Genomic DNA, 112,861 nt, shown 5'->3' on the forward strand with positions numbered 1-112,861 from the left:
TTAAGTCATCGTTTATTATTTGCAAAACATATATTACATACAAATCTACCAGTCCTTGGGCCACCAGAGCGATTTATCACCATTCGAGATCCATTTGCAATATATTACTTAATTTATTGACAATTTCTCCATCGTTTATACTGCAATTATTGTCGAACTGTAAGTCGTACGGTTGAAGATTGTGCGTCCAATCATATCGTTTATGTTCTTCATAAAACAAGTGTTGTAATTCATATTTATAACATACGTTATACGGGTCATTTGTCGATAATTTTTGAAACTTGTAATCGAATATCTGCTCTTTCCAAAACCGTTTACTGAATATGTTTGTTTTATTTGATTTCAATCCGTCGTTCCATCGTCGGTGATCATCGTCCAATTGACCGTCATTATAGTATAAATTCGAATATTCATTTCTCAAATCGAGTTCCAATTCAAAAATACTGTTTTTCACAATATTAAAAACATCACAATCGTGTTCTTTTAAATAGTAAGTTAGGTATTCGACGTATTCATATTGACGATTCAGAAAATGGTAAAATTTATGACGAAGTTTTCGTTTTTTTTTCACAACCCCGACACAACCAACGCCACGTACACGTGTTTCGACGTATGAACCGGACGGGTAATCTGTGCAATCGCGTAAATATTAAATGCGTTATAATATATACACTATTCAGAATTGAATATAAGATAAATCCCGGTTCGACTATGTAAACGGTTTTTTTTTTACGAATTTTCAACCTAAAGGTTGTCTTTTGACAGCACGCGTTGTACATTTTTTAGGTTTTTTACGAAACTATTATCCAAATACCTGTTTCCCGATAGTGCGTAGTCGTCTTTAGAAATTGGCGATTTCTGGAGCATGTTATCTTTAAAATATTGATGATTTGAATCCGACACTGGGATGTACAAATCTTCATAATATCTTCTTATAGATCGCTCGACCCCTTAACGGGCAATTTTTCCCACCTCGGGTACACGTATTGCCACGTCAAAAGGTTAAGTCATCGTTTATTATATGCAAAACATATATTACATACAAATCTACCAGTCCTTGGGCCACCAGAGCGATTTATCACCATTCGAGATCCATTTGCAATATATTACTTAATTTATTGACAATTTCTCCATCGTTTATACTGCAATTATTGTCGAACTGTAAGTCGTACGGTTGAAGATTGCGCGTCCAATCATATCGTTTATGTTCTTCATAAAACAAGTGTTGTAATTCATATCTATAACATACGTTATACGCATCATTTGTCGATAATTTTTGAAACTTGTAATCGAATATCTCCTCTTTCCAAAACCGTTTACTGAATATGTTTGTTTTATTTGATTTCAATCCGTCGTTCCATCGTCGGTGATTATCGTCCAATTGACCGTCATTATAGTATAAATTCGAATATTCATTTCTCAAATCGAGTTCCAATTCAAAAATACTGTTTTTCGCAATATTAAAAACATCACAATCGTGTTCTTTTAAATAGTAAGTTAGGTATTCGACGTATTCATATTGACGATTCAGAAAATGGTAAAATTTATGACGAAGTTTTCGTTTTTTTTTCACAACCAACGCAACGTACACGTGTTTCGACGTATGAACCGGACGGGTAATCTGTGCAATCGCGTAAATATTAAACGCGTTATAATATATACACTATTCAGAATTGAATATAAGATAAATCCCGGTTCGACTATGTAAACTGTTTTTTTACGAATTTTCAACCTAAACGTTGTCTTTTGACAGCACGCGTTGTACATTTTTTAGGTTTTTTACGAAACTATTATCCAAATACCTGTTTCCCGATAGTGCGTAGTCGTCTTTAGAAATTGGCGATTTCTGGAGCATGTTATCATTAAAATATTGATGATTTGAATCCGACACTGGGATGTACAAATCTTCATAATATCTTCTTATAGATCGCTCGACCCCTTAACGGGCAATTTTTCCCACCTCGGGTACACGTATTGCCACGTCAAAAGGTTAAGTCATCGTTTATTATATGCAAAACATATATTACATACAAATCTACCAGTCCTTGGGCCACCAGAGCGATTTATCACCATTTGAGATCCATTTGCAATATATTACTTAATTTATTGACAATTTCTCCATCGTTTATACTGCAATTATTGTCGAACTGTAAGTCGTACGGTTGAAGATTGCGCGTCCAATCATATCGTTTATGTTCTTCATAAAACAAGTGTTGTAATTCATATTTATAACATACGTTATACGCGTCATTTGTCGATAATTTTTGAAACTTGTAATCGAATATCTGCTCTTTCCAAAACCGTTTACTGAATATGTTTGTTTTATTTGATTTCAATCCGTCGTTCCATCGTCGGTGATTATCGTCCAATTGACCGTCATTATAGTATAAATTCGAATATTCATTTCTCAAATCGAGTTCCAATTCAAAAATACTGTTTTTCGCAATATTAAAAACATCACAATCGTGTTCTTTTAAATAGTAAGTTAGGTATTCGACGTATTCATATTGACGATTCAGAAAATGGTAAAATTTATGACGAAGTTTTCGTTTTTTTTTCACAATCCCGACAAAACCAACGCAACGTACACGTGTTTCGACGTATGAACCGGACGGGTAATCTGTGCAATCGCGTAAATATTAAACGCGTTATAATATATACACTATTCAGAATTGAATATAAGATAAATCCCGGTTCGACTATGTAAACTGTTTTTTTACGAATTTTCAACCTAAACGTTGTCTTTTGACAGCACGCGTTGTACATTTTTTAGGTTTTTTACGAAACTATTATCCAAATACCTGTTTCCCGATAGTGCGTAGTCGTCTTTAGAAATTGGCGATTTCTGGAGCATGTTATCATTAAAATATTGATGATTTGAATCCGACACTGGGATGTACAAATCTTCATAATATCTTCTTATAGATCGCTCGACCCCTTAACGGGCAATTTTTCCCACCTCGGGTACACGTATTGCCACGTCAAAAGGTTAAGTCATCGTTTATTATATGCAAAACATATATTACATACAAATCTACCAGTCCTTGGGCCACCAGAGCGATTTATCACCATTCGAGATCCATTTGCAATATATTACTTAATTTATTGACAATTTCTCCATCGTTTATACTGCAATTATTGTCGAACTGTAAGTCGTACGGTTGAAGATTGGGCGTCCAATCATATCGTTTATGTTCTTCATAAAACAAGTGTTGTAATTCATATTTATAACATACGTTATACGGGTCATTTGTCGATAATTTTTGAAACTTGTAATCGAATATCTGCTCTTTCCAAAACCGTTTACTGAATATGTTTGTTTTATTTGATTTCAATCCGTCGTTCCATCGTCGGTGATCATCGTCCAATTGACCGTCATTATAGTATAAATTCGAATATTCATTTCTCAAATCGAGTTCCAATTCAAAAATACTGTTTTTCACAATATTAAAAACATCACAATCGTGTTCTTTTAAATAGTAAGTTAGGTATTCGACGTATTCATATTGACGATTCAGAAAATGGTAAAATTTATGACGAAGTTTTCGTTTTTTTTTCACAACCCCGACACAACCAACGCCACGTACACGTGTTTCGACGTATGAACCGGACGGGTAATCTGTGCAATCGCGTAAATATTAAATGCGTTATAATATATACACTATTCAGAATTGAATATAAGATAAATCCCGGTTCGACTATGTAAACGGTTTTTTTTTTACGAATTTTCAACCTAAAGGTTGTCTTTTGACAGCACGCGTTGTACATTTTTTAGGTTTTTTACGAAACTATTATCCAAATACCTGTTTCCCGATAGTGCGTAGTCGTCTTTAGAAATTGGCGATTTCTGGAGCATGTTATCTTTAAAATATTGATGATTTGAATCCGACACTGGGATGTACAAATCTTCATAATATCTTCTTATAGATCGCTCGACCCCTTAACGGGCAATTTTTCCCACCTCGGGTACACGTATTGCCACGTCAAAAGGTTAAGTCATCGTTTATTATATGCAAAACATATATTACATACAAATCTACCAGTCCTTGGGCCACCAGAGCGATTTATCACCATTCGAGATCCATTTGCAATATATTACTTAATTTATTGACAATTTCTCCATCGTTTATACTGCAATTATTGTCGAACTGTAAGTCGTACGGTTGAAGATTGCGCGTCCAATCATATCGTTTATGTTCTTCATAAAACAAGTGTTGTAATTCATATCTATAACATACGTTATACGCATCATTTGTCGATAATTTTTGAAACTTGTAATCGAATATCTCCTCTTTCCAAAACCGTTTACTGAATATGTTTGTTTTATTTGATTTCAATCCGTCGTTCCATCGTCGGTGATTATCGTCCAATTGACCGTCATTATAGTATAAATTCGAATATTCATTTCTCAAATCGAGTTCCAATTCAAAAATACTGTTTTTCGCAATATTAAAAACATCACAATCGTGTTCTTTTAAATAGTAAGTTAGGTATTCGACGTATTCATATTGACGATTCAGAAAATGGTAAAATTTATGACGAAGTTTTCGTTTTTTTTTCACAACCAACGCAACGTACACGTGTTTCGACGTATGAACCGGACGGGTAATCTGTGCAATCGCGTAAATATTAAACGCGTTATAATATATACACTATTCAGAATTGAATATAAGATAAATCCCGGTTCGACTATGTAAACTGTTTTTTTACGAATTTTCAACCTAAACGTTGTCTTTTGACAGCACGCGTTGTACATTTTTTAGGTTTTTTACGAAACTATTATCCAAATACCTGTTTCCCGATAGTGCGTAGTCGTCTTTAGAAATTGGCGATTTCTGGAGCATGTTATCATTAAAATATTGATGATTTGAATCCGACACTGGGATGTACAAATCTTCATAATATCTTCTTATAGATCGCTCGACCCCTTAACGGGCAATTTTTCCCACCTCGGGTACACGTATTGCCACGTCAAAAGGTTAAGTCATCGTTTATTATATGCAAAACATATATTACATACAAATCTACCAGTCCTTGGGCCACCAGAGCGATTTATCACCATTTGAGATCCATTTGCAATATATTACTTAATTTATTGACAATTTCTCCATCGTTTATACTGCAATTATTGTCGAACTGTAAGTCGTACGGTTGAAGATTGCGCGTCCAATCATATCGTTTATGTTCTTCATAAAACAAGTGTTGTAATTCATATTTATAACATACGTTATACGCGTCATTTGTCGATAATTTTTGAAACTTGTAATCGAATATCTGCTCTTTCCAAAACCGTTTACTGAATATGTTTGTTTTATTTGATTTCAATCCGTCGTTCCATCGTCGGTGATTATCGTCCAATTGACCGTCATTATAGTATAAATTCGAATATTCATTTCTCAAATCGAGTTCCAATTCAAAAATACTGTTTTTCGCAATATTAAAAACATCACAATCGTGTTCTTTTAAATAGTAAGTTAGGTATTCGACGTATTCATATTGACGATTCAGAAAATGGTAAAATTTATGACGAAGTTTTCGTTTTTTTTTCACAATCCCGACAAAACCAACGCAACGTACACGTGTTTCGACGTATGAACCGGACGGGTAATCTGTGCAATCGCGTAAATATTAAACGCGTTATAATATATACACTATTCAGAATTGAATATAAGATAAATCCCGGTTCGACTATGTAAACTGTTTTTTTACGAATTTTCAACCTAAACGTTGTCTTTTGACAGCACGCGTTGTACATTTTTTAGGTTTTTTACGAAACTATTATCCAAATACCTGTTTCCCGATAGTGCGTAGTCGTCTTTAGAAATTGGCGATTTCTGGAGCATGTTATCATTAAAATATTGATGATTTGAATCCGACACTGGGATGTACAAATCTTCATAATATCTTCTTATAGATCGCTCGACCCCTTAACGGGCAATTTTTCCCACCTCGGGTACACGTATTGCCACGTCAAAAGGTTAAGTCATCGTTTATTATATGCAAAACATATATTACATACAAATCTACCAGTCCTTGGGCCACCAGAGCGATTTATCACCATTCGAGATCCATTTGCAATATATTACTTAATTTATTGACAATTTCTCCATCGTTTATACTGCAATTATTGTCGAACTGTAAGTCGTACGGTTGAAGATTGGGCGTCCAATCATATCGTTTATGTTCTTCATAAAACAAGTGTTGTAATTCATATTTATAACATACGTTATACGCGTCATTTGTCGATAATTTTTGAAACTTGTAATCGAATATCTCCTCTTTCCAAAACCGTTTACTGAATATGTTTGTTTTATTTGATTTCAATCCGTCGTTCCATCGTCGGTGATTATCGTCCAATTGACCGTCATTATAGTATAAATTCGAATATTCATTTCTCAAATCGAGTTCCAATTCAAAAATACTGTTTTTCGCAATATTAAAAACATCACAATCGTGTTCTTTTAAATAGTAAGTTAGGTATTCGACGTATTCATATTGACGATTCAGAAAATGGTAAAATTTATGACGAAGTTTTCGTTTTTTTTTCACAATCCCGACACAACCAACGCAACGTACACGTGTTTCGACGTATGAACCGGACGGGTAATCTGTGCAATCGCGTAAATATTAAACGCGTTATAATATATACACTATTCAGAATTGAATATAAGATAAATCCCGGTTCGACTATGTAAACTGTTTTTTTACGAATTTTCAACCTAAACGTTGTCTTTTGACAGCACGCGTTGTACATTTTTTAGGTTTTTTACGAAACTATTATCCAAATACCTGTTTCCCGATAGTGCGTAGTCGTCTTTAGAAATTGGCGATTTCTGGAGCATGTTATCATTAAAATATTGATGATTTGAATCCGACACTGGGATGTACAAATCTTCATAATATCTTCTTATAGATCGCTCGACCCCTTAACGGGCAATTTTTCCCACCTCGGGTACACGTATTGCCACGTCAAAAGGTTAAGTCATCGTTTATTATATGCAAAACATATATTACATACAAATCTACCAGTCCTTGGGCCACCAGAGCGATTTATCACCATTCGAGATCCATTTGCAATATATTACTTAATTTATTGACAATTTCTCCATCGTTTATACTGCAATTATTGTCGAACTGTAAGTCGTACGGTTGAAGATTGGGCGTCCAATCATATCGTTTATGTTCTTCATAAAACAAGTGTTGTAATTCATATTTATAACATACGTTATACGCGTCATTTGTCGATAATTTTTGAAACTTGTAATCGAATATCTCCTCTTTCCAAAACCGTTTACTGAATATGTTTGTTTTATTTGATTTCAATCCGTCGTTCCATCGTCGGTGATTATCGTCCAATTGACCGTCATTATAGTATAAATTCGAATATTCATTTCTCAAATCGAGTTCCAATTCAAAAATACTGTTTTTCGCAATATTAAAAACATCACAATCGTGTTCTTTTAAATAGTAAGTTAGGTATTCGACGTATTCATCTTGACGATTCAGTAAATGGTAAAATTTATGACGAAGTTTTCGTTTTTTTTTCACAACCAACGCAACGTACACGTGTTTCAACGTATGAACCGGACGGGTAATCTGTGCAATCGCGTAAATATTAAATGCGTTATAATATATACACTATTCAGAATTGAATATAAGATAAATCCCGGTTCGACTATGTAAACGGTTTTTTTACGAATTTTCAACCTAAACGTTGTCTTTTGACAGCACGCGTTGTACATTTTTTAGGTTTTTTACGAAACTATTATCCAAATACCTGTTTCCCGATAGTGCGTAGTCGTCTTTAGAAATTGGCGATTTCTGGAGCATGTTATCTTTAAAATATTGATGAATTGAATCCGACACTGGGATGTACAAATCTTCATAATATCTTCTTATAGATCGCTCGACCCCTTAACGGGCAATTTTTCCCACCTCGGGTACACGTATTGCCACGTCAAAAGGTTAAGTCATCGTTTATTATATGCAAAACATATATTACATACAAATCTACCAGTCCTTGGGCCACCAGAGCGATTTATCACCATTCGAGATCCATTTGCAATATATTACTTAATATATTGACAATTTCTCCATCGTTTATTCTGCAATTATTGTCGAACTGTAAGTCGTATGGTTGAAGATTGCGCGTCCAATCATATCGTTTATGTTCTTCATAAAACAAGTGTTGTAATTCATATTTATAACATACGTTATACGGGTCATTTGTCGATAATTTTTGAAACTTGTAATCGAATATCTGCTCTTTCCAAAACCGTTTACTGAATATGTTTGTTTTATTTGATTTCAATCCGTCGTTCCATCGTCGGTGATTATAGTCCAATTGACCGTCATTATAGTATAAATTCGAATATTCATTTCTCAAATCGAGTTCCAATTCAAAAATACTGTTTTTCGCAATATTAAAAACATCACAATCGTGTTCTTTTAAATAGTAAGTTAGGTATTCGACGTATTCATCTTGACGATTCAGTAAATGGTAAAATTTATGACGAAGTTTTCGTTTTTTTTTCACAACCAACGCAACGTACACGTGTTTCGACGTATGAACCGGACGGGTAATCTGTGCAATCGCGTAAATATTAAATGCGTTATAATATATACACTATTCAGAATTGAATATAAGATAAATCCCGGTTCGACTATGTAAACGGTTTTTTTACGAATTTTCAACCTAAACGTTGTCTTTTGACAGCACGCGTTGTACATTTTTTAGGTTTTTTACGAAACTATAATCCAAATACCTGTTTTCCGATAGTGCGTAGTCGTCTTTAGAAATTGGCGATTTCTGGAGCGTGTTATCTTTAAAATATTGATGATTTGAATCCGACACTGGGATGTACAAATCTTCATAATATCTTCTTATAGATCGCTCGACCCCTTAACGGGCAATTTTTCCCACCTCGGGTACACGTATTGCCACGTCAAAAGGTTAAGTCATCGTTTATTATATGCAAAACATATATTACATACAAATCTACCAGTCCTTGGGCCACCAGAGCGATTTATCACCATTCGAAATCCATTTGCAATATATTACTTAATTTATTGACAATTTCTCCATCGTTTATACTGCAATTATTGTCGAACTGTAAGTCGTACGGTTGAAGATTGCGCGTCCAATCATATCGTTTATGTTGTTCATAAAACAAGTGTTGTAATTCACATTTATAACATACGTTATACGCGTCATTTGTCGATAATTTTTGAAACTTGTAATCGAATATCTCCTCTTTCCAAAACCGTTTACTGAATACGTTTGTTTTATTTGATTTCAATCCGTCGTTCCATCGTCGGTGATTATCGTCCAATTGACCGTCATTATAGTATAAATTCGAATATTCATTTCTCAAATCGAGTTCCAATTCAAAAATACTGTTTTTCGCAATATTAAAAACATCACAATCGTGTTCTTTTAAATAGTAAGTTAGGTATTCGACGTATTCATATTGACGATTCAGTAAATGGTAAAATTTATGACGAAGTTTTCGTTTTTTTTTCACAATCCCGACACAACCAACGCAACGTACACGTGTTTTGACGTATGAACCGGACGGGTAATCTGTGCAATCGCATAAATATTAAATGCGTTATAACATATACACTATTCAGAATTGAATATAAGATAAATCCCGGTTCGACTATGTAAACGGTTTTTTTACGAATTTTCAACCTAAACGTTGTCTTTTGACAAAAAGCGCTGTACATTTTTTAGGTTTTTTACGAAACTATTATCCAAATTCCTGTTTCCCGATAGTGCGTAGTCGTCTTTAGAAATTGGCGATTTCTGGAGCATGTTATCTTTAAAATATTGATGATTTGAATCCGACACTGGGATGTACAAATCTTCATAATATCTTCTTATAGATCGCTCGACCCCTTAAGGGGCAATTTTTCCCACCTCGGGTACACGTATTGCCACGTCAAAAGGTTAAGTCATCTTTTATTATATGCAAAACATATATTACATACAAATCTACCAGTCCTTGGGCCACCAGAGCGATTTATCACCATTCGAGATCCATTTGCAATATATTACTTAATTTATTGACAATTTCTCCATCGTTTATACTGCAATTATTGTCGAACTGTAAGTCGTACGGTTGAAGATTGCGCGTCCAATCATATCGTTTAAGTTCTTCATAAAACAAGTGTTGTAATTCACATTTATAACATACGTTATACGCGTCATTTGTCGATAATTTTTGAAACTTGTAATCGAATATCTCCTCTTTCCAAAACCGTTTACTGAATATGTTTGTTTTATTTGATTTCAATCCGTCGTTCCATCGTCGGTGATTATCGTCCAATTGACCGTCATTATAGTATAAATTCGAATATTCATTTCTCAAATCGAGTTCCAATTCAAAAATACTGTTTTTCGCAATATTAAAAACATCACAATCGTGTTCTTTTAAATAGTAAGTTAGGTATTCGACGTATTCATCTTGACGATTCAGTAAATGGGAAAATTTATGACGAAGTTTTCGTTTTTTTTTCACAATCCCGACACAACCAACGCAACGTACACGTGTTTCGACGTATGAACCGGACGAGTAATCTGTGCAATCGCGTAAATATTAAATGTGTTATAATATATACACTATTCAGAATTGAATATATGATAAATCCCGGTTCGACTATGTAAACGGTTTTTTTACGAATTTTCATCCTAAACGTTGTCTTTTGACAGCACGCGCTGTACATTTTTTAGGTTTTTTACGAAACTATTATCCAAATACCTGTTTCCCGATAGTGCGTAGTCGTCTTTAGAAATTGGCGATTTCTGGAGCATGTTATCTTTAAAATATTGATGATTTGAATCCGACACTGGGATGTACAAATCTTCATAATATCTTCTTATAGATCGCTCGACCCCTTAACGGGCAATTTTTCCCACCTCGGGTACACGTATTGCCACGTCAAAAGGTTAAGTCATCGTTTATTATATGCAAAACATTATTACATACAAATCTACCAGTCCTTGGGCCACCAGAGCGATTTATCACCATTCGAGATCCATTTGCAATATATTACTTAATTTATTGACAGATTCTCCATCGTTTATACTGCAATTATTGTCGAACTGTAAGTCGTACGGTTGAAGATTGCGCGTCCAATCATATCGTTTATGTTCTTCATAAAACAAGTGTTGTAATTCATATTTATAACATACGTTATACGCGTCATTTGTCGATAATTTTTGAAACTTGTAATCGAATATCTCCTCTTTCCAAAACCGTTTACTGAATATGTTCGTTTTATTTGATTTCAATCCGTCGTTCCATCGTCGGTGATTATCGTCCAATTGACCGTCATTATAGTATAAATTCGAATATTCATTTCTCAAATCGAGTTCCAATTCAAAAATACTGTTTTTCGCAATATTAAAAACATCACAATCGTGTTCTTTTAAATAGTAAGTTAGGTATTCGACGTATTCATATTGACGATTCAGTAAATGGTAAAATTTATGACGAAGTTTTCGTTTTTTTTTCACAATCCCGACACAACCAACGCAACGTACACGTGTTTTGACGTATGAACCGGACGGGTAATCTGTGCAATCGCGTAAATATTAAACGCGTTATATTATATACACTATTCAGAATTGAATATAAGATAAATCCCGGTTCGACTATGTAAACTGTTTTTTTACGAATTTTCAACCTAAACGTTGTCTTTTGACAGCACGCGTTGTACATTTTTTAGGTTTTTTACGAAACTATTATCCAAATACCTGTTTCCCGATAGTGCGTAGTCGTCTTTAGAAATTGGCGATTTCTGGAGCATGTTATCTTTAAAATATTGATGATTTGAATCCGACACTGGGATGTACAAATCTTCATAATATCTTCTTATAGATCGCTCGACCCCTTAAGGGGCAATTTTTCCCACCTCGGGTACACGTATTGCCACGTCAAAATGTTAAGTCATCTTTTATTATATGCAAAACATATATTACATACAAATCTACCAGTCCTTGGGCCACCAGAGCGATTTATCACCATTCGAGATCCATTTGCAATATATTACTTAATTTATTGACAATTTCTCCATCGTTTATACTGCAATTATTGTCGAACTGTAAGTCGTACGGTTGAAGATTGCGCGTCCAATCATATCGTTTATGTTCTTCATAAAACAAGTGTTGTAATTCACATTTATAACATACGTTATACGCGTCATTTGTCGATAATTTTTGAAACTTGTAATCGAATATCTCCTCTTTCCAAAACCGTTTACTGAATATGTTTGTTTTATTTGATTTCAATCCGTCGTTCCATCGTCGGTGATTATCGTCCAATTGACCGTCATTATAGTATAAATTCGAATATTCATTTCTCAAATCGAGTTCCAATTCAAAAATACTGTTTTTCGCAATATTAAAAACATCACAATCGTGTTCTTTTAAATAGTAAGTTAGGTATTCGACGTATTCATATTGACGATTCAGTAAATGGTAAAATTTATGACGAAGTTTTCGTTTTTTTTTCACAATCCCAACACAACCAACGCAACGTACACGTGTTTCGACGTATGAACCGGACGGGTAATCTGTGCAATCGCGTAAATATTAAACGCGTTATAATATATACACTATTCAGAATTGAATATAAGATAAATCCCGGTTCGACTATGTAAACTGTTTTTTTACGAATTTTCAACCTAAACGTTGTCTTTTGACAGCACGCGTTGTACATTTTTTAGGTTTTTTACGAAACTATTATCCAAATACCTGTTTCCCGATAGTGCGTAGTCGTCTTTAGAAATTGGCGATTTCTGGAGCATGTTATCTTTAAAATATTGATGATTTGAATCCGACACTGGGATGTACAAATCTTCATAATATCTTCTTATAGATCGCTCGACCCCTTAACGGGCAATTTTTCCCACCTCGGGTACACGTATTGCCACGTCAAAAGGTTAAGTCATCGTTTATTATATGCAAAACATTATTACATACAAATCTACCAGTCCTTGGGCCACCAGAGCGATTTATCACCATTCGAGATCCATTTGCAATATATTACTTAATTTATTGACAGATTCTCCATCGTTTATACTGCAATTATTGTCGAACTGTAAGTCGTACGGTTGAAGATTGCGCGTCCAATCATATCGTTTATGTTCTTCATAAAACAAGTGTTGTAATTCATATTTATAACATACGTTATACGCGTCATTTGTCGATAATTTTTGAAACTTGTAATCGAATATCTCCTCTTTCCAAAACCGTTTACTGAATATGTTCGTTTTATTTGATTTCAATCCGTCGTTCCATCGTCGGTGATTATCGTCCAATTGACCGTCATTATAGTATAAATTCGAATATTCATTTCTCAAATCGAGTTCCAATTCAAAAATACTGTTTTTCGCAATATTAAAAACATCACAATCGTGTTCTTTTAAATAGTAAGTTAGGTATTCGACGTATTCATATTGACGATTCAGTAAATGGTAAAATTTATGACGAAGTTTTCGTTTTTTTTTCACAATCCCGACACAACCAACGCAACGTACACGTGTTTTGACGTATGAACCGGACGGGTAATCTGTGCAATCGCGTAAATATTAAACGCGTTATATTATATACACTATTCAGAATTGAATATAAGATAAATCCCGGTTCGACTATGTAAACTGTTTTTTTACGAATTTTCAACCTAAACGTTGTCTTTTGACAGCACGCGTTGTACATTTTTTAGGTTTTTTACGAAACTATTATCCAAATACCTGTTTCCCGATAGTGCGTAGTCGTCTTTAGAAATTGGCGATTTCTGGAGCATGTTATCTTTAAAATATTGATGATTTGAATCCGACACTGGGATGTACAAATCTTCATAATATCTTCTTATAGATCGCTCGACCCCTTAAGGGGCAATTTTTCCCACCTCGGGTACACGTATTGCCACGTCAAAAGGTTAAGTCATCTTTTATTATATGCAAAACATATATTACATACAAATCTACCAGTCCTTGGGCCACCAGAGCGATTTATCACCATTCGAGATCCATTTGCAATATATTACTTAATTTATTGACAATTTCTCCATCGTTTATACTGCAATTATTGTCGAACTGTAAGTCGTACGGTTGAAGATTGCGCGTCCAATCATATCGTTTATGTTCTTCATAAAACAAGTGTTGTAATTCACATTTATAACATACGTTATACGCGTCATTTGTCGATAATTTTTGAAACTTGTAATCGAATATCTCCTCTTTCCAAAACCGTTTACTGAATATGTTTGTTTTATTTGATTTCAATCCGTCGTTCCATCGTCGGTGATTATCGTCCAATTGACCGTCATTATAGTATAAATTCGAATATTCATTTCTCAAATCGAGTTCCAATTCAAAAATACTGTTTTTCGCAATATTAAAAACATCACAATCGTGTTCTTTTAAATAGTAAGTTAGGTATTCGACGTATTCATATTGACGATTCAGTAAATGGTAAAATTTATGACGAAGTTTTCGTTTTTTTTTCACAATCCCAACACAACCAACGCAACGTACACGTGTTTCGACGTATGAACCGGACGGGTAATCTGTGCAATCGCGTAAATATTAAACGCGTTATAATATATACACTATTCAGAATTGAATATAAGATAAATCCCGGTTCGACTATGTAAACTGTTTTTTTACGAATTTTCAACCTAAACGTTGTCTTTTGACAGCACGCGCTGTACATTTTTTAGGTTTTTTACGAAACTATTATCCAAATACCTGTTTCCCGATAGTGCGTAGTCGTCTTTAGAAATTGGCGATTTCTGGAGCATGTTATCTTTAAAATATTGATGATTTGAATCCGACACTGGGATGTACAAATCTTCATAATATCTTCTTATAGATCGCTCGACCCCTTAACGGGCAATTTTTCCCACCTCGGGTACACGTATTGCCACGTCAAAAGGTTAAGTCATCGTTTATTATATGCAAAACATATATTACATACAAATCTACCAGTCCTTGGGCCACCAGAGCGATTTATCACCATTCGAGATCCATTTGCAATATATTACTTAATTTATTGACAATTTCTCCATCGTTTATGCTGCAATTATTGTCGAACTGTAAGTCGTACGGTTGAAGATTGCGCGTCCAATCATATCGTTTATGTTCTTCATAAAACAAGTGTTGTAATTCAAATTTATAACATACGTTATACGGGTCATTGGTCGATAATTTTTGAAACTTGTAATCGAATATCTGCTCTTTCCAAAACCGTTTACTGAATATGTTTGTTTTATTTGATTTCAATCCGTCGTTCCATCGTCGGTGATTATCGTCCAATTGACCGTCATTATAGTATAAATTCGAATATTCATTTCTCAAATCGAGTTCCAATTCAAAAATACTGTTTTTCGCAATATTAAAAACATCACAATCGTGTTCTTTTAAATAGTAAGTTAGGTATTCGACGTATTCATCTTGACGATTCAGTAAATGGGAAAATTTATGACGAAGTTTTCTTTTTTTTTTCACAATCCCGACACAACCAACGCAACGTACACGTGTTTCGACGTATGAACCGGACGGGTAATCTGTGCAATCGCGTAAATATTAAATGCGTTATAACATATACACTATTCAGAATTGAATATAAGATAAATCCCGGTTCGACTATGTAAACGGTTTTTTTACGAATTTTCAACCTAAACGTTGTCTTTTGACAAAAAGCGCTGTACATTTTTTAGGTTTTTTACGAAACTATTATCCAAATTCCTGTTTCCCGATAGTGCGTAGTCGTCTTTAGAAATTGGCGATTTCTGGAGCATGTTATCTTTAAAATATTGATGATTTGAATCCGACACTGGGATGTACAAATCTTCATAATATCTTCTTATAGATCGCTCGACCCCTTAAGGGGCAATTTTTCCCACCTCGGGTACACGTATTGCCACGTCAAAAGGTTAAGTCATCTTTTATTATATGCAAAACATATATTACATACAAATCTACCAGTCCTTGGGCCACCAGAGCGATTTATCACCATTCGAGATCCATTTGCAATATATTACTTAATTTATTGACAATTTCTCCATCGTTTATACTGCAATTATTGTCGAACTGTAAGTCGTACGGTTGAAGATTGCGCGTCCAATCATATCGTTTAAGTTCTTCATAAAACAAGTGTTGTAATTCACATTTATAACATACGTTATACGCGTCATTTGTCGATAATTTTTGAAACTTGTAATCGAATATCTCCTCTTTCCAAAACCGTTTACTGAATATGTTTGTTTTATTTGATTTCAATCCGTCGTTCCATCGTCGGTGATTATCGTCCAATTGACCGTCATTATAGTATAAATTCGAATATTCATTTCTCAAATCGAGTTCCAATTCAAAAATACTGTTTTTCGCAATATTAAAAACATCACAATCGTGTTCTTTTAAATAGTAAGTTAGGTATTCGACGTATTCATCTTGACGATTCAGTAAATGGGAAAATTTATGACGAAGTTTTCGTTTTTTTTTCACAATCCCGACACAACCAACGCAACGTACACGTGTTTCGACGTATGAACCGGACGAGTAATCTGTGCAATCGCGTAAATATTAAATGTGTTATAATATATACACTATTTAGAATTGAATATATGATAAATCCCGGTTCGACTATGTAAACGGTTTTTTTACGAATTTTCAACCTAAACGTTGTCTTTTGACAGCACGCGCTGTACATTTTTTAGGTTTTTTACGAAACTATTATCCAAATACCTGTTTCCCGATAGTGCGTAGTCGTCTTTAGAAATTGGCGATTTCTGGAGCATGTTATCTTTAAAATATTGATGATTTGAATCCGACACTGGGATGTACAAATCTTCATAATATCTTCTTATAGATCGCTCGACCCCTTAACGGGCAATTTTTCCCACCTCGGGTACACGTATTGCCACGTCAAAAGGTTAAGTCATCGTTTATTATATGCAAAACATTATTACATACAAATCTACCAGTCCTTGGGCCACCAGAGCGATTTATCACCATTCGAGATCCATTTGCAATATATTACTTAATTTATTGACAGATTCTCCATCGTTTATACTGCAATTATTGTCGAACTGTAAGTCGTACGGTTGAAGATTGCGCGTCCAATCATATCGTTTATGTTCTTCATAAAACAAGTGTTGTAATTCACATTTATAACATACGTTATACGCGTCATTTGTCGATAATTTTTGAAACTTGTAATCGAATATCTCCTCTTTCCAAAACCGTTTACTGAATATGTTTGTTTTATTTGATTTCAATCCGTCGTTCCATCGTCGGTGATTATCGTCCAATTGACCGTCATTATAGTATAAATTCGAATATTCATTTCTCAAATCGAGTTCCAATTCAAAAATACTGTTTTTCGCAATATTAAAAACATCACAATCGTGTTCTTTTAAATAGTAAGTTAGGTATTCGACGTATTCATATTGACGATTCAGTAAATGGTAAAATTTATGACGAAGTTTTCGTTTTTTTTTCACAATCCCGACACAACCAACGCAACGTACACGTGTTTCGACGTATGAACCGGACGAGTAATCTGTGCAATCGCGTAAATATTAAATGTGTTATAATATATACACTATTCAGAATTGAATATATGATAAATCCCGGTTCGACTATGTAAACGGTTTTTTTACGAATTTTCAACCTAAACGTTGTCTTTTGACAGCACGCGCTGTACATTTTTTAGGTTTTTTACGAAACTATTATCCAAATACCTGTTTCCCGATAGTGCGTAGTCGTCTTTAGAAATTGGCGATTTCTGGAGCATGTTATCTTTAAAATATTGATGATTTGAATCCGACACTGGGATGTACAAATCTTCATAATATCTTCTTATAGATCGCTCGACCCCTTAACGGGCAATTTTTCCCACCTCGGGTACACGTATTGCCACGTCAAAATGTTAAGTCATCTTTTATTATATGCAAAACATATATTACATACAAATCTACCAGTCCTTGGGCCACCAGAGCGATTTATCACCATTCGAGATCCATTTGCAATATATTACTTAATTTATTGACAATTTCTCCATCGTTTATACTGCAATTATTGTCGAACTGTAAGTCGTACGGTTGAAGATTGCGCGTCCAATCATATCGTTTATGTTCTTCATAAAACAAGTGTTGTAATTCACATTTATAACATACGTTATACGCGTCATTTGTCGATAATTTTTGAAACTTGTAATCGAATATCTCCTCTTTCCAAAACCGTTTACTGAATATGTTCGTTTTATTTGATTTCAATCCGTCGTTCCATCGTCGGTGATTATCGTCCAATTGACCGTCATTATAGTATAAATTCGAATATTCATTTCTCAAATCGAGTTCCAATTCAAAAATACTGTTTTTCGCAATATTAAAAACATCACAATCGTGTTCTTTTAAATAGTAAGTTAGGTATTCGACGTATTCATATTGACGATTCAGTAAATGGTAAAATTTATGACGAAGTTTTCGTTTTTTTTTCACAATCCCGACACAACCAACGCAACGTACACGTGTTTCGACGTATGAACCGGACGGGTAATCTGTGCAATCGCGTAAATATTAAACGCGTTATAATATATACACTATTCAGAATTGAATATAAGATAAACCCCGGTTCGACTATGTAAACTGTTTTTTTACGAATTTTCAACCTAAACGTTGTCTTTTGACAGCACGCGTTGTACATTTTTTAGGTTTTTTACGAAACTATTATCCAAATACCTGTTTCCCGATAGTGCGTAGTCGTCTTTAGAAATTGGCGATTTCTGGAGCATGTTATCTTTAAAATATTGATGATTTGAATCCGACACTGGGATGTACAAATCTTCATAATATCTTCTTATAGATCGCTCGACCCCTTAACGGGCAATTTTTCCCACCTCGGGTACACGTATTGCCACGTCAAAAGGTTAAGTCATCGTTTATTATATGCAAAACATTATTACATACAAATCTACCAGTCCTTGGGCCACCAGAGCGATTTATCACCATTCGAGATCCATTTGCAATATATTACTTAATTTATTGACAATTTCTCCATCGTTTATACTGCAATTATTGTCGAACTGTAAGTCGTACGGTTGAAGATTGCGCGTCCAATCAAATCGTTTATGTTCTTCATAAAACAAGTGTTGTAATTCACATTTATAACATACGTTATACGCGTCATTTGTCGATAATTTTTGAAACTTGTAATCGAATATCTCCTCTTTCCAAAACCGTTTACTGAATATGTTTGTTTTATTTGATTTCAATCCGTCGTTCCATCGTCGGTGATTATCGTCCAATTGACCGTCATTATAGTATAAATTCGAATATTCATTTCTCAAATCGAGTTCCAATTCAAAAATACTGTTTTTCGCAATATTAAAAACATCACAATCGTGTTCTTTTAAATAGTAAGTTAGGTATTCGACGTATTCATATTGACGATTCAGTAAATGGTAAAATTTATGACGAAGTTTTCGTTTTTTTTTCACAATCCCGACACAACCAACGCAACGTACACGTGTTTCGACGTATGAACCGGACGGGTAATCTGTGCAATCGCGTAAATATTAAACGCGTTATAATATATACACTATTCAGAATTGAATATAAGATAAATCCCGGTTCGACTATGTAAACTGTTTTTTTACGAATTTTCATCCTAAACGTTGTCTTTTGACAGCACGCGTTGTACATTTTTTAGGTTTTTTACGAAACTATTATCCAAATACCTGTTTCCCGATAGTGCGTAGTCGTCTTTAGAAATTGGCGATTTCTGGAGCATGTTATCTTTAAAATATTGATGATTTGAATCCGACACTGGGATGTACAAATCTTCATAATATCTTCTTATAGATCGCTCGACCCCTTAACGGGCAATTTTTCCCACCTCGGGTACACGTATTGCCACGTCAAAATGTTAAGTCATCTTTTATTATATGCAAAACATATATTACATACAAATCTACCAGTCCTTGGGCCACCAGAGCGATTTATCACCATTCGAGATCCATTTGCAATATATTACTTAATTTATTGACAATTTCTCCATCGTTTATACTGCAATTATTGTCGAACTGTAAGTCGTACGGTTGAAGATTGCGCGTCCAATCATATCGTTTATGTTCTTCATAAAACAAGTGTTGTAATTCATATTTATAACATACGTTATACGCGTCATTTGTCGATAATTTTTGAAACTTGTAATCGAATATCTCCTCTTTCCAAAACCGATTACTGAATATGTTCGTTTTATTTGATTTCAATCCGTCGTTCCATCGTCGGTGATTATCGTCCAATTGACCGTCATTATAGTATAAATTCGAATATTCATTTCTCAAATCGAGTTCCAATTCAAAAATACTGTTTTTCGCAATATTAAAAACATCACAATCGTGTTCTTTTAAATAGTAAGTTAGGTATTCGACGTATTCATCTTGACGATCCAGTAAATGGGAAAATTTATGACGAAGTTTTCTTTTTTTTTCACAATCCCGACACAACCAACGCAACGTACACGTGTTTCGACGTATGAACCGGACGGGTAATCTGTTGCAATCGCCTAAATATTAAATGCGTTTTGAAATTTTGAAAAAAAAACATTGTTATATTAAAAACTAATGCAAAATTTTGTTAATCTTTTTAAAATAATAATATAAATAATTGTTAAGTATTTTGATCTCTGGCCTCTACCAATAGCTCGGAGGTTCCCGTTTTGAGCCTTGACGTTGTACCGGTATAAAAAGTCCGGAATATTATATTGAACAGCCTGAAATAATAAATTATATTATTTTTATTTTAGTTGTATTATAAGTCATTACATAAGCTATGATAAAAAAATATACATATATATAAAAAGTTTAATTTACCATGCTAAGCATTTCAATTAGAGAAGGTTCAATGGCATCATAATCATATTCCGGATCATAAAAAGAGACGGTCGGACCAAGATTTTTCAACCGACCGGTGCTTCCAACTCTTCGCAAATATGTTGGGATGGTTGTTGGTAAATAAAAATTGATTACTTTTGTAACGCCCGTTATGTCTGTAAAATTTAAAATAAAATTTAAGTTGTATTTATTTTACATGTTGAATATAAATAAACAAATGCAGGTTAATTTCTAGCTAGAATTTATATTAATTTCGTAAATAATTATATTATTAACACATATAAAATACAAAATATCAATGCTGTGTCAAAAAACTGAAACTATAATAAGTATAATATAGTATACTTTATATTCTATTATATTATATTTGATTGCAATTTATAGTAAACTTAAACTTAATTGTTTTTATTATTTTTTGTCTAAGGGTCTAATACACTATAAATTAAATATACCTGGTCGTCCTCTATCAGCTACACCGGTTGTAACCAATGCCTTCATCCTTTTATTGTTAAAATCGTCTAACACTTGCTCTCGTTCCGGTGTTAAACGTAAACCGTTCACACTTGTTGCCGGAATCTCTATTTCACATAGATAGATTGCTATAAAATTAGCAACTGTACTATTTTTCACGAACACAGCCGTACCTTGGCAATCATCTGTAACAAACAAAATATATAATATTAATAAATTATTAATTTAAATTTAAATGGAAAATATTAAAAAAAAAAACAGTAATTTTGTAAGTATATAATGATTAAAAACAGTTTACTTACTTGTGTTGTTGAGCAAAGCAACTAATAATAATCTTTTATTATGTTTTATGACGTTCATGAAAGTTTGTCTAACGTCCACACATGATGCTGAAACCATGATTTTGCTTTCTGCCTAAAATTAAGTATATTTTTGCTAAATAAATATATATTTAAATTCACATATAAATGTGCAATAATAAACAGGTTAAAAAAACGCTGTACTTTTCCGAAGTATCTATTTCTTTTAAATTAAAGTTATTGGTTATTTTATACAATCACATACACGCAGTCTCTCTGTTTTTCATTAAAATGTTATAGGTATGTGGAAAATATATATTGTGAAGCTTTAAATCTAAAAATAAACCACCCAACGCTTCAACCATCTGGTTAACCGTCAAGTATTGTAATTTTTAATGATGAGATTATGGGTAAAATATATTGTTTCATATAAATTAACGACATCGCTGTTATGTGTGCCTTATCATCAAATCTACCAAAATTAATGATTCTTTGAATAATTTTTTTTAATAATTGTTCAACGTAATTTAGGATCGTGTGTTATATTATTTATTAATTTTTTTAACCTGTAGATTATATGAGATAGAAAATTTTTTTTACCCTCTTCACAGTTTCTTCATAATTTTTTAAATCCTGTGTATCTAATTTCCAATAAGCCAGAAACAAAATTTCCAACTCGCCTTCCAGTATATCATATGGCAATGTAGTACGAGATTCAAATAATTTGTGTACCATAAATTCGAATTCTGTAACATACCTAGGCGGAATGTGTCCGTAAGTTAAATCATACACTAAGATATATTTTTTTAAATTAGTCTGCAGGTTTTGTATGACTTGAAAATTGAGTTTATTAGTACTATATGTTTTCAAAAGTTCCCCCAGTTAAGACGTTTGTACTACCATAATTTTCCGATTAACTGACTCAATTTTCTCTAAAATTTTAGATTTGCAATGTTCTTTTTTTTATTCGCCTTTTCTTCATATAAATGTTTCCACTTTTGAGATGTTATAACAAATGGTACCCTTTCTATGTCACGTTTACCCTTTGGCTCTGGTGTTATAGGCCAAACTAAACAAATTTCTAAAGGTGATAGATTCATTTTCTTTATAAATGTACAAGGTTGCTCATTTTCTTCTTGAATTTCCATAACTCTATTTGATAATGGAGAAATATTGTAGTTGATAGTTGTATTTTGAATATCATTATCGATTATACTGTTTGTTTCAACCCTTTCTAATGTTTATATATTTTTGTTTGGATAGTGATCAACATCTTCTAAAATATAATCACTGTTATCCAACATAGAAATAGAATTTTTTTCTACATCATCATTTTTAGTACATTTCTTTAATTTTTCATATAACCTCTAAATCACATAAAACTCTTCAGGATGATTTTCTTTTTCAATAACATCCTGGATGTTATTTAACTTTTCCATTATTTCTGAACCAACAATATCAGTAAAATTATGATATTCTAGATTATTATAATCTGCAGTGTTATTGATCATATTTTTTTCTGTTGAAGTTAATTCTTTTTTTCCAAGACATTTTCTAAAGTCAATTTGGTCTGGATTCCAAGGATAAAGACCGCATGCTTTGAAACCATTCATTAAAATTTCTGGTCTTATTGTTTTGTTTATCACTTTTTGTAAAATAGGGGCAAAATCTTTTTTAGTAATCGCGCAATGATGATTTTCATTGCGCCATTCAAATACACCCTTTTTCCACCCACCTTTTAGAGGTCTAAATGCTGCCACATCCGCTGGTTGTAGTATTCTGGTAGCATTTGGGTAAAGAGCAATTAAAATGATTTTTAAATTATTGCATAAAATACTTAGATGGTAGGTAAGATGGCTTTTATGACCGTCTACAAATAATATTACAGGAAATTCTATACCACTTTGAATAAGAAATGGGTGAAACACATTTGCCACGATTTCATAAAATACCTCAGACACCATCCATCCTGAATCTGAGCGCTCAATACCCCAATTAGCAGGCACCGAATCGATAATATTTTGTGGTATTCTTTTGTAATTAAATATTACCATTGGATGACATGTTTCTCCAGCTGCATTGAACGTAAACATTACCGTTAAATTCTCTTTAGCATTACCAGTTGCGACTTCGTAGACATCCTTGGCTCCTTTTGGACCCAGAACAGACTGCATTTTGGGGCATAAAGAAAACCCTGATTCGTCTCCATTAAAAACCCTGCGTGGATCTTTTAAAATATTCTCCAAATTCTCATCAGTTAAGTATCGGTGAACCACTTCCTAATATCAAATTCACTAAGATTAGCACTGGCAGCAGATACATGCTCACTAGTTCTTATAAAAATAACAGGATTACGCCGGAGAAATGCTTTATACCAACCAACTCCTAACACAAATAAATAAATAAATAAACAAAATTTTATTATTTTCATTGATAATTAATACAAATATTTACCAGGCAAATTGTCTTTGAAAGGAGTTGTTCTTTGGTTAATATCTAAATACTTTTTAACACTATATTGAACATCTTCTCTGCGTCTAGGAAATCCTTTTTTAGAACTTTCTCTGATCCACTTAACCAGTAAACTTTCTTCAGCTTCAGTTAGGATAGGAGATGAGCCACATGTAAACTTTCGGTCTGGATTCTTCATACGGAATTGTATGGTAGATCTAGCAACTCCAAATTTAATACCGGCCTTTTTTTTAGGCATTCCATCATGTACAGCTTGAATTGCAGCTGCTATATTATCTTCAGAAAATGTAGATGATTTTTTTGGCATTTTTCTAACCATAAAGTAAACATAATGTTAAGTATAAGAAAATAAATTTACAAATTTAATAGGATAATATAATAAATAAATTGGTATAGTATAATACAACATAATTAAAATTAAGTCATTTTAATTTATAACTTATGTTCAAAATGTCATCATTAAAGATTAATAGGTAGGTAGGTGTATTAAATTTAATAGTAAATAATAGAAACATAATAATATAAACCTAAATCTAGAAAATTGAAAGTAGGTATCTTATCTATGTATAGTGAATAAAGTATTTTATTATCTTTAATACAATAATAATACATTTTAATATTATTTTATCTACAAATATTAAAACTGAATAGTTTATTAATGTATATTAATAAATATTTTATGTACTTGTCAAAGAAATGTATATTTTTTTTAGGTAGGTATACTTTTGTGTTTATTAGTAAGAACAATGTTAGGGAAAAAGCAAAAATTAGGATAATTTATTTGAAAGCTTTATAGGTATAGTTTTAAATGCTTTCATATTTTTCATTTAAATAATATAATGGATGGCAATAACTATATTATATAATAATTACACAAATTTTATTATTGGCACCCAATGCCAATAACTAACCAAACAGAAATATACAATATAGTTATTGTCATCTACTATAATATTTAAATGAAAAATATGAAAGTATCTAAAATTATATAAGTAAGCTGTACATGTTTTAAGGATTCAGAATCAACAGAATATTACTGTTTGCGACCATTTATATACGAGTAAATTCTTGTTTTCATAGCAGTACTCTATCACGATTTTAAGTAATGTCTTACCTTTTTTGACGTCTTCTTCAACAATAGTTTTTGAATAAAATGTTGTAACTTATCAGTCACTGAACAATAATAACATTTGGCGCAAATATAAATAGGACAGTGTGACCAATTATTTAAAAATATAAAATCTTTTTAAAATCCAACACAGCACTATTTATTGATAAAATAAGTTTGGTATGCCAATAACTATACCCCTGCCAATAACTATACAAGTTACCCTACACCATTTTATTATACCAGAGTATCAGACTAATATACTTGTATATAAATTATATAACTATATAGGTACATAGAATGATGTGTACCTAGATACCTATGGCTATAAACAATTTAAGAAAATTAATTTAAAAATTAGGTGCCAATAACTGTGTTTTCTAATGCCAACTTTACAACCAATAGTGCCAATAACTATATTTTAGTGCTATTCTAGTTGAATCTATAAACTAAAATTGTTTGGTTAAACATAACTTAATTTTTATTAAACTTATCAATAGATAACAACATTTTGAATTTATGGATAATATTAAGTTATTTGAATCTTTGGTTGATATGTAGGACTAGTGTAAAAATGAGATTTTTCTTAAGGTGCCAATAACTATACAAGTTACCCTATAAGGTCTATGCGATTATGTTGTTTTTATCATAATAAGATGATAGTACAACCGTCGTCGGTTATAGATGAAAATTGAAACATGCGGTTGTGCTTACGAGTATGTTGACAGTATATATACTGTAGTTGTATATTTTGTATTGTGTTAAAAGTACATAACCTATAATTTATTAATTTTTTAACATTTCTATTTTCGACGAGCAAGACCCGTTTTACTTTGCAGTTTTTGTTTTAAGAATTTCAGAAATGTAAGTATTTGTATAATATAATATACTTATTTAAGACTTAGTTAAATACTTAGTATTTTAGTTACAGTCAAATTCGTTTATTACGATGCCGTATATGACGATATTCCGGGTAAAACGATTCCAAGCAATGTAGTATTTGGTTGGTTTTATATTATATGTATACAATAGTTACTCTTACTTTTTATAATACCTAGATACAGATAAAACAAGTTTGGTTATAACGATCAGATTTTCTATTCCTTTAAAGACCGTTATAAGCGAGTTCGATTTATGTATTATTAATATTAATAGATAATAATTAAGTACACGATTGTTTCAATCTACATAATATTTCATTAAATGATGCTCATGGGTTTGGGAATGGTTTAAACTTACAGGCTTTGAAATTATATCTGTATTGAATTACATCAATGTATTATGTATTATGTATTTCACTTCAAGTTTAAACATTATTTAATAGTTTATAGTTAGTAGTTACTATAATAGATAACTGTATGTGTATATTTTATAGACACTTTGTTACATTAATACCAGTCAGTAATAGTATATTGGCTTATCCTAGCTTTGAGGTATTTTGAAATTAATTAATTATAAATCTATAGCTAAACAAACTTAAATCATTAATTATAGTGATTTTTTGTTCAACGCTTGTTGAACAAAAATGTTTAGTCTTATTGTTAATATATTAACTGCATTATACAATTCTTACTAGCTAAATCTACCTATGAAAACTACCACCGCATTAAATTATAAACAAATTAATGTAAACAATTTAACATTTAGGTGTCTATAATTTAGATCATCTTTATGATATTGAATATGATTTTCAATATATTTTGTTTTATTTAATTGGTATCAAATTAAGTATATATTTTGGTTTAAATTTGATGCAAATTATAATACAATTTGGGAATAAAAATATTTAAAAATTTAACTAGCATGATTATTTTTTCTTAGGTTTATAAATGTCTTATTATTAAATTGGGTCTTTAGTAGGATAGTTTACAAATAAATTATTATTAGGTAGTAGGTATACCTACCTACATACTATATATGCTATGTTTTATTTCATGTAGTTATATATTTTATTAGATTGTTTATTTGTATATTATATGTTTATTATATTATACTAAGATTGTTTATGCCTATAGGACTAATGAAACTAAATTAAAACTAAAGTCGATGAATAAAGATTGTAAAAACAGAAAATAATATCAATTTTAATTTTTTATTATAGTATATTTATACTTATTTATATTACTATATTAGTTGTATTGTGTATTAAAATATTCATAGCAATCTCATTATTCAAAACATAGAATCATAGTTAATAGCATCAATTCAGCTATATTAATACATTTTATCAGACGCAAATATTCACTAAATTTAATAAACGAAAGTAATTAGTTCATAATATGACATATAAATAATAATGATTAGTGTTTATTATATTAAAATCATTTGAAAAAAAAAAATTCTAAAAAATTTAACAAGCTGATATGTTATAGTGATTAGTTCATGAGAAGTAGATGATAATTGGTAAATGTATTTTAATGCAATCAATATTATTTATTTAATTTAATAATATAATAATTTGTATTTAATATTCAAAATTATAATTATGATTAATAAAATAATACATATTGCTTTGATGATTACAGCTGATAATTATTAACAGAATGAATTCCTCGATATTTATAAATCTGTTAATCTGTTTGTTGGTATTCTCACCGTCGTCGTTTTGTAAAGGTATGAATAGTAATTTTAGTTCTTGTTTTGTACATTGACATATTTTGAATTTGATAACCTTAGGAAACTGGTACCAAAATATCAAAATCGGAGAATTAGAAAAATATATTGATCAAGCCAGCAGTTTCGGAAATCATGATCTTGGTCAATATATTGGTATGGATACAGGAAGCCCGCCTCATGGACAACTGATCAATTCTCAGCTTTCCGAAGACGGATATTCAGTTTATTGGAATGCCGAAATTATTACCAAAGCTTCGGACTATATAATTAGAAGCTACTGTCCTAAGTATAATCACACAATACATACATATTATAAATCTGTAAAAAAAAAAATTAATTTAATATGAATAAATTAAATGATCATTTCAGTTACTATGTTGGTAGTCAAGAACAATGTGCCAAAGACATATCGAAAGTGAAACTAGACAAGACTTCCTCGAGTCACAAGTGTTTGGCCATGTATTACAATGCAACTGCGTGTATAAGAATGAACATGAACTACCGTAGTCCTGATGGTTCTTGTAACAATTTAAAACGTTCCTCTTCAGGAAAGGCGACTACACCTTATAAACGTTTGCTGTTTCCCGCCTATGCTAATAGTTTATATAGTAATATTTCTTAATAATATTTTTTTAAGATTTACATATGTCGATTTTATTCTAATTTTATTTTATTAATTGTTTACACAGGTGTTTTGGATCATTATTCAATTCATTCACCGCCCAATGCAAGAAAGCTTAATGTAGCACTAGTCAACGATGATAATTCACCAGATGACTTCAAAACAATGACGATGGCGTACTGGACGATTTTTATAGGCCACGATCTGTCACATACAGCAATTTCTGGCACGAGTAAGATTATTACTACATAACCATATACATTGATTAATTGTAACTAATGCATGCTTACGAATATTAAATGTATAGTGAAAAGCGACAAATCAGTGAACTGTTGTGATCGTAACGGACTGAATCTATCTCCTCGAGACACTAACGAATTGTGCATGCAAATAGTGGTAGAGGACGGTGATCCATTTTATAACATGAAGAATCTTACGCCAAACACTATAATTCGGTGCATGAACTACGTGCGCTCGGTGCCAGCAGTACGGTCCGATTGTACTTTTGGTCCCAGGGAACAAGTAAGAATTGTATAAGATAATCCTATAACGATGAACGTATATTATATTATGTTTATTTCAATAACTAAAATTAGGTAAATGGTGTGGTGCACAATTTTATAACATTATTAAATATTCACAACAGACCTTCCGGATTTAAAATAAATCATACAAATTATATTTGTAACCAATTTTTCGCAGATGAATCAAGCTACTCATTATTTAGATGGGTCGATGGTATACGGTACGTCGGCGAAACGGACGTGGTCGTTGAGGACCAAGTCGGATGGACAATTGTTGACGAACATGGGGTGCTATAACAAAAAACAATGTGACACGTTACAGCCGCAGTATTTGCCACTGGAAGTTGTCGATTCGAACGCGTGCCAGTTTGGCAGTGGCACGTGCTATAAAACTGGCGATACTCGGGCAAACGAGCTGCCCCAAATGACGGTGATGTACACTTTGTGGATGAGGGAACATAATCGGTTGGCCAAACTGCTGTCCCAAGTCAACCCGCATTGGGACGACGAACGTATTTTTCAAGAGGCTAGGAAAATTGTGATAGCATGCATACAGCACATCACGTACGCCGAATGGTTGCCAGCGCTGCTAGGTCAAAACTTTATTAGGCGATACGGACTTGAACTGTCGACGAATGGGTACAGTAACGCGTACAACGAGAGCACTGACCCAAGCGTTAGCAACAGCTTCGCGACCGCTATATTACCGTTCGCTAATTCCATGATTAGCGAATCCATTAGGTTTGTGTAAACAGTATTTTAGAATATTATTGTCAATGTTTTTGTTGGTTATATTGTGGTGATGATTTTAATAATTAAAATATGAACAAATTTAGTTAATGCTGGATTGGACAAATGTGCCATACTGAGTTTTTGTACTTTATCGGCTCACTTCTAAAGCCAACATAAACAATCATATAATTTGTTAATTTTTGTAAGGCAGAGGATTAACGAGTTAATATGTAAAAAGTTTAGTTATTTTAACTTAAATTTTTAGTTCATTGTTTTAATTCACTTAACTCGTTCATATCTTTGTTAACATAAAATCGACTTATACCATTTTGATTATTCGCATTTGGTTGATAAATTAATTTTTTAAATGCATAGGTAGTATCCAACAAAAATGTATTTATGTGAAAATTTCGATTTGCATATTATAATCGTATAAAAAACATATTATACATTCAAACCTATCTATAGCTTTTGTATTATACATTGATACATATATATATATATAATTCATATACGAGTTACGCTGTTATTAAAAATTGGTAGGAAACTAGGAATTTTGAATACCCTAGTCATTAAATACAAATCTAATATAATATAATATAGAGGGGGATTCTTTTATCAAACAACATTCATATGGTGTTTGTGTGTAAATACCACCTAACGTGCACCTATTACACACTAACACCACCCAACTTTGGGAGGCTATATCTTGTAAACGGATTAACGAAAAATAAAAATTTTAACGTGAAAACTCATTGAAGAAATAGCCTTTTTAGTTTATGAAATTTTAAGTATAGGTTGTCATTTTAAAATCAAAAGTTGATAATGGTTTACCTGATAAATATAAAGGCGAAAATATTTTTTTTTTAAACATATAGCTCTAGAACAAGATGGGTCTAAAATTTTGAAAAAAAAAATTTGAAAAATGTCAATAGTTTTTGAAATAATGAGTGTTGTTTGATAAAAGAATCACCTTGTAGATTCCAAGCTATATTTTTTTTTTTTACCAATGGCATTTGTAATGTTAGTTTTGCATAAATATTTATTAATTTACATAATGAATTCATATGAACTACAAACAATGTAATAATTTTTCAATGCGTATTTTTAAAATAATTTTATAATAATAGATTATTATCTTGAAAACTAGGCCGTTGTACAATATATTAATTTATCGCTGTAATGTATGCCGAGGCACGTTGGCACATGCTTGAACATTTATCAGTTCGTTCTTTGTAAATATTATAAAATTACTCATGATGCCATAATAGCTGTGTATTTGATATATTTGATTTAAGTAAACTTCATACTGCTTTACCGGCTTTTACTTCTCTTAATTAAGAAGTCGTTTGAATATATTCCCAATCATTGGTTACTACATAAACAATATTGATTTAAATTTCATTTACAAATGCCTATGACACTAATATTGTGCAAACCTGAAATTCGATTATAAAAAACATAAAAATATATTGTGATGTCCATTGATGTGTATTTGTACGGAAAATTAATCATCAAATTTATTAATTTGTATTGATATCGTTGTTTAGTTTGTATACGGAAGATCGAGAGTTCAACGGAAGTATTTCGCTAAAGGAACATTATAACCGACCGACTGATTTAGTATTGAATCACATGGATCAACTTGTCAGAGGGCTATCTACACAGAAGACACAAAAAGTCGATATGCTATTTACAAAAACGGTTGGTACTTAAAATACGATCAAAATAACGTAATTTCTTATTTATTTATTTTTTTTACAGATAAATAATGAAGATGTACATATAATAGATTGTATTAAAAATATTTAACTACCTTATGTATAATATTATGTTTAAATATTTTGTTTAGCTTACAAACTACTTATACACTGTTCATCCAGAAAATTTGTTTGGGATGGATGTTGTCAGTTTGGATTTACAAAGAAACCGCGATCATGGTATTCCAAGTTACACAAACTTTAGAGAATATTGTGGACTAAAAGCAATAAGAAATGTACAAGATTTAGCCAAAATCATGGTGGAAGGTGTAAGTTCAAACGTATTTGAAATATGTAATCGTCACATACTTCTTACTTTATTCCTGTATAATATTATATATAGGCATCTGAAAAATTATTGAAGCAATACAAACATTGGAAAAAAATAGAGTTATTGGTAGGTGCATTATTCGAGAAACACGAAGACGACGCAATGGTTGGTCCAACGATGAGGTGTATCATCAGAGAACAGTTCGTAAGGACGAGAATCGCAAATAGATATTTTTACGATTTGCCAAAAGCGTTCAATGAATGTTAGTGCATTTGAAATATTTTTAATGAATTATTTTTAATTAAACTATGTTTTTAAATTCAAGATCAACTGACAGAAATCAGAAAAGTGACGCTTGCCAGAGTCTTTTGCGATAACAGCAATAATGTCACAACAATGCAGAAACGGGTATTTTTAGTACCTACAGTGGATGATTTGATACGTTGTGATTCCCAATTAATTCCGAAAATCGACATCAATCAGTGGTCAGAAATAGTCAATACATTTCGAAAATGACATCATACAAAATATTTATAATATTTATGTAACTATTTAATTATAGTGTTTCATGTCAATAAAACAACAGTAATAGTTTACAAGAATTAAAAGTTTCTTATATGTAATAAACAATTAGCATAATTTCACCATTTGTTGAATTAAATTAAATTAATGTCAATAAAACAACAGTAATATTTTATAAGAATTAAAAGTTTCTTATATCTAATAATCAATTAGCATAATTTCACCATTAGTTGAATCTTTTTGCTTTTCTAGCTGATCTAGGTATGCAGTGTTTTTAGATACTGAGTGATAATAATTTATTTTACAATGTGTATAATATGTATAATATTTGTTTAATAAAATACAAATTCTCATTATATAGACAGCAATAATTATGTCTTCACTCGATAATACTTGTTGCTCAAACAATACTCAAATAAATATTAGGTGAGTTTTGATATAAAAATAATGTTGAAGGTGTTAGTAAAAGTAACATTTGTACATTCTGTCTACTTTCAGGCTGATTTGTAAATATCTATTATTGAATTTGAAGATGGTAGTATTGAAATCATCCCAAAACATGGTTCCTAGATGAAACTCATGCATATTTTCCTAAACCAAAAAACGGCGAAGACTACATGCTGCAAAGTTATTTGAATCATCAGATGAAGAAATGGCACCAAAAAAAAAAAAGTGATCCATTTGCCTGATACTTCGAAATTGGATGATGGTGAATACCATTTACTGTTTATTAAAATAATAAAATACTAAACACAATTTGTTTTACATTAAATTCTAAAACATAACTAGACTTGTCAAATAAAACTGCTGTCACTAAATCTAACACTGAAGCTGAGAATAAAAATGTTGCTTTTTGGAATGGTGAACAGTGGAAACCATTAGGTAAACAACTTAAATTAAACAAATACTACAAGTTTGAATTCAGTGATTTTAACTCTTGTATTAATATATTGTATTTGCATATATTGTATATACTGATCAAGTTAATACAACTAAATTTTCTGAAATAGACATCTATGTATCTTATAAATTACAAAATTATCTCTAAAATATATTAGTGTGTATTCAAAAAAATAATACCAATGACTTAATTTTTCAGATACATGTGATGGGTTATCTTCAAACTTGTTCAATTTAAGTAATAATATATTTTGTTTAAATTGATTTCAAGACACTTGTATTTACTTAATGTTTTTTTTTTTTTTTTAGAGGACCATAATATGGAAACTATTTGTGTCACATCTAGTATGTTTATTTTATTTTTATTATTTAAAAGTTAAAAGATTAAAATGGAATGTACTTTGTACATGGTAAATGTAATATACTAATGAACCTAACAAAATGATGATTTTCTTTCTAACAACGTACTCACCCCTAATTAGAAATCTGAATTGAACAAAAGTAATGATATTGTCGACACCAAGATGTAATATAATTTGGTAGGTACCTATGTAAAGAGTACATGAATATCTCGCCGCCGACCAACACACACACACACACGCAAACAGTCACCATATAATTGTAGTTTATTTCCGTAGTGTATATTTTTGTATTAATTATGTGATTGTGAATTATTATATAATATGTAGATTAAGTAAACGCGTTATCGGTCGCCGCCGGTTCGCCTGTGCCGACTTAATTAGCACGGCCGCCCAACCAAGCTAGTCCAGTTCCAGTGTGTAAACTATAAACACAGCTTTTCTTCTTATGCTACAAGTGCAAATCGCCGTAAAATTATTATATTTTTCGTGTCGGCGCGAATCGCCACATTTATTTTTTATATATTTTTATTTTGTGCAAGGCGCTAATCGCCATCTTTTTATATTTTGTGCAAGGCGCTAATCGCCACTTTTTTATAATATATTTTTATATTGTGTAAGGCGCTAATCGCCACTTTATTATAATTGTGTGGGCGCGAATCGCCACTTGTATTATTATTTTGTGTGGGCGCGAATCGCCACATTTATTAATTATTATTATTATTATTATATTTATTTTCCAATTTCTGTGTGTGTGTGCAATCATTTATATAGGCTAGGTTAGGTAGCAGCTGGCCAGCCGAGCACCGACAAAATTGTGAGTTCTTTACTTATATTACTATTATTTATATTTAATAATTATATCAGCTCACATAGCAGCATTATATTATATTTTTACCTGTTGGGCCAGTAGGGCCGTAGATTTCATTTTATTCTGTTGGGCCAAGAGGGCCATATTATTATACTTTTTATATACCTTTCTGTTGCTGTGATTTTTATATTATATTGTGGATTTTAAATTATTTGTATATTACAGCAACTTAGTTACCAAAAACCGTGTTACCTTTTATTTTAATTGTAAGTATACACACCACAAACGTACACACCTACACACACCACCACACACTAGCACTCTTTAGTTTTGATCGGCGATCCCGTCCACTTCTATCGAATCGCTATACACACATATACACACATACACAGGTCGGTCGGTGTGTGAGAGTAGCGCTTGAAGTATTTGGTGACCGGGCGTCACGGCCTATTATTGTGTCGTTCCCGGCCCGTACATTTTGGTGACCTCGACGTGATTATATTAATTCGATTTTGTAATTAATATTTTAATTTTATCTTATAAACTATTTTACCATAGTTGTTATACTCTTAATTATTTTGCTTATAATAATATTAGCCGTCTTTGATACCAGTGTAACGTATTATTAAGACTGCCGGGCAAGGGGAGTGTAGAGTGTATAAAGCTTCAGCCACAATATTATTATTTACTGCTGAGAAAGAAATATATAAGAGAATATATATATTTATTATTTTTAGTACAGGTTATTAAAATAGGTATCAAAGTTAACTAATTAAATTATCGCTAGCATGTCGTCAGACGAGGCACTGTTGGTTCAGCTAAAAGAGCTTAAGAAGAAGCGAGGCATAGTTAAGGCAGCGCTCACTCGCATGAAAACTTTCGTTCAGAGTTTTGATCCGACGGTAGAAGCTATTTCTCTCTTAGAATTTAGGCAGGAGGAGCTTCCTAAGATAAATCAAAAATTCGACGATATCCAAACTCAGATCGAGCTGATCACGGTTGATGACTTGGATAAGGAGGAGGACGAGCGTGGGAGATTTGAAGTTGAGTTTTTTAGGATTAGATCTACAATACAGGAAATAATCAATACAAAAAACGTTTTCAATAGCAGCGCGCACAGCTCCACCCTTAATATGTCAGCTACTCAAGCGCGTGTACAACTGCCCTCCATAAGATTGCCAGAGTTCCGTGGTAATATTCAAGATTGGGAATCGTATTATGATTGCTTCAGGTCTATGGTGCACGAGGACAACAATATCGCAACAGCTCATAAATTTTATTACCTGAGAGCGTCCGTCTTCGGTGCAGCTCTGGACCTCATCAAGACAGTCCCGATGACTGACGCGAATTATGAGGTAGCGATGATGCGACTGAAACAGAGATATGACAATAGAAGTCTAACCATACAATCACACGTTAGGTCGTTATTAGAGTCACCATATGTGGAAAAAGCAACAGCAGCACAACTTCAACAGCTGCATTCGCACGTATGTACCCACGTCGCCGCTCTTAAGGCACTAGATCAGCCAGTTGAGAAATGGGATGCATGGCTAATTACGATAGCTGTATGCGTTTAGACAAGGACACGTTGCATGGATGGCAGCTCCACCAAAGGAACACACAGCTTCCCAGGTATATTGATCTCGAAGAGTTCCTAGCGAGTCGCTGTGTCGCGATGCAAAATTCTTATACATATCTCCCCGAACCTAAGGAAGTGGAAGAGAACAATGTAGCGACAAAACAGCCAGGGCTGAAGAAGAACATTGGAGCGACGGTGGGAAAAAGAGCACTGGCTGCAACTACAAAGGCATGTGCAGAAGAAGCATGTGCTTGTTGCCTTGAGCCTCATAGATTGTATCAATGCAATAAATTCAAAGATATGTCCCCTAACAAAAGAATAACGCTCGTGCGTGAAAAAAGGCTTTGTTTTAACTGCCTTTCTCCATATCATAGAGTAGATTCATGCAGATCAAAGTTCGTTTGCCAGAAGTGTAAAAGGAGACATAATACTCTCATGCATTATGAAAGCCAAGGAGCTTCAAAGGAATTGCTGAAGGAAGTTCTGAAGAAAATATTGAAGAAGCTGCTGGATCAAAAGAGGTGGCAAGGACGGCTATGATGGCACATCACAAATGTGCGCATGTTTTTCTTGCGACAGCGGTCGTTCTCGTCACCGGAAAATTCGGACAGCAACGTGAATGCAGGGCAGTTCTGGATAGTGGCTCTCAGGTCAACTTCATTTCAAAGAAGCTAGAAAATCTATTGATGTTGCCAACAAAAAAAGCGTCCTTACCAATAAGTGGTATAGGGTCTACTGAAGCTCGATCCACTTCATATGTCGAAGTAAGTGTCCAATCGAGAATGAATGAATATCAGTTAAGATTAATCTGCTACGTGTTGCCAAATATGGTCACGGATCTAGCTTCATGTGCAGAGCCCAAAGATGGTTGGAAGATTCCAAATGAATTGTCAAGAGGTCTCGCAGATCCACAATTTTACCAGAGAAGGAGTGTAGATCTTCTAATAGGTGGAGGTGTCTTTTTTGACATAATCGGATCAGAGCGTAAGATAATCGGTACAGGCCCGTTAAGCTTGCAGGATAGTGCCTTGGGATGGATTGTGACTGGCGAGTTAGGAGTAAATTGTTTTCTGGGGACAAATTCCCTAGGTGAAGACATGGAGAGCAGTTGGCGGACAGAATTAGTAGATGATTGTGTTAATTTTGGGCAGACATCGAAGAGTAATCTCAAAGCATTAGAAGAACAAGAGGTAGTAGCGCATTTTAAGCAGAATACCATTCGTGATGATAAAGGGCGATTTGTAGTGCGTTTACCAGTAAAGCCTTCAATCAGTGAATTAGGTTCGACCTTAGCTATGGCAACGTCACGGTATCTAAATGTAGAAAGAAGACTGCAGCGAGACGAAGGCCTGAGAAGGGAATACACGCAGTTCATGCAGGAGTACATAAGTTTGGGGCACATGAAAGAAGCAACCGAAGCCATACCTGACAACCAAAGCGGCTGCTATTTGCCGCACCACGCGGTAGTCAAGGCATCTAGCCTGACTACAAAGGTAAGAGTAGTGTTCGACGCCTCCGCCAGAAGTACTACAGGCCTATCGCTAAATGATGTCTTGAAGTGTGGGCCCACAGTTCAGCAAGAATTGTTGTCAATACTTACGTGATTTCGAAAACACCAAATCGTCATAACCGGGGAAGTTGAAAAGATGTTCAGGCAGATAAAGGTGGCAAAGGAGGATTGGAGGTTGCAAAAGGTTCTTTGGAGATCAAGTCCTGAAGAAGAGCTGAGAGAGTATTATCTCACTACAATTACATACGGAACCACACCAGCATCCTTTTTGGCTATCTACTGCCTTGTTACGCTAGGTAAGTCGGCTGAACAATCACACCCAACAGCAGCGAAGGCGATTATTGAGGACTTCTACATGGATGATATAATGACAGGCGCAGAGACTGAAGAAGCTGCAAAGGGATATCAGTATGATCATGGATTCTGCTAGGTTACCTTTAAGAAAGTGGTGCTCAAATTCTGAATTTGTCCGGCAGAAATTATCAGAGCATGGAGAATCACCGTTATTTGCATTGGAAATTGGAGATCAGGACCTAGTAAAGTCGTTGGGACTACAGTGGCAGCCAGTTGCGGATGAATTTCAATTCAAAATTATGCCGAGAGAAAATAAGGGACACTTGACCAAGAGGATAATATTAGCAGAGCTAAACCGAATATTTGATCCGCTTGGTTTCCTGTCTCCAGTGTTGATAAAGGGAAAGATATTTCTCCAACAGTTATGGGCAATGAAAATTGAATGGGACGCAAAGCTGCCAATTGAAATTCATGAAAAATGGAGGCAATTCTACGAAGAGCTTGAGGAGCTAGAAACCATGCGAATACCAAGAAAGGCAAAACCTGAAATTAGTGACGTAACGGAGATTCATGGATTTTGCGATGCTTCAGAAGAAGCATTTTGAGCCAGCGTTTATGTGCGCTCGCGAGATAATAAGGGAAACTGGCATTCCAGATTGTTGTGTGCAAAGACGCGAGTAGCGCCCTTAAAAAGTATCACAATACCGCGGCTTGAACTTAACGGCGCATTGCTACTAGCACAGTTGGCTCAAAAGGTAGCACAGTCATGGGAATTTCCCCTTAAGTCCTTCAAGTTGTGGACTGACTCAACAATTGTGTTAGGCTGGCTGAACAGCCAAAGCATTCGTTTGAAAACTTACGTATCAAATCGAGTAACGCAAATTTTGGACCTGTGTGAACCAACGCAATGGAATTATGTAAGGTCAGAGGAAAATCCAGCTGATATATGTTCAAGAGGTTCAAGACCACGGCCGATGCAAGGAGCAGTCTTATGGTGGAATGGTCCTGGTTGGCTATCCGAAGAGGACGAAACTTGGAAAAATTCTTTGGTTAAACCAACGCATGAAGACGAACTGCCAGAGCAGCGTACTCCTCAGTTGGTGTTAAGCACCATTGATGAATCGAGGGACCTAGTAAGTAGATATTCAGACTGGCGCAGGCTAACGCGTGCCATTGCTTGGCTGAGACGGTTTGTGGAGTATCTGCGATCTAAGAGAAAATGGTCTGGAAGTCATCAGCTGACAGTCCAAGAACTACACGAAGCGAAGGAAGTATTAATAAAAAGAGCACAAGCAGAAGTATTCGGAAAAGAGTTGATAGCATTGAAAAATGGTATGGAGATACCGCCGAAAAGCAGACTCAGATCGCTATGTCCGTTTATTGAAAACGGACTGATATTAGTAGGTGGACGCTTACAAAACGCAACTGTGTCAAAGGAGCAAAAAAATCCAATAGTTCTACCACCTGATCATGTAATCACAAGATTAATATTCAAGGACTGCCATCATAAAATGCTGTATTGTGGGCCGCAAGCGCTCCTAGCAGAAGTCAGAAGAACATATTGGCCAACACGAGGTAGAGCCATTGCACGCTCAGTCGTTCGACAGTGCGTCATATGCAAAAGAGCAAGTCCCACGTTTGACCAGCCAATAATGGGGTCGCTTCCGAAGCAACGCGTTCAGCATTCTCGCCCATTCACAGCTACTGGTGTCGACTTTGCTGGGCCACTGATCATCAGAAGTGGAATTCGTGGAAGGCCGGACAAAAAGGCATGGATCGCAATATTTGTATGCTTCTCAACGAGAGCAGTCCACATTGAGGCAGTGGAGGATTTAACGACCAACGCGTTCTTAGCAGCGTTTAGAAGATTTATATCCAGAAGAGGAAAGCCAAACATCGTCTGGAGTGATAATAGAACGAATTTTGTTGGAGCACGCAAAGAGCTAGCTGTATATGTTAGTAAGGTGGATGGTTGTCTAGCATCAGAAGCAATAACATGGAAGTTTAATCCACCGGCATCGCCGCATTTTGGCGGAGTATGGGAAAGCGCAGTGAAAAGTGCCAAATTCCACCTCGCGAGAGTGGTAAGGGGCATGTCTTTAACCTAAAGTGAATTGCAAACATTATTATGCCAGATAGAGGCATGCATGAATTGTCGGCCCCTCACGCCCATGAGCAGCGACCCCAATGACTTGGAACCAATCACTCCTGCGCATTTCTTAATAGGAGGCCCTTTGATGTTCCATCCAGAGCCAGTGATTGAAGCAAGGGAAATTACAGCGTTGAAGAGATGGAAGCTAGTTCAAGGCTTGCTTCAAAGCTTCTGGAACAGGTGGTACGCTGAGTATATTCCACAACTACAAATACGCCAAAAGTGGACGTCAGGCTCGAGAGCACTAGCCGTAAATGATGTCGTAATTGTCAAGGAGGACAGCTTAGCACCTACAAGATGGAAGTTAGCACGTGTTGTGAGGGTTCATCATGGTAGGCACGACGTCGTCCGGGTAGCAACGGTAAAATTGGCTAACGGGTCAGAGCTAACCAGACCAGTAGTGAAGCTATGTCGCTTGCCCATCGAGCCAACTGACTCGGTTGAAAAAATTGATTTTCAACGGGGGGAGGATGTCGACGCCAAGATGTAATATAATTTGGTAGGTACCTATGTAAAGAGTACATGAATATCTCGCCGCCGACCAACACACACACACACACGCAAACAGTCACCATATAATTGTAGTTTATTTCCGTAGTGTATATTTTTGTATTAATTATGTGATTGTGAATTATTATATAATATGTAGATTAAGTAAACGCGTTATCGGTCGCCGCCGGTTCGCCTGTGCCGACTTAATTAGCACGGCCGCCCAACCAAGCTAGTCCAGTTCCAGTGTGTTAACGATAAACACAGCTTTTCTTCTTATGCTACAAGCGCAAATCGCCGTAAAATTATTATATTTTTCGTGTCTGCGCGAATCGCCACATTTATTTTTTATATATTTTTATTTTGTGCAAGGCGCTAATCGCCATCTTTTTATATTTTGTGCAAGGCGCTAATCGCCACTTTATTATAATTGTGTGGGCGCGAATCGCCACTTGTATTATTATTTTGTGTGGGCGCGAATCGCCACATTTATTAATTATTATTATTATTATTATATTTATTTTCCAATTTCTGTGTGTGTGTGCAATCATTTATATAGGCTAGGTTAGGTAGCAGCTGGCCAGCCGAGCACCGACAAAATTGTGAGTTCTTTACTTATATTACTATTATTTATATTTAATAATTATATCAGCTCACATAGCAGCATTATATTATATTTTTACCTGTTGGGCCAGTAGGGCCGTAGATTTCATTTTATTCTGTTGGGCCAAGAGGGCCATATTATTATACTTTTTATATACCTTTCTGTTGCTGTGATTTTTATATTATATTGTGGATTTTAAATTATTTGTATATTACAGCAACTTAGTTACCAAAAACCGTGTTACCTTTTATTTTAATTGTAAGTATACACACCACAAACGTACACACCTACACACACCACCACACACTAGCACTCTTTAGTTTTGATCGGCGATCCCGTCCACTTCTATCGAATCGCTATACACACATATACACACATACACAGGTCGGTCGGTGTGTGAGAGTAGCGCTTGAAGTATTTGGTGACCGGGCGTCACGGCCTATTATTGTGTCGTTCCCGGCCCGTACAGATATATTTATTGATTTTTACACTATTCAGTTGTAATAAATAATCAATTTATGCTTTTCTTTGTTAGATACTTCTATTACAAACCAGAATTTGAACATAAATATAATTAAAAGTAATGACAATGTTGATAATAACCAAAGTTAGTATTTTCTATAGTTTACCTACTTAACTTATTTTAATTCTAAATAATTTTTATTTTATTTTTAATCATGGCCTTATTAAATAAAAATAGCTAATGATGCATCAATAATGACAACAGACCTGGCAGATATTTAAATAACTGTTGCTGGATTATTGACTAAAGACACAAATGACATGTCTATTAGGTCCAAAATGTTATTATTGAATCTACCAAAAACATCTTTGGAAGAACTATTAACTAATTTATATATATATTAATAACTAAGTTATGCGTATATAATATAGTGTAAATTAAAAATTCCCATAACTTACTAAAAAACTGAACAATCGTAAAAAATAAACATACGAACACTGAATATGTTCTTACCATCAAGTCCCATAATAGGTCGATTCACCCTAAATTTTAAACTAACAGAGCTAAACATCATCTTCTGAGCTTAAATTTGCTATGTTATGCACTTGTCTTATAAGACGGAGACAACCAATATCGAGGAGGGCCGGTCCTCTTAAGGATAAATTTTTCTCAACTTTATTTTATAAAATTCAACATCTTATTTTTTTTTTTTTATGTGTCCTCGACCTAATCATTTCAACTTAACCTTCCAGTTAAAATCATAAATAATATGTTTAAATAAATCTAGATTTTTTAAATTATTAAAATAATTGGTTTACTTATTATTTTAACATATTGTTATGTGTAATTTATTTTTTATTTATTTTTTCTGAAGTTCCCTTAGGTACTAGATAACTTGTGGTATGACAGTGGTACTCTATACAAGGTGTAACAGAAAGAACTGACTTTTGGAATAACTTTTATTCTAATTAATATTTTTAATTTTTTTTTTTATTTATCATTAAAAGACGCTAGGGCTATATGTAAAATTGATTTATTTCTATGTTAATTTTTTAGTATTTAAAAAAAAATTAAAAATTTGTATTTAAATTTTTTTAGATAAATTCAAAATAGCTAATTTGTAAATTTAATTATTAAAATAATTTTGATGGTAAAAAGATTAATCTAAGTCAAGTAGTTTATTTTTTAGATTTTTTTAAAATATCAATATTTTCTTGATAAAATTAATTTGGTACCTAATAACTTTAAAAAAAAATATGATTTTTGGGAATTTGCTGAAATGAGAATATTTCTTAAATTATATAATCATTATATAATATTAACAATTTTTGTCACAGGTTTAATAAATTAGCATATTCTTTTATTTTATTTTTTTAGTCAGTTCTTTCTGTTACACCTTGTATATTATTAAACTAATAACAAAAACATTAGAATTTAAAATTTATCTAAAAACCATTTTTAAAATAATAGTTACAAAGCAAACATAAAAATTTCAACTTTTATCACAATTTAAGTGTCTTCTTCTCACTGTATTTTTCTATTATATAAAAAAAAATTAACCTCATAATAAAAGTAAAACTATTCACGTAATAATGTGTATATATCATATTAAAATCAATATATTATATTATATGATTTAACTTTAGTTATTAGAACAACGTAGACAAATGTTTTTGAGGTTATATCGTTTTTAATTACACAATTGTTTGATAATAATTTGGGTACTTAAAAATATCGAAAAATAAATAGCGAAAAAAGGGTAGCCGTACTGTTCTTATGGCCGCCGTAAATCTGACTGCTACAAATTCGTTCTACACGCCAACAGATTCTATACCTTACGCCTAAGGGCGTACTCACTACTTCAGACGTCAGATGACTCGAAAATTATAACAATTAAGTGGTTTCTACACAAACTATTTAAAAAATTAAATTAAATGTATTCTTAAATGTTTTTACAAGGTTAATACTAAGCATTAGGATACAATAAGATAAGTATATGATACTAAAAAATGGCAACATTTATATTATATTTTATATAATTTTTTTTTTTTGTATTTTTGTGTGTTATTGTCATAGAATATGTCTATGGTTATTGTACAATGACTACATTGATTTTTATTATTATTTATTAACGAAATACGAAACGAATGTCGAATATTGATTATTGTGTAATGTTGTATTGTTCAATTATTGTTGTGTAATTAATAATTATTATTAATTAAATTTTAAACGAATATAATGCGTTCACGGAGACGACACGGACATTCAGTGCGCGCACACGCAAAATCATGTTTTTGACGTTTTTGTTATCATGTCTGGATTTGTTATCATTATTTAATAATCGTATCTTATCATGTCCGAATATATCGTGTGTCTAGTGCCCATAGATAATATATATTATCTATGCTAGTGCCTACCTCGGATTAATATACTGGATTAAATAAAATCATAAATAATATGTTCAAATAAATCTAGATTTTTTAAATTATTAAAATAATTGGTTTACTTGTTATTTTAACATATTGTAATGTGTAATTTATTTTTTCTGAAGTTCCCATAGGTTAGGTTAGGTGGCCTATACTATTATTTTATATGGTTTTAATTATAATTTATAAGTGAAAGTTGCGTGTGCCGAATATGAGAGACTTAAACGTTGGTACATATTTAAATTAATTACCATAATACAAATGAAATCATTTTTTCATATTATATTATAATATATAACTGAATTAAATACAACTATTTTTAGGTAACCATTAATGACTATTAATGTTCAATATTTAGCACACTATATTATGGATTTTTGAAAAATACGCTATTGTATATTTATGAATAATGAATATATTATATATTATAATATACGTTATAACGAAAATATAATAATTTATAACTAAAATATTCGTTATCTTGTTTTTATCATATCTAAATATATTACATTCATAACAATATGAAAGTAAAGAAGGTTTCAGAGGCATATATATATAACATATGTTATTAAAAATGTTGTGTTTAAATATTATGAATTAAAAATAATAAATATTTGGCCATTTAAATATCAATTTTATATTTTTGCAGTACAGTTTAAAAATGCATTGATTTTACCATGATGTGTATTTTTTTAATTTTTTTTTGTGTCTATCATCACGTTTTGCAGGGGCAGTAAAAGTGCTTCAATTTTTGACTTCAGTACCTCGTTCGATCAGAAAGTGAATCTAGTTGATACTTTGGGAGGTCAAAAGTAAAAAATTCTTAGTATTTTTCTAAACAATCGGGTTATCAAACTGAAAATTGAGGGGAAAACGGGAAATTTTATGCACAATCAGTTTTCGACAAAATCGATTTTAGTTTTTGTTGTAACTTTAAAACAAATTACCATAGATACATGAAATTCATGAAATTTTCACGTTTTCATTAAGTTGAACTATTCATAGGTAACTATTTGCAATTTTCGATCATATTTGGTTTTTTTAAAATTAATATAGATAATAATTTATTAAATTTATTTGTTGAATAGAAAAGCTTAAAAAATTAATACAAGGCTTCTAACACATTGTAACAATATTGCAGTTGAAAAATATTAAAAATACATAGGCTTGGTTTTTTTTTATAAGCATTTAAAGTTCAAATTTTGACTAAATACGTAAAAATTACGGGAATGTTCAAATTATCTTAGATATAAATAATTCATAAAAGTTTTTCTTTTTAGATCTAAGATTTTAAAATTAAATAAAACCCACACAGCATTAGTTAATCATAAAGATTGTATAAATAATATTAAATTTGAATTTCATTTAAAATATTTAAAATTAAAAGTTAATTATATATTTATTACATATTTTATTTTTTACGTTGTAATCAAAATATTTTATAGGTAGTGTTGCCGCCATAAATTAATATAATATAATATAGTAAAATACTATCGGTTACGGAGGAACAGCCGATCGACACAATCACACACATACACAAACACTCGCGAGCACCAGCCGTTATTTTTATATTTATTTTGTTTTAATTATATTTTGTGTCTTGTGAATTATATAATATTATGCGAATCTAGTATCGGCGCGTTATCTACTGCCGCCGGCTCACCGGTGCGCGCAGCTTAACACGGCCGCCGCAATTTTGTTCTCCTCCGTCCGTCGTCGTGATGCTAGGCCGTTGCGAATAATATATTCTTTTTTATGCACGAATTGCTATTTCTTGTTATTAACTTATAATTATTTTTTGTCATATTATTATGCCTTTTATATTTGTTGCGTGAATTTATATACGCGTAATCGCCATATCTTTTACTTTATATTATATACGTGTGCGACATTACTAGTCATTAATTTCATTGTAATTATATTATATTTATTGGGTGTGAATTTTATTTAGTGTATATAGGCTTAGGTAGCAGCTGGCCAGCAGTGCACCGACAAGCCGTGAGTTATTGTTTATTGTTATTTTGTCGTGCCAAAAGGGCCGCGTATTATTTTTATATTACAATTTTTCTATATAAGCTTACAGCTCTGATAGCTACCTAATTTATATATTTTATTCTGTTTGGTCATAAGGGCTGTGCATCTATGTAACAGATTTTAATTATTATACTTATTTTTACTCTGTTGGGCCAGAAGGGTCAAATTATTATATATTTATTTGTCAACCATAAGGGCTGCACATTTATAATTGTATATTTATCTTGCTTAGCCATAAGGGCTTGATTTATTATTATTATATTATTAAGTATTGTAACATCTATTCTGTTGAGCCAAAAGGGCTATGTATTTTTTATATCAATTACCCGAGCTTTCAGCTCTAACAGCTGTTTTTATATATTATAATTGTGTTATTGAGCCAGAAGGGCCTTAACTACTTTTTATTATTTATCATATACCTGTATACTAATATTTTATTCTATTCGGTCATAAGGACCATATAGTTATCACGTTTGTTTTTTTTATACCTTTTAGTGTGATTTTTTATATAATTGCACTTTTTTCATATCTATATACACCTTTTATACCTGGTTTTGCCGAACCGGCATTTTGGTTTATTATATACATTTTTTACTTGTTGGGCCAAAAGGGCCGTAATTTGCTTATTTTATTATTATATCATATTTTATACCATATTTGCATTTGAGTTACCATTATTTATTATAGAGTTACCTATTCGTCTTAGATTTAAGTATACACACAAACATATATACACACTTACACACCACCACATTACATAGCTCACTAGTATTTGCGCGGCGAACCCAACCAATTCTAGTTGAGCTATATACAACTAACACAAATTTACAAAGGTCGGTCGGTGTGTTAGTATAATACTTATTAAGCGCGAAGTATTTTGGTAACCGGGCGCACGGCCTATTATTGTTCGTTCCCGGCCCATACAGGTAGTTATAAATAAATATTGGCTTAACAATTAAAAATTGAATAAACTTTAAAATTTAACATTAAATAAACATAATAAAATAATATTTTATATTTATTTTTTATTCATTAAAGAAAATATATTTTATTTTCAATGGAAATGGTACATAAATGCATTTTAAAATGTAACATTAAATAAATATATTACAGTAATATTTACTAAAAGTTTAAAACCAATATTCTACTCAATATTTATAATTAATATTTTGTTTTTATTTTCTATTCATTGAATAAAATATATTTTATTTTAAATGTAAATTGTACCTTTAGACTAATCAAAATGTAACATTAAATGAATATACCTGCTGAAAAAAAATTGATTTAGTGTTAATAATAATAATTATTATTATAAAAAAAATTATATTAATTTATATAGCTATATCTAAAATATTATATAATATTATATAGACTCATTTATTAAATTGATTTAATCAATAATGATATAGATATTATGATATTTATACTATTAAATGTACATATTATTATATATATATATGGGCGATTGGCGATTGTAATCCACGCCAGATTACCAGTTAGATAAAAAGCAAATGAAAAGGTCTAACGTAAACTCCGCCAATTTTATATTTTATTAGATTCTGAGCGGAGCGATGAATGTATTGATTTTAACATGATGTGTGTTTTTTTTTTTTTGTCATCACGTTTTGGGGCAGTAAAAGTGCTTCGATTTTTGACTTCAGTTCCTCGTTCGATCAGAAAGTGAATCTAGTTGGTACTTTGGAGGATCAAAAGTAAAAAATTCTTAATACTTTTCTAAATAATCAAGAAAAATAAACTAAAAATTAAGGGGAAAACGGGAAATTTTACGCACACTCAATTTTCGACAAAATCGATTTTGATTTTTGATGTAATTTTAAAACAAACGACCATAGATACATGAAATTTTCATCGAATGTTTATATAAGTATATTCTATCCACCATGCAATTTTCAAAAAATTTTGACTTAAGTTAAACTATTCATAGTGTAATGATATGCTCACACAGTCACACATCATGATTGTATGTTGTTTAAATATTCAATAAAATAAATAACAGTCATTAGTCAAGTTGTCGCACGCAGATAACAGTTAAAATCCAACAAAAAAAAACACCATTGTCCACTGATGAAAGGAACGACTTGTATTATTTAATCACATGGAAACTTATACGTAGTTGTGACTATCTGGCACAACACGTGTGAGCTATTTCGTGTGCCACCAGAGCAGGGGATGATCGAATGAGGATCTCCGTTGCCAAAGACAATGCTCAGTCTTTGGAAACGCAGAGGCCTTTGGTGGAGCCACCTACAACCCTGGCTGGCTGGACCACGTCGTCTCCTTCCATCAGTGCATGAGCACCATCCAAAACTAAAACAACTTCAAGAGTGCAGGAGCACCTAAAAAACTTTTCAACACCAGACATTGCGAGCGACAGCTGGACCGTTTCTTTTTTAAAATCGAAATTTAACAGTGTTGTTTTTCTTTAATCTGAGTGTTTAATAAAAAATCTTTATTTATTTTATTACTTCAACTGCATATCAAAGACAGCTGCGAATAAGGTAAGGTGCATGCGCATCAATATTCATATATTTATAGAATTTTATATATTATATTATATTTATTAGATTTATATAATTTAATAATTAATATTTTATTACTACGGTGTACTTGGTCGTTCTCGAATCACGACCTCGAGAACCCTCCGACGATCAGGAGGAAGGTAATAGCGCAATTTTAATATTTATATCTGGTAGCTTATTCTCCAGCTCTTATACGAGTAGAGAACAATACAGATCTTTTAGTGTAACTCAATAAATCAACCAAACATCATTTTTATTTCTAATATCCTCATATCTTCTACTAGTAATATATAACTATTGGCAGAAGCCTTAGTTATATAATAGTTGTATTAAATTAAATATTTTAGTTATATTATTATTCATTTTAGAGTATTATTTTTATTATATTAACTTCTTTTCTTTTATTTTTGCGTTATTACAAAGTGGCGCCCAACATAAGTTCAGTTCATTTAGATAAATAAACTGAGAATTGATCAAGTACACTTCATAGAAAATAAACAATATTATTTTATACATCATATTACTTTACACAAGTAAAAAAAAAAAAGGTATATATAAATAATATATTGCTAATTAAAAACGGGATATAATTAAATTAAATTATAAGGAAATTTTATTTTATCCTTTATTTTAACCCGTAAATAAAACAAGAAAATTTTTTTTTGTAAATCTTAGAGGATTCACAATTAATATTAAAAATCAAAACAAGGATATTTATATGTGCCTGCGTATATATATATATATATACTTTATAACCAGAATACATAATTAATACAAATTAATACTGAATATTCTAACACATTTTTAATTATTTAATAATTGAAATAATTACTGAATGTCAGATAAATATATATACTATTATTATTTAGAATATTACGTTAATAATACACAATATATAATTTATATATATTATAAAAGTAACAGCAATTACTTTAGTTCTAAGGTAATACATGTTTGTCTTTACTACTGTTTTTGCTTTTACCACATAAAAAAAAAATATATATATATTTATATATTCAATAATAATAATAATAAAAAACAAACATAATAAATATAAAAAAATAATTGTTTGTCACGATTAAATATTATTGCAGAACATAATATATCCACAACAATTTTTTTTTACATTTTCAAAAAAAAAATTTTTTAATTAATTAATAAAAAAAAAAAAAATTATTAAAATATTGTTCCTTAGAAAACAAATTAATATAATAATAATTATAAATTCCCAGACATAGATTTTAATAACATCTCAACAGGGTGGATTAACAAACTTAACAAAGAAAAATTAACAGAATTGTCAAGAAGACAATTATTAACATCTGGTCTAGTTCCAGACTTAAAAAGTAGGCTCCATAAATATCTAAAAGGAGAATCTACCCCTGACGATTTCGAAAAACAAATAGATAACATAAAATTTATTTCAGAACCAATTACTAATTCCGTCGATAACACAATAAAAAACAGTATGACTGACAACAAAAAACCCTATTTCAAACCAACAAATTTCTCAGGTTCCATTTCAGAAAATATTGTTTTTAAAAAAATATAACAGAGCAGCCATCATAAATGGTTGGTCTGAATCTGAAAAGATTCAATATATCCCTGTATTTTTAGAAGGCTCCGCTCTTACATTTTATGACAATATTGTAGATAGCGGAGAAGATATTAAATGGCCTGACTTAGAAAAGAAACTAAGATTAGAATTTGAACCAATAGCTCAAACGGACATGCTCCGTCTAATGTTGGAAAAACGCAAACAATTACCGGATGAACCTACATATTATATATTAACGAAGCTGAATCTTTATGTAGGCGTACGAGTATTGATAATAATATGTCTCAGGAAGAGATGGTTCGTAATATCATGAAAGGCTTAAACCCCTCCATAGCACGATATATAGGAATAATGGGCAACCAAAATTTATTAGAATTAAAAAACAATGTTTACGTACATATGAAATGATCGAATTCATGATCGCAGGTGAAACACCTAAATCTTCATTTTATTTCGAAACAGAAATAATAAAATCAAAAATTCAACAAATAAACACTAATAAAAATCGTAAAGAAAATGAAATTGACAAATTACGTGATGAAATAAAAGACATGAAAGCTATGTTTAGCCAACTCTTAAAAGATAATAAAAATGATATACGTCAGAATAATATAGAACAAAAAGATCCCTATAAACTTAATAAACAATTAAATCAAAATGACTTTAACAACCAACAGTGGCAGACGCAAATGCCGCAAACTTATAACTCACCATATAACAATTGGAACGCAGGTTCAACACATTATAACCAACCATATTTTCCACAAAATCCGATAAATAATAATATGCAACAAACAAATCAATCCGCATATAAAAATAAAGTCCCTAGACCCTAATACTCAAAGAAAAAAATGCTCGATTTGCTCTAAAACTAATCATTCAGAAGAAAAATGCTTTTTCAAAAATAAATCAAGCTTAACCACTTGTCAAATTTGTAATAAATTCGGACTCACGGCCAATAATTGTAATTTGTACGTTAACAAGCCAAAAAACTAAATATAAGGTTAAACACAGCTGATAATTGTCCACCTTCCATTACAGAATCACCTATACAAAAAATTAATAAAATTAACTCTACACCCGACGCACTCTTTATTGAAGCTAAATTCAATAATACTATCTTACCAATAATAAATGACACGGGCGCAAACATATGCTGTATTAGACAAGAACTATTACCTAATAATTATACTATAACACCTATCACAGTACAACTATCAGGACCGGACCATAAACCATTATGCGTAACGGGTATAAGTAAAATAAAAATCCAAATTGAAAATAATTACTTCGATATAAACACCCATGTAGTAAAAAATTTATCTAGCACAATTATACTCGGGAATGATTTTCTAATAAAAAACAATGCTCTAATTGATTTTAAAGACAACATCATTATCTTAAACAATAATATAAATGTCCAACTAAAAATAAATAATACAAACGCGTTAAATTGTATAAATAATACAAAAAATATTAAGGAAATAAAAGGTAGCATATTTAACTGCCCAGACAACTTTGCAATAGCTCACTATACATCTTCAGACCTAAAAATGAACAAAGGCATAACAAACCTAATATACAAAGTGTATGGTAATACTAGACCACAACTTTCATTACAAAAAATAAATGTAGGAAAAACCATACCCATAAATAATAATAATAAAACTATATTTCATCTAATAACAAAAGAATTACATTATAATAGACCTAAATACGAAGATCTAAAAGCTTCTATCCACAACCTAAAACTTCAAGCTATGAAATTAAATATTTTAAAAATTGCTATGCCCACTTTTGATTCAGAACCACACAAATTTAACTGGTCATTAGTAAAACAACTAATATATTCAGAATTTCAAAATACCAAGATTGAAATACATATATATTATAAAGATTAAAAAAACGTAACACACAAATCAAAAGAATTCACTGACATAATTAATAACATCCATAGGTACATCTATAATTGTAAGTAATTATTAATTTATTTTATTAGGCATTGTTTTCTATTGATAAAGAAGCATTACGTTGTGAAATGACTGTAGCACGCAACTGTGCCATACAGTTAAAACCAAATTTTGGTTTAGAAGAATTAAAAACCATTATTTCAAAAGAAGTCTATCCTAATATTCATTCTTTACTTAAAGTAGCCCTGATACTACCTATCAGTTCTGCATCGTGTGAACGATCTTTTTCAGCCATGCGTCGTATCAAAAACTGGACTAGAACATCTATGACACAAGATCGTTTCGGTTATCTTTCTGTATTGCACATCAGAGAGATATTGTTAATAATCTAGACCTCGATATTATACTAGACGAATACTCAAAGAAAGGCCGTCGTATAGATTTAATATTACAGTAAAAAATGTGAATAAAATATATTATGTATCATGTAGAAAATATAATAACATAACTTGATATAATATATTATAATTATTAATAACAAAATTAAAAATTAAATCAAAACAATGAATTTAAAGTGACTTTTTGTTCTGGGTGCACATCAAGTATGACTTTTTTTTGTTTCTGTTTTTAAAAACAATTTGTTTCGTCCTCTGTAGAACCAGAAATATGGTTTTTGTTTTGTTTTAGTAGTTAATATAGGCAAATAGTGGTGTTAGGTCCCATCGAGTCACAGAAAAACCTGGAGCTTAAGCACCCCCTACTTCAAATGTCTAGTTGCGCCAATGCCAAAAAGTATCCTAATGAAAATATTGAAAGCCGATTTGGCTGGAACCGCGTGTATTTAAATCCATTATGTTTACTCAACACTTACGGAAACACAGTTCACATACGTAGACGATTATGACACGAATGACAAATTAAATTAAAATAACTATTATCAATAGCTACAATGAAACAAAAAAATAAAAGTCAGGGTACATTGTAAGAACCACTCTAGAGCTCTAGACCCTGCAGTGTAATAGGTAAGCTAGGTGTAACTGCCCAAGAGTGTCAACAACATACATTGGGGAATGGATGTACCGCACCAATATTTTAAGCCGGAAAGGTGGTATACAGCAGCAACTTTGTAGATTTATGCGATACATAGGAAGGGCATATCCTGGTATTGGATATATACAAATTACCAGAGACATTGAAGACTGTCAGTGTCCAGAGTGCTAACCTAAATGACGTAAGTAAAATATAACAGTAAAAAGCGAATGTCAGATATTCGCATAAGCGTGCGCACGGGGGAGGCAGGGGAGGCGGTTGCCTCCCCTGCGAGATTTTCCTCTACACCAAAATATAATATTATACCTACCAATTGGAGAAAATCGGGTGGGGGGATTGGAGTCTGGACCTCCTTAGCTAAAGTATTGCCTCCCCTGCCAAGAATACCTACGCACGCTTATGGATATTCGAATAAGAAAGGACAAGTTAAATTATATTTTGTACAGCATTTCTCGAGAGTTTTGATACATATGAATATATGATTGGACCATAATTTTAAATTATATTATATTTTCCAGGGATGGAAAACGTTATTAAACGGAAAAAAATGAAAAACGAAAACAATTAATAAAACGAAAAGGAAACAAAACAATTAATAAAACGAAAACGAAACAAAACAAAACACGGAAACAAAAACGTAAAACGGAAATAAATTATAGTATTATACATTATTTAATTATTTAATTATTTTTGAGTTCTGGATTATTTTTATTATTTACTCTAGAAACCTGAAATAGTTTTTCACTTTAGTCTCTAAGACTTAAGTCTTTACTTTTTGGTTTTAATCTTTACCAATGCACTTTTAACATTTAAATATTAAGTATAATTAATTTGAATTTTTAACTTTCAAGTGCATTTAGCATTTCTATATTGCGCGTTACAATAATTATAACTTAAAATTTATAACTCAGTTATATAAGTTATAAGAATATATTATATAATATATATAAATATAAAAAAATTATCAAAGACGTTATTTGGAAACAATAAGAAAATAACGTTTTTAAAAACGTTAAACGAAAACAAAAACGAAAAAATTAAAAACGTTTTCCATCCCTGAATCCTGATATTTTCACAGATCGATTTACACAGGAGGCCACCACCGCGGTACCTATAGGTACATCAATAAAAATGGTTCTTTGAAGAACCAACCATTTAAAACGGCCCTTTTAAGGGCCACGAATATTTTAAATTTGATTGAATTTTTTCTCCAGACCCAAAAGCCAGAGATCAACCCATAACTCATTTTATTTATTACTTCTAATAAAATTTAATGGACCAACCATAGTTAATATCTTTTCTACGGTTTGATCAGCTTGGCGAGTATGATACGAGAAGATATTAATTATTTATAATAATCCAACAAGTAGCAAACGCAAGTCTCGTTCAATCATAATTCATAATATTAATAATATTATATCATTTCCTCGGCTCTTCCTCATCATCACATACGCACTTTTGAATCAGGATAATAACAATTAAATACTAGATAATAATAAATAATGTCGTGTGCGATAAAAATACGTGATAATTGTAAATGAACCATAATTTTCTGTTTTGTTTCACTTATGATAAGAACTTGGCTGCTGCACTGCTACAGCCTGCAGCAGCGCCGCTGTGCAATGGGCACTATAAACACACACTCACACACACACACACGCGCGCGCGCGCGCGTATAGTACCAAACACACTTTACTCACACACACTCAAGCACTCGCCCGCACGTCTCGACGAAAATACTTGGCATGTGTAAGCCGATAGCAGGACGTACCTATCTCATTTCTATACACCGATTTAATAACAATATTGTACTGCATAATAGACAGTGTGAGTGTACTTCAGTTTATCATAATAATAAAATTGTACACATTTGAATGTTATCGCCGTCTTCCGTCGACTGCAGGACGTGATTAGTAAACACAATAACAGATTACGGAAGGACGCTCACTCTCCCAATAATACACCTACATAATAATAATATTGGTGATCGTATTGTCGCACAGTTCGCCTAAGTACATCTAAACAATCAACTTCGTTGTCGTTTGCGGATGGTGCGGCTTTGTCCACGGATCTCATAGACAAGTTGATTGCAATAATATTATTATATTGTTGTTGTTGTTGAAGTTGTGTTATCTGAACCGCCGCCGTAGCATACACGCGCGAGCTCCAGCCAACTGACTCGACGACCGTCATAGACGCCCGTCGCCATTATTACATTCAGGACATCAACAAACTTATACCTCCTGCATATTGTGCGTCTTATGTTAACCGGGTGAGTGTGATGTACTTTAGTTGAGTCGACCACTGTTCCCGAATGAACCGTATATAGACTATATAATATAGTTGTAAGCGAAGGTGACGAGTCATCAGTAGATCGTCGATCGTACATTTCCTACTAACCTGTTGACATTATGGCGATAAATTTGTTATTGTACTTTATAGTTAACATCTTTTCCCCATGTCTTAAGTCAATAATTGAGTGATATTACTTCATTCCTAGCCACAGTCTAGAGTCAAAAACATCTTTGACTGTTGTTGTGTAGCTAACAGTTATTTCATCAATGATTACAATTTTTAAAATATCATATGTGCTATGCTCTATTTTCACTACCTATTATGTTATATACACATTAACTTAAATTTTGTATCATAGGGTAAAATTACCTATTAAATAAATACTATTACTAAATTTTTTAACCGACATTTTTAAAACATATTTTTAACTTGTTCTACCATACAAAGTAGTGTTCATAAATTTTTTTTTCTAATTCATAATTTTCTTATTATAATTCAATAACTTTAGTACTTTCACGTGAATTCAAAGCTTGTCAGGTTAACATCACATGTTTGATGATATATTTATTTATTATATTTAATATATTTAACACAGTAAAGCTTAATAATTATTAAAGGGCAACAGCTCTTTTTTATTAAACTTTATATTTTTATAAATATTAGTTATCTATTTTTTAAATAAAAAATATGTATACAACATTTTAAAATTAACTTCAACAAAAGAGAAATAACTTATTCAAGTTTAAATTATATTATTATCTATAATTATATTAATATTATCTTTGTTTATTACCTATTGTTAGCTACTACCTTAGTTATCATAATATTATGTTACATCCTTATTCTATTATATATCCTAGTTTATCACCTTAATGTTAAAATCTAATAAATAATTATCTTACAATCAGCAATAGTTATTGTTTATGAATAATTAATATTCTTTATTGTGAAGCTATCTTTAGAAATAATAATGGAAATAGTTCATTATTGAATTCCTAGTAAATTTTTTATTTATTATATTAGTTATTTATTAAGCTACTTAATTTATAGTGATTTTTGTGTTTATAAGTATATTTGGATCTTTTCCAAGCTGTTGAACATATCATTTTTTCATTAAAAAATGTTTTATTTACTATAAATTTAAAATGATTATATATTATATTTTTTTATATTACACCATTTAAAAATTATAAGTAGTTATACACTACCGTAATTTATTATTATTAAAATATTTTGTTGAATACAATTTATTATTCCTATACAAAACCAAAATCATTATCAATGAATCTATTATTCTTAATGATTATTTTGTATTATTAATACTTTTAAATAAATAATATTTACTAAGAGATAACAGGTACCAAATATAATAGAATGTACCGCAATATTAAAAGATAACATTAATAATGTTTAAAACTCTTATCTTAATTATACATCATTTTATCTTTGCTGTAATGCTATGTTATGATAATATACTTGTACATGTATGCATCGTTTTTTAGTGACTATGGTCTTATTTATCAACATGACTCCTAATTCTATAAAAATATTTAGTGTGATCCATTTACCTATTTATTATAGTTTATTATTTCTGTCAAATACGAATAAATAATAATAGTGTTATAATATTTAGTTAATTTTCATTAATATGAATCGTATTATATATTTTAGAAACATGCCGTTATTTGGAAAATCGCAGAAAAACCCAGTGGAAGTAGTAAAGCAAATAAAAGAAGCTGTTGTAGCATTAGAAAAAGGAGATAAAAAGTTGGAAAAAGTAAGTATATTTTAACTTTAAAATCACAATTTAATTTATTTTATATTATGTTTATTTTCTCGGTCAAATATTTTTTTTATCATATGCTTATGTGTTTTTGATTAGTATTGTGCATTTAATTTGTTAGTTTTCACAGTTGCCTTGTACTTAATTTGATTATTCATTTATTTTTATTAAATGCAATACAAATCTCATAAAATAAAACATTTATGATCTATCATACTTATTTTATGCAATAGATATGATGAGTTTTTTTTAAATTTCAAGTGATACTGGTAGGTTTTATTGAACATTATGTGATTATTAAATGTTAACATAAAGATCAAAGTGTAAATCAATTACTGTTAATTAAATAGTAATAACAAATAATTTAGTTTACTGTTTGGTTTGCTCGGTATAATTTTAATTAATGTTATTGAACTATTAATAAATATAAATGTGTACTACTTGATAATATTAATATTTGTTAATAATTATGCTATTTCAGGCACAGGAAGATGTTAGCAAGAACCTTTTAGTCATAAAGAATTTATTATATGGAACTGCTGATACTGAGCCTTTGTCTGATATTGTTGTTGCTCAGTTAGCACAAGAAATGTACAACAACAACTTATTGCTGATGTTGGTACAAAATTTGACGAAAATAGACTTTGAAGTATGTAATTAAAATAGACTTTATTCAAATAAATTAATTTAAATTTTATATTTTACCATGACAGGGAAAAAAGGACGTTGCTCAAGTTTTTAATAATGTTCTTCGTCGGCAATTAGGTAGCCGATCACCTACTGTTGAACATATCTGTGCAAAATCTGAAATCCTGTTTACTCTTATTGCTGGGTAAGTTAGTATATGTTGATATTAAATGTATTTATTTTTAAAAGTTAAGTCAAATATATATCTTGAGGTCTACTAAATCAATGTGCATTGCTATAATATGTATACATTTGAGTCTCTGTAACAGTGTAACTCAAAACTCAATGAGGTTTGAAATTAATTTGGCTTAAGATTTTTTCAAATTAAATACTTTAATAAATTAATGACATTTATAAACACATCTGGAGAGGAGATGAAAAACTAAATTTTTATGACTCAGCTGTATAATAAATGAAATCAATATTATGATGTTTAAAAAATGTTAACTTGAGGCTCTAAATTGTTTATAACACTGTTATATTTTGTATATCTCAGCTAAAATTAAAAAAATTATACTATAATAATATGCTATTATTGTAATTTTAAAATATTTATGCTCCAACAAATATTGAGATTGTAGTCATTCATTTAGAAGCTTTTTATATTTTTATTTTCATTAGATATTACTATAGTATTTATAAATTTACATAAAACTTAACACTGTACATCATATAAAACTATAAAAAAAATTTAAAATTACAATTCAGAATTGTATCCAATTTCTATCATAAACAGGTTAAGTCTGAGTCCTAAGATGAATATCACGTTGAAGATAATAAATACTTAGAATTGAATCTATTTAATCGATTTCTATAAAATAGTAGATTTGTTTTTTGTTATTATAATAATTCATAATTTAACTCTAAATATTGAATTCAATATCATTATCTAATAATGTTTATAAGTATAAATGTTAAATAGATATAGTTAGATAAATAGATAGTCTCTGTCTTACTAGTACTTAACACAGCAAAATGTACACTCAACTGTTCACGTTTAGCTCCATTAGTTTAAAAAATAGAGTAAATTAACCTCCTATAAAATTTTATGGTAAAATTATTATTTAAGATGACGCCACAAGCCCACAACCGCATGTATTGTCTTACAAGTGTGTAACATGGCAAATTTTACGCTCAACAATTCCAATTTAGCTCCTTTAGTTTAAAATTTAGAGTGAATTGACTCGTACAAAAATTTAAGGTTATATTAGTTTCTAGGTTATCATAGATGCTTTTTATTATATTTTAATTTTAAAGCGAGTTATTTAAAGCAAGTATTTTTTAAATTGTAAATTGTTTGTATATCTTTAAATAATCATAACTTGCTTTAAAATTAAAATATAATAAAAGGCCTCTGTGATAACCTAAATAATAATGTTATCTTTAATTTTTATAAGAGTCAATTCACTCTAAATTTTAAATTAACGGAGCTAAATTGAAACAACTGAGCATAAAATTTGTTGTGTTACGCACTTGTTAGACGAAAACAACACATATGGTTGTGTTGTCCTCTTAATTAATGCTATTGGTTTTTTTATTTTAAAGTGTATTGTGAGTGTTTTAAGCTGTACAGACAATTTATAATTTTAAATTACTTATAACCCGTTTTAAAATTAATTTACAATCAAGTCTCAAAACTCAAAAATCTCTAATTTTTTTCATCCTTACGAAATTCCTATACACTCAATGCATTATTTGTCATGATAGGTGAAATATATAAAAAGTTGTGCATAAATAGCTCAGTCATATCAAATTTTATTATTAAAATCAAACATTAGTTTTAAAATTATTCAAAAGAAAAAAACAGTAATGAAAGAGTTGTAATTCTTTCAGGATCAAGTATGACTGTCATAGGTAAAATTATTAACTACTATATTAATTGACACATATTATATAGGGAATGAGTTAAAAAATATAATCTCATTGTAAATGTAGTTAATAAATATACATTTAATAATATCTAATTCAAATAAATTTGTATTTTTAAAAAATTTATGTTATGTAACTCGAAAAATACTTAGGTCGAATTTTATTTAATTTTTACCTCCCTTGAAATTCGAGTTATTGAGACTTGACTGTATAATAAAACCCTATAGAATTGTCTAGGATAATAATCTTTCCTTTAAATTTTACAAATTTACTCTAATTTTTAAACTAACAATGTTAAACGTGACCATTTAAAATTGTCTATGTTATGCACTTATAAGATTTAGACAAAAATGCCAGTGTAATGTCCCTAGCAAATAATATTATTGTTGATTAAAAATCTTGTATCATTATTTATTATGTACAAATATATAACCAATATAAATTAACTACAATAAGCAGATGTAAAAAGTGTAACATTGTATGGAATATTTAAATAAGAAATTAATAGTTCTACTCTGAAAATACTGATCATGATGGCTCAAGTTTCTTTTTGTTTTTTGAGGATAATAATTTATTTACTATTTTTATTTATTGAAATTATTTTTATGACAAATGTGCTTTGGTCATTTAAAAGGTTATCCAATGGTGGCTATATTGTTTTATCTATGAAAATAATAATTTTATAGATTATTGCCTTGTTGCTTGAACAATCACTAAACATTTATTGAATCAATATTGAGTTAAAGGTCCCTTAACCATGATGTTTTAGTGACTTCTGTTTGGTTGTTTCACTACATTTTACTAAACCATTAAATGAATTAATTGTTTGAATAAAATACTAAGTGCAAACACATAATTAGCTATCTTTATCGTTAATACTAGAGTACAATATCAATATCAATATTTAAAATAAATATTTTTGTGGATTTAAGAATTAAATTATATTTATTTTTGTTGAATATTTTTTGGATTTTTATTAGTGCTTACTAACAATATTATTGTATGAATAACAGAAATATTATTTAAAGGTATGAACATCAAGAAATAGCTCTTAACTGTGGAACAATGTTGCGTGAATGTGCTAGATATGAAGCTTTAGCAAAAATAATGCTGTACTCAAAAGAATTTTTCAATTTTTTCCGTTATGTAGAAGTTTCAACTTTTGATATTGCTTCAGATGCATTTTCTACATTTAAGGTTGTATACTAATTTATTAAGAACATACACTGGCCATTTTTTTTCCTAATTTTATTTACTATTATTATTATTGTAACGCAGGAATTGCTGACCAGACACAAACCACTCTGTGCTGAATTCCTTGAAATCAACTATGATAAAGTGTTCACACATTATCAACAACTACTGAACTCTGAAAATTATGTAACACGTCGCCAGAGTCTCAAGTTACTTGGTGAACTATTGTTAGACCGTCATAATTTTACGGTATTTATTTAATAATATAAGCATGGTGTCAGCAATCTGCAAATTTCTAGTAAAATTTATAATTTGTTTAAAAATCACAAACTAAAATAAAATTAACAGAAAATTGTTGATTAAAATGTTGTTTGTTTGTTAAATTAATAAACTTAACAGTTGTGAATTCATATAAATAAATTTGATATTTATCATATTCAAATTGTGACCTGTGAATAATATTGTTGTTTTTAGCCCTTGACATCAAAAACGTTACAAAGTCCGATACAAATTATTAAATTTTTTTATAAATTAATAATTGTTTTTGACATTACTATGCCGGGTATGGTCAAATTGCACTTGGGTTTAATAAAAGATAGTGTTCGAACTGCACTTGGGTTAAAAACAGGTAGTGGTCGAACTGTTAAACTCTGTTTATGAATGAGTGCAGTTCAACCGCTACCTGATTTTTACCCAAGTGCAGTTCAACCATTACCTTTTTTCAATCCAAGTGCAATTTGACCATTTCTTTGTAGGTAATAAGTGCAATTCGACTATCCCGAATATATCTTATCAAGAGGTCTACCTTAAATTTGTAAGGTATCTTTTTGTTTGAAGACTGGCATTATTTATCACTCTGATGAACGCGTAATTAATAATGTGTAATTAAAATAACTATTAATTCCATACAAGTCATTAGATATGTTCATAATCCGATTTTTTTCCAAACGATTGAACTGTAATAAGTGTTTTTTTTTTTATCATTTGTTTTAGGTTATGACTCGTTACATATCAAATCCTGACAATTTAAAATTGATGATGAATATGTTAAAAGAAAAATCTAGAAATATCCAATTTGAAGCTTTTCATGTTTTTAAGGTATAATTTTTAATTTTTAAATATTTGCAATATAATGTTATGTTATTTTTTTTTTCTTTAGGTATTTGTTGCTAATCCTAATAAACCCAAGCCTATTCTCGACATTTTGCTTCGTAACCAAGACAAGTTGGTTGAATTCTTGACAAGATTTCATACTGAACGATCTGAAGATGAGCAGTTCAATGATGAAAAGGCGTATCTGATCAAACAAATTAAAGAGCTCAAACCCACGACTAGTGATCAATGATTTAGGGTATATGCAACTCGAAACTATGACTATTCGGGTTGTTGATAGTTATATTACTTGTCATGATTTTATTTTAAGTTAGATTATATTTAGGGGTAATAACACATTTATATAATTTGGTTTTTGCTGGGGCATTTAAAATTTTTACTCGTAACAAAATAATAAACATTATTTATTTATTTTTTGTTTTACAAATGCCTCAATGTTAAAGAAATGTAATTATACTTGTTTGCATAATAGGAATTATAACACCTGAAAGTGGAATGTAGGTGCAATCTTATTGTATTCATTTTTTATGTTTTTTTAATTTCTATTAGTAAACACACATACATATTATGTACATATTATATACATAATATATATGTGTATGAGTATAATTTTGTCAAGTGTTTATATGGATAATCAACGTAATCATTAAGAAGAAAAATAAGTTTTTATATTAGAGTAATGTTGTATTTAACATTTTTAAATTGTTTATACATTGTATTTGATAGAAAAACAATCCTTATAATTATAAACAATCTGTTTATAATTAGATATTTAACTAATTATATTTATATACTGTATGAAAGGACTTCTAAAAAAACATTAATGTTTGTTACCTATGCATTAAAAAAATACATTAAACGAGGTTCGCCGTTCACTATTAAATTTTATTTTTTAAATTAAAATCTTAGGAAATTTACCCAACAAATTATTTGATTGTTTGTCCTTTTAATAATTGTTGGTTTACTAATTATTAATATTGCTACAAGAGTATCACGAAAGCATTATTAAATCGTTTTCAAAATATTTTTAATATTAATAATTTTATTATGTGATATTTTTTTATTGCAACAGTCAATATAATATTAAACATTATAATACTTGAATTATACAAGGTTTATTCAATAAATACCCCGAATAATAGTATTAAAAATTATATTTCAATCATACAAACTATTTAATTGAATCACAATCGAAATAGTGTCTTTTAGCTTCAATGCAATTTTTCCAACAGTCTTCCAATTTTTTAAACCCCCTTTAAATATCCTCCACGCTTATAATCTTTAGCTCTTCTGTCATGATTAGACAATGTAAATGTTGGGACTTCTATCGGAACGATTGAACTTAAGTTTCAGTATTATATCCATACGTATACCAAGTTTCAACTCCCATAATAATTGATTTTATAAAACTTATTTCATTAGAAGCCTAATTTTTATTTTGAAATTCGCTACAGTGCAACATTCCATTTGTTCCTCAGTTAAAAATGTTGGCATTAATTTTGGTTATGTTGTAGACACTCTTCATCCTCAATTGATGAAATTGAATAACAAATACCAATTGATATGACATCGTCATTGGCTACTTCTCCTGATATTTCTAATTTTATTTCAAACAAAATTAATAATATCATTTGTTTTTGATGTTAATAGATGCTGAGTCACGATCATATTCTGTGGATATCAAACCTCTTTTAAATGCTTGAACCAGTCAATAGTTACATAATGTCATAGATTTTATAATTTACAGATAAGCCATTCTATTGTTAATAGTCTCAGTGGCCGAATGCAATTAGCCGCTGCCCTTATTAACAATAGAATGGTTTATCTGTATATTATAAAATCATAATAACAGCTTAGTGAAACATCTCTAAAAGCTAATTTTAAAACAAAATGTACTAAATGTGCATTGCTTCATAATATTAACAATCCTGATTTTATACAAAACAACAAACTTTGATTGCACATTGTCAATGACTAATTGGAGATATAATGATAATTATTATATCATACTGAAATAATAGTCATTATCTCTAGTTTATTTTAGTCTAACATTACCTATTAAATTAAAAGTTTTAGTCTGGATATTTATCGAACATGCCTCATAAAAAGTCTTTTATACAACAATAACATAATTAATATTAAATAGTTCAAAATACGGTAGAATATTACGATTTATGATTTCATGCTTTTTAAAAAAAAAAAATTTAGAGACAGTTAACTGGTTGATTGTAACTAACCGTTACTTATGCCTTTTTTTATTAATATAGTATTATAAAAACTATGTTTTATTATTCAATCCAAAAAATTACATCACTCCCAATTGTTTATATGAATGTATACAATATGTTTGTATGACCCAACTATATCAATTGAAGTAATTTAATTTCGGTCTATCCAAAATAGAAATTGGCTAAAGGTATTTTTTAAACATAAATGCCTTAGGTTTTGAATTTGAATTTTTAGTAACATTAAAATAATTTGACTAGTATTGTAATTATTATTCAAAATTATTTTGAAACCTATTTATCATAAAAATTAAAATATTACTGAAGAATTATATTACATTATTTATTATGAAAAGTTACTATTTCTTAATTTCTTCAATCGAAATGAGAACAATTTGTATGGTATTTTAGGTAGATCTAGGTATTTAAATAGTATTGTAATATACAGTTCCCACCCATTTCCCTCTCACAATTAAGTTTTCCTGGTATAGGTAAACCACCTCTTGTTGAAGATAGAATGATATTTTTTCAAAAAGATATTCTCTTGTACACCTAATACAGTAATACCTATCTACCAACGTTTTTTAAAATAATAATTTTTTTTTCTTAATGAAAAATCGCTTACTCAAATGACTAATCTAATATAATACTATAATTTATTATTTTGACATAATTTATTTAACTTACTATATTGTTATAACTAGGGCTCGGATTTTGATGCATTTGCATCTTTTTTTTGAAATGTCTTACACTATGCTTTCCAAGCTACAAATATGTTTCAAGTACTCCGTGCCATAACCACAAACACTTTTTTAGGACATTTTTGACCTATTTCTCGTAATATGACTTAAATAATTGACCTCATTTCAATATAAGTACTACATAGTACTATTATAGTACTATGTATTATAAATTATTTTCATTTTTAACTTATCCAATTAGCCGATTTTACTAGAAATTTATTTTAAATTGATTATTTATACATTTTTTGTACAATTTAATTGCTTACTAATTATTTAATAATAATTTGAATTTATTTAATAATGCATATTTAATTTTTTAATTTTTTTTATATTCTTATGGCATTTAAATCCGAACACTAAACCCTAGTTATATCTCATTAGTTACCCAAATAATTATAGTTCTATAATATAGCCTATAAATACCTATCTACTTACTATGTTACTAATAAAATCATAAATATTAATATCTACTACAATACATAGAGATATCTACCTATATCTGAATAAGTCAAGTTACGAAAACAACTACCCATCAACCCATCTTATAAATACAATAATATAATATCCTATATACAAAAATCTACCTATGATTTTTTGATTTTTTTGACTATAATTTTTATGATTCACATACCTACTTTACAAAATAAAAAAACACTGACACGTTTTATTTTTTATTTCAACTTATGATTTATAACTATAGTTCTAACCTATCATTAAAAAGACGCTACACCTGCATATGTTGTCTCCGTCTTACAAGTGCGTAACATAGCAACTTTTATGCTCAGCAGATCACGTTTAGCTCCGTTAGTTTAAAATTTAGAGTAAATTGACCTCTTACAAAAATTAAAGGTAACATTATTATTGAGGTCATCTCTTAGGCTTTTTATTATATTTTAATTTTAAAATGAGTTATGTGTATTTTAAAATTGTAAGTTGTTTGTATATCTTAAAATACACATAACTCACTTTAAAATTAAAATATAATAAAAAGCCTTCGAGATGCCCTCGATAATAATGTTACCTTTAATTTTAGTAAGAGGTCAATTTACTCTAAATTTTATACTAACGGAGCTATACGTGATCTGCTGAGCATACAATTTGCTATGTTATGCGTTTGTAAGACGAAGACAACGTATGCGGGTGTAGCGTCCTCTTAAATTTTTGTAAAACGGGAGCCGAATGGGATTTAGCATATAGCCGTTATTATTTATGTAAACATTACACAAAAAAATGTACTTAACCATACGCATATCGTAATTAATCTTAAATAGGTAAACAATAATAATAATGATATAAGAAGTGATGGAGGGGGCAGGTACTTATTATACTACCACCGTAATAATGGTCAGCAATTTCCCATTCAAATTGAAACACGTACATATAATTGTTAGGCTGAAATTAAATATGAATTAGTATACATTTTTACGTGTGCATTTGCATAGTAGGTACCACTATAGGTACACAAGTACCTACGCATGATTGCATGAATGTGATACTGAATGCTGATGCCTGATATCGTTATTCGCCATTCGGTATCCTACTACCCTATATTGTGTTTAGCTAATCAAATTAATCGTTAATAACCAATAACGAAGATAAACTGATTTACGTAAACGGATTCCTATTTCCTAATTGCCATTGCCATATTGGATACTATACTACGGTTTATAACACATGAAAATAGAAACACGAAAATAATATCTTAATAATAATTATAATTATAATATCAGTCAGGCGCAGAATTCTACGTACTGGTACATTAAGGTAGGTAAGTATTCTTGTTTCAAATCTTATTATTATTATTAGTTATGAGTGTTATATTGTTCTTACACATATTTTGAGGGGGGGATTAACGAATATATAGGTACCTCTTGCCAGTAACAACTAGACCATTAGTCCATGACATTAGTTTGTGACGATAATTCAAAAACAAATAACCATAGATACATTAGATTTTCACATAATATTTAGTTTATAATTTTCTACTCTTGATAATATTTAGATTCCGTTTGAGTAATTTATAGGCATTTGAAATTTTGATTTTTTCCTATAAATATCGATAAAAATATTCTCTCGGAATTTAAAAAATTGAAAATGTAATACATACCAGGTATTGAACCCATTTTTTTGTGTCGGTCGTTGTAGAAACTTGAATCTAATTCGGCAAAGTTACCTACTTTAGGATAAAAGTTTAAAAAAATTCCAATTTTCTCAAACAAAAAAAAAAAAAATAAGGAAAAAATATTTTTGACAAAAATTTTTGTTTTTTATAGGTGAAACTCGGTTTCATTTTCAATTTATTTATTTATTTTAAGTAATTCATATTAACCTATAATCAATATTAATTACGTATTATTAATTTTAATAAAACATTTTAACCATTCATAGGTTTAAAAATTAAAATTATTATAATACTTAATACTTATAACAACAATATGACGACATTTTTTAAATGAACGCATAATATTTGTTATATATGAATATAATATAATATATTATATTTATTATTATTCATTATTGTATCAATAAAAAATAATAAGCCGTTTGGAAGGTTTAAATGAGAATGTTAAGTAGTTATACACTTATACTTATATTATAGTTATATAGAGTAGGTACCTACGCATTATTTATTTCTGCTCAACGTTCGTAGGTGTTATAAATAAAATAAATTGGAATACAACATTCCTGTAATACCTATCGTATTAGGTAGATAGGTAGTTATTTGTTTTATTAAATAATATTATATATTATAATCACTCTGCCTTCAACTTTTATTGCCGATTAAACCGCGGCTTTAATGGAATTCAAAAAGTGACGTCCATCTTACGAAAAAATCGGTAAATTTCAAATAGCCAAACTACCTTGCAGTCAGCTAATACCTATCATACTGCCATTACAAATTTCAATAAGAAATATTCGAAATCGTTTTTCAATTTTTGCTTTATATCGCTTATCAATAAAAATTATCTTTTATCAGTCAACACACGACACCGTCAACGTACGACGACGACGCGTTGCGGTTCCGTTATCAATTAGCATTTGTATCCCTTCTACTTTCTCAGTCATGCCCTCTCACTCACTAGTCACTAGTCATTCTTTTTACCAAATGTACTATCTTTCTATCACCCGCTTCGTTCATCGTCCGTCCGTTTCTTGCACTTTTTTGTAATGTTTACGGTCGTCGTTATCTTCCCCTCAAAACTAACGACGTACCATCTCATCCGTCGGCCGCTTACACGCATGAAATGACAACTCGACGTCACTGCTGTCGTTGTTGTTCTCATTGTTTTTATTACTTTTATTAGAGCTCCTGTTTGTCACCGGTCTGAGTCCAACGAATTGAAATCGTCCGGCGAGTCATCTAACAAATAGCCATGCTGTCAAAGAAATGCATCAAGTACGTTTGCTGGACACTGCTGTTCGCGTTTGTGTTCCTTGGACTGCCAAAACTTTGCTTGAGTCACGGACACCACCACCACCACCATGATCACGATCACGACCACCATACACCCAAGTCTGTGCCCGCTCCGACCGTCGATTCAATGCTGTGGATCAAAGCTTTGTCGTCCACCGTGGCCATTAGCGTGCTGCCGTTTTTCGTGTTGTTCTTCATACCTATCAGTAACAAGGATGAACACAAGTCGTTTCTAAAGGTGCTCTTGAGTTTTGCGTCTGGTGGATTATTGGGCGACGCATTCCTACACTTAATTCCACATTCATTGTCCACACACCACCACCATGGCCATGAAGATCATCACCACAGTAGTGATGAGTACTCCCATGATCACGGTCAACATTGTAGTGCTGATTTACATAGTTCGGAAGATGGCCATGACCATGGCAATGAGATAAGAGTGGGATTGTGGATCCTAGCCGGCATATTGGTGTTCTTGTTTGTTGAGAAAATGGTTAGAGTGATAAAAGGTGGCCATAGCCATTCACATTCGTCTGTACGTCCCAAAGAAAAATTAAGTGATGATGAAGATGAAGACGATGATACTACCAAAAATGTTAAACTCCCAAGTAAGTTTAACATTTCTTTATTAAAAAGTCAATTTCACTAAGTACATTATTAAACTGCTATGGACTAGTGTCCCGCATTGTATAGTTCACGGTCAACTAAGTATCAGCCACACTAAGCTAGGGTAGGATGCGACCAACTCTGTAATGGTAGGAGAGAAAGCATTTCTGGAAATCATTAACATTAGGAACATAATAAAATCATGTGAGCAGACGACTATAAAAAATTTCTCATTAAGGGTGCACAGGACGTAGTTTTATGCATCATTACAAAAGTTCTAAGAACCAAGTGTTCACATGTAATATAATAATATATTATATTCTTAATGTTAATTATAATATCAATCATCGAGGTCTGCAGCTGCACGGGATGCACATTTGGCTTCTATGTGGGCGCATAACATTTCCCATCAGTCTAGATAATTATACCACATCCGTGAGAACAGCGATAAAAGCAAGTAGACTATGGGGAGTAGAGGGTAGCACTATATAAGGGACCTCGAAACGGCCTGTATTCAGACGCGACTTGACCAGACTAGCCAGAGCACCTTCACGCCAGTCTGTTCTTTAATTTAATTTATTGGACTTAGAAAAATTCTTATAAATAATATTTTGAACTTAGAAAATATTCGAGTCAAACCGAATTTATTCTAGTCATTCAGAAAACTTAAATATTTAAATAAATTCAGCTTTCATGTTTTAAATAAATATATATGTTTTGTCAAAATAAATAATCAAATAATCTAACTAAGAAGAATTTCACATTGTTTAATTAACTCAAGAGTCACCTTCCAACATCATCCTTGACTACTGATACCTGTATGCGACGTGATCACTATAAAACCATTAAAGTTTTAAACCTTAAATACATGTAGAGATGTTATTTTAATGCCAAAAAATCAGACTGAGCTTTGAATACAAAATAGTTTAAGTAGATTTAATACTTATCTTAGGACCTAGAGTCAGATAGAGCATTATTTCTACAGTTTTAATTATATAAGTTATTAGTACCTAATACCTATATAAAATTTAGTGGTGTGTTAAGAATTATTTTCACTATGAGCCAATTACATTTTTTTAAGGGATCATGAAGTGCTATTGTGTTTTAATTGAAAATTTGAACATAAAACTGCGTTGTGGGCCATGGCCTACCTTACTAAATATTTAACAAACAAATCAAAATTTAAACTATTATACATAAGTGTTATTCCCTAATACATTTCAAACAAAAATAGATTTATTAAATGATTATCAAAGCAGTTATATAAAGCGAGTAAGTGGATGACTTTTCTATACAGTAGATAACATGTAAGTTACTGTAATGGATGGTTTTACATTTGAATTTAATGATATAATATCATTGTATACGAAAAACAATTCTAAGCGAGCTTGACGGCATAGAATATTTATATTGTTATTATATACATAAACATATTAGTATAGATGTTACTTAATATTGATTAATATATTACATTAATATCAATATATCATTACCTATATATTTTATCTAATCTAATTTCAATTAAAATATACTTAAAAACTAATTAGTACATACAAAATTATAATAATTAACACAAATAAATAAATTCGATAGACATACAGATATATAAAAGCAACTTCAGTTGTTTAGATTTTTTGTATTTTTAAATATAATATTTTATTTCATTTTAATTTTAAATACAAATTAAATTAAACTATATCTTAATAATATACTACTTATTTTGTTTGGCAATTAGGTTTTAAAAATAAAAACAAATATAGATATTAAAATTATATTAAATATTGTAGGTACATGTATTTAAATAAAATTATTATATTTTTATAGTGCCAAAACAAAGTTTATCAGTAGCTGGGTGGTTAAATGTAGTTGCTGATTTTACACACAACTTTACCGACGGACTTGCCATTGGTGCTGCATATTTAGCCGGTCAAAATATTGGTATAGTCACAACATTAACAGTATTACTTCATGAAGTCCCACACGAAATTGGAGATTATGCAATTTTAATTCAAGAAGGCAGTTCTAAGGCAAATGTGAGTAAATGTATTCTAAAATTGGTTAACAGTTTATAATCGAAAATAAATTATACTTGTATACTTACAACTTAAAGTGTATTAGGTATTAATTTGTTTTGTACATTAAAATACGTACTTAATCAAATAATATTTTGATAGTTTTTTATAATTTACCTATCAAATTATTATTAGGTCTATAATATAAACAAAAATGTTAAATTAAACATTTCAAGTCTTAATTTACTTAACTTAATTAGTTCAATGAATTAATCATATTATACAATAAACATCATAGCATATTGATTTAAATTTTTAACCATTCAAAATATCTTATTTAGTTTTTGTTATTTAAAAATAAATAATAATTTATTAAAAGAAAATTGTATTTGACTTCTCACAAAAATAAATTGTATTACATCTGTACAATGGAACCAATGTAGTGTGTTGTTAGCTTTAATATTAGAGCGAAATTAACTATTGTTATACTTAAAGGTAAGTAGATAAGGTAAAATATTCTCTAGCGTACCTCATCAGCTTTTATTGATATTTTAATTTTAAAACTTTTTATAACTTTATAAAATATTATAATTTTCAAGTGTGATTAAACTTTAAAATATTACAGTTTTAAAATGTTTATAACTTATATCACAATTCAAATATTAATAAATACCTTTTGGGGAACCTAGATTCCTTACCTTTAAATTTGATACTAGGTTAATTTACTTTAATATTAAAGCTAACAGCATGTAATTTGTTATTCTGAATATTAACTTCCTATACCATAATTTTGAAAAACTGAAATAGCACATACAGGCTAGGTGTCCTTTTAAGTATTTATGTTAGGGACTGGAGCATAATATTTATGCATTTCATATAGCATTTATATTTTAGCTGTGTGACTATGTGATATGTAAACAAATGTTAGTGTGTGTAATTCATAAAAGTTGTTATTGCTTCTTGTGTCACCAGACACCAACAGCTCATCACCTGCATATAAATTTCTGCACACAAAATTCCAATATGTCTAATGACATCAGGTTTTATCAAATTTTCAAATGACATAAATACCAAAACGCTAGGTAAAGTGAGGATTTGGATTAATTTAAATATTCATTGTTAGTTAGGTAACTACCTAATGGCCGAGAGAATTTTATATATTCTAATCCTTCATTACAATATTGACAATTTAAAAAATAAGAATTTTGGCATTTTTTTATATTAACACCATTAATATTTAAAATTATGGTAAATTTTCACGGCCATACCTTAGAAAATTTGTTGAAGATTTTTAATTAGTTTTCAAAATTAAAATCCATCAAACCCAAGTCGAACAGTTTTGTCTAGCTTTGGCCTGTTTATGTGATTTACCTAAAACTGATAATGAGTTAGAATCATTCATTTTTATCTCATAGTTTAATTTGATTTTTTTTTTCTTCAATTATAGGCTATGAAATGTCAGTTATTAACTGCAATAGGAGCTATATGTGGAACATTAGTGTCATTGACGTTTGGAAAAGAAAGTAAGTTTATACAACTTTTTATTACTTGAATTTTTTTTTTAATACAAGTGAATATAATGTTTGAAGTAAATAAAATATTTTTATTTTAACTTGTAAACCGTGTATAATTTTTAAAACTATAGGTTTGCTGATTTAGCCATGATGATTTATGAATATTTTTTTTTATAAATTAATATACTATATAATTTAGGTTTTTGTTTCTATTGTATTAGCCTCTAGGAATATACCATGTAATATTGTATATTTAATTAATATTATGTGCTATTTCGTAAAAGCTATGTGGCACTTCAATTTAAAAATAAATAAATTATTATAATATGTAAATTATTAAATAACTTCATGACTAGTTGATAATTATAAATTAAAATAACTAGTATGTTATGGTATCTATCTATACATTTATAAACCTCATATATGGACTGTTTTATAATAAATTGTTGTTACATATTTAAAAACAATTATTAATATTTTATAAACTATTTTTAATCAATTAATAGTATCTTTTAATTATTCCATCATAAATTCACCTAAAATATTACGGTTTTGTATATTTTATAAAAACCATTGGTAATAAATACTAATTCAATCACAGAATTAAGATTTAAAATAAAAATAAACATCATGTTACTTGATGAAACTATTAGATTTGGTATACTTTATTTACTTTTATGTGGTTTGAATAACTTATACTTGCTTGAACATTATAAAAAACAACATAAACATAATTTTATGATGATGTTAATTTTTTCAGGTGAAGTTGCAAATTCATGGGTACTACCATTTACAGCCGGTGGTTTCATTTATATTGCAACTGTGAATGTAATACCAAGTCTTTTAGAAGACTCTAGTTTCAAACAATCCATTAAAGAGATTTTAGCTTTATTAGTGGGAGTTTACTTAATGGTTCTTGTTGCTAAATATGAATAAATCAACAGTTTAGTATAGTTTATTTGACTGAAGTCACATCCATACGTCATGTTGGAACATATTTATTTTATTTAACAAGAATACAATTGTTTTAAGTTAAATTTTAGCAATTTGTTTAAAACTACATTTAATAAAAGAAATCAATACCTATAAAATTGTATAAGGTATATTGGTATTTTAATCAGATTTCTATTTAGATTGTTTTAATACCAATGAACTGATATGTGATAATATTTTTTGTATGTATTCCATTATTTTACTGTAATTTCGAAATAATGCTTAATTTTACTAAACAATAAAATATTTATCTACATAGTTATTTTTAAAAAATAATACTCAAATTGATTTTTCTTAATTCTATATTTTTAAAAATCTCTCCTAGATATTGATTGCAGTATTAAATAGTATCACATATTTAAAAAAAAAAACTCTACTTACTCTATAATTATAAATTGCACAATAACAATGACCAGCAAATATATTAAATGTATTAATAATATACTTGGTTTAAACAAATAAACAAGTTTAAGCTGACTAATATTCATATTTCAAAGTTGTTAAGGATGTTTACAAATGAGCCATTTTTATAATAATGTATCTATTGTGCCTTTTTTATTGATTACTGTTTTCATATGTCATATATAAAAAATTAAGACTACCTATGTTTTCTAAATTATTTATGCAGGTATTGTTACAAATGAGTGTTCTTATATGTTTGAAAATAAAATATCAAAATTGTATGATCATTACAATGTATTATGTTATTGAAACACTTATGTATTACTTGCATAATTATTGTAATTTTGTTACTAAATTAAAACACATATTTTATGAATTTTGTTTTAAATTATTATGTATGTCTATATTATTCGACCCACGAGAGAACATTATTGTTCTACATATGTAGAGTAGACTTACAGCATTCTTCCTCTTTATTCCATTCAGTATATTTCAATTTTTTAAGACGTGTGAACTTGTATGCTTTTGATTATAACACAGTATCTCTCTTGAGCTGGTGTATAGCAGTGTTATTATTTGTGTTCGATTTTGTGTCATTTTTCTTATTACACGTATTTAATATAGCACACAAACAAACATAAAACTCAACAATCTTTACCAATAATATAAGTAATATTACATAGTATATTTTTTAGCTAGGTGTATAGTAAGCTGATGCTTGTTTCATTTCTAAATAATATATGTATATATAATTACATTTATATGTTAAAAATTATTAAATACTATGTGGTCTGTGATTATTTTTGGAATCATTAAGTTATTAAGTTCATAACTAAGTATTAAATTTAACACAATATCATAGGTAAAAAATAGTATTTTGAATCTGATGATGTTATGCTTGTTATACTGAAACAGCTAGTTTAATTATATGTTTGTATTGAGTCCTTTACAGCATTAAAATTGCTTGATTTTATACAATCTCTATAAAAAAAAATTCTTGAATTTTTAAATCATTAATGATATGTCAGTACAGTGTTCATGAAAAATATTATCATTTAATGACATTTTACAATGATCTTGATTCCGAATTTAGAAAGAGATACTTACATAGTGCATTAACAAAACATACTGAAGAACAAATAATATATATATTCGGAATCAAATAGGTAAGTTAAGATAGATAAGTATTATGTACTATCATTTTATTAATATATTTATAAAAATTTTAAATCTTACATTTAGATTTTTGATTGCCAAAATAGTTATTGTACCATGTGATAACTATAACTTTTAGATTTTTATTAATTAAAAAAATTATTCCAGTGAGTTTAGTATACAATAATAACTAACATGAATAATATATTATGATACCCTTAACATACACTGCTGTGTGTAAATTAGTAGAAGTATATATAATATTGGTATTTTATAAAATGTCTAGGAACTCTATATAACAATAACTACAGACGGAAATCTATAAAATTGTTTAAATTATCTAAGTATTATAGGAAATGCCAAATAATGTATAGGTAATGTATTAAATCCATGTTATCAGTATTGATATTTGACAATTTACCTTCACCTTAATATTATATCAATAAGTTCCATGACCTTGTATGTCAGAAACACTTTAAGATAAAAAAAAATAAAAAATAAAAACCTTCACCTTAATATAAATCCATTAGTAATCTGTAATATCGATAAGTTTAATGATGAAAATATTACTACTATCAACAAAGATATTTGAATAGTTGATAATAATATAAAATTATAAAAAAGGGTAATTGTTTGATATACTCGGATGAAAACAATGAAAAAATTGTTCAATGTTCAACATGTCAACAGCAAAATCTATGCAAGTGGCAGAGAAAAACATGTAGAGAAAGACTTTTTATGTAAGCTTTGTTATAGAATTAAAAGAAATGAAAACCAACAAAAAGAGACATATTATAATTTAGAATTACAGACTATAAAAATGAAAACTAAATCAAATAAAAAATTCCCTACGGCATTTGTTGGAAACACAGCAAAAGTGCCAATTTTAGATGTTGATCGAGGACGAGGAGAAACTTATAATGTTTTGGCATGTGCTTTAGGAGTTACAGAAGATGGATTTTATTGTTAAGGAAATAAATCAGGCACCTATTGTTTGATTATTCATTTCATAACATTTTTAACTTGTACCTAGGTAATTATTAATTTTTATTTTTCTTATTTTTTTTTGGTTTGATGTTCTAAAACAACTTTATGCCAGATCGCAATTTACAGTATGTCATCAAAACTTTCATCTCTAGAGGAAGTAGACCAAGAAAAAGAATTGGGCTTACGATCTATTGCCACTCAGGAAGCAACTGGATCTGGACAAGGCTTTATCAAATGTTCATGTTCAACAAAATGTCAAAATAACCGATGTAAGTGTTTAAAAAATAAAATTCATTGCAATTCAAAATGTCATCCTTATTTACAGTGCTGTAATAAATAAATAAATTTAACTAATTTTTATTAACCTAAACATATTAAAAATATTTATTTGTCTTAACAAAATTTAAAATAAATTTAAAAAAGTACAATGTATTTTTCCTTCTAGCTATGTTTTCAATAGATTATTTGTATTTTATAGAATAATATAATAGGTAATAATTATAATTAATTACTGTGTACTACCCATATAATTTATAGATTAATTTTCTTTTTCGTTTCATTTATATGCATTGTATTCTGTTATATTAAATTGATACTTTGTAATAAATATTTTTTGTTGTGCTAATAAAATTAATTGTCTTAATCATAATAAAAGGAAATTTATTTTTTTAGATTTTTCTTAGATATTTTCCCTGCTCAACAGATTTCCAATTTGTTGTTAGTCATTTTATGAAATACCTAATCATGATAAAAAATATTTAAAAAATGTATGCAAAAAAAAATATACTATACAATTTTTTATAAAACACCAGGTATTATATGTATAGAATTCCTATATTAAATATATTATACAAATTGCCACTAACATGTATACAGTATATAACACTTAGGTAGATACTTAGTACCTACTAAATACTTTTAATAAGAAATAAAAGTACCTAATTGATTATTAACTTTAAATATATATCCATTATTTTTGAGTGGAATTGTTTAAAAAAGTAATCCTAAACATGTTTAATTTAAATTAATAAACAAATTTTAATACTGTGAATACCTACAATAATAATATAATGTAAGGCACTAACGTACAGTAGCCAAGAATTGCATATCTCGACTCTCTTAAAGAATTGTTTTTAATAATAATGTTAATGTTATAGTTATAAAGGGCCCAAGGGCCAAAATTATTATGTGCCACCTCAGCATTTATTTATAACCAACAGGATGAGTGCTTCCGCTAGGATAGACTGTATTATTGTTTCTTTTTTAAAAGTATTTATCTACATAATATAGTTTCTACTGCCGTCAACTAGTAAATAAGAACGTAAATTCATATACATCTTACTATTCTTACTGGATTAATTATATGTGTATAGTCAATAATTAGAAATATAAATCAAGGAAGCTTAGGTAGCCGATAGGTTTAATTCATTTTTGCAAAAACATTGTATTTGCATATCAATTTTACTAAAATGATCAGTAATTTTGTTATATTAAACATTTTAGCTGTAAAATGTATAATCGGCTATCATGGAAATATATGTTAGAATCTTAATATTCGAGAGTTAATTGACCACAAATTATGTTTAAAATAATCGTAAAAAAAACTAAAATAAACTTAGATAAGAAACCTTAATTAAAAGTAATAGGTAACTAATAATATGCATAATATGAATATCTACATTATACATTTTGTAATTAGTAATTACGTATATAGACATATAGTACATTTGTATCTACTATATAATATGACTATATTATTAAAAATGTTTATTTTTTGAAGAAGTACTGTGGTATACGCACTTTTCGGTGATTTATCTCTATCAATAATTGAGTCATCAATAGACAATAGACTATAAATTAACCGGTTACCGGTTGGATTTCAAGGAGTTCGCCAGAATTGTGTAGCTACTCAAACAAGACATAATATAATTATTAATTATTGCGTTAGTTAGAAAACTTTTTTATAAAACATTAAATGGTAATTGCCAAAACAAAACACGCTTAGCCCGTACTAGGTACCTACGACCGTTGTTTCAGTGATGTACCTAATGATGTGAATTTTACGTAAACAATTTTTAGTGTACCTATTGAATTTTTCACAATATTATATAGATGGCAAAATAAATATAAATTACAGCATTGGTATTAAATCCCTTTATTAAAAATAACAATAAATAATTAATAATTATTGTAAGATATAAAATACATATATAAATAACTACATATAACTCAACTGTTTAAACGGTAAACAACATGTAAATTGTACATTTTTTTTTTATAAATTTTACTTAACCGATAAAGATTTAAACGGTAAACATACGAGACACATCACTACCTCACATACACACGATCGTCATACCTATGATCCAGGCTAATCACTCAGCGACAACCGCTTCCCTTGCCTACAGGTGCTATGATGTGAAAAAATTATTATCTCCACATCATATTAATTACCTTCGATGGCCTGACCTATCTTAACATTAAAATATTTCCACCTATTTTGCATATGTGTTAAATAATATAAGATTGATAACAACTTACAGTTTAAATTCTACAATTCGTTCATTTTTTTAAAGCTAGGTATTTTTTACATAATAATTTTTAATTGCTACGTTAAATACCAACATTAATAACTAATTTTATTCTTAGGTTACTGTCTCGACTTTCGTCGTTGATAGAAAAATTTGCTTAAATACTAATTTAATTAATTATTTTAGTATTTATTTTTATAGTTTAAATATTACAATAAATGTTATGAAAATCTATTGATATCTGGGACCTATAGTAGGGGTCGGCAACCCGCGGCCCATGAGCCGCATGCGGCCCGCGATAATAATTTATAGTTAGTTTAAAAATATTATACAACACGTAATCTTTGGCCTTTGCTGATAAAAATTGGCATTTCTCACGAGAAGTTAGTTGTACAATTATTGAACAAAAATAGATATTATGTATAGAAACATTGTACGCGTTATCTACGTTTCGTTAAACATCGATAATAATTTATCATACAAAACGAAATACGAAATACGAAATACTGAATCGATTTTCTAGTGAAGTGTAATAAAACCGGCTATCAATAAACTTGTTGATGCTATTCAAACTCAAAAATCACATTAATTTTTATTTATTTATTTTTTCCAATATTATACTATATTTTACTATGTATTTTTTTATTGTTATTATTACGTGTAATTATTAGTATAACTTTGTTTGTAGATACCTCGATAATTAATGTACCAATCAGTGATGTACTAAGTACTTAAATAAATTAAATTTTAAATTACTATAACATTTCGTTTAAATAAAATAAGGTGTATTCAAATTATGGCCCGTGAAAAAATTTATTTTTATTTTTTGGCCCTTGACATCAAAAAGGTTGCCGTCAACAACACAAACAAGTCACAATTTTTTTTAATAAGCGTTTACAGTTAAAAATTTTACGAAATCTGTCGAAAACGCGAAAATTTGCAAGTAATTTTGAAGTTGAAAAATCATAAAAATTTTTGCGTTTATAACTAAGAATTAAAAATACAATACTAAGTTTTCCATAAGTTTTCCTTCAAGTAGCTATAGAGAAAACTCGAAGCATCATTATAGGAAAAATTTTAAGTGCGTTTGAATTTTAAATTTTTACGAAATAGCGTAACGATAACGATTTATCCTCAAACGAATTTAAATATTTGTTATTATTCAAAAAGTATAAGTCATAGATACTTGAAAATTTTACCAGTTATTTAGATTGGCATTTTCTTTACATGATTTAATTTTCAAAATAATTTGACTATTTTTGAGGTATTTATAGACAACTGAAATTTTCAATTTTTATGAAAAATTTCTTTTGAAGTGTCAATAAAATTTTTTTGGCCCTTTCAAAATACTTGAAAATTTAATTCAAAGTTCCTCATAAGTTATTCTTATAGTGATTAAAAAATTATAAAAATACATAGGCACGATTTTTTTTTTTATTAGCATTTGAAGTTCAAATATTGACTTAATACGTAAAAATTACGGCAATTTTCAAATTATCTTAGATAGAAATTCATATAAGTTTTTCTTTTTAGATCTAATATTTGAAAATTTAATACAAGGCTCCTATCACATTTTTACAATAGCAGTTGAAAAATAAAAGAAATATATATGCATAACTTTTTTTTTAAAGCATTCAAATTTAAACTTTGACAACATATGTAAAAATCACGAAAATTCGCAAATTATTTTAAGCTAGAAATTCATAAAAAATTTTACTATAAAAATTAAGGAAAAGCGGAAATTTATACGCACAATATGTTTTCGACAAAATCAATTTTGGTTTTATATGTAACATTAAAACAAATGACCACCTACACTTGCAATTTTCACCGAATGTTTAATGTTTATATGCGTATATTCTCAGAGGTTAAAGTGGGAAAAAATTTCAGAGGGGACTAATGTTTCCAAAAAGTTTTAAGCGTTCCATATATAATTTCATGTATAATGTCTAATGTATAAAATCCTAATTTGTTAAAGGGGACGCTTTTTAACCGCCGTCAGAGGTAAGGGGACTGAGTCCTCCTGCGTCCCCCCCCCACTTTAACCCCTGTATATTCTATTGTTACACATTGTAAACTAACCTAACAAAGTGTTTCCGACCAATAATATTATATGTTTTGTTTGAGTAATCACACAATTCTACCGTAACCCTTGAATCTGATCTGTAACCGGTTAATTTATGGTCTTTTGGTAACTCAAGTGGCGGTAGAGGTATAATCATACGACACTATTAAATATAGGTATATGAAATTTTAGATCATTATTAGTTTTTTTAAAATTAATATTGATAAAAATTTATTTGTTGGGTAGAAAAGCTTGAAAATTAAATACAAGGTTTCTAACATATTGTTAAAATAGTAGTTGAAAAATAAAATAAATACATAGTCACAATTTTTTTACTCAAGCATTCATAGTTTGACTTTTGACGAAATACGTAAAAACTACGAAAATTCGCAAATTATTTATGCTAGAAATTCATAAAACATTTTCTTTTCAAATCTTAGATTTTTAATAATCTATAATATATCCTAGACAGATAAACCGCCTCCGCTCAGAATCGTTTTTCGTAGTTGTATTTTATATACACACAATGACATTTTCAAATGTAGGTATTTTTTTTGGGGAGAAATGAATTTAACCTACTGCAGTAGAAGCAGATACTAATGCCTAATACTAAAATTAATAACTTTAATCACAATAATATTATAAAATAATCCTACTTATAGTAATATTATAGACATATACCGTCTCAGAATTGTTTTTCGTATACAATGATATTATGTCATTGAGTTCAAATTTAATACAATCTATTACAATGACCTACTTGTAACCTACTGTACATCCACTTTTTAAACTTGCAACAATAAGTTGTCAACAAGCCTGGTCTGGCCGAACGCAAGCCAGTACCGCATTTTAAAATACCTAATCAGAAATCTAGGTTTTTATGTTTAATAACATTTTATATTACATACTTATTACTTATTAGATAAAATTTTAATTTATAATTTCACCATAACAATATTAATAAATGTATATTTTATACCAGCAGCGGCCCACCGGGAAATTTCTCGGTATCCCGATCGTCATGATCGGATTTTGATGAAACGCCATGGCGGACGACACTAATCGGCTGTCCAAAAACATAACACAGTAACTACGTTTGACAACATTTTACAGGAGAGCAATATCAGTAAATACCAAAAGGCCGCTATCTATCTCATAAAATTTAAACCTGAAACCTCACTTATCAATGAATTAGGACCATTTTCTACATTTTTTGATATCAATAATTTGTCATTTTCTGTTTGTCAAGGAGTTAAGACAGTTACTTTGTTTTGATTTTGATAATGGTAGAAAATAAAATAGTATGATAAAATTAAAAACACAGCAATGGCTTTTACTGTGTTTTAATTTTGGTTTTCAAAACATAAATAAATGATATTAAATCTGAATAAAACTCTAATATCAAATTATAAGTGATAATTTAATTGTTTAATATGAGTTTATATTATTAAAGTAAATAGCCATAACAAATATTATGTTAACATATTGTTATAATAAGCAGTCTTTATTTATAACTGAAACATTTTAAAAGTATCACAATGAATGAATCAATTGACAGTGTTACATTTTGGCAGTCTTTGCAAATTTAAACAACAACTTATTTTCAATAAAAATATCATGAACATATTATAAACTTATTTAAATATTAAAAAACACAGCTTTCAATATTTTAATTTATTAGAAACAATAAATAACTCATAATCATAAAAGTATCACAATTAATTAATAAATTGACAATGTTACATTTTGGCAGTCTTTGCAAATTTAAACAACAACTTATTTTCAATAAAAATATCATGAACATATTATAAACTTATTTAAATATTAAAAAACACAGCTTTCAATATTTTAATTTAGTAGAAACAATAAATAACTCATAATTATAAAAATTTAAAATATCAAATATTTACATAATTATAATGTCTGTATATCAAACTAGTAACTACCTAAAACATTTTAAAAATTACTAATTATTAATTACATTCATTAATGAAAGTATCAGACAAATCAATATTTTCAACCAAGTCAGTTGAAGTCAACGAGACTGGAAGTTCAGTCCAAAATAGTTCTCTATTAGCTGGCATCAATGGGACTAATTTTTCAATTATATCTTTTTTTTTAGTTGGAGGTATTCCTCTGTTTTGTATAATTATGTTTGGCTCATAACTGGTAATGTTTTTTATGAATTTTTTTTGTAAAAAGTCCAGTTCCTGAAGAATTTCATTATCAAAGTCAGTTGAATAAAACATTGTAACAGAACCTCTTTTAAATTTAGCCATTACTATATCACCTAGTTTAAAATTTTTAAGTGGGTCAGATTTAATGTTTGTAGTTCTTTTTTTACTTGTCCATTGTCTGAATTTTTTTTGATCAATTATATCTAAATTCTGCCTGCTAGCTTTAATTGTATTTTTTAGGTCATCATAATCGTAAATATTTCTAACTTTCCTTATTTTTGTTTCTATATTTCCATGTACTCCATCTGCTGACATATGAGTGTGACCTTTTGTTAAATATTTTAAAGTTACACTTTCTACAGAATTATGATTGGAATTTAAAATACAAACTAATGCTGTAAATAGAATCCAATTCTTATTTTGACCTGTACAATTGTCACACCAAAATATAAAATCAATCGCATCCCTTTCATGTTCGATTAGGGCTAATATAGAGTCTGTAATATTTTCACCCTTTCTTCCTGCTATTGCTTCATGCCAGAGTACACAAATGCTATTCCCTTTTGGTTTTAAAGAAGCAAATGTTTCATTAAAGACAACAAGTCTACTAGTAAAAAAACATGTCTTTGATTCTGGTAGAATTGGAAGCAAAAGAACTTTTTGAAGATCCATAGAATATACTCTGGTTGTTATTATATTTATATTAGCATCCATTTTGTACAAGTAATTTGCTTTTGATGCTTTTGATTTATGTTTTTCCAGCTTAGTTTTTATCACTTCTATTTCATCTTCAACTTGTGAATTTTCAATTTCGTTCATGAAAGTAAAACAATCTTCACACTTATCTGAGTTAGGTTTTTTTAGTGAAATATTTAACATTTTTAGAACACTTCTATATGATTCTTGTGAGATACATTTTCCATTTTGTGTGCAAAAATCCAAGTACATTTTATTCACTGTTAATTCTCGAGGTAAATACAATATATTAGGGGCATTGTGCCTTCGGTAGTGACTACTACAAGGCTTGAAAGTTTTAATATGGTCAATTACTACTTGTCTGTCAAACATTTTTGAATTATTGCGTAGACCTCTATTTTCTTTTACTTTTGATGAACAAGGATTATTGTTAACATCTTTTAAGTATTTACAAAGTTCAGTCACAATTGAGTCATTTGAATAACCAAAAGTGTTCAAAAATGTTGATTTACAAACCCGAATTTGATCATGAAGGTGCCCTGTAGGTAGGTGATACAATCGAGATGTGTTTCTGTTGAAATTGTCCTTAGAACTAACTACAGTACGACATTTTATAGGTTTAATAGTTATTGATTTAGCTAAAAATTTTCTTCTATCGGTATAACATTGAGACCAGAAATCTGTCCAAATGCTTTGTCTATGATTCAGAGACAGTTCTTCGCTATGACACTGCATTTTACAAGAATCTGTACAAGTTATATCCCTGAATGGATGTTTAATTTTGGCTTTTTCAATTTTTGCCAGTTCTCTTTTGGAATTCATTTCTAACAAATCTTTTTTACTTAGTTTTCGGGATTTTGACATGGTTTCATCAGGTACATTATGAATATTAGTAGAATTCATAACAGGATCCAAATCTATTGATACCATACTTACATTATCCAATGAATCAATAATATAACTAGGGTCCAGTGTCTCATCATCAATTTCAATTGATTTTTCAAAAATAGTTTCTTCATCGACATAATTTGATTCTGTAGTTTGAATACTATAATCATGATCTAATAAACATGATGCCGCTGCAGATGCTGGTGAAAAGTAATTCCTTAAATATATAATACGACTTTAATATTATTTGAACATATTAAATAAATAGGGTACCAAACTTACTTGTTGTTCATGTTAAAAAATTAAGGCGACGTGTTGAAGAAAATATGATTCACTATTACAGTATACACTATATTATGTCTTGACTGTGTATGGGTCTAAGACCGTGACAGAATACTAGTTAACAACTTAGTACTTACTGTCTAGTCATATTATTGTCAAGTCTATGCTAAAATTAGAACGACGAAAAAAAAGTAGGTAGTTACTGTGTTTTTAATTTGGAAAAATTCTTATCATAGAAAGTTGTTAGTAGTTACTGTCTTCTAAATTAAAAAATAATCATCAGAAATCAAGGAGAATAAGAAAATAATATTAAGCATTTTCACCTGAATTGGATTTTGTAAAAACATCAATTTTGATAAGAGTGTCAGATACTGTGTTATGTTTTTGGACAGCCGTAATGTCTCTCGAACTCTCGTCACCATTATTTGGTGCGTTGCCAGTCGGTGACGAAACGTTTCACGAATCACGGCGCGTCGAATACTGTCCCGCCGGCTCGCTGATAAGCACTTTATCGATCGGCTGAGCGGCATAAACAGCGTCTAGTAGTCTGGCACTCTGGCTCGCTGTATTTAATACGTTCGGTTATATCGGACTTGACGTATTAGTTTTAAATTTTTATTTTCTGTTTTTGCTCATCGTTTCATCTTCGTCACTCCACACCCCACCGTCGTACACTCATGTCAATGTCGATTTCGTTAGTGGCCGTTTAAACGTTACATCTCACTGTGACAGCGATCGGTTATCTTTCGCCGATGGCCACAGACTTGTAATGTCCGTCGAACCGCCGTCTCAGTCGTAATTTTCCTGAGCCCCATCTCCGCAGGTCCGTACGAAAATGGTCAAGACGTTTATTGGTTGGATATGGAGGAAATTGTGGTGGGCGTGGTATCTGGCCATTATTTTGGTCGTGTGCTACACCAGGGAATGTTTGCGGAAAAAAGCCATCTGGGACGTAGGTGGGTGAAATCTTACATTATGGGTGTACTGACTGTTAGGGATGTCACCTGTTAGACTCCCATCGGTTCATTGTGGTAGGTTTAGATGACAATACTGGCAGTAAATGTCAGACGTCAGTGTTTTAATCATAGACATTCTGCTGCGGTGGCAGTTCAATGATACTTACATTTTAATAGGTAGTTAACTTTCGGCCACCTAGATTTATAAGGAATTGCTTCATATGATTTGTATGGTTAAATATGAAACAGGCATCTAGACTCAGATCTGTTTATTATACATAACAAATCACGGGACAAATCATTATTTTTAATGAGCTATAGTTACATCATATTGATTTTTTTTTTTAATAGTAGATAAAAAAAAAATATCTTGAGAAAAGAAACAATTTGATTGTCTACTACCTATTTAATTTTATACGATACAAAGCTTATTTACTTTTTATACATGACATTGTAAGAACATAATTTTATGGAAAGTATCTATCTAAAATATGCTAGTGGTAGTTACACCAAACAATGAAAAAATCCATTTATTTGATAAATTTGAATAACACATTTTTTCATGGTTAGGTATTATAATACTTATTTCTTCACATTTCTTAAATACTCTTGTATAACCATGCAATTATTTCAGGTATTTAAAAAAAAGGACTAAAAATAGATAGCATAATTTTTAAATTATTATATTGAAAATTTTTGTTAGTAAATATAAAAATTAAAAATAAATAATACATTTTTGAGAAACTTAGCATTTGAAACTTGCTGTAGTTAAACTCACCTTAAATGGTTTTATTTTTCATTTTTTTTATTAAATTAAGTCTTACTGGTGTATGCCATCTTAACTTAGTGTTGAATAGATACATTATTTTTTTTACATTTATAAATAGATAACAATTAGTAATAATTAGAAAAATTATTATTAAAAAAGATACAATCGGCTACGTTTGAAGTTTTTACAAATCAGAAGAAAATTAAAGTTAATAAATCATAGTTATAACAACAGGTCGTGAGGGCGTCCACGCTTGAGTCGGCGTCCAAAAAGTGGATCACTTAGTCTATAAAATTTCGCACTGTGAGCAGAATTGATGTGTTCAAAAAACTTAATTGCTTATTTTTTTATGTACTCAGTTATTGTGGGTAACTGAAACCTTAAATGGTGAAACATTTTACTATTTTTATTATCTTAAGTGTATACTTAAAAAAACAAATATTTATTTCTGGGGCTTGATTATTGCGAAAATTGCTTTAATTTTCAAATAATTGATGTTCTAGTACAAAACCTAAGCTTTTAACAAAATAATATATTAATTGGATACCTATCAATAATAGATTGTTTATTTATATTAAACCGATATATTTTCTGGTAATTTTCAATTGCAATGTCATTACCTTATCAAATCGTAACAAGTTAAACTGTAAAGTTATCCAGCCTTTGTACCTTTGTGATGTAAAATACTAAAATATAATTCATAAAATAATTAGTTGTGTGAAAGATATTTTGAAAGAATTAGAAAGAATAGAATAATATCTAAAAAAGCGGGGAAAAATATTAAAATATGCTAAAACATGCTATTAAATGTAAAAATGATTTATTACATAATACAAGTTTTGTATTAAGTAATCTGTTTATCACAATGAACCTAATTTTGGTACAAATTCACAGTTCTAATTATGTAAAATCTCTCTCTAGTTGCTTATTTTTTACATTAATATTTAGTTAAAATTCAAAAATAATTCTGCTTTATTTATATCTTTACAGTGGCAGTTTTTATGGATTCATTGACACCAAAATTTTACATTGCTCTTACTGCAACTTCATCATTCATCTCAGCCTTAATAATGGTATGATTTTACTTTTTAGTACATACACATATATATATATACATTAATTTACATATCTTAAATTTAAAATATTTAATTATTACACATATAAAGTGAAAATGGTAATCCACTTTGTAATTAAAATTTTTTATGATATGTTAGTATGTTGAATTATTATTGATTGTTTTTTTTGTAAAAAAAACAATCTGTCCTGAAAAAACATTTATGAAGAACTTAAACTTGTACAAATTCTTAAACAAAAATGACCTTTCACTGTCCACCAAAGTTTCATATTTCGTAGGTACATAATAACATAAATAATTATCCTGGTCACTAGTTTCCAAATTATTGCCATCTCTTTCAATTCTTGTCAATTTTTACCATATTTATTTTGATGAGTTTTTCTTGAAAATTAAAAATATGCTATGCATCTAAAATACTATTTTCATTTTCTGCCTTGTGCTGGATTGAGTTGAAACTGTGTTAAATTTGAAATGCAAATAAATAGAAGAAAACAAGTTGTATTGCTAGAATTTTTTGGTTACAGTATGAACTATTGTTACGAAAACCCTTTTTTTAAATTTCAATCCTGAACTATTTTTGTAGCATTAAATTTAAAAATTGAACATTAAATAAATTTCTTACTTCAAAATGATTGATATATTTTTATTATTTTAAAGAATTATCAAAAAGTTAATCTTAAATGCTTATATAAAAATCTGTACTTATTTATCCTAAATCAGGGATGGGGAACATTTTGATGGCTGCGTGTCAATTCAAAATGTTTGGTTTGATTTTATTTGCCTCGCATGTCAAAAGCTTTTCAGGCTTTTTTTGGAAAAATAATTCAATTAAGCAGATAACATGATTTTATTTTGGGTATCATTGATTAAATATTTAATCAATGTGGGTATATAATATATTTAAACTTATTAGCATTTACTATTTACTATTACATATTAATATAAACACATAATTTTTTTAATTACAAAAATTAGTTTTTAATGAGAAATCTGTTGTTGCATTTTTCCAGCTAGGATTATAAGTTAGAGATTTTAATTGAATACATGCTGCACTAAGATCTGTGATTTTTACAATATATTACAATAATAAATTCAAGTTAATTTCAAATGATCAGTAATTTTTTTGAAAGTGAAGCAAAAATTATGAATTATATTTAAATTGGCGTGTCAGTGAAATAATGCGTGAGTTTCACAGAGTGACACACGTAACATAGGTTCGTCATCTCTGCCCTAAATGTTTCAAAATGCTATAGTAAAATTGTATGAGGAACCTTTAATGATATTTTCTAGCATTTTAACCTAGAAAAAAATTGTATTGACATTTTTAGAATAAAAAGTAAAAAAAAAATTAATGTCTATAAATAGCTAAAAAATTGTCAAAATATTTTAAAATGTTATTATGTATATAAAATAATAAAATAAACATTTTATGAAAATTTCAAGTTTTTATGGTTATTTGTTTTTGAATTACAACAAAATGAGAAAATTGTCCAATGAGAAATCGTTATTTTACACGCGTGAATATCCAATATCTTAAAAATTAGAGTTTCAAATGCTCACAAAAACATAATTTTATATACTTAACTGTTGAACTGTTTGGTCTTATATACATTTTTTCACTAATGAATAACGACAGTGATATGCTTTTGTTTAAAATGTAAAATGTTTGGTTAAGAAAATTGTTATAAAAATATTTTTTTTTAGATTCTAGAATGGATATATTTCCAAAAATATGGAGTGTCATTTATTGAACAGTTTTCACTCAATTATATTAGTCCTTGGATTGGTGGAGGTAACGATAATAATCAACAAGTACCAGGTATATATTATAAAATACAAAATAAGTAGTCAAAAAAAAAACCATGATAGGCACAATAATTAATGGAATGATGTAATAAGTAATGCTCTGATTTGATAGCATACTATGCTTCTTTTTTTATATGAGAAAAAAATCTAACTTTTATAAATACATTTTTTGTTTCATGATATATATTCCCATAATTCTAAGTAAATCGATTTTTTGTTGCTTTTTTACAATTATTTCAGTTGTAGCATTTTAATATGATTATTGTGCCATATTAATAAAAAAAAAATGAATTTCATTAATAATAAAGAAAACTAGCGGATTGTGAGGACAACCCTCGCAAGTTGTTTATTATACATATAAAACTATATATGGTGTTAGCTTAAAATTATCTTATTTATTTTAATTATGAGTGATAATCTCCTAGTTTATCCATTTAGTTATAGTACTAGTTGCTATTATACTCTGTTCAGCGAGAGAGTACATGCTACCTCAAATCTTCACCCTGCAATTGTTTAATATCTGATGATGTTTTTTTTTGCTGAACAGAATATAGGTAGCTTAGAAGGTTAATTGATACTATATTGTAATATATATATATATAATGTTGACTTTTATTAAATTATTCAAAACCACATTATTTAATGCGTAATGTTTGCAAATCCATTTTAGAAGTAAATAATTATATTTAGATTCAAATTATTAATTTTTTAGAATGCAAAGTATGGAGAAATCCATTAGGACTTTTTCGCGGTGCAGAATATTCAAGATACTTCAATGCTACTAAACGAGAACCTTTGACATTTTATGATATGAATTTATCTGCTCAAGACCATCAAGCATTTTTTATTTGTGATGCAGATAATGGAAAACCAGATTACGAAAGTGAAAAAAATTTCTATAAATATGCCATTATAAAATGTATTATTGTATAAATTACCATAGCTCACAATACATTATTTTTAACTTTAGTAATGCAAGCTGCATGGAGGGAAAGAGTGCCAGCTGCTAGAGTGAAAGCTGCACATTTGGCTTTAGAAAAAAATGCAGACTGTGTCACAGCTCTTATCATGTTAGCTGAAGAGGAAGCACCAACTATGTTAAAAGTTGAAAAAATTTTACGTAAAGCACTAAAACTAGCTGAAGCAAACTACAAAAAAACACAAAAATCTCATCATCTGGATCCTAATATTGAAATGCAACACAGTAATTTTTTTATTATTATGATTATTTTTTTAAATTAAAAAACTTGTTCACACTGAAATACTTATATGGGGTCCTAGGAATTTAATCTATAGCTTATACAATATAAATTAGTTGATGATTTTTGCGATCTGAAAAATTTTAAATAATAATTATAAATGGAGACCGGAGTTGTATACAAATTGATTGTATGCACAATTGTATTTATAATCTGTTTTAAGGGCAATTCTTCATAGTGAATTTTGATAAGTTCTTAAAGTTTTTAAAAAATTTTCTTAAATAAATTGTGACACATTTTATTTATTTTTATTGAAGGTGTTATACATAACTTTTTACTTTGGTGATTGCTTATTCTGTACCTATACCTTCTCTGTAGCTAAATTGCATATTAGCCCATCATGACTTGTGTGTATAATCTGGTCACCGCTAATTGCATGTAGAACGATTTGATTGCTAAGTACATTTTATCATAAAAGTAATAATCTAGAGATAAATAAATGTATAATAATATAATATAATTAATAAACTAACATAGAATAAAAAAAAATGCAATGCTTTTAATTAACTTAATAACAATTATTATAATTATCTAGTGTCATATGACATATTAATGTAATAATGTACATAAATAATTCTAACGCTATTATTCATATATAGAGGGTTTTGATCAGACAACAGTACAACACAACTAATTATTTTCGCCTTTCAAAATGAAATATTTTTCCTTATCGAAATAATGAAGTTGCCATTTATCGATAAATTCTGTTTTAGTTAATTACTTATAAAGTACTAGTACTATAAGCTTAGAGAAAATACAACTACGAGCAAGCTAATGGCTTTCATCCTAAAAAAAAAATGCGAGGGAAATTCTCACATACAAGCAATAATAGGTTAAAGAAAATCTTATTTGCTTCTAGGAAATAGTTAATTTAATTTAAATTATTTTTCAAAGATCTTCGCAACATTTATAGTTCTATAATTTTTAATTTGGGTTTTACAGCCATTTTTTAATATTGTGTTGATTATTGCAGCTTTAAATATTTCAGGACTGAGTATTGGAAAATGGATAGATTTAAAATATGTTTCAAAGGTTTTATTTCTGTACCTTCTTCTGTAAAAATATTTTGGATTTTGTTTTCTGTGTTTTTTTTGTACTTTTAATTTATTTATGTTAAACTAAGTTTTAGCTTATTTAACCACATTAGTCATGTTATTTCTATACTTTAGATCAGCAGTTCTCAATCTGTGGTACGCGGAAAGCTCATAGGTGGTACGCAAAGAAAACCTACCTTTATAAAAATTAATTTATTAATAAGATTTTATACACATAACATAAACGTATACATTTTTAATAAGCAAAAAAATGGTCAGGTGGTACGTAAAAATTTTCAAATTGTGTTGGTGGTACGTGACTATAAAAAGGTTGAGAAACGCTGCTTTAGATAATAGTTTTTCAAATCTGCATTTTTAGGATATTTACAAACTTTCATTTAAAGCCCATCTCTTTTTATTATTGCATTTATTATGGTTGTTGTAACCCACAGTTTTATTATTTTTAGTTGTAAAGAAATAATTACCTATTTCTTTAGTTGCTTTGTTTTTAAATTTGTAATTAAAATTTATAACATTCATTTGCATATCATTATTTCATTATTTTCAGATATAAAAAATAAACTAAAAACTTTAAAAAAGGACATGGAGTAACTTTATTCAAATCGAATGAGTGAAACTAACATTAATCCAATATGTGCTCTAATAAAATCATTTTATGATTATATTTTATTGATTACACAGTAGTAGTTACTCGATAATTCAAAATTCAGGGGACCGAGCTAAAAATTCAATTTGTAGAGGTTTTCGATTTACTGAGTATTCGAATAATTATGTGAAAAGAAAATAATTCAAATTAAAGAGAAGTGAAAAATTTTATATTATTTTTCACCTTCTTCATCTACCGCGATCACTTTTTTTTGTCGGCTATCGACAAACACCTATGGAACCCATAGCTATATTCAGACTGTCTACATTTTATTCAATTTCAACAACTATTTACCCATTGCAGAGATTTATTTTATTAAAATGGTACGATTAAAGTTTAGATTAGGTAGGTAAAGAGTGATAATATATTTTAATCGCTGTTGTTATTAATTTCAATACGAGCACGTCAAAGAGATTATACATAATCTTTAAACATATAATCAAACAACCTAACATGAATATATAATCAGGTTTTAGGAAATTTAAATCATAGAGGTTCTGAAAAAAAATAATTTGAATTATAGAGTGTGTCCCCCCGACAGACATTTCAAATTATCAAAGAGTCTAGAATACATGTATTTTCTTCTAACTATAGAGGTTTTCTCAGGTGCTTAGTTCTATTTATGAAGTTTTTGAATTATCGAGTGACTTCTGTAGTATGTATAATTTTTTGTAATTGCATATGAAAAATATCACAAATTGTGTACTAAACAATTAGTGCAAAATATAATAGTATGATATATTGATTATAACTAATATAATAATATGAAGATAACAGGATTAAAAAAGGATCATTTTTTATAAACTGGACAAAAATCATTCTATTTGATGTTTTTTGGGACAGCGGTATATTATGATTAAAAATGGTACAATTCCATTTTTAACAGAACGTATGGTCATCCTATGTTAATCGGTAGTCTAAGCGTTATACACTTTTATTTGTAAAATGTTATGGGCATATTTTTAAATAAACAAATTAAAATTCAGTGATCAAGTTTGGTGATTGTTTACACCACTGATTACTCCATGCCACTGGTGTTCATTCATAATTGCATTTATTCACTTTTGTAATATTTTTTAAAACTATATATAAAATTACTTTACTTTTATAATTTATTACATTGTATATTGTTTTTATTTATTTTAGGACGAGATCTAAATGTTTTGATATATATCAAAAGACGCATAGCTATGTGTTGTAGGAAACTAAGAAAGTTAAAAGAAGCTGTGAAAATGTTTAGAGACGTAAGTTAATAATATTGTATACAAATATTCTATTAACAATTAACTTTTTATAGAATGCTTAGCAATAATATTTCATTAAAAACTACCTAATTTGGTTGGTGATATAGCTGTCATAAATATTATATATTTTAAATGTTTGATTCTGGGTATTATTGAACATACGAGATCTTTAAATAATACTCTCAAGTAAATCATATTTTAACTTCTAATAAATTAAAAATTACGACAAGTGAAGGTTCCTGATTCAATTTAATTACCTAATGTTAAAATTAATGTCTTTTTTTCAGTCATTTTTTTAATACATGTCTTAAAGAAAATGATATCAAATATGATATAGTGAGAAATGCTAATTAATGTGTATTACTTAATCATATTTTTGTTAAATAAATCAATAAAAATATTAATATTAATCACATTTATAAAAAAAGATGTGATAAACTTTATTTTAAATTATTTATCAAAAAATGGATTATTTAATATTTTTAAAATCTTTCAAACTAAAATTTACACATGTTCGAATAACAATGTAACTAATAATAATGGACTATGTTCTCACAAAAAGCATTATTACATTCCACATTCCATGCGCTCTGTTAATTATTAGAATAGTTAAATGATAACCTGATGCATGAAAAACACTAATATGGATAACTCTTGTGAATTGTTAACTTATTTAATAATTATGTAATTTGGATAATCTAAAATATATTGCATTTTAATATTTTGGGTTCATGTTCAATATTCATTATAATTTATGATAAATAGTACTATTCAATATACATAATGCATCATGGATCATGGATCTTATAATCTGTTAAATTGTTTTCATTAAGTTTAATAGCTTAATCAAATAATTTATAGTTCTACTTATTATAACTATAAAAGTTGGTCATATTTATATATCTAGTTAAAACTCATGTTATGATCATTATTGGGAAACTAATATAAACAGCTTTATAATCAATGTATTTTAATTACTTAAGCAGTTTAAATAGTAACACCATCTGTGTCCTTGTATTATTTTATCTTGTGCAATGTCAACATTGCCTGATGATTAAGATATTGTTAAATAATAATTATTATCTATAACTATTATTTTCATTTTACCACCTATGTCATGTCCAGTAACACCCTAGTATTTGTGTTAACAAAAATAAATGCATAGAAAATTTTACCCTATGGTTAAAAGTTAAAAATATTAAAACATCTTATTTAATTTCAAATTTTTTTTTTAAATACAAATTGTTCAATTGTTTATCCTTCCTCTGTGATTTTTAATATCAGGTACAAACAAAATAAATGTAACATTAATACAATCGATAAGTGTAAATCTATTAATAGTTTAATTGATAAGTACTAATAATTGGTAGTTATGATTTGTAACTATTAATAATAAACCAATAATAATTTATTTTGTTATTTATAATGGTTTAAGTTTTGTATTTTAATAATAATTTGTTTACAAATAGATTTACATAGTGAATAATTAAATAAATGTTCATATCACCCATATAATATGTTTATTACTCTCATACAGCATCACTATAATTGTGCACTATCTTCAACTTAAAGATATCTTGTAATTATGCATAATATATAAACTGCAAAAATTTAACTATTTAGGTATAGGCAAACATTTCATATATTTTAATAAATTTTCTTTTGCATCAAACATATTACTCTACTTGGCATGTTTCTATAGCATCATAATTTAATTATAACATTGTAGTTAATGCTCGACTAGTTGATACTTACTTAATCATTAAATAGTGTTGGAATCATTTAGATCAAACTGAATAACTCTATTTATACATTTTGTCCATCAAACGTAATCTTTACTCTAGTTGTAAACAAAAAACAATTGTTTTTATATAAAATAAGTCCATAAGACAAATACAATGGTTTAACCTAATAAAATTAATTAAACAAGAATAGTGCTTTGAAAATCAACTATGAAATATGAATTGAATAAATCATTAAAATTTAATCCAGCAAATTACGAAAAAAAATTAAATACCAATTTAAGGGAGAGGGGGGGATGATAGGTGTTTTGTATCAACAAATACAACTACTGAAAAACTCTCAGCCCTGGTAGATTTGTTAGATTTTTATAACTTTTTTATTTAAATGAAGAAGAATCAACGGGTAAAAACCTGTATTTTTATTTTAATTCAAAATTTAATGGTATAAAATAATTTGTAAAAAAACCTTAAAATCAGCTTATTTTTAATGACATATTATAAAGTTAGAGATTAAAATATTTAAAAATGTAGTTCCAATACAGCCTGACAGTGTGTAGAACATTACTCTCCATTTGTTAAAAAAAAAATAACCAAATTTGGTTGATTTTATAGGACAGGATTATTAGTTCTGTAGAGTGTATTTTTGTTAACAACATTACATCGGCACCTGACACCTTAAGAGGACGCTACACACATATTTGCTTCTCTGTTTTACAAGTGTGTAACATAGGTACCAAATTAACGCTTAGCAGATCATGATAGTTTATTAAATTTAGGTTAAATTGACCTATTGTGAAACTTGATGGTAAGAATAATATCTGTGTTTGTATATGTGTTTTTTACAATAGTTCAATTTTGTAGCAAGTCTTATATATATAAAAAACTTTAATTAAAAATACTAATTTCTCACTTAAAAACTGAGTCATCATAGAAAACACAGATAATGTTCTTATCATCAAATTTCATAATAGGCCAAATTACTCTAATTTTTAAAATAACGGATCTGCTAAGCGTAAATTTGGTATGTTACACACTTATAAGACAGAGACAACAAATATGTGTGTAGCGTCCTCTTAAACAGTTTAACTGTAAGATAGTTTCTCCTTTATTAATTTATTATTCAAATGAAATAATTATCTCTTTTTTTTTTAATCGGTTTGATGTGGTTGAATCTTTTTATATTTATATTATAAAGTAGTGATACTTGATTTTTATTCAAATGGATTTAAATTTATTACTTATTAAAATATTCTATTTAACTTATCATGGGTGGATAACGTTACTGAGAATAATTTTATTGATGTCTTGCATTCATAGGCGCCTGCAGAAATGTTTCTAGGGGGGGGGGGGCAATGAGGATTTGAAGATAAATATTATAATTTTTACTAGGTGTTTTAAAATAATAATCTTTTTTATTATACTCGTATACAATATATTATATTTTATTATATTACAACTTATTTTATACTTTAAATTTGTTGTGTGATATATAGTAATTTATCTTAAAACATTCAATTAAAAAAAAATATTTTGAAAAAGCCAGGGGGGAAATGCCCCAGCTTGCCACCTCTCCCCCTGCAGGCGCCTATGCTTGCATTGTACTTATTAGGTTATTAGGTAAACTGTTTTATTAATTTATGTGTACTTCTTAATTTTGCATTTAAAATGCATTTTTGTATTAATGGCTGAATTAAAGTATAATGATTAATTTAAAGCTTAAAATGTATTTATTATTGATTTGTTGATTAATATGGAACTTTCTCTTCATTATAATGTCCTAATGAATTCATATAAATAATGAATCTCGTATGTATATAGTGTGTATGTGTGTGTGAGGTGTTTGGGTGTACCTATATTCATGAAAGGATTTATTATTAACAGTTAAGCAAGGAAATGCCTCCAATAATGAACATCCTTAATGTTCACGAAAACTTAATAGAAGTACTATTAGAAACGCAGTCATATGCCGATGTGCAATCGGTACTAGCCAAATACGATGATATAAATCTACCTAAATCGGCAGTCATCTGTTATACTTCTGCATTGTTAAAAATCCGTGTTATCGCTGACAAGTAAATTTATTATTGATTTGATTATATTAATTATGTTCTTTCCATAGATAATTTCAGGTTTATTCAAGTCCATGCATGTATATTTATCATTTGTTTGATATTGATAATTAGCTAAATAAGCTTGTATTGCTGTAAATATACTAAAGTTATTCATAACTAAAAATTTGAATATCTAATGTTGTTGTATTTTCTTATTAGTGCTCAGTAGATATATTTTAGTTACTTAATATTTAAAAAAAAATATGTTTCTAGTAATTAAAGAATTTACTTATAATCATATTTTTTAGTTGTAAATTGATATCCATAAGATATGAATTATGTTGTATTTTTATAAATGATAAATTTAGAATCATAATTCATATTGTTCATTTTTCAAAAGTCAGAATGATTATTGAAAATTAACAACATATATTACATTATTAGCACCAAACTTCTTAGTATTATGTTTATCAAGTATAATTTATAGGTTCACATAAAGAATGTTGATATTTCCAGAATCAACTTCTTTGTTGAATTTCTTGTATTCTATTTAATTATAAACTAGATAAGCGAACCTCACACACGCCATCAGTTTTTAAAAAATGTTGAAAAATTATTGGGTGTTTAATAGTCACTAAAACATTTAATCTAAATAAGTCATCATTTCCATTATCATGAATTTAAAATTTTAACCACGCATGGACATTAATTTTTCATATAGTATTTTATTGCATTTAATTTACCTATATGTTAAAATTACTATTTAAAAAATCTTTTTAGAAAATAATAGAAATTTGATTATTTACAGATATAATGTAGGAAATTCCTTAAAAAAAGGACTTACCCAAGCAGAAGAAGTGGCACTTGAAGCTATTCATCGAGCTGTTGAATTTAATCCGCATGTTCCAAAAGTATATTAAAATTAACTATAATATATGTATAATATCAATATATTTTTTTAAGTATACAATTTTACTGTTGACATTATATTTCTTGTGAACACAACTCAGACTTATTTGTTATTATAAATTATTATATTAAATTTTTAAAGATTGATGCATTATCTGGGTATTTTTAAATATAAATATTATTAGTTATTACTATGAAAAAAATATTCATACCTATTTAAATCGGTGTTTCCTAGTGGCGGACAAAGTGACAAAAATCATGTGAGTTGCGGACGAAATCTAAAAAGGTGACATCCAAATTGCGGACACAAATGTTACATACTAATTGCGGGAAAATTTTCGAACGTTGGGAAATTACTGTTCAATAAGAACAGAAGATAACAGATATAAATCTATATATAAATGAATGAATGAATGAATGAATGAATGAATGATGAATGACATTTATTGGACTGAATATTTATCAGCATTAAGATTGTGCTGGTGCTTTTGAGATAGCTGTCAAAAAATATGATAACTACTTTAAAACCTATAAATTCCTATCACAATAAATAAATAAATATTTACAATAGTCTATATATGTTTTATAAAAAGAAGCATTTAACAATTTTTAAAATAACGATTGCTCTTTTGCAAGGCTCAAATATTTTTAACCCCACCTACCATTTTTTTGGTACCTTGTCCTAAGTCCTGGAAAAGTAGTGAAGGGAAATATTTGTGTCCGCAACTCTTGTGATTTTTTATTTAAAAAATTCTGTATATGCAACTAGTATTATGATAACAAAACTCGTGTCCGAAATTGTTGTGTTATAATATTGACCTGTATAATTTCATCCGCAACTAGTATGTATCCATTTAAATAATAATTACTTAACAAATTTATTTGTTACAAAAGAGAGTAAAATGTATTTTGTATTTAATTGAAAATATTTGTTATTTGTGAAATATTGTAAATTAGTTTTTGATCAAAATTCATAAATATTTCCAAATTTTTCATTATTAAACTTGTTTCAAAAATTTATATCTATTTTATGTATGAGTATATGGTGAGTTGACATTTGGTGGTTCGTATACTAGTGGTGGGTAGTCATAGAGTATTGGAATGAAAAAAACGTTGAGAAACACTGGTTTAGAGTATTCAGATTTTTAGTGATAAAATACTTTTTTAATACGTTGATAGATTAGTAAATGTTAACAATTTCAACCATGATTAGTTTCTCATAAGCCAATATAACCTAATTTTATTTTCTCTATAATTGTATAGTGTGTTTTTTTTTAGTATTTACTGGAAATGAAATCATACATTTTCCCTCCAGAACACATACTGAAAAGAGGCGATTCAGAAGCTGTGGCGTATGCATTTTATCACTTGGCACACTGGAAACGGGTAAAAGGAGCATTGGCCGTGCTTAATGTAACATGGGAAAGCGCATTTAACCAAATTCCATACCCTTTAGAAAAAGGATATTTATTCCATCCTTATCCCACATGTACTGAGTTGGCTGACAGAGAACTATTACCCAGTAATTCATTCAATATAATGTTTGTCGTTTCCTTTATGTTTCTTCTATTATTTATGTATTTTTTTTTATTTAGCTTATCATAAAGTAAGCGTTTTTCCAAAAAAGGATTTGCCATTCTTTATTCACTTTACGGCTGGTCTAAGTTCCTTTTCAGCATTACTCGCTCTGCTGATATATCTTCATCCACAATTCACAGGAAATCTTGTTTATATTGTAAGTTAATATCAAATTATTCACTACAAATTAAAGTTAAAAATATTAATAACTTTGGAATATATAAAGTTTTTATTGAAAATGTTTAAATTTTTGTAGATATGCATGTGGATTATTGTGCCAGTAAACTATTGTCTTGATCGTTTAGAGACAATGCTTCCAAATAATGTTATGGATATTCTCTCAAATATTTGATCTGATTTAAACTTAGTATATTATTTTTTATTTCTTTGTAAATATAATATGTAAATGTATATATATATACATATACATAAAACAAAACAAAGTACAACGATCTGACATTGTAATTTATGATCATAATATTATTTAGTTTATATAATGCCAGTTTTAAATTAAAATTAAGCCGGGACTAGTCAAATTGAAGCTAAGTTTAAGATAAATATTGGTCAACCTGGGTCCAATTCATAGGACAAGTATAAGTGATGAATAATAATACTGATCAAACAACTGTCAAGTATTAATATATGAAATGTACACTTAAATCTATCTATTATGTTTATTTTTATTAGAGATAAAATTGCTTTTAAGTATTTGTAAAAAAAATTACTTCAATGCATGATCGTGTTATAAAAGTTATTTTTGTTTTATATTATTCAAATAAAAAATGGATTTTAATACGAAACCAACAATAAAAATATAAATTTATAAATTAAATATTTTAAATAACAGGATTGCAGTTGTTAGCATATTTATTTAAAAAATGTATTATAGTCAAATCAATGGCTCTCGTATACCAATGATATATGAATGTATGATAAAGAGAATGAAATTTCTCAGTTGACAAGAAGGCACCCAAAATAGTTAATATCCTCTAGTAGGCTAAATCAATTAAGATGATTAGATTTAGGTTTGTTCAGGAATGTTATATTAGTTATTTGATAGCCATCTTACAGACTGCTCAAACCAGCTGTCAAGCAAATGCTTGACTGGCCAATTGGCGTGTAATAATTCGTGGGGGGGGGAGGATTTATATTTAGAAAAAAATATCTAAACTAAGTTTTCTTTGTACCTGGTTAATCATTAATAGATCACATACTACAGATCCATACTTAAAAAGAGACCTCAGTAAAGAATATTATTTTTAATTTTATAATCATTTACTCTAAACTACATGCAAGAATGATTATGTCACGTTTATAGAATTTATATATAACTAAAACATTAATCTACCTTAAGTGAACTTCCCATTTATCTTTTAATGTAAAGTAACTTAGAGTGATACACACATTAAAAATCATGTAGCTTATATAGTTTAAACTTCCATATTCAGATATTTCTATTGTTTGGAACTTATCAAAGCCTGTAAAATAATTTGCAAGATGAGCCTAGATAAATAAAAATGTATTAGTAGAATCTCATTTTAAAGGTTATCAAAGAAGTCGACACTTTAGTAGTAGCAACATAGTCAAAACTATTGACTATGAGTAGTACACCTAGTTATTTGTTTAAAAAATCAATAAATTAAGTTTTTTTTACTTCTTAGAAATGCACAAATTGTTAGTGATAAATATTATCAAGAGACTAATTTAAACATGAATATCTTCATTATAAATCATCAGTTAAACATTAAATTGATATTATTAGGTGGTAAATTTTAACATTGTGTTTTCAATTATTGTAAATACTGTTTCCAAATATAGCATTAAAATTTGTTTTTCTTGACAATTGTCTTTATCAAACAATCTAACAAATTATTAAAAAACAACGGAATATTAAATACATCAATATAGTTCAGTTTAATTAAAATAATACTATCACACTACATTGATCATAGAATTTTTTAATATAATATAATTCTTAAATATTTTAATTGTATAAAGCAATATTAATATTAATAAAATATTTAAATCAGGGACATATATTAACATAATAAACTCCAAACTATGCTAAAAAAAATAAAATACAATTAAAACATTTTAACTATTTCATGATATAACAACTAAATTTAGATTTGACGAAATATAAAGAAGGAAGTAAAGACAAATTATATTATCAAAAAATTTTGTATAAAAATAGTTGGTATCATAAAGTAAATAACAATCTTTTGCGAGCTACATAGCCAAATGATCTAGTAAAACAATCAAAGATATATTAACAAGAATATATTCATATTATTGTATACTTTCATGATATTAATGGGTAAGTCTGATAATTAGACTACATGAGCTACAGCTAAATAAAATATCTATCACTGAAAATACATTTTCAGATGAGTGAAGTTCTTAATATATGTCCGCGATTCAAATTAAATTTCATTTAATACAAAATACTAAATTACTAAAAATAAATTTATGTATTCATAGCACTATAAAATTATTTTAATAAATCTCATAACCTTTGATATCTCTTACATATTATAAATATAAAAATTTGGATATAAAATAAAAATAAATTTAGTTACATGTTAATAAAAGAGCAGAGCACCACTGAATCTCAATTGATGATAATATTTAACTAGTATGACTAAATGCTGTATTTGTGTAAGGACCACTGTACACAGAACTTCCACTTGAAGAAACTGACTTTTTGTGTCTCCTCATCAACAATATTAAAGCTGTTATTACTGTTAAAAGCATAAGGATGAGTCCGGCTATGGCAATACTAATAGCAAAATTACGCTGAGAAATGCAAATATTGTAAGGATCATCCAAAATCTGTAACAAATTAAAGTTAAAAATTAAAATTATTGTAATTGAAATACTTTTACAAAAGACTGTTTTTCTTTTCAGTTTTCAACATAAAGCACATGTTTATGAGCAACTGATCTATTAAAAAATTAATTATGTATTGTAACACAAAAAAAAAAAAACATTTAAAAACAAATTTTATACCAATGCAAAGATAAAATTATTTTTAAAATGTATTAATAATTATTAAGTCTCCTTTGAATCAAAATAGTTTATGATTTTTAGAAGTTTAAAACAAGATACTTGATACTAAAAATTATTAGCAGACATCGCATTTCAAAATTTAACATGAGATTAATTTAAAATGTATCTTATAATACTTATTATATGAGGTAATTCAAAAATTGTGTTTAGAAAATTAATTATTATATCTTAAATTTAATGTATTGTTACAGTATAAAATAAATTATTTTTGCAAAAATGTTTTGATAAACTTTAAATTAGACAGTAAATATAATAAAACATACTTTTTCTCGTGCTACTTGATCCATCTGTTCAGGATTTCCTGAATCTACTCCTTCGTTTACATAAAGGCCACTATATACTTCTATTGTAGCTGGACTTTCATCCTCGATTGTTTGGTCTTCACGCCGAAAACGTTTTCTATTACTACAATTTGGTGGCTGAAATATAAATAAATTAAAAACATATAGTTATTATTTTATTTCAAAAAAGTTACCGTATTTGCACAGCCTCCATTTGCTTTCAAACATAAATGAACATGACATTGATAATATACAGAGGTAGTATAAGGAAACTTATGAGCTTGAAAGTTCACCACTGCTGTTGTTTTGTTAGCACTATATTGAAATTGTCCCATTATATCATCTTCAATTGAACATCTAACACAAATTATTACAGTTAGTTTATTTAAATAGATCAAAAAAATGTTTGATAGAATCTCATATCAAGATTAACAAATTGTAAACCTAATGAGAAAGTTAGTTTTAATCTTATCAATTTTGAGTTTTAAGCTGTATTAACATGTTCATATATATTTTTTAAATTCCAAATGAATTGAACATACCCAGATTGATCAATAAGACGCTGATCGCCCCAACCCAAACCATCACGCACTAAACAGTCTGTAATAAACAATCCGAAAATATCTTCACTGTTTATTGATATGACCATTGTCAAAGGATCTCCAATTTTCACGTTTTCCGCTACATCTTGCTTTATAGTTTTTCCAGAGAAAATTTTCATTGTGCATGTTGGCATCTTGGCAGTTTCAGTCATTGCTGCTTCATCAGTTGCGCTGCAAATTATAAAAACCATAAGTGTATAGGCGTATAGCTTACTTATGTAAATTATTATTTATTTATTACAAATTAAAATATTATGGTATTAACTAATTTAATATTTTTTAAAACCAACTACTAATCAATAATACAAAGCACAAATTATAAAAAAAACTTACCTCATATTTAATACATTAGTTAAAAGCTGTTCATTTGTCTGATATTTACAGCGAATATGAAAGCCTTTACCCTGATTCGTCACCAATTTTCTATGAGGTTGTAAAACTATTGTGTTGAAGTATTCTACTAAACCATCATTCTAAAAAAAAAATTGTTGTTAATTGTAATACATGTAAACATTTAATATCAGTACCGTAGCCAAGGGAGAGGGATTAAAGGCTTACCTTCCCCCCTAAAAAATATTTTAAACTTACTATACCAATAGTATACAAGCTTTAGCAAAAAAATATTAGTCCCCCTACCCCTAAGAAAAACCGTGGCTAAGGTATTGTTTAATATTGTTTTTTTCATTATTTTTTCACTCACTAGGTATGTACTCATTGTGTTGCATGATCTTAACGGAAGCTTATAAACAACAGGACTTTTTTCATAATTAAATTCGGCCATACAACTTGAATTTTTGGATAAGCCTTTAGGGTAAATTATTCCAGTGAATGATTTAGACTTTGTATCAATGGTTACACTTATTTCTTTATTATTACATTCTATGGTAATATCTTTAGACATATCATTCAGATCTGTATAAATGACAAAACAAAGTAAATGTATAGTTTTTAAAATTAGAACTATCAGTATGTATAATGTATTTGAAAATAATTATAGTTTTAGTACATGCTTATCTATAAAAAAAAATTTATCATAAAGAAAATATATTATTCTTTTTAATTCATAAAAGTGAAATAAAAAGTTTTATTATTAATTTAAATAAATATGCATATTATTTAAAACATATTTTTTGTAAATATATACCTGATAAAGCATCATTAGACATCAGATGGTCAGCATGAACACAGCATAATGCCAACTAAAGTAATTAAAATAAATAATTAATAAAATAATATGTCAATTAAATTATATATATAGGTATTGATCTACTTTTACTAAGGAACCATAAATAAAAATGGATAAGAATACAATGTAAAGGTACAAGGAATCTAAATCTTAAATTTAATTATTACAAACATATTATTTAATATGGCTGTTAATACCAATCACATTCATGGAAAATAATTTAAATTCAATTAAACGATTTTTGTAATAGGTTAGCATTAGATTAGCTTTAACTATATAGGTATACTAAGTGTTACTAGTCTTGAACATGAATATCTATTTTTAGTAATAAATACTTACTGCACAGAAAAGAATGCATTTATTAGCCATGGTATTTCTCTGAAAAAATAAAATAGATCCAATTAGTCTAATATAGTCAATATAGGTAATAGGGTCTAGGTGTAAGGCCTCGATATAAAATACAATACTTTATATCACAACAGGTACCTATTACATGTATATAACTGCCTATTACAATTTACATCAGTGGCAGCGATATGCTGGCTTCCCTAACGCCTATCTTATAATATTTGGTTTCTTCAATGTTATATTTAGAGGTATGCTGTTGACTGGTATCCATACCAAAAATATTTAACCCATTACTATGACAAAAATGATAAATATATCAATAATTGTATGCACCTGTTAAGACCTCGAAAAGGGAGGCTAACCATTTTTGACTTCCTACTTTGAACTACTGCAATAACTTTTTATTAATATAATCGTATAATTAATGACATGAATTTCTACATGAAAAGAAATGTTTTCAACAAGTACCTATTTTAGTATCATTTCAAAAACAGAAGAATTTGACTGTCCTAAAATGTTATACTGTCCCTATTCCAAAGGCTTTTTTTTTATATTCATACCTATTTCTTTTTAATAAAGGTAGGAAGAAACATTTTTTGTTGTTTGCATTACAAAAACCAAGCATATATTTTTCAATGTTATTAAATCATGAAAATGTAATAATATGTAGGTCTGGTCACAGATGTTGAAAGGTATCACTGCCACATTCTTTTGTGCCGTGCAGTGCAACATACCTATTACAAATATTAGATAGGTGTAATACTGTAATACACCTATTATTATAATACAAGCAACCTGAAACGCAGGTAGATGTATGCATCTTAATAGTTAAATATGTCTTAAAAGAATGTCTCATCCGCTTGTGTTCTCCTGTCCAAGAAACATACATTATGGTCAATTTGCATTCAGCAGAACCAATTTTGCGCTGTTAGCTAATTAAGTGGATTGACTAATATTTGAGTATCAAACATAAAGTTAAGAATATTATCTGTGTACGCGTATGTATGTTAACAATATTTTAATTTTTAAGTGTTATGATGATTTGTAAACAGTCGTATTTTACACATCCTTTACTTCTAATACCAGGTCAATTAATTCTAATACAAAAGCTACCACCTAACTATACTAATTGATTTGGCTGAGCTAAAAATTTGATGCTTACTAAATATGATGTACGTTTTTAAGACGGAGACATCACAGGCGGGTGTGACGTCCTCACAACCAACTGTGGCGGTTGCCGCGGATATATCCGGTTTTGGGGTGATACAAGGATGACGATAAAAATGAAAAGGGAGGGCACGAAAGTATAATATAGGGTAGGTGGTACTTACGGGGTCGGCAGTGACCGTCAACGGTGTCCGCCAAACGGGAAAATGGCGGAATCCGGCGAGCGACGCTGTTACGGCGCAACGACACGCAACGGAGACGACGGTGACGAACGGCGACAACTGCAACGGACAAAGCGCGTCCGCGACGTGAGACGGAAATCTCTGCTTTTTCGTGCGGTGGCGGAAAGTCGAGTCGTCGTCGTCAGTGAAAGGTTCCGACGTTGCGCAATCCGCTCCGACTGGTTCTGACCCGTACGAACGCGGCACTCGGATGGTGGGCGGGTGGATGGGTGTTACACACGAATGACGACACGTAGACGTAGGCAGCAGTATAAGTAATACCTATAGTCACGACTTGCAACGTTGTCCCACTCTTCCGTCTTCGACACCGCCGCCGTCGCCACCGCCACCGAAGACGACCGGACAGGTCGACAGGTGTTGTTGTGGCGGTGGGTGGTGGTGGCGCCGCCGACGATTTTCGCCCCCGCAACATTACCATAATATTATTATTACGTATTATAGACGTGTATAATACGATTTATAATATTGTGCTATAATAACGTTTCGACCGTCGACCCGTTACCGCGTAAGTAGGCGTACAACTGTACCTAGGTATTGGTATTAGCGCAGGTACCTGTGTAGACGACGTGTAGTCTCAGCGCTCTAAACAATAATATTATATTATGCCAACTTGGGTTTTTTGGAAAATAATATGTAAGTAGGTAGGTACTTTAAACACACACCGGTCACCAAAATACCGAACTGTATTATAATATGGTCAGTACAGTGGCGGTTTATCCCGAAGATGGGCCTGTGTGCAAAACTAAAAAAAGGCCCCCTCGTTTTTTTATTAAGTAATATAGATATAGATATATAAATTCAAATTTAAAGTAAGAATTTGTGTTCTATAATTATAAAATCTTATGCAAATCCACAAGGTACTTGCCATTTTTATTAAAATTTCAATTACATAAGAAATAAGATGAAATTACGTCATACCTACAAATAAAAAATTGTTGTGGAACGTTGAACAATAATGGGCCCCTCAAGCCGAGGGCCCGTGGCATTTGCACACTTCGCACACATGTATGACCCGCCACTGGGTCAGTGTGCATAATACATAATACATAATATACATTTAAAAATTTAAAATCCTTCTATGAATGCCGAAAACCGAAAATTTGATTTGAAAGAACATAATATTATCATAATTGATTATAGTACCTACGTGGCTTACGTACCTATGCTATTATATTTGGCTTTTGGCACAAATCCATATCTTTTTTTATATAATATAAGTGTTATTGTTACCTCTACGAACTGCAGGCTACTATTGTTTCACACAATGTTTACTGTGTTATTAACATTATATCAAGGTATATTTATAGTTTTATTATAAACGACAACGCTTAGAGTTTTAGAGGAATACCATTCACGTGTTTTAATGTTGTACTGGGGAGGAGGCGCAATCACTAATCAGTAATCAGTGTGCAAAGGTTCAATACCCACGTGCAGGCGGTGCCACATAAAGATATAAGGATAAAAAGTTACAGCTATACATTATTCATGTATAGATCAAAAGTAAAAAATTCCCAATGCTTACTGTTTACTTTTTCAAAAACCAAATGACTAAAAAATGAGAATATTTAAATAAAACCGTACTTGGATAGTGGTTACACATCGATTTGTGTTTTTAGTATCACTAAACGACCGCCAAACAATACTACCTATAGAATATAAATAATATCCAATTTAATATGTTCTTAATAATGTAGGTTAATAGTCTCCGCTATGGGCGCTATGAATAGTTTTTCGTATGCTGTGATTTATTATTAAATTCTAATTTAAAATATACATTATTGTAGTAACTTCCTCATTACTCTTCAATGACAATGACGAAGTAAACTCGACACCTACTGACCACATGCACAGTGCACACAGTGTTTAGGTGTGTACTTCCCCGGTTCCCCCTAGGTATTTTGAGAGGAAGAGTAGGCATGTGTAAAGCGCAATATACTGTTTGGTAGGAATGAAAAATTTTGATGACTTTTTTAGCAGAGAATTAATAATATACCTGCCTAAGAAAAAATGTGTTCTGTATATTAATATAGTACTAATATTGTATATTGTATATATTTTATTAAAAAACTAATAAATTCATTAAAAAATCGTTTTGAAAGGATGTTTATTTTAATTTATATAAATGTACCTATATTTTTTAAACCGAACTTAAACTTTCAAGTTGATATCTATGATCAAAAATGTATTTGTCCTTTTGAATTTTTGATCAATTTTTGTGTTCAGTTATAAAATTGTATACTTATGGTTACAATTTCAAGATGATGTTTCAAGTATTTTGTCTGTATAGGTAAATGGTAAATGCATATTTATCAAAGCTTTTTTTATAATGCATACAAATCCGTTATTTAAGAAGAGCTAAAAACATATCTAATAATTAATAGAATACTGTTTTACTCGCATACGGCACCTATACATATATATATATACATATATATATAATATTTAATGTTTTAAATTATAATAATGTCATTGACTATTAACTGTTGGAATATAAATAAATATAAGTATCATAATATATTTAATATTATAGCATTATAGCTGTTACATTATTGGTAGGTAGGTAGTATAATACACGTCATACACTAAAAAACATATAAAGGCGTACAACATGCGCACATACGCACATCAGTAGATTCGCCTATCATCTACTCCTTATTTGGATACCACGACAGCCGCTAGTCACACACACAACGACATTGCATAATAATGTTATTGTTAAACTTATTATATTATGGAGGACGATGGTGAAAATATGGCTGGCACGACGACCTCGGATATTATGCGTTGGTAGGTGTAGCACTGTAGTAATTTATTTAGGTATATCGTATTATATATACTTACTCCAAGTCCAAATACAATAATACTGCAGTAGACAGTGGTTCTCAAAATATTTAATACTGACGTATTTCACACAAAGAATATAGGTAACGCAATAAATATTTATTATACAGCAATTTATGCTTGGGCACTAGATTGTAGATACCTACCAACCTTTACCTAACAGAAGTCTTTGAAAATAGAGTAAAAATTAAATATAGAGATTTTAACGCTAGTTCACAAATAATAATAAAATATTTCAATATTATATATAGGTGCAGGTAAAACTGCAAAATTGAAAATAGCATTGAAATAATAAACGTATAATATTATACTACGTAGGTACCTATGTTGAATGTGATAGAGTTCCGGTTCTAACATATCAGGCATGCCCATAAAATATATTATCAAAAATACAATTTATAAGTGCAAATTTTATTGCTTGGTTGGTCAAGTTAAATATGAAACATGTCACCTTGGATAGAGAATAATTCAATGCCTTGTTCAATATAATATGATGTTTATGCAATACCTATACAAACAGTGAATAATAACACAAATATATTTTTTGACCTAGGATAGAACATATAGTTAAATAATAATAGAAATAATCAACACAAAACTTGCGTCTTACAGTACTTAATATTTTTAGAAACTAGATACATAAGTTGTACCTATATATAGACATATAGACATAGTTCGTTACATTTGTACGATATAATATATAACCATATTGGTTTTGATATTTCACATTTTCACCATACCTATAATTTATTTAAGTATAATATTATCATGATGTCATAAATCAAGTTTTCATGAGTCAAATTAACCATTAATATTATTCTTAATATTTTTTCTATCTCCTACGGAAATCCGAAACTTTTCCATAATGAAAAATTCTTTTACCAGGTAACTAAAGAAATAATAACTGAGGAAGTATCAAGTATGTTTACAGTGTATTGAATAGTAAGCTGTTGGAGTTGAGTGTACCTGTACCTACCTCGTCATTGAGCGTAGCCTGGGCGGTGGGCACCTGCAGGTATGCGGCGTATGCCCAATCAAAGGCGGATCTGAAATTTGTTTAAGGAGGCTGTAGTCGATGGAAAAAAAGTGGATTTTAATTTTTTAAACTGATTTATATTGATATCAAGTTTTCTAGGTTATTGTAGAGGCGATTTGGAATGTTCATAATATTGAAAGTGTCATATAAAATTATAAAAATATAAAAAAAATATCATATTTTTATTCTTCGATATCTCAGCTGAAAAAATAGATGTTCAAAATCACCTCTACAATAACCTAGTAAACTTGTTGATCAATATAAATCAGTTTTAAAAATCGAAATCCGTCAAACCAAATGCCTTCAGTTTTGTCTGGCTTTTTAGTCTAAAATCCAATTTTTTTGAATCGAAAAATTCAATAATAATTCAATATTATATATTGTCAATGACTGCGCGTACGTAAGTTAATTGACGACAATTATAAGCAGGGATTGGGACTTGCTTATTATTTTTGCTCAACATAAAATCCAGCAGAGTGCTACGGAGACTCATATCATGTTAAAAATGTTACAATAATCTTAAATATAAATTTAGTAAGTGCTATTTTTTGCTTATTTTGAAATTTGATTGTTATTAAATAAATTGCTTTTTTCAAGTTTTTCTGAATATTTTTGCTTTTTTGCATATTTCTGCTTAATTATTAGTTTATGACACATGAACCTAGAGATTTTAGTTAGCTTCTATTTTTTTCCACGATAAAGCTAGAATTAAAAATATTTTTTCTACTTTGTATCATATTTCCTTGTAATAAACACCGGGACCAGCATTTGTTAGCTTATCTACAAATTATTCAATGCAAACAATGCAATAGAGAAGGTATGAAACATATTAAAATAAATTTTTTTTAAATAAAGTTAATCAATTTTTCTTTTGTTATTCTAAAAAAAATAAAATTTTTTTTTCTGAAAATCTATAAGAAGTACCTAACCTATTCAAAAAGATTTGATATTTGCAACATAGAAACATTTTTTTAAAATTTAAATTGTTAAAATAATGTAATAAAGAAAAATTGCATTTATAGTTTATGTCTTGATTTTTTTAAATTGTAAGTGCTATTTTAGTGCTTATAAGTTATAATCATGTTCTTACGTGCTTTTTCAAGCGCTTATTTTGATGATTTTAAGTGTTATAAGTCCCGAACCCTGATTATAATAGTAATGGCCGACCGATCGACCGGGCTGAATTATACGGGCCAACTGATATACAACCAACAAAATTATACTACGAAATACACAGATATATAATATAAGTGTTATTTTTACCTCTACTAACTGCAGGCTACTATTGTTTCACACAATGTTTACTGTGTTATTAACATTAGTAGTCCTTAATGCTCATTCGTCAATCCGTCATTCGTATAGCAGTATATATAAGGTATATTTATAGTTTTATTATAAACGAGTTAGAGTTTTAGTGGAATACCATTCACGTGTTTTAATGTTGTACTGGGGAGGAGGTGCAATCACTAATCAGTGTGCAAAGGTTCAATACCCACGTGCAGGCGGTGCCACATAAAGATATAAGGATAAAAAGTTACAGCTATACATTATTCATGTATAGATCAAAAGTAAAAAATTCCCAATGCTTACTGTTTGAACAAATATCAAATACGAAAGTAATATTGTATAACAAAAGTCATAAATTACGACTTTGAAATTACAAAGTTATTTTGCTACTGCTACATGATGTTTGAAAATATTTGGAACCACTCATATATTTATTACTTGACTAATGGGAGGCAGCTAGTACTAGACCCTTTACGTTTATGATAACATTTAGGGTATGTCGGGGGGACTCGGGAGGCAATTCGTATAAAAATTATGGGCTTTTTTGACTTCGGGAGGCAACTAGTGTGCGCCCATAAAATGTCATGATACCAATTTCATGGTAGGTACGGATAATGTAGGTATATAATTATAAATAATATTATACATATTACAATAATATTTTTATAAACCAACCTGCTATCACCAAAATTGTTCGATTGTTTTCTTTCATAAATTCATTATTTACATATCTTCATCAGTGATCAGTGTTTCAGTGACTGTTATTCAGTAAACAGTGACGTTTAGAAATACTGATCAAAGGAACCACTATATTATGGTGTTATTCGTTATTCGCTTATCTTTTTTCTCCTTTTTTTTTTACTAATTTATTCCGGTATTAGATTTTAAATGTGTGATTTCAAAGTAAAAAAAAAAAAAAAAATCAAAAATACAATAAGTTATGAGCAATTAGTTACTGGTTGTTTTCTAAACAATTTTAAATTATGGAATAATTGAGTAATTATATAAAAATATACATATATCTAGGTATAAACTATAAGAAAAAATAGTAAAATTAACAAATTATTATTGACAACAATTTATTTTATAACACGTA

The 112,861-nt window shown here is 29.3% G+C and overlaps 8 protein-coding genes and 1 pseudogene across 10 annotated transcripts; 6 read left to right on the top strand and 3 right to left on the bottom strand.

Moving 5' to 3' along the window:
• Nucleotides 1-22,919: 22,919 nt before the first annotated feature.
• On the bottom strand, nucleotides 22,920-24,457 carry LOC149062772 (uncharacterized; annotated as a pseudogene).
• Nucleotides 24,458-28,258: 3,801 nt separating this feature from the next.
• Nucleotides 28,259-32,578, top strand: LOC149062773 (peroxidase-like). The gene is made up of 8 exons (XM_089215762.1): nucleotides 28,259-28,482; nucleotides 28,564-28,728; nucleotides 28,804-29,018; nucleotides 29,199-29,761; nucleotides 31,303-31,456; nucleotides 31,605-31,781; nucleotides 31,856-32,045; nucleotides 32,109-32,578. Exons 1-8 carry the CDS (start codon nucleotides 28,332-28,334, stop codon nucleotides 32,297-32,299), a joined length of 1,806 nt encoding a protein of 601 aa, XP_089071888.1. The 5' UTR covers nucleotides 28,259-28,331; the 3' UTR covers nucleotides 32,300-32,578.
• A 3,915-nt stretch (nucleotides 32,579-36,493) lies between these two features.
• LOC149062774 (uncharacterized) lies at nucleotides 36,494-37,558 on the top strand. Its single transcript, XM_089215407.1, has one exon. It carries the CDS (start codon nucleotides 36,494-36,496, stop codon nucleotides 37,556-37,558), a length of 1,065 nt encoding a protein of 354 aa, XP_089071533.1.
• Nucleotides 37,559-37,880: 322 nt separating this feature from the next.
• LOC107172798 (uncharacterized) lies at nucleotides 37,881-52,326 on the top strand. Its single transcript, XM_089215408.1, has 6 exons — nucleotides 37,881-38,315; nucleotides 38,430-39,842; nucleotides 39,894-40,396; nucleotides 50,022-50,210; nucleotides 51,733-51,856; nucleotides 52,024-52,326. The coding sequence occupies exons 1-6, from the start codon at nucleotides 37,881-37,883 to the stop codon at nucleotides 52,324-52,326; spliced, it is 2,967 nt and encodes a 988-aa protein (XP_089071534.1).
• Nucleotides 52,327-54,678: 2,352 nt separating this feature from the next.
• Nucleotides 54,679-62,808, top strand: Mo25 (calcium binding protein Mo25). Its single transcript, XM_015514770.2, has 8 exons — nucleotides 54,679-55,256; nucleotides 56,951-57,056; nucleotides 57,544-57,711; nucleotides 57,776-57,894; nucleotides 60,647-60,815; nucleotides 60,897-61,061; nucleotides 61,806-61,910; nucleotides 61,972-62,808. The coding sequence occupies exons 1-8, from the start codon at nucleotides 55,246-55,248 to the stop codon at nucleotides 62,155-62,157; spliced, it is 1,029 nt and encodes a 342-aa protein (XP_015370256.2). The 5' UTR covers nucleotides 54,679-55,245; the 3' UTR covers nucleotides 62,158-62,808.
• Nucleotides 62,809-66,397: 3,589 nt separating this feature from the next.
• LOC107166212 (zinc transporter Slc39a7-like) lies at nucleotides 66,398-74,211 on the top strand. 2 transcript variants are annotated; one of them, XM_015514783.2, is made up of 5 exons: nucleotides 66,398-66,661; nucleotides 68,199-68,916; nucleotides 70,739-70,947; nucleotides 72,374-72,449; nucleotides 73,201-74,211. In XM_015514783.2, exons 2-5 carry the CDS (start codon nucleotides 68,268-68,270, stop codon nucleotides 73,374-73,376), a joined length of 1,110 nt encoding a protein of 369 aa, XP_015370269.1. In that variant the 5' UTR covers nucleotides 66,398-66,661; nucleotides 68,199-68,267; the 3' UTR covers nucleotides 73,377-74,211. The 2 variants fall into 2 exon arrangements, with proteins under 2 accessions (XP_015370269.1, XP_015370270.1); XM_015514784.2 differs by having other exon boundaries at nucleotides 66,398-66,657.
• Nucleotides 74,212-82,290: 8,079 nt separating this feature from the next.
• On the bottom strand, nucleotides 82,291-84,848 carry LOC149062775 (uncharacterized). Its single transcript, XM_089217660.1, has 2 exons — nucleotides 84,617-84,848; nucleotides 82,291-84,551 (listed from the first exon to the last, which is right to left on the bottom strand). The coding sequence occupies exons 1-2, from the start codon at nucleotides 84,625-84,627 to the stop codon at nucleotides 82,547-82,549; spliced, it is 2,016 nt and encodes a 671-aa protein (XP_089073786.1). The 5' UTR covers nucleotides 84,628-84,848; the 3' UTR covers nucleotides 82,291-82,546.
• Nucleotides 84,849-85,080: 232 nt separating this feature from the next.
• Nucleotides 85,081-100,366, top strand: LOC107166203 (protein ST7 homolog). The gene is made up of 11 exons (XM_015514771.2): nucleotides 85,081-85,572; nucleotides 87,332-87,414; nucleotides 89,121-89,235; nucleotides 89,935-90,105; nucleotides 90,193-90,426; nucleotides 93,329-93,426; nucleotides 97,050-97,240; nucleotides 98,028-98,130; nucleotides 99,407-99,650; nucleotides 99,724-99,863; nucleotides 99,963-100,366. The coding sequence occupies exons 1-11, from the start codon at nucleotides 85,452-85,454 to the stop codon at nucleotides 100,056-100,058; spliced, it is 1,596 nt and encodes a 531-aa protein (XP_015370257.1). The 5' UTR covers nucleotides 85,081-85,451; the 3' UTR covers nucleotides 100,059-100,366.
• A 1,792-nt stretch (nucleotides 100,367-102,158) lies between these two features.
• LOC107166205 (zona pellucida domain-containing protein piopio) lies at nucleotides 102,159-106,817 on the bottom strand. 2 transcript variants are annotated; one of them, XM_015514775.2, is made up of 9 exons: nucleotides 106,524-106,817; nucleotides 105,184-105,222; nucleotides 104,803-104,857; nucleotides 104,359-104,570; nucleotides 103,992-104,131; nucleotides 103,599-103,829; nucleotides 103,251-103,413; nucleotides 103,039-103,194; nucleotides 102,159-102,538 (listed from the first exon to the last, which is right to left on the bottom strand). In XM_015514775.2, exons 2-9 carry the CDS (start codon nucleotides 105,211-105,213, stop codon nucleotides 102,335-102,337), a joined length of 1,191 nt encoding a protein of 396 aa, XP_015370261.1. In that variant the 5' UTR covers nucleotides 105,214-105,222; nucleotides 106,524-106,817; the 3' UTR covers nucleotides 102,159-102,334. The 2 variants fall into 2 exon arrangements, with proteins under 2 accessions (XP_015370261.1, XP_015370260.1); XM_015514774.2 differs by lacking the exon at nucleotides 106,524-106,817 and adding an exon at nucleotides 106,355-106,372.
• Nucleotides 106,818-112,861: the final 6,044 nt, after the last annotated feature.

The sequence above is a fragment of the Diuraphis noxia genome, unplaced genomic scaffold (assembly GCF_037042655.1).
Source record: "Diuraphis noxia isolate RWA-SAM2 unplaced genomic scaffold, SU_Dnox_SAM2 contig0001, whole genome shotgun sequence".
In the NCBI taxonomy this organism is placed as follows: domain Eukaryota; kingdom Metazoa; phylum Arthropoda; class Insecta; order Hemiptera; family Aphididae; genus Diuraphis; species Diuraphis noxia.

Excerpts from the sequence above, each read along its gene's own strand:
- LOC149062773 (XM_089215762.1), top strand. The coding sequence starts at position 28,332 with ATGTATTACAATGCAACTGCGTGTATAAGAATGAACATGAACTACCGT. Across the intron at positions 28,483-28,563 it reads CTATGCTAATAGTTTATATA|GTGTTTTGGATCATTATTCA; the intron begins GTAATATTTCTT and ends TTGTTTACACAG. Across the intron at positions 28,729-28,803 it reads TACAGCAATTTCTGGCACGA|TGAAAAGCGACAAATCAGTG; the intron begins GTAAGATTATTA and ends TTAAATGTATAG.
- LOC149062774 (XM_089215407.1), top strand. The coding sequence starts at position 36,494 with ATGGCACATCACAAATGTGCGCATGTTTTTCTTGCGACAGCGGTCGTT.
- LOC107172798 (XM_089215408.1), top strand. The coding sequence starts at position 37,881 with ATGGATTCTGCTAGGTTACCTTTAAGAAAGTGGTGCTCAAATTCTGAA. Across the intron at positions 40,397-50,021 it reads GAGGATGTCGACGCCAAGAT|AGCAGCCATCATAAATGGTT; the intron begins GTAATATAATTT and ends AAAATATAACAG. Across the intron at positions 51,857-52,023 it reads ACAAATTTAACTGGTCATTA|GCATTGTTTTCTATTGATAA; the intron begins GTAAAACAACTA and ends TTATTTTATTAG.
- Mo25 (XM_015514770.2), top strand. Across the intron at positions 61,062-61,805 it reads TAGACCGTCATAATTTTACG|GTTATGACTCGTTACATATC; the intron begins GTATTTATTTAA and ends CATTTGTTTTAG. Across the intron at positions 61,911-61,971 it reads AAGCTTTTCATGTTTTTAAG|GTATTTGTTGCTAATCCTAA; the intron begins GTATAATTTTTA and ends TTTTTTCTTTAG.
- LOC107166212 (XM_015514783.2), top strand. The coding sequence starts at position 68,268 with ATGCTGTCAAAGAAATGCATCAAGTACGTTTGCTGGACACTGCTGTTC. Across the intron at positions 68,917-70,738 it reads CAAAAATGTTAAACTCCCAA|TGCCAAAACAAAGTTTATCA; the intron begins GTAAGTTTAACA and ends ATATTTTTATAG. Across the intron at positions 70,948-72,373 it reads AAGGCAGTTCTAAGGCAAAT|GCTATGAAATGTCAGTTATT; the intron begins GTGAGTAAATGT and ends CTTCAATTATAG.
- LOC107166203 (XM_015514771.2), top strand. The coding sequence starts at position 85,452 with ATGGTCAAGACGTTTATTGGTTGGATATGGAGGAAATTGTGGTGGGCG. Across the intron at positions 87,415-89,120 it reads TCATCTCAGCCTTAATAATG|ATTCTAGAATGGATATATTT; the intron begins GTATGATTTTAC and ends ATTTTTTTTTAG. Across the intron at positions 90,427-93,328 it reads TAATATTGAAATGCAACACA|GACGAGATCTAAATGTTTTG; the intron begins GTAATTTTTTTA and ends TATTTATTTTAG.
- LOC107166205 (XM_015514775.2), bottom strand. The coding sequence starts at position 105,213 with ATGGCTAATAAATGCATTCTTTTCTGTGCA. Across the intron at positions 104,132-104,358 it reads ACACAATGAGTACATACCTA|AATGATGGTTTAGTAGAATA; the intron begins GTGAGTGAAAAA and ends TTTTTTTTTTAG. Across the intron at positions 103,414-103,598 it reads CGTCTTATTGATCAATCTGG|ATGTTCAATTGAAGATGATA; the intron begins GTATGTTCAATT and ends AATTTGTGTTAG.